Consider the following 144,179-nt stretch of genomic DNA (forward strand, 5'->3'; position numbering starts at 1 on the left):
AGCACGTCAGGAAGCGCCCACGACTTAGAACTTCGGCATATGTTGGGGTATCGGGTGCTCTGCCAGGGTTGCAGACGCGGCTCGGAGATGTGCTGTCTAAAGCATTGCTACTCAGCCCCAGGCATCAGCAACTGGAAAGGCAAACTCGCGGCCCTCACCAACTGAATCAGACTCTCTGACGAAGGGCCCAGGACTTTGCTTTAACAAGCTCTCCAGGTGATTCTCAGTCTCACAGAAGAGCAGTAACAAGAACTTCTGGGCCCCTGCGTGCTGGGTGTAGGACTTGCTAGAGACAATAGGTGAAGGAGATGAAGCTCCTCCACACGAGCAGCAGGGGCCTCACTTAGGAGCTTGCAATGCAGACTCTCCTGCCCACAACTCCAATCAGAGCCTGCATTTTAGTTAATTGATTTCCTCTGTGCGCCCGGAGGGTACTCCCTTGGGCAATCAGCCCCTGCCCCCTTCTGCCTGTCTTCTCAAGTAGTAGCTAGAATGCTCTAGGCTTCTTTTCCCTCTTTCCCTTATCAAAATCCCCATTTACCCAACAATTTGCTTCAGCCACGTGTCAGGGGTGAGAAGTGATTTTTCTGAGCTAATGAGCTTTAGTGTAGAGTTCCTGATAAAACTAATAAAACTCAATGTGTTACTGATTCCTGTAATGTTAGCGTTAAAAAGTTAAGATTTCTGGAGATGCCTATATTTTAAGCCCAAGAATGAATCTAATGGTGGGATTCTAAGCACAGTGAGAAACTGGTAGAGAAAATAAAGGTTCTGTGGGAGCTGGAGTATTTGATATGCTACAAATCAGGCATGAGGGAGGCTGAGCTGGTCCTGGTCTTCCCCCTGGATTCCTTACCTTCCTATTTAACAGGAACTGATTGAACAAAGAATTCACCTCCAAATGGGAGCCTATCAACTCCATTCAGCTATCCCCTAGGTTTGTTACAACTACTGAATCACTCTAGCCAACTGTGAGTCCAGTATTCAAGGCGTTTTAGCGGCTCCAGGAGCCCAGGAATTAACTCAAACTGAGGGCACACCTGGGGTGGGAGTGACTTTGAAGGCCCCATCGGCACCAGTACTTTGCAGCACCTTGTAAAGTCCTGGAACCGCACACTCTTGCGTTCTCCACCCACCCACCCCAGCGCCAAATCTGGACATCTGTGATCACAGGATGGGATGGTGGCAGGGAAACATGGGTTTAAAAAAGTTTTCTAGGCAATTCCGATACACATGCCTGACTTCTCCAACGGATAATCACTGATCAGTTGTATAAGTTTTACTATTGCCCATGAAGCTTTTATACACAATTCAAGGGTGGCTACACTGTTATTACTGAAATGAGACATATCATAAAAGTACAAGTTTTCTTTCACATATGTGAAATGTTATTTTATACCTCAATTTGATCCATGCATGATTTGAGAAATACAAGTTCTCAACCAAAACATAGGTCCAAGCATGCAAAATCAACAGCTATTCTAATTTTTAATTTTGAAAATCTCTTGAACTTTACTGGCGACTCTTTTAACCCTGCACCGTTTCAAAGGAAAACACAAATTGAAGACAGCTACATTTATTAAACATTTCTTCATCAGTATGAACATCGACAATGCACTGAACATTGCCAGCAAACAGCCTGCTGGGATTGGGGCAATCATTTATTTTCGCTCAAAATTCCCAGTAGGGTTTGAAAATATGTACTTCTGCCAGTTTAACCTTGGTTTCTGTGAGTAAACTAGAACAACTGAAGTAAGTAAACCAAACCAAATCTTTTGAATTTCAGTTGTTTACAAGGTACCTCATTGACAGGAAACAAGCCTTTCTGAAGTGGAGATTGTGGCAAATTTTTACAAGACAATAAAAACCATTTTCCCCTTTATATTATAAAAACAATGTTACCACATAGAGAGGGGAAGATTAAATTCACCCATAATCTCATCACCCTAATGTGTCATCTTTTAATCTCTATCCACAAACATGATTTCTACATAGTTGTAACTTGTGTATTTACACAATTTTGATAAAATCACTATTTAAATTCTCATATACAGGACTGTATGTATACTCCTCTTTAAGAAAATTATACAGTGTAAAACCTACAAAATGCAATATGTCCATCAATCCCAAAATACCCAAGAGCTTCAACGTTCCAGACCAAACTACAACTGCATTTCTTTCCTTCTGCACTGGAGCATATGAACTATGACAAGGCTAACATTGGTCTGAGTTCACCATCTGTAAAATAGCATAGGTAAAACACTGCTACAAATTTTTAAAGTTATCTACATCGTTTAGCACATTTTCTTTGTGCAATCTTTATAAAACCTTAAAATTACATCTTAATTATCTCCATACTAATTGAATCAATAATCTTCAATCGTTCTTAATTATCATTCCACTTTTCTTGACCTTGTTTTTTAGGCAAAGTGGTTAATACACATGAGAAATAAAGGGCATCTGCACCCAAGTACACTTTCCATGCCAAAGGAGCAAGCAGCACTATTTAGGTAGAGTAGGTTCTGTGATGGCAGAAATACCAGCCTGGGTTTAGCAGATGTCATCTGTGTGATCTTGAGCCAATCATTTTGTCCCCTTGCACTTCAGGTACTTTACTGTAAAATGTAAAATGAATACTTGCATTCTATCTCTTTGGGGATATCATTGCAAAAACTAGAATATAAGTAAAGCATTTTAAAATCCTCAGATGAAAGGTACAACATGTTTTAAAGATTTCATTTTTATTAGGATTGATTGACAAATATAACTTATTATTAACCTGTATACTAAAAGTTCTCTGTATCATTCTGGTTAAAAAGTAGCAGATGAGTTCCCATTTTCAATGTTTCAAGAACAGGTCTGGAGAGCGCGCTGAACTGGTTTCATTTGGTGACACACTGACATCTAGTGGAGATCTACGGTGTGCTATGGAATACCATACACCCCACAATAACTCCACAGTTCTGGTGGGGGCAAAGAGAAGCAAAAGCACCTTTTGGTCTTTATGCGAAGCATCAAGAAAATATACAAATGAATTAAAAAACAAAGGTACACTTCCTGTATATTTACGTTTTCCTGTGTTCAATTAAAAATACCGGCCAATTCTCAAGACATTTAATCAGAAGTTGTGGGATGATGTGCGGTGGGTAGCAACAAGCTCCTCAGCACTGTAGCTTTGGGAGATGCCAGAAAACCTCCCTCTGATTCAGAGTTTAAAGGAACAACGTAACTATGTGCTCAGCTGCTCTGCTTTTCCTACAACCATGGCGAGCAAAGCTGGAGGGGGGGGGCGATGGGGGAGAAGACAAGGCAGGGGAAGGGAGGGAAGGGAAGGAGAATGTGTGGGAAATAAGTTTTCTAAGTTTTTCATTACATCCCGTGAGTTAAATTTTGTACCTCTTTGTGGCTAGAATTTTATTAAATCCAGAGGGAGAGTTTCTTTAAGCAAATATATGTGTAACCTTTCTGGCATATCACGAAACATTTATCTAAACCTGCTCCCGTAGTACACTGCATTTACTCTGGAATAAAAATATAAAATAAAATGTTTCTACGATTACACTTAGCTTTCACAAACGTCTAGCACCATCGTTAAAGTGTGGCTCTGTGTTTCCTCTTCATCCCTTCCAAAGACTACGAGAAGCATAGCTGAGTGGCCTTGGGAGGAAGTAAATCTGACACTCATATTTTTAACACGTGACTATTTAAATTAAGATAAACAAATATTCACTGGAAGATTGTCACAGTCACATCAGATCTGCTTCAGTACCGATTTAATTTAAATTCTGCCTCCCCACTTCCCCACCCCCTTTAGTGAAAGTGGGCAGGTCTGAGTGCAGCTGGTCTACTGGATCCACACCTGCCTGCTTCCTTGTTTTCTACCGAGCTTCAACCACTGGATGAGGCTTCTTGACACCACTGTTTAATGGCTTCGTTATTCCAGTGAACAGGAAAGTTTGAAGAGGATGAATTCTGGAAGCTGGAATAAAGAATTTGTTTTATACTGCTGTGTGCTTTTAGCCTCTGGTTCTGGCAGACCCTTCCACCACACCTCTTCTGGAGGAAAAAAAAAAAAAGAAAAAGAAAGAAGAAAAAAAAGAAAGTGAAAACATCTTACTGTTGGTCTGGAGGAAACATGGGATTAAAAGAAACCTCAAGGATTAGGAAAGTGTGATTTTTCTCTAGAGAAGAACGTGCATGAGTTTGTTCCCACCACACCCAGAATGAGTCTAAATTCTTTAATTCCTTCAGTCTTTCATTTTTGTCTGGGAATCAGAAGAATCATCTAGAAATGATTAGACCAGACCAGCTCTCAAGTGTAAAATCTAGAAGAATCTTACAGCATCTACATTGCTTAATTATAATCAAACACTCTGAAATAGATATGTATCCATTATTGGTCTGTTAAATTTAAAAAAACGAAATATACTCACTTATGTCCTTCTTGGCAATTAAGAGTAAACTCCAATCTTCAGAGCCCAGAGACAAAAACAAACAAACAAAAAACAACAAAAAAAGATGCGACACAACCTATTAGCACAAGCAAAAACAATGTTCTAACAGTGAAGCTTCATGCTGTACTCAAAAATATAATTATCCATACAATTTGCAATTGTATTGTTTTACTGCTTAAAAAAAGTCTCTCCAGACACTTTACACTGCTCAGTGTTTTACTACTAAACAAAATTCTCCCATCATTTTCCCAACATTTCTGCAGTGTTCGTCATTGTTTTTTGTTCAGTTATATAATTGAGGAAAGTCAGGCCCAAGAGAAGCTAAAAAAAAAAAATCCACTGACAGAATAAGACAGTACATAAGAAATTTGAAAGCTTAGTTACTCTACCACAGGCTGGTGTTTAATTAAACTATTTTGACCCTAGAGTTCAGAATCTGAAGACCCAGGAGTTAGAATTGAAATAACTACTATTGCAGTGTTTTACTCATGAAGTAACTATTGTGGATACATCAATGACCTTTAATTACTCTAAGCGCTAATACAACTAAAATTTAAAACTTGTGATCTCTCTATTCATTTCTTTCAAGACAAAGTGTCAAAATATGTCAGGTGGCAACTCTTGGTAATTAGTTTTCATATATGTGTAATAAATACTTTATTTGAAGGTAACGTTTTATTTTGGAAATGATGATTTTAAAGATTCCTGGGCAGGACCCGGACTTAAGAGCTAAGGTTACTATCCCTACTGTGTTAAATAAGCAGATTGCAGTGATTTTCAGAGAAGCCGTGAGTCCTTTGGGTGTAAATGTGTCCTCCTAAGTCACTCTTCTAGTTCCGTTGTCCCAGGTATGCCACTACACAGTAGACAGGAACTGAGTCTTCCAGACATGTTCCAGATAAGTTGTAGATGCTAAAGAAGCGGTGACTCTGAAGTTCAGTCCTTGGGTGTGTTATATGAAATGAATCTAGAGAAGTGGCCAGAGTACCTGTGCACAATATATCACTGTCAGAAAAAGAATTTACAGTAACATTATAGAATCAATAGTAATACAGAATGCCCCAGTCTTTGTGATCTTGGCTTCTCTGGAAATGTAGAAAAAATAGAAACAGGTCTGACTTACAGAATCCGAGGAAACTTTTTATTGATCTCTTTATCCTTCCAGAATTAGGAGAGCAGGCAATACAGTATCTTTAACCCCAGCTCAAAGGAGTAAACCTTTTCCCAAAGCTTAAATGGGATGGACGTTTTCTCCACATCACAGTGCCCTGTCCTAAATCAACCATCAACATCCTCCGTCAACAAACAGAACCCACAACCAAGTGCAGAAGGACGGCGCTTTTGCTGTTTCTCTTCAGATGTCCCCACTGGAGTGTTCTCATGTTGTGGGCTTTTGGCATCCTAACACCCAGTCTTCCCCTAATGATAACCACAGAATTACATAAATCCTACTTTGAAAATACACGGAGAGAAAATACATTTCCAGCAAATCACTAGGAAAGCTCTAACAAGCTGCAAATAAGGAAGAATACAAAACGATTTCTAATTTAAGTAACAAAATACAGGGCTTTAGAGATGCTATTTATTGCAATCTTCCAGCCAGGCCTTAAATAACGAAATGGCTGTCTTAGCAAGGTGCCTGAGGAGAGGTATTAACCAGGGGAATCAAATGAAATTGAGGAGAGACAATCAACGTGAGACCTAAAAACCTCTGCTCCTTTAGGCTCACTTCAACAACATTTGCAAACCCTCCCCCCCTTTGATGTCAACTCTTGTTAGCCTAACAGTTAACTTTAAACCTGGAAAGTTTTGTGCCCATGTTTAAATGTGGCCGAATACTCGTTAATCTTTCTAGAAACATATCACTATCATGAAAATAAAAACAAGTGGTACCATACGCCAAACTGATACACAGTGCTCACCCACTGATTATGTACTTGCCTACACTTGGAATGTCATTTTATGAAGGCGCTTACGTATAGTTAGTAAGTAAGCTAAAACACTTCCAAATATTCAAATCCAGCAAAAAAAAAAAAAAAAAAAAAAAGCACAAAGTTGCCCACTCATCACTGAATTATTCTGGATTGAACAGAAGGCTAAATTTCAGCACTGCCAAATGCTATTAGGCACAGAAGCAATGCACCATCTGTCTTGAAGTAACAAGTATATCAATTCAGATATAAAATACTGGTGTGCCAAGCAAAGTATCTTAAGCAATCTATTTTCTGATGCTTGAAACTTAACACAGCCAGCAACAAGGTTATATGCATCAATACTTGAACCGCTAGTAGTAAAAGAAATTATAAAAGTGTCAGAACATCAGAGAGTTGTAGTCAGTCCTATGAGCAGGAAGGCCTTGAAGAAGAGTCAGAAGATTAAGGAAGTTTTCTCAATGAGTCACTATTGCTATTTCTCTGAGAAAATATTTTTAAGTGATAGATAGAACGGCTGCCATTGGCCAGAATGACTCTGGTATTTTACTGAAAACCAGTGCATCTGAACCTACTACTGAAATAGATGCTGCTTCATCATATGGGGGCGTACTGATGTCATGACAGAAAGCTGGGCTTCTAAGGAGTTTGGACTGGACTCTGAAAACAGTGGGCAGCCACTGAAGTCTGTGAGCGAGGAGTGTGCTTACTCTGGGAAGATTAATGTGACCTCAGCATGAAGAAAAGATTGGAGTCCTTTGTATAGACAAGAGGGTGACTTAAAAGACTCCTGCAGATAAGGGCCTGAATTAGACCTAGGACTGAAAAATCTGAGAACAGAATCCAAACATGCTATCCTTCAGAAATAAGGTGAAAAGCCAGCAACTATTAGCCTGTATAAGCGTGAGAGACAGTCTAAAGAATATTATGATGATTAATTTAGGTTAAGAAAGAAGAGTCATACCCTATTTAAGTTCAGATAATTAGTTGGGTATAAATGCAATAATCACACAGCAAAAGTACTGTTCAGCAAGACTCAATCAGGAAAAAAGCTGACTAAGTATTTCTTAATTCCTGACTCTCTAGGCAAAATTAAGTGGTTGAGCCAACTGTGATGTTTCGGGTCTGTCACTGACCAGGTTTTCACAGAAAATAAGCTAAGAAGTGCCCCATTTCTTACGTATGAACCTTGGAAGCAGGAAGTCAGGACAGGAGCAGGGAAAGAGAAACACAATAGAAGGTATGAGTCCTGGTCCTTAGCTCACTGCCCCATGGGTTCTCTGGAAATGAAACTTGCCCTTCAAATTCCCTACTTCCTGAGTAAAATAAAGGGACAGAAGGCCTGGAACTGGAAGTGTCTTCCCATGGAACCAGGGGTAGAAGTCAGGGTAATAGGAGTTGGCATCTCTGCATCCTTCTCTCACTACTACGTTACAAAGTAGACCTGGGGTAAACACTGCTCTATTTTCTAGAATCATCTGAATGGGCAAGAAAGGATTTTTGATAAGCCATTTTCCTGAGAGCTCTCTGTGCTTACCTAGGCCATCTCTTTTCCTGACTAGACTTTGATGAGCTCTTTGGGAAATGTAAGTTTCTCCCACTTCCAGCATGTAAAGCAGCATTAGTTATAAATACTTAAATCTGTTGATTTAAAAATTTAAATCTAGTTAAGTTTGGTGTCAAGGTAGATTCCTCAATGACAAGGAAAATCACTTCAAGGAAAGAAAATATTAAGGTACTCAAGATTCAAGTCAGCTAATATTTGCTAACCATACTTGATGAAGAACAGTCATTCCAGACACTAGGGGAATTTTAATTACTTGTTCATGATTAACATGTAACTATAAAATCAAAGGCCCATCTAGCTAAACAATTCACTTAACCATTCATTTATTCTCTCGACAATAAATGACCACTCTCCTGGGCACAGAGGAGTCACACAGACACATGAGGTCTGGTCCCCCCATCCTCCCTTTCGGCCAATAACCACTTCCTACTTCGTGGAGGAGTAGAAGCCACAAGAAAGCTTCCCACTACCACATCTACCCTCCAGCCTGGACCTATCCCCTTGCCCGCTGCTTGTTCTGTTAACTAGGGATGGGATGAGATGTTGCATTCCCAGAAAAGGACAATCACTTCACTTGTGTGCTACATCCCATCTTCTCCTGCCTAACTAGTAGAGCTCAAGTTTCGTGAAGGTCAGTACTGCTTTAAGTGGGGATACTGTGCTTCCCAAGAGCTCCTAGTCTATTCAGGAAGAGAAAGAAATGTCCAAGGGAAGTGCAGGGAGTTTTGGAAACACCCCCAGTAAAGCACAAATGATTTTTTCGAGGACATTGCTTCTCTGCCCTACTCATCCGTTTCTCCCTCTCTGTTTATCTTTCCCATCAACATACGGTATAATTCTCCCCCATCTTAAAAAAAGAAAACTACTCTCTATTGCAAAACTGTCAGAAGTCTACAGTTTCTATTACCTTTGGCACCTACTCCAACAGACCTTTTGATCTCGCCACTCCAACAAAACGATGCTTGCCATCAGTCAGTTGCTAAATAAAATGGCCATTCCGGTCCACATCTGCACCTTACGTGGCTCATCAGTCGCATCTGAAGCTGTAGATCATTCCCACCTCCGTGAAACTTTTCACCTCCTTTTCAGGTCCCCACGCTCTCCAAGGCTTCTCCTTTTTACTTCCTGATTGCTCCTTCCTGGGTTCCTTTGCTGATTCCTCGTGTCTGTCCTCAGCTTCTTAATGTTGGAGTGCCCAGACTTCTTTCTTCTCTAGCAGCACTCATTTCCTTGATGATCTCATCCAGTCCCACAGCTGTAAATATCACCTATCCACTCATGAATCCCAAATGTTGTGCCTGGCCCAGAACTCACTCCTGAATTCCAGGTCCGGATGTCCACTGCTCTGACGCCTCCATCTGGATGCTTAACAGGCACTTCCAACTTAACCTGTCAAAAGCGAGGCTCTTCATCTGTCTCCAGTCCTGCCGAACGCCACCACCCCCCACCCGCCGCCCCCAGGTTCCTCACCTTAATTAACTACAACTCCAGGCTTCTAGTTTGCTCAGGCGCCAAACTTTGACTCCTTTTTACACCACATAGTTAGATCTATGAGCAAATCTTATTGGCTACCTTGAACCAGAATCTGATCGTTTCTTACCATCTACACTAATGCCATCCAGGTTGGAGTCATCAGTATCTCTAGCCTGGCTCCCTCTCCCCTCCCCCCCAGTCTTTTTCCTAATGGTAATCAGAAATTCTCAAACAGGTCATAAACCTATCATTCTTTGGCTAAAAAACCCTCCGGTGGCTTCCATCTTACTTAGAGTACTACCCAAACTCCTCACAAGGCACTCCACACACTACGCGGCCCTACGTGACCTGTTCAGCTGTCATCTTCTTGACTTTGCCTCTTGCTGTTCTAGTTGCTGCTTTCTCTGCCCCACCTTCTCCGGGCCCTTGCTGGTTTCGGCAAACACTGAGCATGCCCCTGCCCCAGGTCTTTTCATTTGCTATTTCCTTTGCCTGCAATTCTCTTATCCCTCACCATCTTCAGCTCTTGACTCATCTTTTTGGTGAGGTCTTCTCTGATTACCCTTTCACAACTGCACTGCAACCTCCCCCTTCTCCCTCTCAGCACACTCCCTATTTCTCTTCCCCGTTTTGTTTCTGACATAGCACTTACCGTCATACATATACACTTTTCCCCCCTTTTTAAACTTTGTCTGTCGCCTTGAACTGGAAAGTAAACGCCCTAAGGATAGGGATTTTTGTGTGGTTTGTTCACTGCTAATCCTAAGTATCTAAACCAATGTTAGTGAAATGAATTGGATCCCTGATTTCTAGGGACTCGTGATCAAGGGAGGTGACAATACAAATAAAATGTGTCATTAAAAAAATTACAAGGGGTAAGACAGGAATAAAGACACAGACCTACTGGAGAACGGACTTGAGGATATGGGGAGGGGGAAGGGTGAGCTGTGACAGGGCGAGAGAGAGTCATGGACATATACACACTACCAAACGTAAGGTAGATAGCTAGTGGGAAGCAGCCGCATGGAACAGGGATATGGGCTGGGTGCTTTGTGACTGCCTGGAGGGGTGGGATAGGGAGGGTGGGAGGGAGGGAGACGCAAGAGGGAAGAGATATGGGAACATATGTATAACTGATTCACTTTGTTATAAAGCAGAAACTAACACACCCTTGTAAAGCAATTATACCCCAATAAAGATGTTAAAAAAAAATTACAGAAGAAAAAACTGTCCCACATGAATACTTAAAATGACCTTTACTATTTGGGAATTGTGTGGCCAGGGAAAGAGTTCAGCAGAGGGCTAATGTGCTCCTAAAAAACGATAAAGGAATCAGGCAAGGGGTGCCAGCAATATCCCTGCAATACAGCTTTACTCCCTCACCTTGTGTTTCTTATAATTACTCTTCTTCATCACTAGGGAGATGAAGGAATGACATGCTCATATAAAGACTTGTCATAAAGCACTCCGGTCTCAGTCCTAGAGAATCTTTAACGTTCCTTACACACTTGCCCCGGAGTATCAGGACCTCTCTTGGTGACCAACAACGCTCAGTAACCTGTTCTCCATGGGTTTATCTCTCTCCCCTCTCAGTGTGAGATGGGCCTGGAGCAGTAAGCAGCCAACATACCTGAATTTGCTTAGCCAACTTACAAAATACTCATGTTACAATGAGAAGGCGGAATTACACTTCTGGAATTAGGGAGCTTCTACCCTGTCACCTTTCAATTACACCTATTGGCTCAGGAATAACGGGGCAATAAAGAAAAAAAGTGACCTGTTTGGTTCTTTGTCCTATTCTATCTCCCTTTCTCACAGAAGATAGAAGTGGGAAAGAAAAACCAAATGAAGAGATTTGGATAATATTTCAATGACTAACTTTCAACACTCCAGGACTGCCCCCCCGCTTTGTACTACAATACAGTACAGTATACTTGTTCCTCTTCCCTAAAATATTTCTCTTAAAAGAAATTTTTTCAAAAGCTACCACTTTTCATTTTTCCTATCAGATACCCCTAAAAGAATACTGTAAGCAGACACATATATTCCATTGTCTTCTTCCTTTTTACCAGTAAAAAGGAATAGGAGAAATATATCAATTAAGACAGTAATGATAATGGGAAATGATGTACATTTTGTAGGACAGAAAGCATTTTGGTATATTTAAGGACTTTTAAAATTACAAGATTCATTCTCCATTTAAAACAAGTAGGCATTAAGTAGGTTATGAAAATAACCCATTGCTACTTCTCACATTTCAAGTTTACAGGAATATCACCTACCAAGTATAAAGCACTGAATCAGTATGATGGGGGATTAAAGAAGACATGACTTATATGCTTTACATGGTCCCTGGATAACCTTATGGAGAAGATTACACCCATGATATAATATTCATTCTTTCAGCAAACGTATATCATGTTATATACTGGGCTAAGATACAGAGACAAGGACTATAGATATTATCCTCCAAAAGCTCACTATCCAGAAGTATGCATAAAGTGTTAAACTGAATATAATAAAGTATCAAAATGCATGCTAGAGATATTGGATATTCAGAGTAGTTTGAAAGACAGTAATTATTTTCAAAGCATCAAATAGTATTAAGAATGTTTAACATCATATAGATTAGATAAAACTTACCTAATTATTATACTAATATTTTCATAGCTAAATCAGCAGGGACATCTGTTTGATTTCTCATTCAGTAGAAAATGGATACACATTAGCAAAGATGTGTTCTCCTCTGCTAACAAGAGGGAAAAATCTATTTGGACAGGAAAAAAACTATTTAAGAATGTATTCATCTCTGCATGCATCACAGTGCCTGAAATGACCTTCAATTAGCAAACTCTTAAAATTTGTAGAATAAACTCACCATGGAGGTCAGTTAAGGTGGTATATAGTATAACCACCCTCCCCCCCCCCACCCCTTCCATCCAAAAGAAAAAAGGAAAGAAAAAAGAATTCTTGCCCAGAAGGGCACCTGGCTTGTTTGATCACACTTGGAAATATGTACATGCTTGAATTGCTTCTATTATTTCCGATGTTTGTACAGATGGTGTCTCAAGAGAAACAGAGAGACTGACAGACTGAAGGTACATGATAGTAAAATGGAAAGGTTTCATTAAAAGAGCTGGACTTGAGATAAACTTTAGGAATTGGAAGATTTTGGGGAAAAACTGCTTTTAATGTTCTATGTTAAAAAGACCTGCATAATTGGCTTTAGCCTCACTGGATTTCAGCAAGGTAACCTACAGATACAAAAGATTTAAAGTCAATTTATAGTTCTCTAAATGCACTCATTGGTAATATCTAGGTTGATTCTGTCTGACAAGGTTTTAACACCACTTATCCACACCAGTCCTAGAAATTCAATTCATAACCACTTTGAAAGGACTATCATTCCACTGTGTAGAAACATCCCATTACGCACTGGAGCGGTTCACTTAAATCACTGAAGAACTTTACCAAAAAAAAGGTTAACAAACTAGTTACAAATAATTGTTATTTCAAATAATGCCTATCTACTAAAATGTAATTATGAATTATTTTTTATTATTTCGGTATTACTCGAAAAAACTTATTAATTGAAACATGAAACAAGGGATTTATTTACATATTCTATTCATCTAATGTAAGAAACACTAACTGAAATATAAGTGGATAATTATTGTAGAATCATTAGCTCAACCCCTTCAAATCATTTGCAATGGTTTTATGAAAATTATTAATGCTTCAAATCATGCCATGATTCTGTCCAAAGACCACAGTATGTCAGCTGAAGACGTGCAAATGTACTGCATTAACATGACTAGGACACAGGTTACTATGTGATGCCACAGGACTGAAACTGACTTGAGTTTTACAATGCAGTCATTCTTGTATTGCTGTAAGAACACACATGGGCAAGTAGAGGACTGACTCCAAGTACACAGCACCTCCACGTCCTTATTAGAAAGACTTAACATACACACGGGCCAAATCAAACCTACGAATTTTATCCCTGTGACACGTTAGGATATCCTAGTTTAGGAAAGAAAAAAAAAAGGCAATGTCTAGATAACTAATGTATCTTATTTTGAAAAAGGTCATCATTAAATGATTGATAAATTTATCAATATATATCTTCTGATGTGGTCATGTGATGCACGGTTAAATAAATTTAAAATAACATCGTTTATCTCATTTTCCAAATTAAAAAAGGGAAGCCAGTGATATTAAAAGTATTATGATCAATGTCTGAGACAGAATATAAATAAACATACCTCGTATTCATTGGAATCAATTAGTAAAGGCTTATTTTGTAAGGTTCCATTTGAGACTAAAATAGAAGATTAAAATAAGGATTGACTAAAATGCAAAATTGTACTTTATCTTATAGATTACCTTTCAGAAGGTTTCTAATTTATGTATACCCGCTTTTACATATAAACATATATATATTAAATACTAACCGTAATGCTATAAACAAAAACTCTTAGCCTAGTGGTAAAGAATGGGGGCTGTACTTGCGCATCATACTGGTTGTGTAATCTGCATCCAGCTCTTTAACCTGTCCGTGAATCAGTTCTATTCTGTCAACTGAGGATCATCAGAGTGTCTCTCTCCTGAAGCTTTCTGAGGGATATTAAACAAGATGAGGCACCTCAGTAACTAAGTGGGGCCTGGCATGCAGTGGTTTGTGCACTGCATGGCCCCTCTGAGGGCACACGATCATAATTAGAACACTCCAGGCTCAACAGGGTACATGGTGCTATGGCCATTCTTGAGTACTTACAACATTACATTTGGACTTGTAAAATTTGCTCTTAATGAATAAGAAAAGGTCTAGGTTTTAAAATATCACAATTTACATCTAGAACAAAGTTCCATGGGGAAAAAAAAACCTATTTGTAGTACACATGGATGGACATCTACGTAACTGGGAAGTGGATCAAAAAGAGAAAAGATTTTTTAAAATTCAGAATTTTAAAAGAACCTAATAGTAGGAACCGAAATGATGACTTATTACTCAGTCCATTTGAAACTGTGGCCTGATCCCGGCAAGAGAAAGTGGAACAAGCATAACAAATTTTGTAAGATTTAGGATGACTGAGTTTGAGGACTAAGGACTAGTAGAGAACAGGGAAATAATGAAATTAACTTCTTTGAGTTTTACATAAGAGATGAAAGTGTCTTATTTAAGGCCACAAAGGTAGTTTGTGGAAGAGCCACAAATATTTTTATGTCACCAGTTCTCTCCACTCTGTCCCAGGTGAGTATGGGACACAGCCTACAAGTAAACAGTTTGGTGGTAGTAATTAGGCTGATAGCAAGTGAAGGAAGTCAAAGGACAGCATCTCCAAATATCCTGATATTCAGTATGATGAATGCTTTTCTAGGACTAAGAGAGAAGTTTATTAACCTAGGATGCAGAATGTACAATATTGGAAGTGGATAAAAACTACTTTCTACAGCTCATCTACATAGAAATCCTTATAGCTTACATAAAAGATGCCCATTCTCATCACATTAACTTGAACTCAAAATAGTAAAGGCTCAGAGGTTTTCATAAGCCTAAGCCTGTTTGGTGTACCTCTGTAACGTGGAGAGATTCTTTTTGGGTTTTTTTTTGGCGGGGGGGCGGAGAGGCGTGTGTGCGTTAAGTGAAAGACAGATATAGAAGTGTTTATTTTTACCCTGATTTAAGACTTCTACTAACAAATACTCAAGTAGGAATCCATTATTCTTTGTGAGGGTATATACAACTAGAAATGTTTTACTTTATTATCCTGGAGCAATGTATTTTTATGCTAATAATTCCAGCCTATAAATTTTAGGGTGGTATTTTATTTCCATATTTAGGACTGGAGAAGACATTTGCCCATATTCCACAACCTTGGTTACATGACCAGAGAATTACCTCAATAACTATCCCAGTCATAAAAAAACCATTTATACTCTGTTGACCAATCTGAATATTGAAAAATAAACTCCTATAAGAAATCTAATATTTAATAATTATAACTAGAAAGAACGAATTCATATATCCTATTAAACCCTTAAAATTCCCTATTCTTTCAACTGAGAAATAATGCCACAACTGCACAGTAATCCAGAGTTCTAGTCTACCTTCAGGGCAGACAAGGGTTTCTATGTTCATCTCTGTCTCTGCCTATATCTGTTGGACAAGTGCATAATAAGAATGGTAATGCACACCAAAAACACCATGAAAATTCAAGAACAGGATTAGAAGTCAAAAATGCATGAAAGACACAGAAGGGCTACCAGATTAAAGTTATTTGACAATGCTGCCCAATGGTGGACAGAAGTCATCATTCTGGAAACAAAATCTTGTAAGCCAGGATTTCATGTTATTTTTGGCTCAAATATCATATTATCAAAGTAGAGCTTTATGTTTTTTTGAGACCAATGGTTAAAAAACGCAGTTTTGTATATTTAAACTCATGTATTCTCTCATTAGGACTTAAAGGAAAAAAACTCTACACATTTATACGATTTCAAATGTTTTCAATTTAATAAATGATTTATTTATACTAGTCCTCTGTAGTTAATCTTCATATTCACATTTTTATCTCATCAACAATCATCTCAGACACACCTTCTAACAAGACTGACTTAAAATATTACGACAGGAAACTATGCCTTCAGGAGCATGTTTATTGTGTTTGAGATGATACATCAGGTGCTCTCTGAGCTACAAAGGGTAAAAGGAAATCCTCTCGATACAAACTGACAAAGGTAAAAGGTAAAACATTTTTCACAACAGCATGAACCACATACTCAGAGATAGATCTGGGTTTAATACAAATGACGTAATTCCTAGTCATCTACGGCTACTATTATAACTTCATACAGATAATGAATTAGGCTAAAATGCACTATAATATTTGGTAGACTTCAGGACCAGTATCCTTAGTACATCACAAAATACACTTTGATATCCCAAAGAAGCAAGACTTGCAAGTAGGCGTTTTAAACGTAACTAATCTACAGCTACAAAGTTCTACTCTTGATAGCATTTACCTTTTTGGGGAGTCTCCCAGTCTCCAAAGGATAAAAGCAGAGAGTAGAATCAGTATAACATATACACAGAAGTCCGTATTGTAAAGGCTATAAAGATTTGCAGCACAGTGAGAAGATGCCTTCTGCTCCTTCACACTGCATACAAATTATGTGAATTATGTTGCATATCGCTTGGTCCACTGTCTGGCTATCCTGTCATGTTCTGCTCTGTTGGTCAAATACTGAGTGGCTATGCTTCCAACCAGAGGATCCGCTGGAAAAGTGGAAAGAACATTAAAAGATATTATATGGTGTCTTAAAGGTTCAGTTCTAATAGTCTACTGAACTGAAATGCTGATATTTCAGCAGCAACTTGATATATAATGGCTAATTTCTCAGAAGAAAAATGTTTAAAGTAACATAATCATCTTTATATTTTAATATTAAATTAGAAAAGCCTCTTTAAAAAATAAATGTTGAGTTAATAAATCTGATTTTTAAAAATGTGTATGCCTTTAATATACAAAAACTATTTTTCACTCAGCATTTTATTGAACAATAAAAGTGTGCTAGATGATTGTATTTGTTTTTCTACGGATATTTAAAAATTAATTTTTCCAAACTCAGATTCAGAATGAAATATTTCCTTCATTCTGTACAATAACACGACTTAAATCATTACCCTTACCTCCATTTGAAAGCTTACTTGCCATTTTGCTTTAAATAGTACTGAGTGAGAAATTGAATCTGAGATGTAAATTTTATTTTGAATTTATTTTTCAAAAAAGGTGTACTATGTACTATGTACAACATTTGAAGTACACCAAACAACAGCCAGTAAAATGTAAAGCTTTCTTCCCTCCTGACTCCAACTACTCAGAAGTTTCTCTTCCTGGCAAATAATTTATACCTGTTCACAGCATTTCTACCCAGAGACATTATACACATTTATAAGCATTTAGAATATTGTTACGCATGTGTGTTTTTTTTCAGTGCCTTGCTTTTTTACTTAATATATCTTAGAGAGTTTTCTCTATCCATTCACATAGAGCTACCTCGTTAAGCTACATCCTCTATTAATGGATATGTAGGTTATTTACAATCTTTTGCTTTAATAAAAGATGCCACAATGAATATCCTTCTATATATCATTCTATCTATCTATCTACCTATCTACCTACCTATCTATCAATCTGTATTTTGGGTATATGTATAACTGCTAGGCCTAATATAACAGTAATAACCTTTGGTGATTGATTAAATATTTAGGAAAAATAAGCCAACTTCTTTAAAAAAATGACCACTTAGTAAGAGAGCATATGTGAAATCCCAGGTCTAAACATTATTTTTTCAAGTCAGCTACCCACATTAAAGATCATGTGTGGCTGTTAGGCATTTCTTACAGATTATGCACTAATGACTTTACCTCTGAGTTCTTATAATCATAATCTAGTCTAACTCTCTCATCGGCTGTCATTTTAATATCGACTATTACCACATTTAATACAACCAACCATAATCCGAAAAGGAAGGGAGAACAAGAAGCCCTTCATTACTGAGAGGCTGCGTTAAAGCACATGGCAGCATGGAGGAGCAAGAGAAGGTGGCAGTGGTGTAAGAAACATTACTTTACTCGCGTCAAAAGTGGTTTGTACAACTCCATTAATTTAGAAAACAGAGAGTCACCAATGACAGGCAGAAAATAATTATAGGGTAGTATGCCATTAACAAATTAAAGGAAGTTATTGTGAAACTTCTGGTCTATTCTAATTGAAATGGCATTGATAATTTCCTCAAAAAGTGTTTTATGCTGATCTTTCTACCAACAGCATTTACTTCTCAAATTCACTTTAAACTGAAAAAAAATGCAGTTTTTGTAGCCTCACTGTATGTGTTAATAAAAATCTGCTTACCAGGGTTGCAGTCTGTCAAAAGAGAACAAATTGACAGCAAAACCTTTGAAATAGTCAAAGCAGGACTCCAGTTGTCTTTAAGGATGTCCAGGCAGATGACTCCCTGACTATTGATGTTGCAGTGATAGATTCTGGTGCGGAAAGTAACCTAAGGGCAGTGACATTAAAGACAGAAAGAAAATAAAAAGCTTTATTACCAACTAAAACTCTCACTAGCAAAAATGAAGTGGAACATATCACAGATCATAGCAAACAGCATATAATTTCATTGAAGAGCTAACAAACACTAGGTTTAAGTAATAGCAAAATTAAATGGTTTTATTTAATTCAGTTCAAAGAAATTGTTTTTACCCAGTATAGCTGGAACTACATTGCTTTTAAACCAAATGAGTCGCTGAATTGTTTAAACAAATGAAACGGTAATTCTATGAATGTATGTGTGGGCATGCACTCATACACCACTATTTAAAGACAGGAAGTGAGGGAGAACAGAAACGTTTTGGTGCCAAAGGTAAGAGAAACTAGTGAAGAATTTTTTTAAACATAAAACTAAAGTTACGTTAGTTTCTTAGTAGAAAAAGGTCACCAACTTAGCTAATCTCTTGCCATGTGTCAGAAAATACTGGAGAAGGTTGGTGAAATCACCAGCCTTTCTATTTCTCAGACTTTCATTTCCACAAATGGCTCACTGTCTTGTTAGACTGAGACAGTAAAATGAAACAAGTAAGGTCTTAAGCTACTGAATAAAGGAAACTATTATATCCTTGAGATATGTGAAAAAAGAGAATAAACCATAGAAACAAACACCAGTTTCAAACAAACACAAACACAAATTGGGTGGTTAATTCTTAATTTGGAGTTGCAAAGAAAAAAGACAGTTCCTGATCCCTTGGAACTAGCAATGTACTGTGACCTCCCAAGTGGAGTCTGGGAAGAAAATGTTTAAAGCACTCAAAAGTGTATTTCTGATAAGGACGCATAATTAAAAACAAGAAAGAAACCACTGGTGTAGTGGGGAAGGAGGAGAAAGAGACCACAGTAGTACTCATTTTATCCACACTTTTGCTTTCCATGGTTTCAGTTTTGGACCCCTGAGGTCAACTGGGGTCCAAAAATATTAAATGGAAAATTCCAGAAATAAACAATTCATAAGTTTAAAATTTTGTGCTATTTTGAGTAGCATGATGAAATCTTGCACTGTCCTGATCTACCCTGCCTGGGTGTCCAGCATAATCCTGCCCAGTCAGTCTACTAAGTAGCATCTTGGCTATCAGTTCAACTGCTGCAGTATCGCAGGGCTTGTGTTCAAGTCACCCTACTTTATTTGATAATGGCCCCAAAGCTCAAGAGTAGTGATGCTGGCAACTGAGATCTGCCAAAGAGAAGCTCTAAAATTCTTGCTTTAAGTGAAAAGGTGAAAGTTTTTGACTTAATAAGGGAAGGAAAAAAAATTCTACACTGAGGTTGCTAAGATCTATGGTAAGAATGAGTCTTCTATCCATGAAATTGTAAAAGGATAAAAACACTTGTGCTAGTTTTGCTGTTGTACCTCAAGCTGAAAACGCTACAGGCATAAGTGCTTAGTTATGATGGAAGAGGCATTAAGTTTGTACAAGATATTTTGAGACAGAGAGAGACCACAATCACATAACTTTTATTACAGTATATTGTTATAACCGCTCTAACTTTATTATTAGTTATTGTTAACTTCTTACTGTGCCTAATTTATAAATTAAACTTTATCATAGGCATTTATGCATCGGAAAAATAGCATCATATAGGGTTCAGTACTATCTGTGGTTTCAAGAATCCACTGAGGGTCCTGGAACATACCTCCTGAGGATAAGGAGGGACTACTGTATATAACTCTAGAACTGTTCTAACACAGTACATACTAGTTACACAGAGCTCTTAAAGTGTGGTTATAAGAATTAAGATGGGCTAAAAGTGTAAAATACATACCAGATTTCAAAGACAATATCAAACAGAATGTAAAATATGGCGTTAATGATGCTTCTATTGATTACATGTTGAAACGACGATATTTTTGGATACACTGGATTAAGTAAAATATTATTAAAATTAATTTCACTGTTTCTATAAAAAATTACACATGTAGCTTGCATTATATTTCTATTAGGCAGCCCTGCTCCAGAATATGGGAATAACGTATGTTCATATCATTGACAGCTGACTACTCAATAGATACGCATGGCTTACAAACACAATTAATACTCTGATTCCTTTCAGCTTCTAACAATCAATGAACAGAAGAGAATTAAATTTCTATTATTCTTCAAGAAGTTCAACACCTTATCTGAACTTCAAAAATAAGCAGAACTGTAGAGAAATAATTATACCTAAACCAAGATAACAGCAGAAGTCTTATTTCTTTTTCACTTGTCCAACTATAGATCTGAAGAATGCTTCATAATACTGCATAAGATATCTTAGGGAAGAGGAAGGAATCAACATTAAAGGGTTAGAAAATAAAAATATTGAGACTTTAGCAAAAAAATTAACATGCTAAATTAATAGCCATATTAACCAAAATAATTATGACAAATCATATACAGAAGTATGCTAGTCAATCTCTATTTTCCATTAAAAGATTCTAAGAAAAATGTCTCTTCCTTTAACAAAGTTTCCCTCATGTATAAAAATTTCATAAAAACTAAAATCTTGCAAACTTTTTTCTAATTTTGCTACCACGTTAAAACCAATTTCCAATATGAAAAATGATGGAAGTAGAAATAAGCCTCACTATAAATACAGTCATGTGCTATTTTGCTAAGGTTTTGTTTGCTGTAATACAGAAAACTTAAGCACTGAAGGCAAACTGAATAGTTAATGATATATTGGCTTTTAACATGTGTCATTTTGAATGTGAATACAATCTGCAGTATTGTTAACATGAGGGTTTTGTCCCTTTCTTTGATTGATCTAGCAAGAGATACTCGACATACCCGAGAACATTAAATAAGACAATCATTTAAAGATCTTAGGTTCTGATGGGACCACAAAGTAAAGCACTCAAAAACTGACAGCTGTAGTTGAGAGCCAATACCTCTAGGTGATAGGGAAACTTGGTATCTGCAATTTGAGGTAAATACCACTAGGTGGAACTGTTGTTACCTCGTTAGATAAGGGAGAACCGATCTGCCTTCTTTAAAAAAAAAATCCTTTATTTTTACACACACACACATAACAACACACGTGCACGTGAGGCAGGCATTAAATCGCTACATATATTTTAAATAGTGAAGGGAACATAAGGAACTAGGTTGACAGTTAAGGGCTTGATAACACTTCTCCCTGACATGTCAGAAGTCTTTCTAACTACAGCATAATTATGCTCAGGCTTAATACTGATGGTAAAAACTGCTGGCTTGACTATTTTATTGGGAGAAGTCAGAGGTGGAAGCTAATCAAATAACTGTTATGTTTAAGACTTGAAAAATAATTGCCAGTGATCACAAGACACAACTCAACCCTTCTCGCTGTTATCCACCTAATTCACAGAGACAACAGGAGGCCTAAGTCACCCAGCCGCCCTCACTCCCATTAATGCATCATACTTACAGAGGGCACAAAATAAGTCTATTAAATAGTACTAGTTCTCTCTTCTTTGCTATAGGTTTCTAGTCTTTGCTCATCTATAAAGATAGGGTATTTAACACAAGATTCAAGTTACTTAACTCTTCTTTCTGGAAGCTGTCAGACAAATTTACTTTTTATCCCAACAGGTTTCTTAAGCAAGGTTCATAAGATACTTTTTCTCATATCATAAATCTAAAATTTATGTGCTTACTGATGGGCAAAGTGGCATACTTTTATTTACAATTAACAAACTCTCTGCTGATTACAAAGTTATTTGTAAAAGACACAATCAATTACTTCTAGTTTTAAAATCCTTGGTTACATGAGAGTTTCTGTATAATCCATGAAAAACAAATAAAAATAACTGCATCCATCCCCTAGAATAAACTGACTGTGGAAAAGGGTAAGTATTAAAGAATGCAATTCTAGGTTCTTACCTTTGGTGGCTTAAATGGATAATCAGATGAAAATGTGATATCCAGAAAAAACACACCACCTTCATATACAGAACCTGGTGGACCAAGTATAGTCGATCTCCATTCATAAATGTTATCTCCTTTAGGCCCAGCACTATTTAAAAGAAATTAAAAATCAATGTGTATATCTGTGATCAATGAACTTAACATCTTAAACCAATTAAGTATCAAAGGTAAATTAGCAACCTAGAACAATAAGAGATAAGTATAAAAGAAATAAGTCTCAACCAACTTGTGCATGCATGTGTGTATAAACATATTTGGAAATATTTCTAACTTACAGAAAAATCACAAAAACAAAGAACACCTGTATAACTTTATCCAGAATCTCATTTTGCTCATTTGCTTTATCAACTCCTTCTCTCTCCCTCTGCATCTCCTCCTCCTAAAAAAAAAAACCACACACACATACACAACACACACACACAAAGTGCTTTTTTTCTGAACCATTTGAGAGTAAGTTGAATGTATCATGGCCCTTTCCCCATAAATATTTCAGTGTGCATTTTCTAATACAACTGCAATATAGCTACAATTTCAGTAAAAGTAAAATCTATACAATACCTACACTCTGCAAAATAATGTTGTCAACTGAACCAATTACGCCTTAGAAAAGAATCTTAATTTTCCTCCAGATGCAAGATCCCAGTCTTGGGATCAACCATCTATATATCCTGTGCCTTTAGTCTCCTTTAATATAGAGCCTTTTAGCCTTCCTTTGCCTTCTATAATATTAATATTTTTGAAGAACACAGTTTTTCTTTTAATAGAATGCTCATCATTTGGAACTCGTCTGATGTTTCCTTGTGATTAGATGCAGGTATTTCAGTCCTGGCTAGAAGAGAATGTAAGTGATGCCGTGTTCTCCTCAGGGTGTCACATCCAGAGGCACACTGGTGATGTTAATTTTCACTATCCAGATCAAGTGCTGTCCAATTTTCCTACTGCAACCAATAAGCAACCTTTGCAAATACCCACACTCTTCATCAGAATTTCTCCCCTAGATTTAACATCGACTTGTGATTCTTGGCTAAACTACACCTTACTATGATAGTGATAAAATCATAATTTTCCAACGTCAGCATTTCCTCCACATTTACCAGCTGGCCCCTGAGCCCTCTCTTCTCCTGATTCTATGAATATGTATGTGTATTATTGGTGAGGTCTCATGGATTCCTATCTTTTTTCCTAATGATTTAGAATTCTTACTGAATTTAATTATTTTGACACTCAAATCACCCCAGATTTGGCCACTGGGAACACCTTCAAAATGACCCTGTATCCTTGTGATAGGCCACCATCATTTTTTTGAACACTTCCTTACTTTCTGGCCTAACGATATGTTCCAGGCTCCCATCCTTGGAATCTGCCATTTCTTCAAGGAGTCCTGGTTCCTTTTAGTGGGAATGTTGTTCAAGGTCTGTCTGAGTGCTTGGTGCTACTAAACCCCAAGTACATTACATTGTGTTCAACACCATCATTTCATTTATAAACTACAATGAGAGATAATTCAAATAAAGTCTAAACTCACAGTTATTTGTTAGGAAGACACATCCAATACCCCTTAAACCCTTTTCAAATTTACCTTACAGACTTCCATTTTTCTCTAACCTTTACACTATAGACTAACTTGACTTTCTGCACTGTTATGTATAAAGCTTTTCTTCTTTTAAAATGACCATCGGTTTATAAATGATCTGCATGTTTGATTTAAAATAAGTGCAAACCAGCACTGATAAAGCAACCACACTAACTACAATAGGACATTCAGGTATACATTAAATGATTTAACTATAGCTTATTAATTCTGTAAAACATACACTGCAGACTGTAAACATCAAGTAGGCGATGCTATCAATAATCACTCTGACAACAGTTCACACAGAAAGGGTGGAGAAAACTTGACGATATAATCAAAATGTTTACAGGATGTTTCAAAAACCTGTTTTTAAGGCAGATATATATGAACTATAAAATCTTACTTTTATGGCCTATTTAGGGAAAATACACTTTTGAAAAATACTATTTTCTAAGTTTTAAGTATACACAGCAACTGGAACTAATTACAGTAATGGCTCATTGTTCTGTCATCATCTGAGAATCAGGTATATTCCTCAAGGGAATTTTCACTGTAACTAAAAGCATACAAAATGAAGTATGAATTTTGTTTAAAAAAAGAAGTTTAAACTGATTCAATGGCATTTCCTTTTCTAAGTTAATTTTTCCCTTGATGACTCAACGTAATCGTTATAAAACTAAATTATAGTATGAGACTTTTATAGTACAGCTGCTATACTAAAATGTTTTAAACTACACATGTCACACACTGATGATAATAAAGATGATGACGATGGTAACAGCAGCAGCTAAGGTTTACTCCATAATAAGCCAAGCATTTGTCAAAGCACCACAGTGTATATCTCATTTAATTCTCCTTACAAATCTATGGAGTAGGTACTATTATTACATTCCTATTTTTAGATGAGGAAACTAAAGTTGAGAGTTAAATAACTTTCTGTATGTCCCACAGCTACAAAATACTCAGAGAATTTGGACAAAGTCTGAATAAATCTCTATTGACTTCAATAATTTTGCTATATTTGTATTTCCTCTTATAATTTCAGTGCTACTATGTGTAATTTAATCTCCAGTCAAGTTTTGCAAACACTTACTTGGGTAGGAACCCAAGGAGAGCAATTCTCCAAAGAAACCAAATTTCCTCGGTGATATTCTTTGGTTCTTGGCAGAAGAACTATGTTACGCTTCAGATGGCTGGGGATTACTATATTTTAATGAATCACGGAATTTCAGCATGAAAAGGATCTGGTTGAAGCCAAACCCCTCCTTTTACACTTGAAGAAACCAATTCACAGAAAGTAAGCGATCCATTTTAACTCTGCTCTGCCAGTTGGTAGAAGAGCTGGAATTCCCACACCAAGTTCTTGGTTCTTAAATTTGCTGTCTTCTCAGTTATGCTATTCTGCTACAAGACACTAAGGATATGGTTATTGCAGCAGGATACGAAATGTGACTTTCCCTACTGTTTTGGAGTAGACCTAGTAGGGTTGCAGCTTATGGCTGTGTTCTGAGGAACGTAGCCTAAGGTGAGTTAGGGCTAAAAATCCAGCTCTTGCTGGCTGCCTTGTCTGGAATAAGAGCCCCCATTTTCCTTCTCACAAATCAAGATGGGGGCTGGGGGCAGTAAGGAGGGGGTGTGTGGGTGTGCTGGAGGCACGACTGACTCCACCCTAATTCAAACGTAACATTTTATAGGCTGGTAATTGACCTGCCACTGAGGCTTCACAGCTGAGTAGAAAATGGGTGCTAAATGCTGACAAGCTCAAGATAGGTGCTAGCCACACCTTTTCACTAGTTCTCAATCTTCTCTCTTTTTCTTTTCCAAAAGGACAACACTCCAGCAATTCTACACTCCATCCTGGATCATCTATTTTTCCCTCTCTGGTGAATCATGCCCACAAGAATGCTACAAGCGCCACTTCCCCAATCTTTATTTAAAAACTAACCACGATTCCTTTACCCCTTCCAGCTCTCATTTCAATTACCTCCAACAGGCTCTTAACTCCCGCCGCCACTCCACTGAAACAGCTCTCATCCAAGGTCACCAGTGACCTCATCACTAGACTCGACGCTCATTTCTCTATCTTCATCTTATCTGACTGGCCCAGCAACGTTTGACACAGTTGGTCACTTCTTCCTCCTTGATACACTTTCTCTGCTTTGTTGCTAGAATAACATACTTACTGGTTTTCCTCCTAACTTTCTTGGCTTCTCCTTCTCAATCACTATTGCCGTTCCTTATCTCCCTAACCTCTAAGTATTGCCAATCCTCCAGAGCTCAGTCCTCAAACCTCTTCTCCTTTCTAACTACATCTACTCTTTCGTTGATCTCCTGCAGTTTTACGGCTTCCAATAGCATCAGTAAGCTCTGAACCTACAAACCTGTATCTCTAGCCTACATTTCTATACTAAATTCCAGAGCTATACATCTAAATGCCTACTAAACACTCTTTATTTTGAAATCTAATATTTTGTATCCAGTAATTTTGAAAAGTTTAACATGCCCCAAACTGAATCCCAGATATTACAATTCCTCTTACAAGCTTCCCTAATTCAGCTAATGGCAACTCTTTATTATTTTAGTTCCTCCGGGCAAACACCTAGACCTCACCCTTGACAACACTCTTTCTATCCCACCTCCTGTAAATTCTACTGGTTTTATCTTCAAAACATACCTCAAATTCTACTACTTCTCCCTACTCCTACCACCTCAACCATAATTGAAAACACCAGCATTCTCTGTCTGGTTAATTACAACAGCCTCCTTGCTTCCACTTGAGACCCTAAGCCCCACCACAGTATTCTATTCTCAATGACAACCAGGCAGAGCGATAAGTAAATCAGATCACGGGACTCTGGTCAAAACCCTCCAACGGCTTACCTCCTTATTCTGTGTTAAAGTCAAAGTCTTCTGACCTATAAGGCCCATCACCACCACCATCCTTCTTAACTGCTCCTCCTTTCCTCGCTCAACTGGCTACAGCAACCTGTTTCTCCAACTAAAATGTACATTTCCACCTCAGGGTCTCCGCACCAGTGTCTCTGCCTGGAATGCTCTTCCTCAAGATACCCACATGGTTTGCGCCACCACCTTCTACAGGTCTTTCTTGGCTCAAAAGCCACCTTCTCAGTGAGGCCTTTCTTGGCCACTCTGTCTAAAATGTCACAGTCTCCACACATTTCACCCGCCTTTCTATTTTTTCTCCATAGCATCTATCACTCTCTAACATATATTTTATCTATTTATCTTGCTTATTACTGTCCGTCTCCCACTAGAAATGGAAGCTCCATGAGGCTGCAAGATGTGGACCAGGCTCTTCAACTTACGGTGAAATGGGCTTTTTATGCCCTGAAAATCAGATGTATTTTAATAAGTCAAAGTGACTAAAGAGTTGTGGGATCTGCCCAAGGGGAGAGGAAAGAGAGATCTCATGGAGCAGTGGGCCCCAACCTTTTTGGCACCAGGGACCGTTTGCGTGGAAGACGATTTTTCCAAGGACCAGGGGTAGGGGGGATGGTTTCAGGATGATTCAAGCACATTACATTTATTGTGCACTTTACGCCTACTATTATTACATTAGTTCCACCTCAGTTCATCAGGCATTAGATCCCGGGGGTTGGGGACCCCTGTCATAGAGCATGTTTAATGGCAGAGGAAAGGGGGAAGCAGAAAGGGAACTTTTCCTTAAATGGGTATCCCCTGCTTTTAAAAAATTCCCTTTATGCTCTTTGCTCTTACGAAAGACTTACATTAGTACCTGTTTTCACCAACCAAAAGAGATCCAAAGAAGATTTTCGCTTTTACAAAAACAGGTGAAAAGCAAAAACAGCGTTCAGTCTGTTCTGCAGTGAACATTTTAGAGACAGGGAGAGCGGCACCACCAAGCTCCTTCCCCTGGAACTACACTCAGCATCTCAGCATCAAGCCTCCATAGCTTTGAACTGTGTCTGTAAGCATCTGTGCTTTATCTCGATTTATTTTGTGCAGCCATTAGCAAGATGTGTCCTAAGGTAACTGCTTCTTCCTTTACATCATTTAGGCTTACAAAAGGTTTTATAGGGACACTCTACTTTCAGATAGTGGGGTAAACATGTACTAATTTCATAAGAAAGGGTTCATTTACTTAGTAATTTACTTCACTGATACAGCAGAAGTAACATTCATTCCAGTTCTGAGTCAAATTAGAAAAAAGCAGAGACAAAGTTAACAGGGACTTTGTTTACTGCAACCTCAATATTTTGCTAATGCCAAATAGAAAGATCAATTGTTAAATTTCAGAATTGAGGACATAAATTTTTGTTTAAATACCACTAAGAAAAAGAGTAGTATTTTATTTTACTGTTTTTCCCCTGCAAACATTACTTTCCTCCCTTTAAATACCATGTTTCCCATAAGCTATTATATCTTCTGCACAAAACAAACAAAAGTAAAAGGCAGGCAGAAAGTTTAGATAGAGTGACAAACTTGCACCTGGGAATTTTCTGTTACTAGCTGCTCTTATTGTTAATGAGTAACAATATTTTAAACATTAGCAGCAAGAGGACTGATCTTAGCAAAATCCATTTTCTCATCACTTGAATATTCGCTCAGCAATTACTGTTACTGCAAGGGTCATAAACACTAGCCTTTTACAGCACTGGAGTGATTCCCCACAAGAACTCTCAAATGCTTATTTAATTTAATAACAGATTCCCTTTTACAAATATCCTTTTCTTAACACAATGCTTTTTTATACAATTTTTAAATCTTATACTAAGCCAAATGCAAAGATTTACACTAAAATCTGTATGGTTTTTATCCCTATGGCGATCTTAAGAAGAGATGAATTAAATTCAAGGAGAAAAGAATATAACAGATGTCTGACTTAAGACGGACATAACTATGAAAAGTGGTGTACTGGTGAGTGTTCCGTCCTAAACCATTAAATTGTTAAAATAAATATACCCGTGTCTGTAGTGTGCATTTAAAAAAAAGTACTAATACAAAGTTCTTATTTAAGCGTGGGTTTAATTTTACAGCTACAGAAATGAAAGAGCTTGAACTAAGATGCCATATTGGTATAACTTCAACAGACCTTATCCACCATGACTAAATTTTAAAATACTATATATTAGTATAGAATCTGTTAAAATACAAATAAAATCAAAGAAGAACTAAATAAATGGAGAATACTGTATGTTCATGGGTAAGAAAACTCAATACTGTCAAGATGTCAGTTCTTCCCATCTACAGATTCAATGCAAACGCATCAAAATCCCAGCCAATTATTTTGTGGATATCAACAAACTGATTAGAAAGTTTATATGGAGAGAAAAAGATCCAGAATAGCCAACTCAATATTGAAGGAGAACAAAGTCAGAGGACTGCCAGTATCCAACTTCAAGACTTACTATACAGCAACAGTAATCAAGACAGTGTGGTACTGGCAAAAGAATAGACGAATAGATCAATGGGACAAAACAGAGAGGCCAGAAATAGACCCACATAAATAAAGTCAAGTGATCTTTGACAAAGGAGCAAAGGCAATACAATGGAGCAAAGACAGTCTTTTCAAAAAATGGTGCTACAACAACTGGACACCCATATGTTAAAAAAATGAAATTTAGACACAGACTTTACACCCTTCACGAACATAAACTGAAGCTGGATCACAGGCCTAATATAAAATGTAAAACTACAAAACTCCTAGAAGATAATATAGGAGAAAACTTAGTTGCCCTTGGGTATGGTGACGCCTTTCAGATACAGTACCAAAGACACAATACAGAAAAGAAATAATCGATAAGCTGGACTTCACTAAAATTAAAATATTCTGCTCTGCAAAAGACAACGTCAACAGAATGAGAAGACAAGTCACAGACTAGGAGAAAATATCTGCAAACAACACATCTGATTAGGACTGTTATCCAAGATACACAAAGAACCCTTAGAACGCAAAGAAAAAATGAATGACCTAATTAAAAAATGGACAAAAGACATGAACAAAGATACTGCACCAAAGAAGATACACAGATGGCAAAAGAACATATTAATAGATGTCCAACATCACATTTTGGTGCGGACTGAGTGTTTGTGAGTTGTCTCCCATCCACCCCTAAAGTTCATGTTGAAATTCCAACGTCCGACGTGGTGGTATGTGTGTGGGGGGGGGGGGCGGTGGCTATGCGAGGGAATTAGGTCCTGAGAATGTAGCCCCCAGGAACGGCGTTAGTGAGTGCCCTTATAAAGGAGACCCCCAGAGTTCCCTTGCTCCTCCTGCTATGGAAGGACACAGTGAGAAGACAGCCATCCACGAGCCATGAAGCAGATCCTCATCAGGCACCAAATCTGGAACTTCCCAGCTTCCAGAACTGTGAGAAATACATTTCTGTTGTTTACCAGTCACTCAGTCCATAGTATTCTTGTGAGAGCAGTCCAAAGGGACTAAAACATCATTAGGGAACTCCAAATTAAAACAGCAAGATGTCACTACACACCTATATGAATGGCCAAAATCCAAAACACTGACAACACCAAATACTGGTGAGAATGTGGAGCAACAAAACTCTCATTCATTGTTGGTGGGAATGCAAAATGGCAGAGCTGCTCTGGAAGATAGTTTGACGGCTTCTTACAAAACTAAACATACTCCTACCATACAATCCAGCAACTGTGCACCTAGGTACTTAATGAATTGAAAACTTATGTCTATACAAAAACCTACTCACAAATGCTTATAGTAGCTTTATACATAATGGTCCAAACTTTGAAGCAAACAAGATCTCCTTCAGTAAGCGAATGGATAAAATGGTACATTCAGATGGTGGAACATTATTCAGCCCTCCAAATAAATAAGCTACCAAGGCATTAAAAGACATGGAGGAAACGTAAATGCATATTACTAGAAGCCAGTCTGAATCATACATACTGTATGATTCCAACTATATGACATTCTTGGAAGTCAAAACTACAGAGATTGTAGAAAGATGAATGGTGGCTAGGGTTTAATGGGGAGGATGGGATGAACAGGCAGAACATACAGGATCTCTAGGACAGTGTAACTATTCTGTATGATACTACCATGGTGGATAAATGTCATTATACATTCATCCAAACCCACAGGACGTAGAATACCAAGAGTGAACCCTAATGTAAACTAAAGACACTGAGTGATAACAGCGTGTCAAATGCAGGTTCATCAATGGTAGCAGATGTACTGGTGTGGTGTGAGATGTTGGTAGAGAGGAGGCTGTGCATGTGGGATAGCAGGTACATGGGTACTCTGTACTTTCTGCTCAATTTTGCTGTGAAGCTAAAACTGCTCTAAAAATAACGTTTATTAATTTAAAAAAATACAAATGAAGTTTAGAACAAGTAAATGTTTCCATATTAAAGCAAAAAGTACTGTTTCTTTAAGTGCTGGTTTATAGAAAGAGTTTGAAACACAATAATGTGTTTTAAAATCAGGTAATTTGGAACTCCGGATCACATTTTAACCACAGTAATATAAATGGTGGTTTCAATGCTGGCTCACAAGTCAATTTAAACCATTTCCCCCATAACTTTAAGTGAGGTACCATGTATGTGAAGATCCAGACTTTTCTTTTACTAATGGAGACATCAGGAGTACCTATCCTCCCCTCCAAATCGCTAATGCAGACACCCACCACCCTTTCTCCTCCTAGTGCCTTCTACTGTCTCTTGGCTGAAGCCTATAGAGTCCTACCTTCCCTGTGACACAGGAAGGTGGAGTGGGGGGAGAAGGTATGTGTGAACTAGACTAAACCACCTTTGTACTGGGAAAATGTGTCCCAACAAGAACAGCAGCTGCAGCAACAGCAGCAACCATGTGCACTGACTGAGCATTTGTATGTTGCCAGGAGTCACTACATTAAATGCTGTATATCTCATTTAATCCTCACAGTAATACTATGAGATAGATACTGTAACTATCCCAGCTTCCCAGATGAGAAAACCAAGGCTCACAGCAGTTAAATAGCTTCCCCTAAATTCTCATGGCTAATAGGTAGGCAGACACAGTCAGCCTATCTAGAGAGAATACAATCTTAACCATATCTTTATTCTTTCTTTCCAAACTTCAATTGTTTTATAAGTGAACAGGTCTATTCCTGACTGCTTTGGGAAAAGTTTTATTTCTCTAGGTTGAAAGTAATTAGGAGATCACCATTTATTAGGGAAATATAAGACAATGGGAGAGGGGAAATGGCTTAGGAAACAATACAGGCAAATAATTCCACTAACTACAAAATAGACCTAGAAATCTGCTAGCAGTTCACAATTATCTTCCCATTCCCCGCCCTCAGAGTGCCCTCTTTCTGGTACACTTAAGGCCTTAGGAAGTCTGTGGTACATGTTGCTTATTAAGCCATACTGTGCCTTGTTGAGCATATGGATTCACTTTGAACCTGAAATATGTATTTGAGCCTTTGCAAAATTTTGCATACTTTCCACAAGACAAGTCAATGGAGAAAACAGAAACAAATTCACTCATTTATTCATTAAAGATATGAGTGTCTACTATTTTGTGCTGAGCACCTGTGCAGGAAACTAAAGATATAAAGGCCACTGCCTTCAGGGAGCTTACTGCCTACCTGGGTAGATAGTGATTAGTCAAATGCTAGCACACACACAAATGCAGCAGAAAATGTGCTACAGAGGAGAGGTATACATACTTTGCTGAGTGACAGGAAGATGTGACCTAGTCAGGAAGTTCAGGGAGGATTCACAGAGTTCACCAATGTTTGAGATGATATTTGAAACTCTAAGTGGGAGTTAACTAGGAGAAGGTAAAAGGGAAGAGCTGGGGAAGACTGAACAGCATATGAAAATGCCCTGAGGCAGTAAGGAGCAAGGTGAATGGCAGCGCCTGGAAGCTAAGTCTAGTGTGGTAGAGACTCAAAGAGAACTGGGGGGTGGGGTGCGGTAAGAGATGAACTGAAGATGGAATTAGTAACAAATATCCGTGCAGGACCCTGTTAGGCTATATTAAATAAACATCTTGTCTTTATCCTAAAAGCAACAGGGAGACATCAAAATATCTTAAGCAGGGAAGGGGGTCACACTAATATTTACATTTTGAAAACATTCCTTATATTGCTGTGTGGAAAATGGTCTGGAAGAGGACCAGAGAGGCTATGTCAGTGGACTACTGTGATAATTCAGGTAAAGATTATGGCAGACTGGACTAAGGTAATATCAGAGATAAAGGGAAGAGGATGGATTTGAGAGGGATTTAGGAAGTAAAAAATCAACGAAACTTACGTTTTTGGAATATGGGAGGTGAGGGAGAAGGAATTATCAAGAATAGTTCATAGTTTTCCAGACTGTACAACTGAGATGGATACAGATACCTTTTACTAAGATACAGACAATGAAAAGGGAGCTGGTTTTGGACACACTAGGATTAAGCTGCCTTTGAGATACACAAGAAATAAATATGTCAATGACGTGTGTGTGTGGTGGGGGAGGTGGGCTGTAAATATAAATTTGGGAGATCTTGGTACACAGGTGGTAACTAAAGTCCTGCAGATGGGATGAGCCAGACTGTGGAAAGAATACAGAGTGAGATGAGGAGATGACACCTGGGATGAGAGAACCACACGTAAGTCATGATAATATATGGCAGACCTGTGACAGGTGTGTAATAGAGGGACAAAAAAAAATAAATGGGAGCAAAGCAGAGGAGAGATTAATTACATGAAGAGATATGGGGGAAAGCTGGGTTTGAAAAGGATGTTATAGACTAAGGAAGACTTCATCTGGTAAGGACATGGGGATCATACCAGTTCACTGTGAGGAAAATAAAAAAGTAATTTGGAAAGATCTCTAAGACATATGTTAAATGGGGTTGGTGGGGGAACAAAAAAGAAGAAACAGAAAGAAAAAGGAAGGTACAGAACAGTGGATATGAAAAGCTATCTGCATGTGTATGCTGGCAATATAAACAGACTCTTTCTGGAAAGATACACAAGAAAATGGTAATAGTGGTTTCCTCTAAGAATAGTTCTCTACAGTAGAAAGAAAACCTACTTTTCACTGTATACTCTCTTCTATTCTATTCTGAATTGTTCACTATGTATAAAAAAAAGTATTTTTTTTACTTGTTTCTTAATTTAAAAAGTAAGGGGGGGGTGGGAAAAAAACAACAGAAAACCCAGTGAGTAAAGCAGTAAGGCCACAGGAGAAAATCTAAACCATAAAGGTTTTTAAATAGGCAGAGTGAATTTGTATGATATGCTATGTTATCCTCAATGCTAGCACTCTGGCACTAGAGATTTCCTAATTCTGGAATAACAAAGATTTAATAACAGCTTTTTGATATCTAAGGTAGCACCCTTTCCCCCATTCTTTGCACATTATAAAGTCTAGAGCTCATCCAAAATTTAAGCCATTTTGCCAATGCATTGTAAATCTGTCTCACAAGTCAACCATATTTGACAGGATCATGTCATTTTAATTTACCATCTTCTACTTTAAGAGAGTATGACTGGGTAAAATACAACTAACAAGCTGATAAATGTACCAAGCTCTAGTCTAGTTTATCATGAAGCTTAAACTAAGCACAAACTCTAGAAGTACCTGTTGTTTTTTTTAGTTTTTCTATATGTTTTGTTTTGAAGTTTGATTTGAGAGCCAAGTATGAATTGTGTTGTGTGCCGCATCTTTGTTCAAAACTTAATAATCCACACTGAATCCCTGACCCGCAAAAACCTTTCAAAATTAAATAAATCTATTTCCTGTTTATGTTCTGTTTTATGGAAGATCTTTTTCCTTAGCAGATAATGTAATTATAAAGCTTTATAATATAGATAGTACATATAGATATAAAACTGTAAGTGACATACTCCCAAAAGTCAGGGCTAATGATTCATTTTTGTAACATTTACTGAGTAACCACTATATGCTGGGCACTGTTAGGTACTGAAAATAGTGATGAACAGAATAGACATGACCTCTGCCCTCACAGAGATTATACAAATACTAAACAAACACCACAAAATTATTAACATGAAATAATACTGGATAAATGAAAAGTTACTTACATAAGCGGAACATCTCCCAAAAAGGGTATAGGAAAAAAAGTACTTAACAAACTGATCCTTTGTTTTTTTTTGTCCTAACACATCTAAGGAGTGGGTTATACTCCTGTCAGTTGACACTGGTTCACTCCAGTAATAGGGGGAGAGGGAGGGAAGGAACAGCGTGGAGAAAAACTCCCAGGTGATTTTAATAAGCAACCCTCTTAAGAACTACTAAGTTGCCGCAACTAAAGATCCCGTATGCCGCAACTAAGACCCGGCACAGTCAAATAAATAAATATTTAAAAAAAAAAGATAACTACTAAGTTCACTGATGGTATTACTACAGCTGAAACCAGGGGTTGCAACTCTGGCTTCCAAGTGGAATCACCCACGGAGCTCTAAAAATTACTGATTCCTAGGCTGTAGCCCTGAGAGATTCTGATTTTATCAGTGTGGGAGTGTGCTGTGTGATCTGAGCTTAGAGAGATTTAAAAACTCATCAGGTGATATAAAGTGCAGCCAAGATTCAAAACAACTTGGGGGAGTAGGAGATCTGACATGCAGAAGAATGGGAAATGACAGAATAGAAACACAAGAAAATATTCTAATTCTCAGATATGACATAATTATCTAGGCTGTGTAACTGTTACTCTTATTGTACAGACAGATGTTAACAGGCTACGATAACTTCTTGCCAAAATTCATTATCATCTTTGGATTATAGTGAATTTATGAAGGTAATGCTACTCTGGTTGGGCTCAGCCAGGGGGATGCCAGCCTCCCTGGACAACTTCCCTATCACCACCTCAAAAAGCTACAATGGTAAGCAGCAGAATACAACAACTTGAAAAAAAAAAAAATTTGTCAAATGAGAAAATGTCTCAAAAATATTCTTACTCATATAAGGCACAAATAATTTTGCCTATACATTTGTCTCTAAAAAGTAAAATGTTTTATGATAGTTTAAGATCCTTGCTCTTGCTGTTCTCTGCTTTCTTGCCTTTTCCCTCCCTCTCTGATTATAAACAGAAGCAGACTTAAAATCATAAATACCGAGTAGAGCAATTAGAGATGGGCAAAATACTATTTAAAATAGTATATTTTGCATTTAACATGTATCATTAAGTCTAGAACATTAATCAGTAACATCACTAGATATTATTATGACCACCGTGCTATAAAATACTTTTAAAACAGACCTGAACAGTTTCAGACCTGCAACTACCATTTGAGGTCTTTAGTAATACCATCTAAAAGAATATAAAACAGCAATAAGGTTCACTAAGAAGATCAAAAATATATTAATCTATGTGACATAAAACAGTTCTATTGGCATAACACTGGAATATTGAAACCAGGTTAGAAATGTGAAATCAGAAAAGCAGTTGCTGCACTGTAAGCTAAAATACTCCTTAGGGTAAGACCTTACAGAAAACACAACCTCCTACTGATGTTAACCCTGCATTCTCTATCACCTTGAAAGATCCTTTTTTTCCCCACTTCCATCTCTTACTATCTGGGTTTGCCCTAAAGTTCATCAGTCCTTAACTACCCTACTTTTTGTTATATATACCACAGATATCATTACACACACTATATATATTTATTGCTTAGAGATAACTTATTTCACATGAACTACATATAGATGGTTTCTAAATCTTTAATTGTAGTATGCATATTTTGCATTTATCACTCTGCTTCTTCAAGCACTACTTACTGAATGTTATACTTATCTGTCCAACTGTCACCTCAAACTCAACAAGGTCAAAATAATCTTCAAAATAAAACCTGGCCCTTCTAAAGACCAAAATTATAGTACTTGATAGCAAAAGTGTGGGAGGAACAGTCATGCTCACACATTACTGATGGGAGGAGAGAGGAGTATAACTTTTTAAAGGTTAGCTACATGTCTCAAGAGCCATTTGATCAAGTAATCCCACTTCCAAGAAGCTGTCCTAAGAGAATAAACAGAGATGTGGATAAAGATTTTTGTACAAGGAGGCTCAAAGTAAATTAACAATGAGACTCAAATGTCCAACAAAATGGTAATAGTTAAATGACGTGGTTTTCAATGAACTAGAATGTAGTCACTAAAAATCAAGATTCTGAAGATTTACTGACACTGGAAAATGCTGATACCAGATTAATGTGCAAAAAGGTCACAACACTGTATTAGTAGTAATCAAAGTGTAAAAAATATGTATATATATCATACTTTAAAGAGGATAGATGGAAACATTAACAGTGGTTATGTCTATACTGAAATCATAGTTGATTTTTATTATGTATATTTTTTGCTTTTGATTCCTATCAAATATTCTATAATAATTATACTTTTATAATCAGAAAATAAATGTTATTAAAAAAATAGCACTTTCACTTATTGTTCAAGTTATACAGACTTGAGTTTTAAGCTTCCTTCTTCTCCCGGCCCCATATCCAATCATTCAACAAGCTCTTTTAAGCAATCGTTCTTATGACACAAGAATGGAAGTAGCAAACTAACTGTATTGGGAAGGCTTAGAAATCCTCTGGAATCCTTGGAAAAATTCCTCATGTTTTTGATCATGCCATTTCTCCCACCTCCATGATCATCCTTGTCTCTTTCAATATACTTTATTGGAATTAATTAATAAATAGAAAGCCCTCCCTAATACTAAAGTGACTTCTCCCTCCTTCTGAACTAATTTAATACACACTGCTGTTTGGTTTTTTAGTTAGGTTACACAGATGGAGGGGCAACCAGAAGAAGAGCACAGCAGCTTGAGGTCAAGGCAGAAAACATGAAACATGTAAACAACCCCTGAAGGCACCGAATAGTAACATGTTACACAATAACAGCCTTGAGTTAACAGGACAAGACTGAGTGATGCTCAGTACATATTCTGTTTCCCAAGACAAGTCAAACATTAATTTTCAAACATCTGGAAAACTTAAAATGTTCTTGAAAACTGATGTGTTAGACCAAAGATACATGACAACTAAATGCAATGTGGTATCCTGGAATGGATCCTGGAACCAAAAAGAGAATATTAGTGAAAAAAACAATAAAATCTGAATAAAGCCTGCAGTTCAGTTAGTAGTAATTTACCAGTATTAATTTCTTAGTTTTGACAGATATTAACAGAAGGTTTCACAAATATTTTCTCATTTCCAATTGCTTTCTATTGCCTAAGGCATAGGCACCATTACAGTACTAAGTCAATAGTGCTAAGGTCTGCCCAGATGAGAGAGGAAGTCTTCTGCTTCACACTCCAATGCTCTTCTAGACTACGTTGCCTCGTGTCCAAGTCTTGGTTGTCATTCAATCCACCGAGTGAAAGCACCAGCCATGGAATGAATATAGTTCTATTTGACAAAACCTTATCACAATTTGCAGTATTAAGAATCCTTTTGTTTCACGGCACTCACAGAAAACCCTGACATCCATTTTAGCCATTAGTACATAAAATATATTTCATACTAAGCTTGCATTACTGTTCAGTGCCCCTGTGAGGAGAGGTAAAGGGCTTTGTCTCAAGTGCTATTAAACACTCTAAAATCTGCTTTAAAAAGGAAAAAAAAAATGTCAGTGAATCTTTGAAGCACTACTCTTCACTGTACTTCTTTAGAGAAAAGGAAATGTGCTGAAGCATCAGAGGAAACACTAAGAGGCTACTCGTGAAAATTCAAGTCTCCCGTTCTTCCAAGGTAAAGACTATTTCATTTACTGCACAGTCCAACTCTTTTGATCAACCTAACAATACGATAGTAAGGAGAATACTTTTATAAAAATCCCAGAAACTGTTTTGTTAAATGACATTTAAACTATGATTACTTTGAATATTATAGTTGCTGAAAAGTGATTTCCTTTGTCATCAGGCTAAACAGTTTTTCCAGTATTTTAACTTATGATACACCTGAAAGCTCTAGTGATTACTCACCCTCATCCTTTATATTATACTTTACACTAAATAGAGATTACAATTTCTTCTAACCTTAGAAGTTTAGATGTTATAGCATTTTTATATGTCCCAAAGCAGCTAGTATAATGCTTTCCACATAACATTTAATAAAATGCTTGTTGAGTAAATGTCAAGCATGATAAAAGGCATCATGGCACAAGATTGATTCTTTATAAAAATATTTTTTGTCCTATCCACCAATTTTTTATTTTATGTACATCAGAAATCAGGCACTGTAGACCGTGGTATGGATAAAAAAGATAAATAAAATGCCACATAACTAAATTTACAGAATGGTTGCAACACAGTGTAGCACGTGCAGAACTATAGACAGTTCAATGTCCCATGGAAGGATGAAGGAGGATGTATGAACCCTGCTTAACTGTGTAGAACAGAAGGCTCTATGCATGCCTGAATATAAGGCAATCCACCATTTTCCCAGTACAAAGAGAAAAAAAAGTTTTTTCCCTCCAATCTAATTACATCAATTTTTAGGAATCTCAAGCAAACAGTCAGCCATTTAAAATATTCACTAGTTTTGAGATATTTAAAATCACCCAATAAAATAAGAAATTAACTTGCAAATAATGCTTTTCTCTACTCATGTTTCATTAAAATTTTATTCAGCTCCTTGACATCAGTGTCCTCACCATCACCAGAATCCTTTTCTAGAGTACACGATTCTTCACTCCTAAGTTATCGAAATACAGCATTTTTTGATTCTACAATTGACACCATTATCACTAATTTTATGGTGGCCAAAAGTACGACTCGTACAATCTTTAAATGTTTTTTCGTTCAACCTAAAAGCATATTCATTATAAACTCAATGGGACCACTTATTATATTCCTTTTTACATGTTTTAATCAGCTTTGTTGAGTTATAATTTATAATAAAATTCACCATTTTGAAGCGGACAACTGGTTAAGTTGCAACAAGTATATATAGTTCTGTAACATCACCACAATCATCATACAGAACATTTCCACTACCCCAAGAGTTTCCTCATGTCCCTTGCAGTTAATCTCCTCTGCCCACCCCTATCCCCTAAGAACTACTGATCTGCTTTCTGCCATCACAGTTTTTCCTCTTCTAGAATGTCATATCAGTAGAGTAAGCAGAGTAAGCATATAGAGTAAGCAGAACTTTGAGACTGGGTTCATTCATTTAGCCTAATCCCTTTAGACTCATTCATGTGATGGCATGTACCAGTAGTTCATTCTACTACACAGATATATCACAATTTTTATTCACTCATCCAGTCTGTAGACACTGGATTATTTTCAGCTTTTGGCTATTAGGACTACAACTGCTGTAAATATTCAAAGTACATCTCTGTAAAAACATGTTTTCATTTCCCTTAAGTAAATGCCTGTAAGTGGTATTGGCGGGTGTATTCGTTTCCTAGAGCTGCCATAACAAAGAATCACAAACTGAGTGGCTTAAACAACAGAAATTTATTCTCTTCCAGTTCTGGAGGCTAGAAGTATGAAATCAAGGTATTGGTAGGGCCATGCTCTCTTGAAGCTTCTAGGAAAGAACCTGCTCCATGTCTTTTTCTTAGTTGATGTTAGTGCCTGTAATCCTCAGCAGTCCATCTCTCCCCTCTGTATCCTCCTTGTCTCTCTCCTCTTCTTGGGAGAACACAGGTCATACTGGATTAAGAAATCCCTACTCAAGTAAGACCTTATATTAAGCTACAATGACTCTATTTCTAAATGAGGTCACATTCTGAGGTACTGAGGGTTAGGACTTAAACATACCTTTGGCGGGGGGTGGGGGGCGCGGGCACAATTGAAACTGAACAATGAGTCATACGGTAAGTGTACGTTTATAACAACAAATTGCCAAACTATTAGTCAAAGTGGATACACCATTTTGCCTTTTCAACCGCAAATGTATGACAGCTCCAACCACTCCACATCCTCCCCAACACTTAGTATGATTTTTTTTTTTAATTTTAACCATTCCAGTCTGTGTGTAGTTGTACCTCACTGTGATTTTAAATACATTTCCTTCATGACTAATAATGTTACGCATCACTGGAATTTATACAGTTTTGTAGGTGGCATGTACATTCAATCTTTTGCCCATTCTGAACTGGTTTGTTTTTCTTATACTTAAGATATAAGAGTTCTTTATAGGTTCTGGATACAAGTCTTTCATCAGACACAGGTTTTGCAAATACTTTCTCCCTGTTTGTGGTTTGACTTTTCATTTTCTCAATAGTTTTCTATTTTGATGAAGTCCAATTTACCCGTTTTTGTTCTTTTATTTCATGCTGTTTGAGGCCTAAGAAATCTTTGCTTAATCCAAGGTCATAAAAACTGTCTCATATGTTATGTTCTTGACGTTTTATTACATTAGCCTCTACATTAAGACATGACCCATTTTGAGTTAATTTTTATACATGACGCAAGGCAAAGGTCAAGGCTCACTGTTTTGCACGTGGATATGCAGTTATTCTAGCACCATCTGTTGAAATCCTTTCCCTAATGAATTGCCTTGGCACATCTGTCAAAAATCAACTGACCATTTTTGTGTTGATCTATTTTGGGGCTCTCAAGTCTGTTCCACTGATCTATATGTCTATCCTTATGCCAATACCACACTATCTTGATTACTATAGCTTTATACAGTATGTCTTGGAATCAAGTAGTCCGAGTCCTCCAACTTTGTTCTTCATTTCCAAAAATTATAATGTCCAAGGTGGTACCAGTTGTATCCAGCCAGTACTTCCATCCTGTTCATTTCAATCAAAAATTTGGTATTTCAATGATACTACTCAAGAAAATGAGGATTATGTCTCTGCTGTTTAAAAGATGTACTGTATTGATATTACCTACCACACTGGAGACTTAAATATATAGATAAGTATAAATACGTACTTCGAGTGTGTGTTATGTGGATATATATACACACTTACTTAAGTATGTGTGTATATACTTACTTTAATATATACCTCGAGTTCAATATCACATAAAATAAATCTTGAATCCAAAGACAGCTGACTACTGAAGGATTAAAAAAATTCGTTATAAGCATATATTGCCCATTATGTGACCCTCCTCTTGTCCCCATACTGCCATTGCCAAGAACCCTGGGAACATATAAAGTAAAACTTGTATTAACAATAATAATTATTTTAAAGTGAACTCATACTCTTTAGGAACATATTTAAAAATCAATAGAATGATGAAAATTCTTGCGCATAAAAAAAAGAAAAATTACTAGTTATAAGGACTAGTTGTTCTTACAACTAGTAATTGTGGCAGCAAAAAGAATACCCCAGGAAAAGGAATATTTTATGAGTGTGTGTATAACAAATACAAATATTCTTATAAGGATATTTTATATATATCATTATATATCCATCCTTATATACCTTATATATCTATGTCCGTCTATCTCCATATATATACTTTCATATATATCTTTGCATCATACAAATCATCAAACAGCAGGTACCTTAGAAATTTTTCACTTGGAGTATTAAATTTTCATTGCTGAAAATGGTTTTGTCCCTTAAAGAGGATGCACACAAATACTGCAACAAAATAGTTCATTTGCTATATATACACAAAAATTAAAGGTTATGAATACTAAGCCAGAATTTTGTCATTTACCTACATAGAATTTATTTACCTGGAATTATATAAAATACTAGTATCTTACCTTACCCCTTTCTCTACCTTTCATAAATTACAAGTCTCAAACCAATTCCTCCCTGAAGATATTATTATATATCCTTTAACTTTAGAAAAATTTCCATGACAATGATAAAGTTGTGTTTTCTATTACTAAAACCATTTCACCTGTCCTTCATATTTTGTCCTCCTCAGTACCTGCTTTGAAACTTCAATATAAATAGAAATGAAATACAATTCAAAACATACTAAAATTTGAGTAGGGCATAAACTAATATTACATCATGCTAGCTCCAAGAAATTTCAGATAGTGTTAGATAATCCTGAAATTACAAGAAACATTTGCCCATAAATTTCAGTGATTCTGAATCATAGTTGGGAATAAGGAAGCACACTTGAAAATTATATTTTTTCAATCTCATTTCCTTTGCATGTCCAAATTATGGTGACACACTTAAAATTTTCTCTTTTACATTCAGAGACTGTCAATTTTTCTTATTCAGAAAAAAAAAGAAATACCTGGTAAAAAGATTGAGAGAGTTAACTATAAAGAAATGCACACAAATGAGAAAGTTCTAAGATGCAAAGAACATATGCAAAAACAGTGAATGAGTCACTGTAATATTTTTTGAAACTTCATTATCCTATCCATACTATCTATGTTACAGAGGTTCCCTTTGATAGGGGTTATTTGAATAAGTTAGTTAAATGATTTTTCTGTAGTCTATATATATGAAAGAATAATATACATTTTTATCAGTAGAAGCTGACTCTACAGAGAAATAAATGTCACCAATTAAAAATTAATGTTGAATATGTTATTTCATACAATTACTACCAGATGAATAAGTAGGGCTGTGTTCTATTTTTCCTTCCCTTTGAAATAATGAGGTTCACTTTAGCTTTCATAAGATATTACTTCAATATGAAAGTTCAGAGATGTCTCCCAAGGAAAACTTAACACAGAATCTGCTTAAAGTAGCACTAGAAGATTCTGCTTCTTCAGAGAAGAAAAACCTCAGAAGAGTGATTATCAGTAGGTTTTGGTTTCCAGGTTTTGCTATTGGAGTCCTTCCCTGATGTAGGTTTCCCATTGCAGAAAATAACTCTTGGATGATAAACACAGGTTACATGGAATTTCCAAAGTGGCATTTGTGAGCCTGGCAAACTCTGAGTTAGACAGAAACAATGGCATTTAAAAAATTGTTAGTCTGGAACCATTTCAAATCAGGAAAGGAGCTAATTGGAGTTAAAATGTTCCAAAGTCTTTGTGTTACTTGAGACGCTGTTAAGATATTAACTTAGAACTTCTTTAAGTACTTAGAACTTCTTTAAGTAGGCATGGTAAAATTTCAAGGGAACCGTAAGAAAACAAAAAGTGTGTATCTTCTAAAAATAAAGAGGAAAAAAAATGAAAAAAATAAAAAGAAACTAATAAACATGTAAAAAACCTACAATAAATTTAAAAAGGGAGAAAGAAGAAGTGCAAGAAGGTAATAGTGAGACAGGGACAGGAAAAGACAGAAAAATAGGAAGTACTAAGTAGATAGTAGAAACAAGCCCCAGTCCAATAAATATAAATGGATCACTTTTCAAAGATTGTCAAAGTGAATTCTCTCTGTCCCACACACACATACACACAAAGAGTAATAAGGTATTTTTAAAAGACAAAACCCAAAAGCTATAAATATAAATGTTTCAGGGAATTCCCTGGCTGTCCAGAGGTTGGTACTCGGTGCTTTCACTGCCATGGCCTGGGTTCAATCCCTGGTTGGGGAACTAAGATCCGCAAGCCAAAAAAAAAAAAAAAAAGATAAACATTTCAATTTACTGAGGCATATGATTTCAAACTTGCTTTAGCTAATAAAACAGCCTCAAGATACACTGCTATGGGAGAGATTAAACAAATGCACACATTTTCATGCTTGTTTTTGATAAGTAGGAAAAAAAAAGAAGATATAAAATATCTGAACACACAATTACTGAGCTTTATATAATGGAGACAAACAGAACCCTAAACCTAACAATCAGAGAAGACACATTTTTTGAAACACACTGAAAATACTTACAAAACCTAACAATGTATTAGGCCCAAAAGGATATCTCAACAAATTTTTAGAAGCACAGTATCAGAGGAACCACAAAAACAGTACTTAGAGGTAAATTTACAGTTCACAGGCTTACATTACAGAAGAAAAGTTGATGATTAGTGAGCTAAATACTCAAACTAAAAAAAACTACAAAGAGAACAACAGAATAAGCTACAATAAATAAAGGATTACAAAGTTAAAAGTATAAATTAGTGAAATAGAATACAAACACAAAATAGAGAATCAACAAAGATTAAAAGTTTTTTATTTATTTTGGCCAAGACTAATGAAATATACAAACCTGTGACAAGACTGACTGAAAAAAGGCACAAACAACAGACGAGAAAAAAATCTTAGACAAATGGTCCTACTCCTAGAAAAATATTAATATAACTTACCAAGAGAAACAGACTATGAGAATACTGCTATGATCAATTAAGAAGTGGACTAGTAGATAATCTCTACCTTTTCTTTATGCCAAGCCACTCCAAATATAAAATTACCAGGTCCAAATATTGTTTTACAGAAGAGTTCTATTAAATTTTAAGTAGATTTTAAGTAGAAGATCATTCCAATCTTAAAACTCTTTGAAGAACCAAAAAATTTCTTCTGAGACCAATATAACCTTGATATTAAAAACAGGCTAATAAAGCAGAATTTTTAAAAAAGAGTTAAACGCTAATCACACTAACGAACATAGACGGAAAACTCTTAATAATAAACCACATCCAAAAGTGTTTATATTAAAAAGGATGATACATCATGACCAAATTGGGAATGCAAAGTTAGTTTGACATTAGAAAAATTATACAAATGCAATTTCTCATATTAATAGACTAGAAAAAAAAACACTATTTCTTTCAATAGCAGATAAGCATTTGATGAAAATTTTAATACCCAATGAAGAGTTTCCATAAGAACAACACAAACAACAAAAATACCGTCTTAGAAAAATAGAAAAAAGGACTTCATTAACTGATAAACAGTAATCTTTCAAACATACACATCAAACATCACTTTTAAAGACAAAAATTTGTACCACTCTGTTTAAAATCTCAAACAAGACAGGAAACCCACTTATGACCTAGTGGATATTATAGTAAGATAAAGAACTAAATGGAAAAGGGATTAAAAAGGAAGAAAGAAAACTGTCATTTGGAGATAATAAAATTGTCTACATAGAAAGCACAAAAAATGTTTAAGTAAATTATTAGATTTGATAAAAGTGTTGAGGCAAGGTTGCTAAATACAAGGACAGAAAAAAAAGTCAACCTAATTTATAAATAGAAGAACAGGAACAAACTGAAATTTTTAGATGATGTAATTTACAATACATATCATCAAAATTCTGAATACTTAGGAAAAAAACTAGTAAAAGATGTACAATACTTACATAGAACAAGTTATAAAACATAACTGTAATCAAAGAAGTCCTAAGTTAATGCGGTAATGTATATATTCATGGACAAAGAGATTCAACATTTTTAAGAATTTCACTTCTCTAATTTGATAAACAAGTTCAATAAAATTCCAATCAAGACCACAAAAAGAATTTTTCAAGAATTTGATAAGCTGATTCTCAAATTATATGGATCAGTCAAGCAGCTCCTGATGAAGGAGGCATGGATTCTTGCCCTAACAGATATCAAGACCCAATAGAATTTTAGTAATTAAAACAGTACCATGTAGTATCTGTGAAGAGATAGAAAATCTGATCAATAAAACAGAAGAGCCCAGCATGGAACCATGCACAGAATCATGAAATGACAGAAATGGTACTTTAGTCAACAGAGAGACTATTTAATAAATCATACTAGAACAGTTATCCATACGGGGAAAAATGCAACTGGACCATGAACTTACACTATCCAAAGAACCAATTCCAAATAGATTTAAAATAAATATGAAGGACAAGACTTTAAAAATAAAATATTGATAGTATCTTCAAGACCTTAGAGCAGGTGAAGAGTTCTTAACCATGACTTAAAAAAGTTCTAACCATGTAAGAGAATGATACACATGGACTAGGGAAAAAAAATCAAGAAGTCTGCAGAGTGTCAGTATTGATAAGCATATATAGCAAAGAGAATTACTGCACTCTGCTGATGAGACTATATAATGGTGCATGACCAATTTAGTGTTATCTTGCACGGATGAACACGCACATACCCTGTGACCCTAATTCCACTCCTAGATATACACGTAAAGAATTTACTCACATATACCAGAACACATGTTAAATAATCATCACATTAAATGTGTTCATGACAAAATAAACATTGAACACTTGATATTCCCTACTATAGAATATATCAAGGTATTTTCACATAATGAAATATTTAGTATGCAACAGTGAAATTTAATGAACTACAGCTACATGCCATGGCTCAAATAAATCTTGAAACACAATTTAAGAGAAAAAGGAGTTTCACTTCCCAAAGATGGCAACACTTAAGACCTGTACCTAAGAGAAAGGCCCCCAAAATATCAGCTCTGAAAGGCAATGGGACATATGTCCTTGAGACCCACAAGGCTATAATGAAATGAAAAACAGGTCTTAAAGGGCACAAAGAGACTCACCAAGGCTATCCCACAGAGCCCAGCATAGAGCAGCTGACTGAAATACCCTATCTTTGCATAAAAGAGGTCATCTGCTTATCTTGAAAGCTTCTACCTGAGGGCAGGCCTCTAATTTAATACACATCTAGGGGCCTACAGAAATTCTCCCCAAAGAACAGGAAGCCAACGGGTATAATCTTCACTCTCTCCTACTTGACTCCAGGTTGTTGGTATCTCCAGTCTCCAAGGAACTTGTGCAGAAGTCTGGCGCCGCCCTCATACCCTGGATCTGATGGCCAGCAGGGCTTGTGATCAACAGATGGTAGCAAACAAACAATTCTTAATTGGCTATCACCCCAGGGCTCAGGGCAGAGAAAGCACACAGAAACACTCATCTCCCAGTCCTCCCCAGAAAGAGGTATATCTGAATACTTTAAAAGATACTACCTGAGAATTTAGCTTCCAGTTTGCCTGAATCTAGGTGCTGATTAAGAGCCTTCCCCTTGGGACACTGACACACCCTGAATTACTGGGAGCAACTAAGAACAAAGTAGGCTGGCTTGTACTATTTCAAGGTTTCAAAGACAACTAAGAGCTAGGGCAAAGTTAAACAATAAAGTTCATCTACTACACTAGGGCACTACTCCTTTAAGAGATGGCTGAATTATCTAATGCAAGAAACCAACACAGAGTCAAGGAAAATGAAGAATCAGAGGAATATATTCCAAACAAAAGAATAAGATAAAATGTCAGAAAAAGACCTTAATGAAACAGAGATAAGTCATTTACCTGATAAAGAGTTCAAAATAGCTGGCATAAAGATTCTCACTAAAAAAAAAAAAAAAAAAAAAAGATTCTCACTGAGGTCAGAACAATGTATAAAGTGAGAATTTCAACACAGATAGAAAATATTAGAAAATACCGTGCAGAAATCACAGAGCTGAAGAATACAACAACTGAACTGAAAAATAGAATAGAGGGGTTTCAACAACAGACTAAATGAGGAAGAAAAAAGGATGAGTAAACTCAAACAGAAGGCAGTGAAACTTGGGACTTCCCTGGCGGTGCCGTGGTTAAGGCTCTGCATTCCCAATGCAGGGGGCGCAGGTTTGATCCCTGGTCACGGAACTAAGATCCCGCATGCTACACAGCATGGCCACAAAAAAAAAAAAAAAAGGGGGGGGGGGGGAAAAAAGGCAGCAAAACTAATCCAATCAGAGCAGCAAAAAGAATGTAAAAGAGTGAGGATAGCATAAGGGACTTATGGAAGATGGTCAAGAGGACCAATATTAGCATCACAAGGCTCCTAGAAGGAGAAGTGAGAATCAACTGGACAAAAATTTAAAAATATACAGAAATCTGTTTCATTTCTATACACTAATAATGAACTATCAGCAGGAGAAAATTTTTAAAAATTCAATTTAAAATTGCATCAAAAAGAATAAAATACCTAGAAACAAGATAGAAAACCCATATATAAAGCCACGCACATATGGTCACCTTATCTTTGATAAAGGAGGCAAGAATATACAATGGAGAAAAGACAGCCTCTTCAATAAGTGGTGCTGGGAAAACTGGACAGCTACATGTAAAAGAATGAAATTAGAACACAAAAATAAACTCAAAATGGACTAAAGACCTAAATGTAAGGCCAGACACTATAAAACTCTTAGAGAAAAACATAGGCAGAACACTCTATGATATAAATCACAGCAAGATCCTTTTTGACCCGCCTCCTAGAGAAATGGAAGTAAAAACAAAAATAAACAAACGGGACCTAATGAAACTTTAAAGCTTTTGCACAGCAAAGAAAACCATAAACAAGACGAAAAGACAACCCTCAGAATGGGAGAAAAGATTTGCAAACGAAGCAACTGACAAAGGATTAATCTCCAAACATACAAGCAACTCATGCAGCTCAACACCAGAAAAACAAACAACCCAATCCAAAAATGGGCAGAAGACCTAAATAGACATTTCTCCAAAGAAGATATACAGATTGTCAACAAACACATGAAAAGATGCTCAACATCACTAATCATTAGAGAAATGCAAATCAAAACCACAATGAGATATCACACCACACAAGTCAGAATGGCCATTATCAAAAAATCTACAAACAATAAATGCTAGAGAGGGTGTGGAGAAAAGAGAACCCTCTTGCACTGTTGGTGAGAGAACAGTATGGAGGTTCCTTAAAAATCTAAAAATAGAACCACTATATGACCCAGCAATACCACTACTGGGCGTGTAACTTGAGAAAACCATAATTCAAAAAGAGTCACGTTACCGCAATGTTTATTGCAGCACTACTTACAACAGCCAGGACATGGAAGCAACCTAAGTGTCCATCGACAGATGAATGGATAAAAAAGATGTGACACAAAAAAAAAAAAAAAAAGATGTGACACATATATACATGGAATATTACTCAGCCATAAAAAGAAACGAAATTGAGTTATTTGTAGTGAGGCGATGGACCTAGAGTCTGTCATACAGAGTGAAGTAAGTCAGAAAGAGAAAAACAAATACCATATGCTAACACATATATATGGAATCTAAAAAAAAAAACAAAGAGGTTCTGAAGAACCTAGGGGGCAGGACAGGAATGAAGACACAGACGTAGAGAATGGACTTGAGGACATGGGAAGGGGGAAGGTTAAGCTGGGACAAAGTGAGAGTGGCATGGACATATATACACTACCAAATGTAAAATAGATAGCTAGTGGGAAGCAGCTGCACAGCACAGGGAGATCAGCTCGGTGCTTTGTGACCACCTAGAGGGGTGGGATAGGGAGGGTGGGAGGGAGACGCAAGAGGAAGGGAATATGGCGATATATGTATACATATAGCTGATTCACTCTGTTATACAGCAGCAACTAACATACCATTGTAAAGCAATTATACTCCAATAAAGGTGTTAAAAAAATAAAAATAATTTATTAAAAAAAAGAATAAAATACCTAGGAATAAATTTAACTAAGGAGGTGAAAGCCCTGTACAATGACACTGATGAAACCAACTGAAGAAACAAATAAATAGAAAGGTATTCTGTGCTCATGGATTGGAAAATTTAATATTATTTAAAAGTCCATACTGTAAAAAAGCAATCTAAAGATTCCACGAAATCCCTTTCAAAATGCCAGTGACATTTTTTCACAGAAATAGAACAATCCTAAAATTTGTATGTAACCAAAAAAGACCCTGAATAGCCAAAACACTCTTGAGAAAGAAGAAGAAAGCTGGAGACATGACACTTCCTGATTTCAAACTTTATTACTAAACTATAGTCATCAAACCAGTACAGTACTGGCATAAAAACAGACATACAAAATAAATGGAACAGAATAGGGAGCTAGAAATAAACCTATACATATACGGTCAATTAATATGCAACACGGGAGCCATGGGGAAAGGACAGTCTCTACAAAATGGTGATGGGAAAACTGGCAGTCACATGCAAAAGAATCAAATTGGACCACTATCTTACACCAAATACAAAACTCAACTCAAAATGGATTAAAGACTTAAACATAAGACCTCAAACCATAAAAAGCCTAGAAGAAAACACAGGCAGTAAGCGGCCTGACATGGATCACCAAAGGCAAAAATAAACATGTGGACCTACATCAAAAGTAAAAGTAAACAAGTGTGACGACATTAAATTGAAAAGCAGTTCTGCACAGCAAAAGAAACCATCAACAAAATGAAAAGGCAGTGACTTCCCTGGTGGCGGCAGTGGTTGGGAGTCCGCCTGCCAATGCAGGGGACACGGTCAAGCCCTGGTCTGGGAAGATCCCACGTGCCACGGAGCAGCTAGGCCCGTGCACCACAACTGCTGGGCCTGCGTTCTGGAGCCTGCGGGCTGTAACTACTGCTGAGACCCACGCGCCTGGAGCCTGTACTCCACAACAAAGACAAGCCAGCACAATGAGCTACAGAAAGCCCGCGGGAGGCAACAAAAAAACCCAACATAGCCAAAAATAAATAAATTATTTTTTTAAAAAAAGGCAACCTACAGAATGGGAGAAAATATTTGCATATCATATATCTGACAAGAGGTTAATATCCAAAATATATTTTAAAACAAATACGACTCAATAGCAACAAAACAAAACAAAAACGAAAGCAAACAAAACAAAACAAAAACATAACAAAACAAAAAAAAATACCAGAATCTGACTAAAATGGGCAGAAGATCTAAATAAACATCTTTCCAGAGAAGACATACATGGCCAACAGGGTACACAAAAAGGTACCCTCCACATCACCAATCATCAGAGAAATGCAATTCAAAACCACAATGAGCTATCACCTCTTACCTGTTAGAATGGCTACTGTCAAAAAGACAAGAGATAACAATTGTTGGCACGGATGTGAAGAAAAGGGAAGACTTGACACCACTGATGGCAAAGTAAATTGGTGCAGCCACTATGGAAAACAGTATGGAAGTTCCTCAAAAATTTAAAAATAGAACTACCATATGATCCAGCATTTCTACTTTTGGGTACATATCTGAAGGAAGTGAAAACACCAACTCAAAAAGATATATGCACCCACACGTTCACTGCAGCATTGTTTACAAGAGCCAAGATATGGAAGCAGCCTAAATGTCCACTGATGGATAAATGCATTAAAAAAACATGGCGTATATATAATGGAATATTACTCAGCCATAAAAAAGAATGAAATCTTGTCATCTGTGACTACATGGAGGGAACTTGAAAGTATTAAGCTAAGTGAAATCAGTGAGACAGAAAGACACATACCATATGATCTCACCTACAGGTGGAATTTTTAAAAAAATGATACGGAGACCAGATGGCTGTTGCTGGAGGCAGAGGGATGGAGAGCAGGCTAAATGGGTGAAGGTGGTTAACAGGCTCAAACGTTCAGTTATAAAATAAGCAAGTCCTGGGGATGTAATGTACAGCCTGTTGACTATAGAGAATAATACTGTGTTTTCTATTTCAAAGTTGCTGAGACAGTAAATCTTAAAAGTTCTCATCAGAAGAAAAAAATTTTAAGTATGTGTGGTTACAGATGTTAACTAGACTTATTGTAGTGATCATTTCCCAATAAATACATAAATCGAATCACTGTTATACACCTAAAACTAATATAATGTTAAACCTCAATTATACTTCATTAAAATTTTTTTTCAGTTTTAACAAAAGAGAAAAAGAAGATTGTAGGAGTCTAATTACATTATGATACCAAGTATATAGTGCTCAAAAATAAGCAAAAGATACACTGTTTAGGAATATACAGAGAACCTATATTTTTAAAGTAGCAAGGGAATAATTTTTAAAATCTCATCTGGGTGAGGGGAAACAGAGGAGTGGATATGGATGGACAATATAGGTTCAATGATGTATTCTAGTCCCTTAGGTAGGTGAGAGGTCATCAGTGTTTATTTTATTACTATGCTTTATAGCATGTTACATCTATTTTTTTCTATGCATTATGTAGTGCACAGATAATAATAGTATAGTTACAAACAAAATAATAGAGTATAACTTTTCTGCAGAATCAAATGACTAGGAAAGTAGTTACAGCAATGTTAAGAGTGCGAGATAGCAAACAAAACCTAGCTGAACTACATTCAGCTTCAATACTTTATTTAAAAAGTGATACTAGGAGAGAATTTGGGCTTTTCTATCACTCTAAAAGCCTTTAAAAGACACAATATGCTACAATTCTCTTGCATCTCATAATTATATAACACTTTCCCCCCAGACCTTCAAATAATTTTTAAAAAACCCAAAATGTCTAGCCTCCATAATGCTCCAATGACAAAACTTTTAAGAAGTCTACCCATAAATGAATTGTTTAAGTTAAATCTCAGAATTAAATGGCTTTACACCTAGGAATTCCTGCTACGATTTTTTAATTTAATGGGTCAAATAGTTCTACTTTCAAATTTATTGGGTATTTTAAATCATGGTTAACCATGCCTATCATTTCAAACAAGAGGTTTGGCTGGCCATGATGCAGTTACTAACTTCTTAGCCAGAAAAGCAAAAAGCAGGATACTGTTACTATAAAACTTGCCTACACTTTTTGTTACAGTCCATCTTATATTCTAAGATTTAATTTGTACACGCATGCACATACATATACATACACGTGTATTTGTTATAAATTTGAAATTAACATGAGTTATAAAATATATGACCTTTAATTTTAAAAGTTGCAGGTAACATTTTAAAGGAGTACAGATTACCTAATAAATTTTGAATAAAGTTTCACTAAACATGCTGATAACATTCATAAATGTAGTTTAAATTAGGAAAGAATAGATAAAATTAAGTTTGGATATGCTGCACAATGCTGGTTCACAAATCTTTTTACTAACAAATAATTAGCTTCATAGAGAGATATTTCTGACTGATTAGATAAATCCAAATCAAAACATCTAAAATACAATTCCCTAGGTAACTGGTTATCAGTTTTATGTTTCCAATAACCACAGAAATTATACAAAATGTCACATGGTCAACAGACTCAAACTGGACATGAATTTCAATCAATATCAAATAAATACAAGATTACTGACAATTTATGTATAACGGATCCAATACTGGCACTGCCACAGATTTAATTAAACATAACCATGTTGACTGACACAACAGAAGTATAGGCAGCCCAGTCAAGGAAATGTAATCTACTTGAAGTGATGGTCGAACAAATCTCATACCCCAAATTAAAATTAATGGCATTGCTGCAACTTGAAGAACACTAATTTATCCTGCTTAATTCCTTTGAAACGCAGCTTTCCCCCCATCTCTTTCTCTTTTTCTCAGCCTCTGGAGGGCATTTTTCCAGGATTATCAAAAAATGGTTTAAAGATCTAATAACTCCCTGACAGAAAATATACCCACAAAGAGAGGCCTCTTTCTTACCTGCAGACAAACAAGACATAGAAGGCACGAGAAATAAAAATTCTCTATGAGCCCACAGGTGTCTTTTCAGGGAATTTACCTGAGGGAGTTACCTAGGTTTATTCAATGTCTTCTTAAATTAAAAAAATCAGATTACAAGAAAATGCCAAAACAATCTATAGAATATGTAAGCTATTGATACATTTACCTGTTTTTCTGTTTCTATGAAAACGTCTAAAGTATTAGGCTCAAATCATTACTTTCAAAATTTATGACTAAATCTCCCAAAGGATTTGAGTTTGCTGTTTCAATTTTTTCTGCTGTTTTAATTCAAACTATTTATTCATTATCCCAACACACTTGATCCTAGAGCAAAAGTCTCTTCAGTTCTATCATCACTTTATTAACTACTCTGTTGACCCTCTAAATGAAGTAAAATTGCTTCCTGGCATTATTCAAATGTTAACATTATTGAACATTAAAAATAATTTTTATACATTTTAGATAAAATGTGAGTACAAGTTTACTGCACAACTTTCCTTAAGTCCATTTCCTGCTCTCTTGAAAACTGTTTTCATATAAAGTTTAATTATCTTAGAGAGTTTTAAAAATAAAAAAGGACTGTACACTTACGTTAGAATTATTCTTATAGAAGACAAAATGTGAACTTAACACTTTTTCTTTTTTTTTCTCTTTTATTAAGTCTACACATATGTAGATGTAGATGTGACTCTGGAAGATCATTAATAGCCGATAATATGATCCAAATCCAGAATTAATTTAATGACCCAGTATTTCTATCATTTCTGAGACAAGTTCAATAACACAGCCACTTAAAACCAAAAAAAAAGTGACAAGTGGTATTTAACAACTATGATTAAAGGTACCTCTTAGATAACTGTTCTAAAAGAATATCTTTAAATGCATATATTATAGCAATTATACCTGTTTTCACAATAAATACTGAAGGAAACTACTGAAGTTATCTTGGCCAACAATGCTATTCACATTTTAACATTAACTACCAGGAAAAAATAGGTAACATCCTCAGTGACAAAAATCAACACAATGACCCTGTGCAAATTATATTTACTTGTAAATAAAATACTAATAAAAATGAAAACATTTTCAAAAAGTAAACTTACTGCACTATCTTATATGCTATTAAGAGCAGGGTTTCTGATTTATGTAGGAGAGTGTTTAGGCTAGTGAATACATTTAGTAATTCAAGCATATTGAGCAAAGTGGTCTGATCTCTGGACAAATGCGTAGACCCACGCTAAATCCGAAACTGTACCTCAAATCACTGCTGACCCTAAAAATTACTTGATATTATGAACAATGTTTTACAATTGGCTGTACTGTCAATGGAATCATGAGAATTATTTTGCTATTTTTCTACTTTTATTAGTGGAGCTGATATGAAACAGTATGATAACACACATCAGAAAGACCTACTTTAGAAGCTACTCCATCTGAATTACTACAATTTAAGCAAATTACTCCAAGTAAAAAACAAAAGACACCTTTATTTAATTTCTATTAAAGACTTCGGGGGAAAGACATATTTGTTTCTTAAAGTGTACAGCTTTGTTTATGAAACTGTGACATAAAATTACCTTTATAGAAATAAATTTCTCAGTGACAGATGCCAGGTGGTGGGCACACAAGTAGTCACTAAAATTTTTAGCTTTGAGTAATAGGGGAGACCCTTCCTCCCCCAAAATACATCAGAAATATATCTACATGTAGAACAGCTCCTACAGAACACCTACTGAAGGCTGGCAGAAGACCTCCAACCTCCCAAAAGGCAAGAAACTCTCCATGTACCTGGGTAGGCCAAAAGAAGAAAAGAAAAAACAGAGACAAAAGAATAGGGACGGGACCTGCACCAGTGGGAGGGAGCTGTGCAGGAGGAAAGGTTTCCACACACTAGAAGCCCCTTTGTGGGGCGGAGACTGTGGGTGGCGGAGGGGGGAAGCTTCAGAGCCACCGAGGAGAGCGCAGCAACAGTTGTGCGGAGGGCAAAGCAGAGAGATTCCCGCACAGAGGATCGGTGCTGACCAGCACTCAGCAGCCTGAGAGGCTTGTCTGCTCACCCGCCAGGGCAGGCGGGGGCTGAGAGCTGAGGCTCGGGCTTCAGAGGTCAGATCCCAGGGAGAGGACCAGGGTTGGCTGCAGGAACACAGCCTGAAGGGGGCTAGTGTGCCACAGCTAGTCGGGAAGGAGTCTGGGAAAAACTCTAGAACTGCCTAAGAGGCAAGAGACCATCGTTTGGGGTGCGCAAGGAGAGGGGATTCAGAGCACCGCCTAAATGAGCTCCAGACAAGGGTGTGAGCCGCGGCTATAAGCTAGGACACCAGAGATGGGCATGAAATGCTAAGGCTGCTGCTGCAGCCACCAAAAAGCCTGTGTACAAGCACAGGTCACTATCCACACCTCCCCTCCCGGAAGCCTGTGCAGCCCGCCACTGCCAGCATCCCGTGACCCAGGGACAACTTCCCTGGGAGAATACACAGTGCGCCTCAGGCTGTTGCAACTTCACTCTGGCCTCTGCCTCTGCAGGCTCACCCCACATTCCATACCCTGCCCAAGTGAGCCAGAGCCCCCTAATGAGCTGCTGCTTTAACCCTGTCCTGTCTGGGCAAAGAACAGAAGCCCTCAGGCAACCTACATGCAGACGTGGGGCCAAATCCAAAGCTGAATCCCAGGAGCTGTGCAAACAAAGAGAAAGGGAAATTTCTCCCAGCAGTTTCAGGAGCAGCAGATTAAATCTCCACAATCAACTTCATGTATCCCGCATCTGTGGAATACCTGAATAGACAAAGAATCATCCCAAAATTGAGGCGGTGGACTTTGGGAGCAACTGTAGACTTGGGGTTTGCTTTCTACATCTAATTTGTTTCTGGTTTTATGTTTATCTTAGTTTAGTATTTAGAGTTTATTATCAATGGTAGATGTGTTTACTGATTTGATTGCTCTCTTCCTTTTTTTTAATATATAGATACATATTTTTTCCTTTTTCTCTTTCTGTGAGTGTGTATGTGTATGCTTCTTTGTGTGATATTGTCTGTATAGCTTTACTTTTACTATTTATCTTAGGGTTCTGTCTGTCTGTTTTATTGTTTTTTCTTTTTTTTTTAGTATAGTCTTTAGCCCTTGTTATCATTGGTGGATTTGTTTTTTGGTTTGGTTGCTCTGTTCTTTCTCCTTTCTAATTTTTTACCTCTTAATAATTATTTTTTATTTTAATAACTTTATTTTATTTTATTTTACCCCTCCCTCCCTCCCTTCCTTTTTTCTACCTTTTCCCCTGAGCTGTGTGGCTGAAAGGCTCTTGGTGCTCCGGCTGGGTGTCAAGCCTGTGCCTCTGAGGTGGGAGACCCGAGTTTAGGACACTGGTCCACCAGAGACCTCCCGGCTCCATGAAATATCAAACAGCAAAAGCTCTCCCAAAGATCTCCATCTCAACACTAAGACCCAGCTCCACTCAACGACCAGCAAGCCACAGTGCTGTACACTCTATGCCAAACAACTAGCAAGACAGGAACATAACCCAACCCATTAGCAGACAGGCTGCCTAAAATCATAATAAGGTCACAGACACCCCAAAAAGACCCCACCAGACAGACAAGATCCAGCCTCATCCACCAGAAAACAGGCACTAGACTCCTCCACCAGGAAGTCTACACAATCCACTGAACCAACTTTACTCACTGGGGGCAGACACCAAATACAACAGGAACTACGAACCTGCAGCCTGCAAAAAGGAGACCCCAAACACAGTAAGTTAAGAAAAATGAGAAGGCAGACAAACACACAGCACATGAAGGAGCAAGGTAAAAACCCACCAGACCAAACAAATGAGGAAACAGGCAGTCTACCTGAAAAAGAATTCAGAGTAATGACAGTAAAGATGATCCAAACTCTTGGAAACAGAATGGAGAAAATATAAGAATTGTTTCACAAGGACCTAGAAGAACTAAAGAGCAAACAAACAATGATGAACAACACAATAAATGAAATTAAAAATTCTCTAGAAGGAATCAATAGCAGATTAACTGAGGCAAAAGAAAGGGTAAGTGACCTGGAAGATAAAATAGTGGAAATAACTACCACAGAGCAGAATAAAGAAAAAAGAATGAAAAGAATTGAGGAGAGTCTTAGAGACCTCTGGGACAACAGTAAATGCACCAACATTCGAAATAAAGGGGTCGCAGAACAAGAAGAGAAAAAGAAAGGGACTGAGAAAATTATAGTTGAAAACATCCCTAATATGGAAAAGGAAATAGTTAATCAAGTCCAGGAAGTACAGAGAGTCCCATACAGGATAAATCCAAGGAGAAACACACCAAGACACATATTAATCAAACTATCAAAAATTAAATACAAAGAAAAAATATTAAAAGCAGCAAGGGAAGAGCAATAAATAACATACAAGGAAATCCCCATAAGGTTAAAAGCTGATCTTTCAGCAGAAACTCTGCAAGCCAGAAAGGAGTGGCAGGACATATTTAAAGTGATGAAAGGGAAAAACCTGCAACCAAGATTACTCCACCCAGCAAGGATCTCATTCAGATTTGATGGAGAAATCAAAAGCTTTACAGACAAGCAAAAGCTAAGAGAATTCAGCACCACCAAACCAGCTTTACAACAAATGCTAAAGGAACTTCTCTAGGCAGGAAACACAACAGAAGGAAAAGACCTACAATATGAAACCCAAAACAATTAAGAAAATGGTAATAGGAACATACATATCGATAATTACCTTAATAGTAAGTGGATAAATGCTGCCACCAAAAGACAGAGACTGGCTAATAGATATTAAAAACAAAACCCATATATATGCTGTCTACAAGAGACCCACTTCAGATCTAGGGACACATACAGACTGAAAGTGAGGGGATGGAAAAAGATATTCCATGTAAATGGAAATCAAAAGAAAGCTGGAGTAGCAATTCTCATATCAGAACAAACAGACTTTAAAATAAAGACTATTACAAGAGACAAAGAAGGACACTACATAATGATCAAGGGATCAATCCAAGAAGAAGATATAACAATTGTAAATATTTATGCTCCCAACATAGGAGCATCTCAATACATGAGGCAAATGCTAACAGCCATAAAAGGGGAAATCAACAGTAACACATTCATAGTAGGGGACTTTAACACCCCACTTTCACCAATGGACAGATCATCCAAAAGGAAATACATAAGGAAACACAAGCTTTAAATGATACATTAAACAAGATGGATTTAACGGATATTTATAGGACATTCCATCCACAAACAACAGAATACACTTTCTTCTCAAGTGCTCATGGAACATTCTCCAGGATAGATCATATCTCGGGTCACAAACCAAGCCTTGGTAAATTTAAGAAAATTGAAATCGTTATCAAGTATCTTTTCCGACCACAACGCTATGAGACTAGATACAAATGACAGGAAAGGATGTGTAAATAATACAAACACATAGAGGCTAAACAATACACTACTTAATAACCAAGAGATCACTAAAGAAATCAAACAGGAAATCAGAAAATACCTAGAAACAAATGACAATGAAAAGACGATGACCCAAAACCTATGGGATGCAGCAAAAGCAGCAGTTCTAAGAGGGAACTTTATAGCCATACAATCCTACCTCAAGAAACAAGAAACATCTCAAACAAACAACCTAACCTTATACTTAAAGCAATTAGAGAAAGTAGAACAAAAAACCCCCTAAGTTAGCAGAAGGCAAGAAATCATAAAGATCAGAGCAGAAATAAATGAAATAGAAACAAAGAAAACAATAGCAAACATCAATAAAACTAAAAGCTGGTTCTTTGAGAAAATAAACAAAATTGATAAACCATTAGCCAGACTCATCAAGAAAAAAGGGGAGAAGACTCAAATCAATAGAATTAGAAATAAAAAAGAAGTAACAACTGACACTGCAAACATACAAAGCATCTTAAGAGACTACTACAAGCAACTATATGCCTTAAAATGGACAACCTGGAAGACATGGACAAATTCTTAGAAAAGCACAACCTTCTGAGACTGAACCAGGAAGAAATAGAAAATATAAACAGCCAATCACAAGCACTGAAATTGAGACTGTGATTAAAAATCTCCCAACAAACAAAAGCCCAGGACCAGATGGCTTCACAGGTGAATTCTATCAAACATTTAGAGAAGGGGTAACACCTATCCTTCTCAAACTCTTCCAAATTAAAGCAGAGGGAGGAACACTCCCAAACTCATGCTGGAGGCCACCATCACCCTGATACCAAAACCAGACAACAATGTCACAAAGAAAGAAAACTACAGGCCAATATCGCTGATGAACATAGATGTAAACATCCTCAACAAAGTACTAGCAAACAGAATCTAACAGCACATTAAAAGGATCATACACCATGATCAAGTGGGGTTTATCCAAGGAATGCAAGGATTCTTCAATATACGCAAATCAATCAATGTGATACACCATATTAGCAAATTGAAGGAGAAAAACCATATGATTCCAATAGATGCAGAAAAAGCTTTTGACAAAATTCAGCACCCATTTATGATAAAAACCCTCCAGAAAGTAGGCATAGAAGGAACTTACCTGAACATAATAAAGGCCGTATATGACAAACCCACAGCCAACATCATTCTCAATGGTGAAAAACTGAAACCATTTATTTCCACTAAGATCAGGAACAAGACAAGGTTGCCCACTGTCACCACTATTATTCAACATAGTTTTGGAAGTTTTAGCCACAGCAATCAGAGAATAAAAAGAAATAAAAGGAATCCAAACTCGAAAAGAAGTAAAGCTGTCACTGTTTGCAGATGACATGATACTATACATAGAGAATCCTAAAGACGCTACCAGAAAACTACTTGAGCTAATCAATGAATTTGGTAAAGTAGCAGCATACAAAATTAATGCACAGAAATCTCTTGCATTCCTATACATTAATAATGAAAAATCTGAAAGTGAAATTAAGAAAACACTCCCATTTACCACTGCAACAAAAAGAATAAAATACCTAGGAATAAACCTAACTAAGGAGACAAAAGATCTGTATGCAGAAAACTATAAGACGCTGATGAAAGAAATTAAAGATGACACAAACAGATGGAGAGATATACCATGTTCTTGGATAGGACAAATCAACATTGTGAAAATGACTCTACTACCCAAAGCAATCTACAGATTCAATGCAATCCCTATCAAACTATCAATGGCATTTTTCACAGAACTAGAACAAAAAATTTCACGATTAGTATAGAGACACAACAGACCCTGAATAGCCAAAGCAGTCTTGAGGGAAAAAAATGGGGCTGGAGGAATCAGACTCCCTGACTTCAGACTATACTACAGAGCTACAGTAATCAATACAGTATGGTACTGGCACAAAAACAGAAATATAGATCAATGGAACACGGTAGAAAGCCCAGAGAAAACCCACTCACATATGGTCACCTTATTTTTGATAAAGGAGGCAAGAATATACAATGGAGAAAAGACAGCCTCTTCAATAAGTGGTGCTGGGAAAACTGGACAGCTACATGTAAAAGAATGAAATTAGAACACTTCCTAACACCACACACAAAAACTAACTCAAAATGGACTAAAGATCTAAATGTAAGGCCAGACACTATAAAACTCTTAGAGAAAAACACAGGCAGAACACTCCATGACATAAATCACAGCAAGATCCTTTCTGACACACCTCCTAGAGAAATGGAAATAAAAACAAAAATAAACAAATGGGACCTAATGAAACTTAAAAGCTTTTGCACAGCAAAGGAAACCATAAACAAGATGAAAAGACAACCCTCAGAATGGAAGAAAATATTTGCAAACGAAGCAATGGACAAGGGATTAATCTCCAAAATATACAAGCAGCTCATGCAGCTCAGTATCAAAAAAACAAACAACCCAATCCAAAAATGGGCAGAAGACCTAAACAGACATTTCTCCAAAGAAGATATACAGATGGCCAACAAACACATGAAAGGATGCTCAACATCACTAATCATTAGAGAAATGCAAATCAAAACTACAATGAGGTATCACCTCACACCTGTCAGAATGGCCATCATCAAAAAATCTACAAACAATAAATGCTGGAGAAGCTGTGGTGAAAAAGGAACCCTGTTGCACTGTTGGTGGGAATGTCAATTGATACAGCCACTATGGAGAACAGTATGGAGGTTCCTTAAAAAACTAAAAATAGAACTACCATATGACCCAGCAATCCCACCACTGGGTATATACCCTGAGAAAACCATAATTCAGAAAGAGTCATCTACCACAATGTTCACTGCAGCTCTATTTAAAACAGCTAGAACGTGGAAGCAACCTAAGTGTCCATCGACAGGTGAATGGATAAAGATGTGGTACATATATACAATGGAATATTAGCCATAAGAAGAAACGAAATTGAATTATTTGTAGTGAGGTGGATGGACCTAGAGTCTGTCATAGAGAGTGAAGTTAGTCAGAAAGAGAAAAACAAATACTGTATGCTAACACATATATATGGAATCTAAAAACACACACAAAAAGGTTCTGAAAAACCTAGGGGCAGGACAGGAATAAAGATGCAGATGTAGAGAATGGACTTGAGGACACGGGGCAGGGGAAGGGTAAACTGGAAGGAAGTGAGAGAGTGGCATGGACATATATATACTACCAAATGTAAAATGGATAGCCAGTAGGAAGCAGCCACATATTCAGGGAGATCAGCTCGATGCTTTGTGACCACCTAGAGGGGTGGGATAGGACGGGTGGGAGGGAGACCCAAGAAGAAGGGGATATGGGGATATATGTATACATATAGCTGATTCACTTTGTTTTAAAGCAGAAACTAACACAGCATTGTAAAGCAATTATACTCCAATAAAGATGTTTAAAAAAATTTTTTTTAGCTTTGCTGCATGTTTAAACATTTTCATTAACAAAATGTTGAGAAAAAAATTGGAAAAAACACTGACTCATATCTACACAGCAGCACATCACAATTACATCTTTACTATATTTTATATACAAGGATATTGTGTGCATAAATGTGTGTGCATATATATAGGTATAATGTGAAGTTTGAAAATAAATTGAGGAAAAGTATTAAAGTATAATTTATAGTTCCACAATTCTATTTTATTGGAGCTTTACCTAATCTTGTTATTGCTTGTTCATTTCATGATGACTGAAACTCAGTTCTCCAAATACTTCATTAAATGTTCCCTCCTTTTTGAAAACTTTTCTGGATTATTTTTCATGCAGTCATTCATGCTCAATGACTGCAAAATGGTAGGATAGTAGGATGGAGTCTCACTTTTCCCTGATCAAGTCTTAACATAATCCATAATGCACTTTTAAGAGTCAATCTTATATACACTGTCAACCATTTTCTAAGAAAAAGTCAGTCAAAAGACTATTCTTGGGGGAAGAAAGATGAAGATATTAATAAATATTAAAAAAAATAATCCTTTGGTGACTCACTGCTCAAGTCCCCATATCAACTTTTGGCTCATAATGGAGGACTGAACGTACATGCTTCTCTCTTCCCCTTCCTGACTTCTTACAACGATAGTAAAAGGGTGGGGAGTGACTAATTACATCGATGATAAACAGGAATGTTGGGAGACGTTACAAACATGAAAACTATAAAGCACGGGGTTTTCAATTGCTCTATCACTCATGACAGTAAGGGGCAGGGAAGAATAAAATGGGTCTGCTTAAACAAAGGATGGTAACAATAGTAATAATGATGACAGCTAACATTTTCTGAGCAGTAAGTTAAGTGGTGGGCACTATTTTATGTATGTTATATGTATTAGTTAATTTAATTCTCTCACCAAAATCATGATTGTATTATTATTTTCCTCATTGTAAAAAAGAAACTGAGGCACAAAAAACTTAACAGAACTAAAGTCACACATCTAGTAATTGATCTTACCAAGATAGACAAGAGTCCATACTCAACCCCTTTGCTATACTGGATGCCCCTGATTTACACCCAGAATTACCCAGAGGTTGTCAGAGTGCAGTTGCTTAGCTACTGCTGAGTCAGGTAGTATAAGGGATGCCGCACATTGGCCACACTGGCCAAAGTCCTCTGTCATCTTTCTGACGCCACACAGCATTTCGTGATTCCTTGAATAGCAGATTTCTTATCATCAAATGAAAGGGCAAGGTATTACATTATATTTACTTATTTGTTACAAATATCATGGATAATGGAGATTTTTGTGGTTATATTGTTTGATAAATCTAAAGATAGAGTTTATTTACTGTAAACATAAATTTAAGAAATTAAGATGAAAAGTCTCTGAATCCAACTTTAGCAATTTAATAACAACCCAACTCATTCTTTCACTGTTCAGTAGGCAGTTGATCCTCATTTATTCATGGATTTTATATTTGAATTCACCTACTCCTCAAAATACATTTATAAACCCCAAATCAATACTAGCAGTGCTTCTGCAGTCATACGAGGCATGTGTACAGTGGCAAAAATTTTTAGTTTCAGCTAAGGTAGAACAAGACAAAACTTGCTTCAGGACTTCCCTGGTGGCACAGTGGTTAAGAATCCGCCATGCCCATGCAAACCCTAGTCCAGGAAGATCCGACGCGCTGCGGAGCAACTAAGCTTGTGCGCCACAACTACTGAAGCCCGCAGGCCTAGAGCCCGCGCTCTGCAACAAGAGAAGCCACCACAAAGAGAAACATGTGCACCGTGACAAACAGTAGCCCCCGCTCGCCTCAACTAGAGAAAGTCCGTGCGCAGCAACGAAGACCCAACACAGCCGTAAATAAATAAATAAATAAAAACTCTGCCTTCTTGTTTCAGCTCTCATACTGTAAACAAGTCCTCTTTTCGTGGTCTATTTAGTACCACGTTTTTCCCATTTTTTGTGCTTTTTGTGGGTGACTTGCTGTTTGGAATGGCCCCTGAAGCATAGTGCTGAAGTGCTGTCTAGTGTCTGTCCCAAAATGCAAGAAGGCTCTGATGTGCCCTAAGAAAACATATGTGTTACATAAGCTCTCTCCAGTCCTGAGTTATAGTGCTGTTGGCCACCGGTTCAATGTTAATAAATTAACAGTATATATTAGATAAGGTATCTTTAAACAAAAACATAAAGTTATGCCTTCATCTGTTGACGAAAAGGTAACCAGAGGCTCGCAGGCAACTAATCCTGTATTTCCTTTAGACACAATGGTCCAATATTCACTAATTCAGTCTTTGTGGCAACACTAAAGAACATAACCACTGCAAATAGTGAGAACTGACTGAATTTTTTTCCTACCACCTGATAAGTCTTCTTGAAATGGATCGAGCTAGCAAAATTAATCTTATTTTCAAGACAATCTTAATGAAAAGGTTAAATTTCATAACCATCAGATAACTATTAAATATTCATTTAAAAAGTACTCCATAATTCCTAGATTTATAGTATATTTACCATAACAAACATTAATCAGAGGATATCACACATTCCCACTTAAGTTCTAATATTATTAAGACATCTTACTGTGTTTTACAACTGTACATGTTTTACAATTTCCAAAATGATACACACATTATTTTATTTTTACAGAAGTTGTGAGTGAGACAGGGCAGCTTTTTCCCTTAACAAAACAACTGATCAAAAGAGAAAAACTAGTGGTTTCATTTATAAGGAAGACCTAGGTCATGGATTCTCAGGACCGTTACTCTGAACCTGCAGGTATACTTAGAAATCATTTAAGTTAAAAAAACAAAATCCAAAAACATTTTCCAACCTACATATGATCCTTGAAAAAGATGAAGTACAAACTAACAGAAACAGAGAGTCTACAAGAATATTAAGAAATCCATCACTTCAAAACACTCCTAAATTTAAAACAAAACAAACAAAAAACCACTAATAAATTACTTTACTTGGTTCCATGACCACAGCTGTTAATGGATATAGCACATCTAAAAAGAAAAACTGTTAACTAGGGGGTGGTAGGGGTTTGCAATTATGTGAATAATTAATTTTTAAAACCTGAATAAGGACAGAAAAATGTAATTTAAATGAATACATAATTTCAAGAGGGAGAACAATACTCCACTGGGATTAATATTTTGTTTGCCAGTAAATACCACAATCTCAACTAATCTCATGTTTTTTAATTCCAACTATATTATTATACATGCAAGTCCACAGAGTGGTATATTGCTGTAGCAATGATCTACTCCATTATTTTTGTACCTGTTAAACCATCTTTCCTGAAATTACTGCTTTTTATGCACAGTAGCCTATAAAATTATTGACAAAGTATACAATAACCCTTTTATTAGTTTCAAATGCTTATACATTAAAATACTGAGACATTTCCAAATAAAACATTATGAAACAGGAAGGATAAAATTCCCCCTTTCTTTTCCATCTTTTATCAATCTCTGAATCTAAAAATTTAATTAGAATTGTAATCTACCCAGTCAGCTACAACCACATCATTGGATTTTATACTCACATCAAGGAGTTCCTGGATATGTTAAGGTGAATTTAAAGTTTTCTACTTCCTATGACTACCTAATATTTTTTTCTTGTGCATTACATATGTAACCTACTTCTAACTGTTCACCTTCTTTCTCTTAGCGTTATATGAAAACTGGTTTCAACATTTCTCTGAATCTACTGTAAGGCTTTTATTTGATCTTAGATAACAGAAACAAACAGAATTCAGTAACGTTTGCTTAGCAGATGGAAAGGTGGTAGTGGCAGTGTTGAAAGATTTATGAAATAAGGAGTAAGAGGACAATAATCTGGTTTTAGTACATGAGGACTTACGATCATAATCTTATCAACAATTAAGGGTTGAACTGTGTTTCCCCCCAACCCCTGGCAAAAGACATGTTGAAGTCCTAACCTACAGTACTTCAAAATGTGACCATATTTAGAAACAGAGTCATTGCAGAAGTAATTAGTTAAGGTGAAGTCATATTGGAGAAAGGTGGACCCTTAATCCAAATGGCTTCTATCATTTTAAGAAAAGAGATACAGAAACACTCAAGGAGAAGCTGGCCATGTGATAGTGGAAGCAGAAACTGGAATGATGCATCTACAAAGCCAAGGAATGCCAAGGACTGCCTGAAAACACTAGAGACTAGATGAAACAAGGAAAGAGTCTCTCCTACAGGTTTCAGAGGGGACCATGGTCCTGCCTACATCTTGTTTTCAAGAATTTCTAGTCTCTACAACTGTTAGATAATAAATTTGTGTTTAAAGCCACCACAGTTTGTGGTACTTTGTTACAGCAGCCCAAAGAAACTAATATATCAACCTTTTGAAAAAAACTACCAGTAAATAGACTTAAAAAAAAAAGTCACTGTACATTGTGCCCTCCAATGAAAATAAATGTTGATATAATTACAAATGAAGCCCCCCACTCCTGAAAGTTCTGTAGTTACTATTATTCCTTCAAAATGTGAAATGAAAATAAAATCCATGTTGTGCTTTCCAAAGTAACAAACTGAAACAAGAAGCTAAAAAGGCCACTGTGGGACTTCCCTCGTGGTACAGTAGATAAGAATCTGCCTGCCAATGCAGGAGACATGGGTTCAATCCCTGGTCTGGAAAGATCCCACATGCTGCGGAGCAACTAAGCCCATGTGCCACAACTACTGAAGCCCGAGTGCCTAGAGCTCGTGCTCTGCAACAAGAGAGGCCACCAAAATGAGAAGCCCACACACCTCAACGAAAAGCAGCCCCCGCTCGCCACAACTAGAGAAAGCCTGCATGCAGCAATGAAGACCCAACACAGCCAAAATTAAATAAAATTAAACCTTTAAAAAAATAAAAAACAAAATAAAAAAAACAAAAAAATAAAAAACAAAATAAAATGCACAGTGCATTTTGAAAGTTTGAAAGTATATATATAATGTAGGGAGGAAAAAGAGATTAATGAAAAGTTAATATGTTTCTGAGTGACATTTATGGGCAGCAAATTTTGAGCACTATCTGAACATGCTCCAATGATTTAATGTCTGTCAACTAAGAATTTCACGAACCCACATTCTCATAAATTTTAGAGCTGGAAAGAAACTTCAGAGTTTTAGTATTTTCAACTTCCTCATTTTACAATGAAAAATCTGAGTCCTGAGAACGTAGATCTCTCCTGCTCTTAGCCCAGATAATCAATTATCAGGAAAATGATTCTCCCCTACACAAAAAGCATGAGCTTTTCTAGATCCTCCAGATACTGGGGGAAAAAAAATTATATATGTCATACTACTACCCTACGTCCATTTATTGATATTACTATTGTATCAAATCAAAGATGAAGAATCCTAGCAGAAGGGAAAACCAGAATGAAAAAGCCCTAACTCCTGCAATTAAAATCATTTCCTTCTTCAAGCTCTTCAGAACCTGCTTATTAAAAGGTCTAATAAAAGAACAAACATAAGAAATTGAAACAAAATACAGAGCTGTCAGCAAGTAAGAAGGACACACAGTTTTTAACTGCCTACACTCCCCTGGGTCCTCCGGCACAAAAGCTAATAATGAATAGATCATCTACACTGAAATATGTATATGTGTATATAGGTATACACACATGCACACACACACACACACCACCCCAATAGATATATAGTACAAAAACTGTGTCTTCCTATAGGTCAAACATATATATGTATACGTAAAAATATTAACCACATGTGTAAACATGGGTGCTTGTGTGTTTATGTATGCATGTACATTACCAGTATATAGTCCTCCAAGAGGGACAGAATCTTTAAATATAAACACTGTTCTTTAGGTTTTACTGGCATAAAGTACTACTGTAATATAACCTTTTTTATTAGTTATTTAAGAATATTCATTTTAGAAGAGATAGCCAACCAAGTACCAAAAGCAAAGCAAATGAAAGTCCAACAGGCATGAATGAAACCAAAGCAAAGCCACTTTGGCAGTCTCATTATAAACAAAATTAACTAGGGTGATCTTTGAGGTAGAAAGAGAAAACAGAAAGTAAAGATACTGTTGAAAGGAAATGGAGAAAAAAAGTAAACCAAGCTCGCAAGCTGGAAGATGATGACTGACAACACGAGGGATGGGATTTCTGTAACCAAGAAAATCTGCCGTCAGTAGGACTCAGTCCCTCAGGTCAATAGCTCTCTTTAGAAAGGCAGCCTAAATCCCCTATTCTCTGGCTATCAAAGCCCTCTTTTTAGTTGGGAGTTGAAAGATAAGGCAGGCTGAAGGAGCATTCTGGATCTAAGTATTATTTAAACAAGAGATTTTTTTAAAACCTTTTATTTACCACTTTTCAAATAAGCAACATATGAAAGGAATACTTCTACACAAATTAGATCAGGGAAGAACCCAGAACTATGACAGATTAATCAAATTTAGAATCAGTCACATTTATCAAAATGGTAGTATACATACAAACTATCTCCCCTTGGAGAAAACTGCCCAAGCTGCAGAATTTATGGTCTTGTCTTAGAAGAAAAACTGTTGTCTTAGTACAAGAGAGACTCATACTTGGTCCCCAACCCTATGCCCCCAACTCATCCTCCAGGGTCCCAACCTCAGATGTACCCAACTCTAAACTTTCATTTCTGAGCTCGCCTCACTGGCCCTGCCCTTGTCCTAGTGGCCCCTCTTAGGCCTCAGACTTTACCTGCACACTTTTGTAATCTCTGGAGAGTCCTGGCCACTGTCCTGCTTTAATCTGGGCTCCCAGTCCTATGCTTCGTCCAGATTTCCCAAACCCTTTGGCCCTCCTTCAGGCTTTACACTCTTTTTCCCTGTCCCATCCTCAGCTCCAGGCTTTCCTATAATCCAGGTTCCATCTCTGGTCCAATTCTGTCCTCTACCCTTGAGCTCTCTTTTAAATCAGACCCAGGTGCTGCTTACCCTCTCCCCTCATCTTCTTGTTAACTAGGGTGATACAGTCCTCAGATGGGATCCAAACTGCTAGTCCCAAACACACCTATTCTCTGAACTGTTCTGGCATTTCCAGGCCTCTAACACAAAGAAATTTCTTTCTCTCTGGGTCCCTGATTCTTCCAACCTTTTATAAATCTCTCTAAATTATTAAATAAACATTTCAAGTGTCAAGCCCTTTCCATTTAAAAAAGAAAACAATTTTTAAAAAATCTCTTTACTTCATTTTCCTCTGCAGCTACTGGCCTCAGTCCCCCTCCTCTCCTCCTTAACCACACTTCTTAAAAGAGTTGACTCATCAGGCATCTCCATTCCTCCCTTCCCAGTCACTTTTCACACCACTCCAATTTGTCTTCACTTCCACTCGTCTACAAAAACAATTTTGTTAACGTCACCTCCAAGAGGCCAAATCCACAAAATATTATTAAACCTTCAACTTACTTGACTTTTATGCACTCTTGAAATACTATCTTCCTTAGGTTCCCTTGACATACTTATATTCTTCTTGTTTTCTTCCTACCTCTCAGGCCAGTCCTTTTCAGTCCTATGTGCTAATGTAGTCTCCTCTAATCAATCATTTAAAGATGACATTCCTCAGAACCTTCCCCCCCTTTTAATCTTCTCAGTTTACATTCACCTAAGTGAACCTACCCATACCAATTGCAATCTATATACCTAAAATTCTCAAATAATTATTTCCAGCCCAGACTGCTTCTCTGAACTAGACTAGCAGCATTCCATTCCCATTGAATGTCCCTCATATAACTCAAACTCAGTATGTTCAGAAATAAACTTAGAATATTCCCAACTCAGCCCACCATAGCCACTGAAAACAAAAACCATTGAAAACAAAAACAAAATCTTCCCCACTTTGGTCTTTATACAAAATTTCCCATCCCAGGATATGACACCACATCCACTTGACTGCTTACGTCTGGAAGATGGGAGTCTTCTCTAACATCCCATCTTCTTTACCATCCACATCTTTTCAATCACTAGATTCTGTCCATCCTTCTGGCCTATCTCTTACATGTATCCTCTTCTTTCCACTCCCACCACCACCACCACCATCATCTCCCTCCTGGACTACGGGAAGTTCACTGATCTCTCAGCATCCTCTCTTCCTCTCCCTTCTGCAACAGACTGTATTTTCCAAAAATGACCACATCAATTCTGTGGTCCAAATGCTTTTTCCAGAACCTTGCCATTCCCCATTAAGAGGTATGGTTTCTTCCTCTTTTCTTGAATTTGGGTGGGATTTTGAGACCACCTTGATGAGCAGAATGCAGAAGTAATGCTGTATGACTTCCAAGACTAGGTCAGAAAAGGCAATGTAGCTTCTATCTAGTTCTCTCTCTCTCCCTGTCTTTCTCTCTCTGAGAATGCTTGCCCTTGAAACTCAGCCATTATGTTTTAAGGAAACCCAGGCCACATGGAGAAGCCACACTCCAACACCCTCCGCCCATCGCTTACTCTGCAGGCAGTTAGCTGCTACGTTATACGGAAATTTAAGCAGCCTATGGAGAGGCCTATGTGGTGAAGAACTAAGGCCTCCTGCCAACAGCTATATGAGTGAGCCATCTTGAAAATGGATCCTCCAATCTAATCAAGCCTGCAGATAACTTCAGCCTGCTGATACCCTGACTGCAACTTCATGGAAGATCTTTAACCAGAATCACTCAGCTAATCCTCTCCAAATTCCTGACTCACAGAAAGTATAATAATGTTTGCTATTTTAACCACTGAGTTGTGGGGTAATTTATTAAGCAGCAATAGATAGCTAACAAAACCCCTATGGCATCTATCATAACAGTTAGTATTTTTCCTTTGTTGCACTTAATATATTTGCAATTAAAAAAATTAATATATATGTCTTCCTGACTAAAAAAGGAAGAAGCATATGGACAAAGGCTGACTTGTTCACTATTATATTCTCAACACCAAGTAATGTCTGATACATAGTAGGGACGCCAGAAACATTCAATGTGAGAAATGTCAATGTTTACCAATATCTCTAAATTCATGACTACAAATGTGTTATTAGATAATAATAAAACTTTAAAGTATGACATCATCAAATGGCTTAACACCTTAATTCAAAACATAGATGTTCATTACATATATATGTATATAAAATGACAGATATAGGGGTATGTATGTGTGTTCAACAAATTGTTAGCGTTCATGGAATATACTGCATTTTTTTACTAATCAGATCTTCCAAACTGGCTTCAGGCATAACAAAGAGAGTACTTCGTTGTTAAATGTTAAACCTCTGTACGCTTACCTGACGATGTGCAGTTGTGTAGATAAACGACTTAAAATCAGTTACACACACATAAACATGAATCCATGAGAGTGCACGCACTTGTGCGTGTGTATGTATACAGACACACACACCTCCCCCCACCCCAACCATGTTTGTTTGTTTTTAAAAAGCTAGTAAAGTACCTAATTATACAGCAAACTACCTAGGAAATAATGTTAATCATCAGAGAACACTGATTCAAATGATAACTATAACTGACAAACATCTTGGCTCTCTATCAACTCAATAAGACAAAATAAAATATTTGCCTGGCATGTTTGAAAATTCCTAGCATACCCTATATATGTAATAGATTTGTTAAAAACCAATCTAACTGGTGTTGTTAATCTAATAAGGATTGCCACACAACAAAGGAATACACATACTATTAAAAATTATCATTCTTGGCAAGGGACAAAACAAATCTGTAGCTAGTGACCAATCACACTGCTTTCTCTCAAAAGAAGACAATAATTAATTTTCCCCCTCCCACCTAATAACTGAGTCCGCTACCTCACAGTGGAACAAAACAGATCTGCCCTTACACATAAAATGAAAGTCTAATTCTGAAAACACTAAAGTGACAGGAAAACATGATGTATTCTATGGAGTCCACTTTGCCTAATAAGCCTCACTCAGGGAATTTAAGAACAAATAAATACAAACCATTGTTCATAATGTGCAATTAAATAATTGGAAAAAATGTTACAGTCAATCTTTACCATTTGTTCTTCCTAAAAGCAGCTAAAAGGAAGATACACGGCTCATTCGCTTCAAAAGCTAAAATAAAACAATAAATAATGTTATGATCCAATTTTTATAACACTACTTGCCAAAGGATCTCAGTGATTAAACTGTTACAGATCACACAAAGCTGGCATTAAGATGAAAGCTGAAGAATGGAAGAACATTACCTGGCAACTAATATAATTAGAAATGATGATTCTATATCATGGTTCCTTTGCAGCTACTGGGTTATCTTTCTAAAAGAAAATTTTGCTTGAGGAGCACTAGAAAGAACAATGGACTGGAGCCTGGCGATCTGGACTTCTGTTCTGGCTCTGATCAAAAATGAGTCAATACCTCATGGCCAAGTCACCAAATCACTCTTTGATTTTACTAACAACATTAGGGGCTAACAGTAAATAAGTCCACAAAGGCCCTGTGTTTTATGATGTGCAGTTGAAGTAATAAGTCTTCAGTAGTAAGTTTTAACACAGGGCACTCACTAATAAAGAAATCAGTAGGTTCATTTTTGCAGAGGCACCCAAGGCACACATAAAAGTCTGAGACAGATTTGAATACTGCCAATAAGCACATCCATGTAAGAGTAAAATGCAAAAATAAGAGAATATAACAAAAACTACAAGCAGGAGGTACATGTTCTTCTATAACATCGTACTTCTTTTTATCAGAAAGAGTTTCTTTTCCCCTAAACAGGTTTTAAGAGTCACAGGCTGTTTCAGCTGTTCTTAACTCCCACTAGAAAACACTATTTATCCAAACGGAGAAAAAGGAAAAGTATAACATGATATTGAGAAAAATTCTACTAGCTACTGTTTTCCTTTTATATCTAACTGTGAAAATCAAGTTCACATGTAACTTCTGAATCCATTCTTGGGAACCACGAAACAATTATCAAAATCTAACTAAACACCAATCCTAACAGAATTTTTACACCATAGTGAGGAAAATTTTCAATCTGACAGGAATAGTAAAAACCTGCATAGTTCCTGCACATGATCTCCCTTTTAGTAGTAATAGCAGGAACCTACTATAACTGAGGAGCACACAAAAAGATTTAGGGCAGGCAGGCACACCTGGAAATACATGAACATTCCTTTGAATTCTTCTACAACCAATAATATCAACCACTACTCTTATTTTAAAAAGAAATCAGCTAAAAGCAACCACCTCAAAAACTAACCCTTCAATGTTATAAAGGATAGGACAAACAAGAAACAGTACAATAACATGTTAGTAACCAGCTCTAAGACACCGGAAATTGACCCTACTACTGATTTCTTTGAAAATAAGAACTACAAAGGACTTCCCTGGTGGCGTAGTGGTTAAGAATCTGCCTGCCAATGCAGGGGACACGGGTTCGATCCCTGGTCCGGGAAGATCCCACATGCCGTGGAGCAACTAAGCCCGTGCACCACAACTACTGAGCCTGTGCTCTAGAGCCCGCAAGCCACAACTACTGAGCCCACATGCCACAACTACTGAAGCCCGCGCACCTAGAGCCTGAGCTCTGCAACAAGAGAAGCCACCGCAATGAGAAGCCTGCACACCACAATGAAGAGTAGCCCCCTGCTCACCACAACTAGAGAAAGCCCACACGCAGCAACGAAGACCCAATGCAGCCAAAACTAAATAAACATTTATTTAAAAAAAGGAAAGAAGAACTACATAGAGAAACACAATAATACAAAAGAATACAGTCTACCACAAATATATATCCTCTAATTGTTGTACCAGTACCATACCAGAAGTAATACTTCGGTAGACTTTCATCTTACTCTGTTTCTGGTAAAACATTACCATGATCCAGAAAGGGTAAAAAAATGGATGTAACTAGAATCCCATTACAACCACATATCTGGCTAGATTAGGACAGAACAGAAATAGTATTTACGATATCAAAATACAAATACATTAAGAGGACAATTGATGAAGAATAAAAAATGTATTAAAGAAACTGGAAAAGTTAGTTTATTAAAAAATCATAAATTGTAATTTTATGATAAAAAAAGCATTTATAAAGTAGCTAAGTGCCAATGTCCTTATTAATACCACCCTGCAAATCTAGATATCAACATATCCTTAAAACAGTGTTTCTTACATTTCCTAAATAAATGAGGGCTAGCACATACTTTAGAGTACAAGAATCCAAAGACATGTTCACAATCAACACTTCAGTAGAACAGAAATACTGAAAGGAAGAAATTTATATTTGTTCATGACTTCAGGCAGGTGTATATACTACAACAGACTAAAGCCATATGATAACTTAATAACTCATAGTATCTCTGAAGATAAATGGTAGAAAAGATAATTTATTTTTTAGTCACTTATTTTGTAATGTGCCCAATCTGTCAACATTAAAAATAGTACATGCCTAGGAAAAATAACACATTAGCATTAATTACTGAGGAAAATCAGGATTAGATAGGACATTCTTTCAAAAGGAGCAGGCAGGTGACAAAATGTCAAGAGTTGGCTAAAAGGGAATTCCCTGGTGGTCCAGTGCTTAGGACTCTGTGCTTTCATTGTTGATGGTGCGGGTTCAATCCCTGGTCGGGAAACTAAGATCCCACAAGGCACTTGGAAGCCGCGTGGTGCGGCAAAAAAAAAAAAAAAAAAGAGTTGGCTAAAAGAAGTAACTACTTCCTTCACCTTATACAAACAGTATAAAATACGCTGTTTTAGAACAACTGTCTTTAGCACTGCCATAGTATTTTTAGCATTGCCATAGTATTTAATGCATCAAGACCCGGTGTTATTCTATTCAACTAATTTTATATTTCCATTGGAAAATGAAACAAATTATAGCCTGGTCTGATGAGGAACAAGTATTGTTAGACTGAATGACTCTGTCAAACTATATGGTCATAATGTATCAAATTATTATTTCGAATTTAGCTTTCAAGAGATTAATCTATCACCTCTCAGTAACTGTTTAATGTTTGCTTGTAAGAAGCTGACCTGCCTTAGCCATGCCCAGTGCTCTTGATCTGTTTTAAGTATGCCCTTTTTCCAACCCAAAGCCACTGAGGATTTCCCTTCCCACTCCACTATCCTCAGCACATGAGCCAGGCCCAAGCTATCGCTCAGCTAGAACCCAGAGCTGACCCCAGCACTCCCCTTAATGGCTTAGAACCGGGATACTTTTCCTTATACAATCAGGGCTGCAGTATACATCCCTGGACCTCAACTGGAACTAAGAACACATTTTCCACCAGTACTCAGCTTGTAGGCATACAAACAAAATGTCTATGGCCACTTTAACAACAACTTAACAAGATCAGTGCAGTACAGAAGTTAAGAGCATGAACTCTGGAGCCAGTATGCCTGAGTTCAAATCTTGGTTCCACCTTTTACGAACTGTGTGATCCTAGGCAATTATTTTCTGTCTCTGTGCCTCAGTTTTCTCTTCTTAAGTGAGAATAACATCCATAAAGCTGCTGTGAGACTTGGAATAATGCCCGGCAATAGTGATTGTTTAAGAAATATCAGAATTATTTACTTGCAAAGCATTCAGCCAAGTCTCATGTAGAAAAACAAAACCCTCATACAAAATAACTGCCTGACTGGTACAGCAATCATATTTGTCTATACTGTAGAGACTCATGGTGTCACAACTGGTGATTTTATCATTAAGGCCAAAGCTTAAATGATTAGATCTTGACACCTGTCAAGCCCTACTTTAAAAAGCCAGGCTATAGACTATTCAAAATACTATATTTGTTTGGTTTTATTTTCAGTGTATGCTTGGGGAACAAACGCAAATTGACCTGTCTATTCCTGAAGAAGCTTGGATAAAGATTTAAGACTCCATTCACTATGGCAGCCACTAGCCACATATGGTTATTAAAATTTAAAATAAGTAAAATTAGGGAGGGACAAATTGGGAATCTGGATTTAACAGATACACACTACCTTATATAAAAAAAGATAAACAAGGCCCTACTGTATAGCACAGGGAACTATATTCAATATCTTGTAATAACCTATAATGGAAAAGAATCTGAAAAAAATGGGTATAATAACTGAATCACTTTGCTGTACACCTGAAACATTGTAAATCAACTATACTTCAATAAAAAATAAAATAAGATTAAATTACAAATTCAGTTCCTCATTTGCACCTTTTAAGTGCTCAGTTCCCACATGTGGCAGATCAAACATTATAACCACTGCAGAAAGTTCTTTGGACAAGGCTGTTATAATCGGAGCCCTGCAGCAGCACCACTGCCGAAAAGGCCTCCACGCACTGTCTTGCCTCCCAGGGAGTGGTGACACGAAGAGCATATCGAGGCACTGCCCCTCCAGAGTAGGTAAAGCTGGAGACCAGAGCTGACCCAAGGGAAGGTCCAGTGGACTAATTAATTCCAGCTCCAATTTTCATCTCCTCATTAGAGAACAATGTTCTAGAGCTATTTACCCAACTATTTCCAAGCATAAAGGAAAAAGAGAGATGATCAATTTTTACTGTTTTACTTAGTACACAGTTTTACTTCACAGTTCTACTTCCTCTCCTCTCCCCCAGTTCAGTCTATTCTAAAATAAAAGTACTAATGAGGTTTGTTTACCAATGAAGAGTAACAGCTGGGATTGACTAAGTAGCTGTGTGGGAAACAAGCTGGTCATGTTTCTCCCCATGCTATCCTGTCAAGATGAGGAAAAAAGACAAATTGAAACAAGCTAGCTGATTCAATTTGACGCAAGAACTCTGAAAACTGGAAGCATCCGGTCTTTTCTGTTTCCCATCTTATTCAAAGGTGTGGTAGGCAAATTATAATTCCACAGTTCTGAAATCACCACAAACTGCTAGAAAAGACAGAACTATAAACCCTCTGGCCAAATCTGGGTCAAAGGAGTTGTAACAACTTTAAAGGACTGGGCGATGAAAGAGATCTGAGACTACCTGCCTCAAAATATTACCTGTTCAGAGATGTCTCAAGCTAAATTAGTTCATTGTTTCCTAACATTTCCAATGCAGTATCCTGCACAGCTTTTCAAGTAATTTTATTCTGCAATTTTGAAAATGTTGAAGTACTTTTAGTAGTATCTTACCTCAAACATTACTCTTTCAAAAATCAGTCTTCTCTGAAGTATTAGAGGGTCTCCAAAAGGTTTCCAACTAATATTTATTATTGGCAAAACACAACTGCTTTGAGGTTGGGGTGCCTTATGATGAAAAGACCCAGAGAGCATTGCCAAATATAGCAAATAAAAATATAGGGTGGTCTCTCAGAATTATTTTTCACAACTGCGTATGAATCTACAATTATCTCAAAATAAGAAGTTTATTTGAAGAAAACCCAGGACACCCAGTTAAAACTGAATTTCATATGAACAAGAAATATTGTATAAGCATATCCCATGTGTATTTGGGACATACTTATACTAACAAGTTATTTGCTGTGTAACTGAAATTCAGATTTAATTAGGTGTTCTGTATTTTATCCCGCCACCCTAGACTCAAAAGGATTAAAGGCAAAGAGTGGAAGTCGACAAAATCGGAAATCACCATCAATATAGAGAGTAAATATAGACAATGGGTGGAGAGGTGTGTCTTTAAAACATGCAAAGACATGCCTGAGAGCAAACCCTAAGGCTCTGAATCTAATGCCAGTGCAAGAGAATCCTGTCGGAAGAGGTTTTTTCCTACATTAGTTGTTCTCAATTCTAGATCCCACTCAATTTTAACCTGTTGACACAAATCCCAAATAGTGCCACAGACTTGTGCCTCTCTACCCCATCCAGTTCTGGCTTGCTCTGAGTCAGGGACTCTAGAAATGCCTCTGATTCTGTTCCTACAGAAGGGCTAGGCTTGGAACCTCTTCCTTCCAACTACAGCAGCCCATCCACTGGTGTTTAGATGAGTAGCTCCTGGTCTAGTTGTAACTATACATACATGCCAAAACCTTGGCTACAGGGTCTTCTAAAAAACTGCCAGATGCAGTTCAAGACATCTGGCTGAGGTTTAACCAAGAAATAAACTTGTTTTGGTAAAGTCATTTAAAAAATAACCCAACCCGGGCTTCCCTGGTGGCGCAGTGGTTGAGAGTCCGCCTCCCGATGCAGGGAACACGGGTTCGTGCCTCGGTCCGGGAAGATCCCACATGCTGCGGAGCGGCTGGGCCCGTGAGCCATGGCCGCTGAGCCTGCGCGTCCGGAGCCTGTGCTCCGCAACCGGAGAGGCCACAACAGTGAGAGGCCCGCATACCGCAAAAAAACAAGTACTCTAAAGTACCAAGCAGGTAATGTAAATTACTTAAATAAGCCAGCACGCTTGAAAGAGTGAGGACTATGGTGAAATAAAGAATACCTGCCACCCCAAAAGAAATGCACATTGGATTTGCTACTCTGCCCCACTCACCTGACTTGCCACTTCACAGTTGCAGCCCTTCTCATAACCTATACGCCTACCCCAATATCAGGGATAGGCATGAACCATAAGTGCCTAACATTTCACCCTTACTCCACTCATCCCATTGTGATTGATTCAATGATGAACCCAATTAGAGTTATGGAGATGCAACTGGACTTCTGACAGAAATACTGGGGCCAGTAATCTCACACTATTTCATACTGCATGTGAACCTAAAGGATGTAACTGGGAGGTACTAGCAGTTATTCCATAACCACAATGACAAAGCCTGTACAATATTGGAGTCAACTAAAAGGAAACAGACCTGGCAGATGGAGAGGTAAGTCAAGACATTGAGGACATGCCTAAGGCCAACTCTACCCTGAATTTTCCAGTTACGTGAGACAACTTATTCAGTTGTGCCATTATTCAGTTAATGCCAACAAATTAATGCTTTTCTCAAACCAGTTTGGTTTGAATTTTCTACTACTGCAACCAAGTGACTCTCGATACAAGCATTCAAAATCAGTTTTTTAAAACACTTCACACAAACGCACAATGCTACGTTTCGCTCACAGGCTGCCGGTACACAAGTATATGCAAATATAAACTCTTGGGTTTTATTTAAATTTTTTTCAAAATATTTTCTTTGTAAGATATAGTATACCTTAAGATTTAATATACCAGTACTAGCCTTCAAAACTACATCTGGCAAAAGGCCAAGAAGCAACAGCAGCCTTGATCATCACTACATAATATATATTACTTTCTTACAAGTATAGTAGACTATAATGCCTAGGTCTCTTTAAAAAGAAACAAGCCCTAAGCATGTGCACACAACACAAGCATAAACTGACAAGTATTCACGGAGTACTGTGCTAAAATGATTATGATCATCTCTTCACGGCCACCCCACATACACATTCTCACACACACAAATACACACAGCCGTGCACTAAGGCACGTGCCCCCCCCCACACACACACACACACACTCACACCTGATGCCGTCAGAATATCTAAGGCATTGTGATGAACAGCATGGCTTTTGGGATCACACTTGAGCTTGAAGCTTGCTTCCACAATTAATTAGCATGTTTCTAGACTAGTTACATAATCTCTCAAAGATTTATTTACTCTTCTCACTTTTAAAAAGATGATTATAATATCTCCCTGAGAGAACTGAGAAAAAAGATAAATACATGTACATTACCTAGCAAAGTACCTAACACAGTCAATAAGTAATAGCTATTGCATCAAATGGGCATGCATACCTGCAATTAAGTGACACCTGTCATAATTCAACACATAAGAAAAAATGGTATAAAAATATAAAAGATTAGAAGCCTTGGAAAACATAGTCTGGTTCTACCGTGTACTATAAGCAAATTTTGTTTCATGAAGTTTTTAATATTCAAATTAAGTGTTCAAAAACAGCAAAATGACTATGGCATTAGGGTAGTAAATAAAAATCACAATCCAGAAAAACAGAGAACTATCTATCTTATTTAAAGTTTACATCAAATAAGGTCCAACTGTAATTAGATTAAGTCAACTTTACATCTTGAGATAATATTATCCCTCCAGGAATTAAGTTCTTAGAAAATAAGACACAAATAATTTGAATTAAGGTAGTACTTCTAAAAATTCCCAGAGTGAGAACACCATATTTGCTCATTAGAGACTGTCTAAAACATGAGTGCTAATGGCAAGATTATCCGTAACAAGGTAAAAGAGTTACAAATACATAAGCTTACATTTGCTTAAAGGTGTTAATATAAAAAATTAAACTCACAACAAATGACATTTCAGCTTAGAAAACCAATAATAGTACATTTAAGTCCAATGTAACCTCCTTACTAAATAAACTCCTCCATCTAGGAATCCTAATTAAGCCAAATATACTTCCTGTCACAAAAGTGATGTTCAAGACATACTCTCCATTCACAAAAAGGAAAGATTCTTTCTCAAGTAAAAAGGATGCACATACTACCCTAAGGCAGCAATAATGAAGAATCATGGGCAGAGAAATATATTTCAAAACGGAATCCCTTGGAAAACAGCTTGCATTTCTACACTGGGTGCTGAGCTTTCTTTCAGACCTTTCACATCTAATTACCTCCAGCCATGAAGGGTTATTAATCTTACTTTTACAAACTGGGGTGTGCCCCAGTTCTTAAAATCTATGCACAATAAAAAGTGGTAAGAGGGAGTAAAAGACAAGTTAACCCATGACAGACAGAAAGACACGGCAAACATTCCAAATCCATGTTGTCCAATACAGTAGCCACTAGCTACCTATGGCTATTAAGCACTTACAAAGTGGCTAGTCTGAAATGAAACACGTTGTAAGCGTAAAATACAGACCAAATTTCAAAGATTCTGTATATATTGTTTACATGTCGAAATAATAATTTTGGATATCTGCATTAATAAAAACTTTAAAATTAATTTCACTTTTTTTATATTTTTAATGTTACTAGAAAACTGAAAATTACGTATGTGACTTGCATTATATTTTTATTGGACAGCACTGTTCTAAGTCATAGCGTCTAAATCTATTAGTTTAGAGGACTTTCTTCATTTGTAATCATTCCTAAGTTTGTCTTTAACAACAAAAAAGAGATAAGCATCTGTCAATTTACACAATCTACATTTCCTGTCCCACCTCCGCACTTTTCATACAACCTCTTAGGACATGTTAACACCAGTGAACACTACAAATACAGAATAAATGTAATATATAATATAGATTATATACTTGAATATTATGCTGTTACTAATGTACTAGTGCTTTTGTCATGCAGCCAACAACTGATACACATTTTCATCAAAACAGAAATCCATTAAAACAAATCCATTTCAAGAGGTGATTAGTAGGCCAATCATAAAGTCAACCTAATTCCCAGAATTTTATTTGCCAGCTAGGCGTGGAAGGCCACATGTAGTTCCTACTAATGACAACTGGGCTTCTGTGATAATGTAATTAATGCCTGTTGCTTGTGATACTCAAGTCCTTGAATCCCCAATGTGCAACAGCTAGAAAAGTACAACTTCCTTGTAAACTTCCATTATTAAAACACAAAGACATATATAAACGTCACCTTTTTTAGTCACCAAGTATTTAAAAGTGAGAATAGCACTGTCTTATAAGAGGTTTAAAAAGGTAAAATTATAACATTTCCTCATTCTTATTTGAAAATAATATATTAATTGATTTGAACAATGAACTGCATCCAGATCCATTTCCCCCTAGGAGCATCCAGTGTCAATTAGTTACCTAAGTCTCTAACCACTACAACTCACTTTACAGGCTCATCTGTTACACCTCTAAATCCCAACTCCTCTTTTCAATCCTCTGCAGAGATTTCCTACTGCCCTTCCATGTCAGGATCCTTATCTTCAATTTTGAGTTTCACTAGGCTAATCTCTATTTTTTCTCTACTTTTCCGCCTATTCCTTCCATTGTGCTTGAACAAACCTACTGGTCTGGTGCTCCATTAACCCACCCCTTCTCCAAATCTTCTCTTTTGTTATATTTCCACTTCTTGTTCCCCCACACATTCTTAAGGGGGAAAGTTAAGGCAAAACATAATTTTATTTTTCTTTTCACCAGATATTTAAGAAGCTCTTTTAATTCTACTTTCAACATGCAAGCTCTCAACTTTCTAAAGGGTATAAAGTTATTTCTCTCCCAAGTATCTTTCCTGAATAAGTGACAAATTTTAATTTGTTTCTTCATACTAATTTACAGTAAATGTAATAATCCATTTATAAAACTAGAGCTTGGAAGAAAATTTGTGGTCCCCAAGCCTCCTGAAATGTTACACGTAAGTATCTGACATTTTACAGTATATTTAAGATTTTCATCCATATGGAGATTATATTGTAAAAGTTGTGATTAACAATTTTTATTTATTTATTTTTAATTAATTAATTAATTTATTTTTGGCTGTATTGGGTCTTTGTTGCTACGCACGGGCTTTCTCTAGTTGCGGTGAGCGGGAGCTACTCTTCCTTGTGGTGCACGGGCTTCTCATTGTGATGGCTTCTCTTGTTGCGGAGCAGGGGCTCTAGGCGCGCAGGCTTCAGCAGTTGCAGCATGCAGGCTCAGCAGTTGTAGCACGTGGGCTCTAGAGCACAGGCTCAGTAGTTGTGGTGCACGGGCTTAGTTGCTCTGCGGCATGTGGGATCTTCCCGGACCAGGGCTCGAACCCATGTCCCCTGCACTGGCAGGTGGATTCTTAACCTCTGCGCCACCAGGGAAGGCCGATTAACAATTTTTAAAATCACTATTCATTTACCTCAACTTGATTTAATAAGTACTCTTAATTCCATGTTTTGGAAAGTTACTTTAACAGATTTTTTTAAGGTGTTTGTTTAATATACTCTCTGTCAATCTGATCCTGTATTCAACAAAACTTAAAAAAATACATATGTATCTTCCACGTGCTAGAAACTGGGCTAAATGCTGATAATGAAAAATGCAAAAGATGGCTGCTGAACACAAAAATTTAACTCTTACCAGAGAAATAAATCAATTACCATGCTGTATAATATTTTCTTATTCTGTCCCACTCATCACTGCTATTTGTGGATTAGAATTATTTTCTTGTACAATTATCGGTTCTAACACATTTTTTCAAAATGTTCTTCCATAAACATGCCTGTTTATTTTTCCATATAACTGCTATTTACCATTACATGTAACATATACAAGGTATGTAATATCTAACTCACTAAAAAAAACAGATGAAATAGGATTATTATCCGCATTTCTGAGAGAAGAGTTAAATAACTTGCTCAAAAGCTCACAGTTAATTTGTTGGAGCTGGGACTTGAACCTGTATTTGTCTAACTCCAGAGCCCTTTATCTGGGTCAGCTGGACTTCCTGGATGTACAAAAGGACAGTTTTTGCTCGTCTGTTTGTTTTGCAGGTGGGGCGGGGCGGTGGGGGGTGGGGGAATCTTGTCTCTGCTTTCCCTAGTTGGGAATTTTATAGTCACAGTTATTACCTAACTATAATGGTGGCACCTTTGGTTTCCCCCCACCCCTAAATTTAAAAGAACTGTTCGCAAGTATTTTCAACAAATAGAATATTGGCTTTTTGTTAAAGAGAAGCATATTTTATTATTTTAAGGAAAAATTCTCTTCTACTTCACTGTTTAAGATTTGAGAGTCAGTTAAAATACACCAAATGGTGCTCAACATCAGGAGCGTTTAGGAAAATGCAAATCCAAACCACAATGAGATGCCACTTCACACCCACCAGAATGGCTATAATGAACAAACAAACAAATAAACAACAGAAAATAAGTATGGCAAGCACGTGGAGAAATTCAAACCCTCATACATTATTGGTGAGACAGTAAAGTAGCACAGACTTTGTGAAAAACAGTTTGGCAAGTATATGACCACGATTCCACTCCTAGGAATGTACCCCAAAGAACTCAAAACAGGTATTCAAACAAATGCCTGTACACACAAGTTCACAGCAGCACTATTCACAACAGCCCAAAGGTGGAAACAATCAAAATGTCCATAACTTATGAGTGGATAAAATGTACCAAATGCTTTTATTTCATATTGTGTTTCTTTTTTTAAAAAAAAATTGAAGTACAGTTGATATACAATATTATATAAATTACAGGTGTACAATATAGTGACTGGCAATTTTTAAAGGTTATATTCCATGTATAGTTATTATAAAATATTGGCTATATTCCCTGTGTTGCACAATATATCCTTGTAGCTTATTTTATACATAATAGTTTGTACCTCTTAATCCCTCACCCCTATGCTGCCCCTCCCCCCAATAACCACTAATTTGTTCTCTGTATCTGTAAGTCTGTTTCTTTTCTTTTTTTTAGTTATATCATATTATGTATTTCTTGAAACGCTCAATAACTTTTCTTCTTTAGCCTACTGTTGTGATATATCAGAGGACTGGGAACTGCCATTCTTCAGTCTTGCAACAAACTCCCTTTGTTTGAAGAGTATTCTATTTTTACAATTTTTTTTTTTAAAGAAGATGTTGGGGGTAGGAGTTTATTAATTAATTTATTTTTGCTGTGTTGGGTCTTCGTTTCTGTGCGAGGGCTATCTCTAGTTTTGGCAAGCGGGGGCCACTCTTCATCGCAGTGCATGGGCCTCTCACTGTCGCGGCCTCTCTTGTTGCGGAGCACAGGCTCCAGACGTGCAGGCTCAGTAGTTGTGGCTCACGGGCCCAGTTGCTCCGCAGCATGTGGGATCCTCCCAGGCCAGGGCTCGAACCCGTGTCCCCTGCATTGGCAGGCAGATTCTCAACCACTGCGCCACCAGGGAAGCCCCTGTTTTTACAATTTTAATGCTCTTTGTTCATCAATGAAATTAGACCATTGTCATTTTGGCAGTACTAGTATCATGCTTGGGGACTTAGGTCATATTTGCCTCAAAACATGTTTAAGGTAGTTTGTCATCTTTTCCTATGGTCTAGAATAAAAGATAACATGGGAAAGAGCTACCACTTGGAAGTTTAAAACATCTTAATTGTAAATCTATAGAGAAAAGTATTTAATAAAAGTATTAAGCATAAATTTTTAAAAGTTATTTTACAAATGATCTAATCCACGTTTTCAAATGAATCATCCTGTCGATTATCGTTAAGAGACTGCTGCTGAAGTTTGTTTGTTTTAAATTTTCTTTTTTTTTAAAATAAAAACATCTAGTAAGATTTAGGGATGTCTCTGGTGCTTTTAGCTAATGCCATCTTCCTCCAAAGTTGCACCTTATTAAGTTCTGATTTACTTTTATTTTCAGCTGTTCACACTAAAATTTCATGCCCTCATTAAGTCATTAGCTACACACACATACATATACATATACACATGGCGCTAATGTTTCTCACACTCCTCCCACTTTTACCAATCTTTTGCATTATGACACAGGCAATCAAAGTATAGAGAGTGCTTACGTTAAGAAACAGCTAGCCATTAAAAACCAAGTAAGAAACACAACCTTAACTGTTCTCTAGCTTCACAGAGAATAAATGGTATTTCATTATCTCCCCTGTCCCTTCCCAACTCTCCTCATCCCAACAATGACCCTAAACCTCAGAGCACTATTTCTCAAAAAACTGATTACAGTGTAGCTAGTACGTGAATCCTAAGACATGCTTCTGAAAATGCACATTCTCAGGCCACCCTTGGACTATGAAATTAGAATCTCTGCTTTGGACAATGCTTGATTACAAGAATGTTTTGCTTCACCAAGCCTAACCAGAACACTGCCCACATATAGCATTAGGGTAAGGTAACCCTACAACTTATCATACTAACTGGGATATTTCTGAAAGTGAAAGGAAATGCTATTAACAATTACACCAAGACAAAAGATATAAACCAGGATGTATGGTCAAAGTAGGGTTCCTGTGGTATGCCGCACCTTTGAGAATTTGGCTAGTTTCAGAACTACTTTCAACTTAGGAGTTCATTAACATTATCCTAAAATGTAGTGCAAGAGTATTATACTAAGAGGTGAAAATATAAAGAAACATAATATCCACACCCAGTTCTGGTGCCCAGTTCAGTTAGAAAGAAAGGGCATGTGACAAGAGGCGATAAGTAGCAGAGAATAAATATGTAAGTCTCTCAAAAGAGAGATATGCAGGAAAGGCTTCACAAGATGTAGGATTTGAAATGGGCCTTAAAGGAGCACTACTGTTTGGTGGATGAAAGCCATTCTATGCAGTGAGAGAAGGTAAACAGAGATGCAGAACCTAGAAACCCATGTTATGCCCAGGGGGTGGGAAACAGACCACTTTTGCCACAGCATAGCTTTTATACATAACAGAAATTAAAAATAAAGATAAGTTAAGAACCGAATGCAGAACATTTTGACGGACACCCACTAAAATTCCTGAGGGAATTCCATAATCAAAAAGCAGCTGTGACACAATGTGGCATGAGTGCCCAGGGGAAATGAGAAGGGATAAAAGATACAAGAGTGAAAAAAAAGAAAAATACCCCACATAAGAGGAAGTACTAAATACTTAAAGAAGAGTAATTAGCAGAAAGAAGAGACATTTCAGGCTCATCAAAAAGAAGTTGAAAGTAAAAACATGTAAGAAGGCAGGCAGTTAAAACAAAAAAGAAATTAAAAATAAGTCATATGAAGAAAACACTGACAGCTAGATTACCAAATAGCTTTTTCAAATAAAACAGAAGAGGAAAAGCCAGATTACAAAAAGATGAAAGAAATACAAGACAGAAAAGTGGAGATGTGGCTACATATATGGCTCAGTAAACTAAAAGATAAATGGGCAGCCAGATAGTGGATAAGAAGAGAAAAGATAACAATTAAATGGGCTTAAAAAAAAACCAAAACTCTCAGAAACAGGATAAGGTTAATAATTGGAAAGAGACTGGAGATAAATGAAAAGGAAAGGTTCAGTTTCAGGCAATGGGCTAGCAGAAAAATCCTGTTAAGAGCAAAGATTTTCCTGTAAATAAAATCAAATTCACTCACAATAAAAAGATCAAAGGAATATACAAAGATACATATTTGCCAGAGAGTGTGTATATGTACACGTTAAGGTCATACAAAAAGCTTAAATTTAATGAAAGATTTCAGAGTTTGGGGGAGGTGTAAAGAAAGTAAAATGCTAGAGGAAGAAAATATCTATTTTTTGCCTAGAAGACAATTTCATATGCAGTAAAATCATACACACTTGGTCATGATAGATTTTACATAAGAAGTCTATTACAAATTATACATTACTTAAAGCAATGCTATACAAAAATATTTTTATTACAGCATTATGATTTGCTATCATTATAATGTGGAATCTAGACCAGTAATTTGCAACTGGAAATGATAACCCTTCTTCCCCCCTAGACATTTGGAAATGGGAGGAGGAGTTGGTTTCTGGTGGCCACAATACTGGGAGAGGCCCTTCTAGCACTATGTCAGCGAAGTCCAAGGATGCTCAGTGTCTTCTAAGGCAAAGCACAACCCAGTCCAAAATGCCAAAGTGGACACCAATAAGAAACACTGTAAACAGACAAAGAAGGTCGCTTTTCTTGTGCATTCTTCTTGTATATTTAGATAAAAATGAACAAAGTTCATTTTTAAATTTAATTCTTGTGATAATTTGATTCTGATAAAGGTCTTTGCATTCCACCTTAATCAATTTTAATTCAGAACTTAAGAACAGACATAGAGTTCTAATAAAGGAATTTTGGTTATTCTAATGCTAAGACATTGATTATCCCTTGACAAATGAAGACGTGGCCAGGAAAATATGTTTAAAGCAATAGTTTCAGTTAAGTATTCAGTTTTAAAAATAACACCCAGGGCATTGGTTAAGTTGAATAACATGCATTTGCATTTTTTTTTACCACCAAATATGTCCATGCAACTTTTACACATCCAGAGTTTCCTAAGGCAAAGCAATTTAAGTTGAAGTTTATTTAAAATTAAGAAGGTCTGTAAGGACTACAGCAGCAATATACTGAAGTACTGCAATGGAATGAAACACAACAAATACAAGTTTACAATAAGTCTGAAAAGGATAATAGGAAACCAACTCATTATTCTGAAAAGGAAGAAAAAAATAAATCTGATAAACAAGGGGAAGAATTAACCACTTATTCTGCCTTCACTACGTAACTCACCGGATTGGTAACCAAATGGAAGATGTGGGTAAATTTCTCTTAAGAGATGTATTCCAATGGCTACCAGCATCACAAAAAGACAATCAGATCTTAAGTGTTTCCTGATAGAAAAGCTCACTACAACCTATAAAGCAGTTTTGTCAAAAGAAAAAAAGGAGGGGGGCTATCAATCCTGAATATGAACAAGCCTCTTGACCTAACTCCCAAATTTACAGGAAACACTGAACACAAAGAAAGATATTATACTATGACTAAGAATGCAATAAGCAAATACAGACTTAGAAACTCAGCCCTATTTCATTAAATAAATTGCAAAAATGAAGAAGAGAAAGACAAAAACAAAAAAAGAGAGAACTTATAGACTGGAAGATACATAAAAAACATCGACCAATCACAGTGTCTCTACTTTATTTGGATACTGATTCAAATTAGTTGCGAAGAAGGAAGGCAGACATCCCTGAGACATGTGTAAATTTGAACAATGACTGATTCAAGAATTTTGATATTTTTAGATGTGTTAATGACATTGTGGTTAAATTAAAAGAAATCCTTACCTTTTGAAAATGCACACTGAAATAGCTGTTTTTTAAAAATGCAGATGAAATGATGTCTGAGATTTGCTTCAATGTAATATGGGAGGGTGAAACGGTTTGGTGTTATAAATGAAACAAAATTGGTCAAATGTTGGTAACTATTGAAACTGGGTGAAGGCTACAAGGGTATTTATCACACTAGTCTGTTTACTTCTGTGTATGTTTCAAGTTCTCCATAATAAGTTAATTTTAAAAAATTAAGAAACCTCAGCAGGAGGGAAAAGCAATCATTTGCAACATGTTTATTTTCGGGCTTATAAAAGAACAAAATGAATCCTTGGCATAGTCCTCTAATGGATATGGGGATATTAAGCATCTGGGAGGATATAACAGAAATGTCTTTAAAAATTTTAAACAGACACTGATGTAAATAAAATAAAGAAAATCTAAAGGTGCACTAGTTAAAACCATCACTGAATTCCACACGGGTCACAAGCATTTAAGTTTGTGTTTAAACCCTTCAAATGCCAGATTTCCCCTCTTTGTGATAGCAGGTAAATTTACTACAAGTATTTACAAATCCAACAAATATTACCAATACCCTTAGAAACAAGTGTGAAACAAAACTAAAACCAAAAGCCAAGGCTTTATGATGCCCTCTACATTTTGTTGTTGCTACTGTTTAAATTGAGAAGACTACAGAAAGCAGTAGGAAGCCATAAAAAATGTGCAGCCACAATCTTCTGAGATTGATTCTCTTGGGGACCCTAAATAAATGGATTCTTGACTTACTAAAATTTAATGTAAAAAAATGATCCATTTGTAAAGGACCTATAAGATGGTAAATGGCAAAACAAACTACAAATAACCACCCTCAGAAAGGGAACGAATGGTGTTTATAAAAAGCGAGTCCCATGGATATAAAGGGAGAATCATCATGATGATTTATAAGTAAAGGAAAATAAAATAAAAAGGTAACAAAATTCATGTTTCCCTAGGCCTTTCACTCAGACCAAAACATGTGGAGCTATACTCCCAAAAGCAATTTCAGACTAGAGATGTCTTTATTTTTCCCCAGACAAGCTAGAAGTTAAACAGAATGACAAAGTATATTTACTCTGGGACAGTGAAGCGGCAAAGAAACTTCAGAATGGCAAAACTGGTCCAAATCCCTCCAAAACAGACAGACTAAACCTTGGACAATGAATGAACAAGGCAATATTGCAACTCCTTTCAAAGTTTTATCTGTTGCAAATAACCATAAAATTAAAACAATTATTATTTACAACAAGGACCAAACAGGAGGCTGGGATTTTAAAAATTTAATAACTCTAGAAATTTGACCCTCCTGCTATTACTTAAGGTTAATCACATCTTACTGACCATCACATCAAAAACAGGTGCTAAAAGGAGCTTACACTATTTCCTTTTATACCCTTATAAAACTGATGAAATGTCAACAGAAAGAAAAACCTGAAAGCTTTAAATTTTAATTTTAATACAGCATTTAGACAAGATGCAAGATACAGATTTGATTCATAAAATTCATTTAGTTTTATCAATCTAAAATGAACTATATCAACCTAGAAGGTCACACTGAAAACATTAGGTTTGTTTTGCTAAATGGAACAGTTCCTCTTCCAGAGAGACTCCTAGGAAAAAAGCTAATCTCCATACTATTATCTGGAAATATTTTTGTATAAATTCACAAGTTTAGGAAAAATAGTGTTTAAATAAACAATGAAACGATATAAAACAAGATAAAATTAAGAGGGATCTAATATAAAGCCAAATTTCTATAAAAAGTCAGATCTAGTACCAGTATTAAAAAATAACAAGTGCACATGTTGCTGAGAAATCAGCATTAAAATACTCCTAAAATCCTATGTGATTAGGACTTTTCTCCATAAAGCTAGAAATTCTTATCCATAGATTTTTTTTCCAACTTCAAAGCAATTCATAAACATAGACCGCTTCACAATACCCCAGACAAAAAAGTAGAGGCAGATTTAAAGTCTCATTGCTTTGCCCAAAGAAAACCCTTACACAAGGAACTACAAGCCAGAGAACAAAGATTTGCCTTTTCCATTACGATCGTATTCAATCCCTGACCTTCTTCCTTACAAGGCAAGAGAATAACCAAGAAAGCTGGCAACTTGGGGAATGCTCCTTGAAAAGAAAATGCTTCTGAATGATTTAAAAAAAGAAGAAAAAAAAAAACTCAAGGTGAGCCTAGCACCCTCAAGCCAAAGAAGGCAACTCTTCTTTCTCCAACTCACCATCTGGACCTCACTTGCCAGGTTCTAAAACCATACAGTATTTTGGATCCTTCAAGAGACTATAAGCAAACAAATGGGATGTACTTGTACTAAACATGCACCTACAAACCCTTAAACAACTCTGAATGCTTTTACCCAATTTCTCAAGCAGCAGTATACAAAAGCAAAAGTGCTTACCTTCACGTAAAAAGTAAGCCTAAAGGGCTTCCCTGGTGGCGCAGTGGTTAAGAATCTGCCTGCCAATGCAGGGGACACGGGTTCAAGCCCTGGTCCGGGAAGATCCCACATGCTGCGGATCCCACATCCCACTTGTTGCGGAGCAACTAAACCCATGCGCCAGAACTATAGAGCCCCGCGCTCTAGAGCCCATGAGCCACAACTACTGAGCCCATGTGCTGCATCTACTGAAGCCTGCACACCCGTGTTCTGCAACAAGAGAAGCCGCCGCAATGAGAAGCCCGTGCACCGCAACGAAGAGCAGCCCCTGCTCCCCTCAACTGCGAGTAGCAATGAAGACCCAACACAGCCAAAAATAATAAATAAATAAATGTATTTAAAAAAAAAAAAGTAAGCCTAAATTTTTGCCCTGGAGCTGTTATGTATATGCACTACATGTGTGACAGCTCTCAGATTAGCTTTTGAAATCTTAACAAGAATGATACTTCAAAGGATTGTTTTGGGAATTAAATAAAATAGCATATTAATAGGCACTATACTATGGAATCCAGTAGTGTCAGGCTGGGTGCTCACTTATTCATGAAGTATATATCCTTTGTATATAAGGAGAGAAATCGATTTCTCACTGAATATCCATATGCTCCCTGACATTTTCCAGCCACCTTGCAGTTGGTCGAGGCCATGTGATTAATTCATGCCTTACTTCCAGACCAAAGCACTTAACAGTTAGCCAGCACATGACCCTCTAGCTATCTTGCCTGGACACATGTTCCAAATGGCAGGGCTACAAGATGTAAGCTGCACAGATCTGAGCCAACACGTGGAAGAGCTAACCAGGAGAGTCCCTGGACCCGAAGAGGACTTCATATAAGTGAGACAAACGTTTATATGTTCATGTTATAATCTTTCTAGGTTTGTTTGTTAACGCAACACAGCTTAGCAAAATTCAGCGTCTCCTTTTACAGCCTAACTGCACTCAAATGCTAGACAAAATGCATACATAAAAATGGCAAGTCCTGAGCTTAGGTATTAAAGGATATCTTCCTTTCTGTGTAATTTTGTATATCCAGAATGAACAGAATGGTTAAAAGAGAATTCTGATAGCAAAGTAGAAAAGTAATCCAATGTACACAGAATAACTTAAAAAGAAACTGATACTTATAGTTTCACCTTAAGGAGAAAAAATTCTAAAATCAAGAGTCTAAACTTTTTTCTAGTTAAGCACACAAGTTATACAAAAAAAACAAAAAGCAACAGTACAAAAATAACAACTGAGAAACTAAAAACAGCTATCAGGAAACAGGTAAAAGAAAGAAAAGCTGAACAAGACTTTAAACGCCCTTTCACCATGAGTAAAATAGCTGAAGTCACTTGTGATTGTAACAGAAGTATTATAGAGCCACAATTGCTTACCCGCAATTCTGGAATATCCCCAAAGCTCTAAAAATCAAAGATTAAAAAAAAGTAAGTTTGGAGAAAAATAATTTGGCAGCAACACCAAACATGAACTAACCAAAAACTATCTGTAGTGTCTATTTATCCCCTTAATATGAACATTCATACAATCTGACTGTAGAAATATGAATGTTTAATTATGGAGTGCTTCTCCAGATCCCACTGGCGGTGTTACATAAAACACAACAAATGTATCACATTCCCTTTCTACAATCTTAAAATTTCCAAATTCTCAAACATTACTGGCCTCAAGAGTTTGAAATAAAGGACTGTGGACTTGTAACAATAATAGAAGTAAATAATCTCTGTATTGTCTTAATGATCAAAATCAAAATCAAATGAAGAGCATAGCTTTCTAACCTGTTTGTAGTTTAATCAACGTACTGAATCCAATTGAATTTTGATGACTTTCCAATGGTATTTCTACTTGACGATACTTCAATATTCCCAGTAGCACACAGATACAACCAGCCTAAAGCTAAATCATGAGAGGGTATAATTAACTAGAAGGAGACTAGTTAATTAAAAATACTGCTGTAAGCATTTCTGGCCTCAATAGACCATAATTTAGCAGGTACTCAAGGTAGCCATTCCTGTAGGTTCACATAAAAAAAACAGACATGTATCAGATAACATAAGATAAACTACAGCACAAGAGTAGTGGGAGATGGGGACACCAACTCTGAGGAAGGTACAGGAGAATGTATTCAGTAGGCATCACTAGTAAGATAGGAAAACAGTAAAAAAAAAAAAAAAAAAAAAACTATGTAAAAATTAAAGAGGCAAGGCACTGGAATAAACATCTACAGCAGGATTTCTCAACCTCAGCACTACTGACATTTTATAGCCCAGATAAATCTTTGTTGGAGGGAGCTGACCTAGGCATTACAAGGTATTTAGCAGCATCCCTAACCTCTACTCGCTAAATTATCAGTAGCAGCCCCTCTTCCCCCAGTTGTGAAAAGTCTCTAGGCATTGCCAATTGCCCCCTAGGCCAGGGTGGGGTGAGGGAATAAGAAGGCAAAAACTGCCCCCAGTTGAGAACTGAGGCAAGAGAAATATTAAAAGTTTAAAGATGTTTATTCTTCTAGATTCTAAAATGCCAAATATACTTCCTGTTAAAAGCAGTATGGGAAGGGAAAAAAACCATTTTCTATTTCTCTAGATCTACAGTGGTTTTATTCTGTTTTTAATCTTAATTTTGTAGGAAAGACCAGAATGGCAGATCAAGTTCTCTGTTATCAATCGGAGCGCCCGGCACTCTAAGGAACAATGACTTGTTGACTTTCTTATAACTAAACATATCCATCTGCTGTTACAGCAACTTATTCAAGGAGAGAAGAATAAGGTACCAGTTGGTTATGTATAGAAAGGAACAAAACAATTTGAGTCTTGCATGCAGCAGCAAAGTAACCATGCAACTTTTTAAATGCACAGTTTTCACACACTTTCTAATTACATTATCTGCACTGAAATTAACAGATCCCTAATAAAAATGTGACCTTTAGATGGGGAAGAATATTATTTTCAATCACATCATTCTTTTGGAAAAAATTTTTAGTCACAACAGATCTGAGTCCTTCTGCTACACTGGCATATATGAGGGAAATAATTAGCTTTACTGTGAATCAATTTCCTTTTACAATAAAAATGGTAACAAAATACCTCTGAATAATCATATTAAAAATTACAATTATGAAAAAGTAAAGAATATATGGGATATATAATAGATTTTCTCCAATCCAAACTCATTGTTTTGCCTGGAATTTCTATTCCTGTCCATCTGACAGACTTCAACTTATTTATTAACTTAATAAATCTTCACATGAAAAGCACTGTGTGAAGACAGAAAAATGTTCAAGACAATCCTTTCAAAGGACTACTAACTCTTGCAGAAGGTAGACAAACAAGTAAATAATTATAGTATATAGTATTAACATACCGGATTCATGTATTGATATTACAGCTGTGCTGAACCAACTATTAGTTTATTGAAAAATAAAACATTTAAAATTATCAGGAATGTCCAAGTACCAAGAAAAATCCTCATGATTTTTGAGGTCTATGCTGATGTCAAAATGTAATTAATTAATAATAAAATAAGAACTACCCTTGGTAGATGACCACAGTAGAGTGAGATGGAAAACACCTTCAGTCAGAGTAGTTCTATACTTATCTGTTTCACAAATTGAGCGTCCAACTGAGATTTAATTTTTATAAAAAGGCAATTGCAGGATTTTTTTTCAACAGTTGAAAACAAAAGGACTAGATGATTAATGGCACAATTTTGTTTTATAAAATAGGGTACCTTCACATAGCACACACTGGCTAATATAAACTGGCTAATATTGTTGGCTAATAACAATCAAATGTATAAGTAAAAAAAAAAAAAAAGCAATCTATCCATATGTGTGGGAGGGTTTAAAACCAAGTATTGTATAAGCAACCAACAAAGCTATGTAGATATCACATTATTTTGATCATGACCTGCCTTCATACACCAATTAGAGAAAGCTTCCAAAATCTCTCCCTAGATCAGAGAGAAGGAAAGAATGCTATGTTTAGGTAACGAGTAAACTGTATCAATTCAGAATCTAACTTTTACAAAAACATTGATATAATCTCATTCTCAATACAGTAAAACTACAAATTCCTACAATGGAACATTTAAAAGGGAAAACATACCTATCACCATTATTTTAAAATTTTTTATTATAATTTATTGGACAGTCAGAGCATTCTCTACTGAATTAAGTATCATCAACCTTATGCATATTCCTTTAAAGAGGATATACTATTTGTTCAGCTTTACCCAATATTCTTAGGTTTATTTTCTTTTTTACTCAAGTTCCAAGGAACTGCTTTTACTAACATCAAAAAAAACAGCTGCCTGACATAGTCTCAATAAATAGGTGCGGAGCTGATTAAGATGAAATTATTCCTACAGTCGGATGCTGATGCACTGGAGAAAACGCCAGCAAGAGTGAAGGCATACTGCTATAAACTAGCTCTTTAACCATGCTACGGCCGTTTTATTGACCAAGTTTACATTGTTAAAAAAATTTTAAACATATTAATTCATCTAATCCTCACAACAAACTTACAAAGAAGGATATCATTTTAATCTTCATTATACAGATAAGAGACTGAAAGACAGAAATATTCCATACCTTATCTAAGTTAACATAGCTATTAAGTGCCAGAGCAGGGATCTGAACCCAGACAGTCCAGTCCAGTGAAGTTCTATCTTCCCTAGAAATGGTGCAAAGTGGTGGTAATCCTCAAAGGGAGATGGAGCTCATCCAGTTAGACAATTAGGCTTACAAATAAATCAGGGCTTGCCAACTTCTGGTTTAGAACTTAACTGCTTCTCTTAATTTTTTTTTTTAGAAAGAAGGAAATGAGCAAAACTTGCAAGCATTAGTACCTACTTTCAGGTTTCGCATATTAATACTATAACTTGATACCGTCACACCTCCCTCCCAATAAGGTCTTTCCCACACTCAAAAACTATTTACAAATGTCCCTGAATACCTACTTTAACACAGATTCAATCTGAACATATTAAAGAATATTTTTGGAGAGTATTTTTCTACTTTCTCAGATACAGAAAGAATTAGAGGCTAAGTTCAAAATCCAGCACCTTTCTAAACTTCCGCCACCTGTCAAGTCCTGAGAGGACAAGGACACTCTTTGGATGGAACATAAATGTCTTAATAGCACATACAATTTCCCTTCATTCTCACTGGTGTATCAGCTGTTTATACTCTAATCTGGAATACAGTAAAGAATATGAATTGAAGGCACTAAATGTCATATCCCTATGTTTAGAATGCTTTGGCCTAAAGCACTCCAATACCTAAAAATTGAAATGCCATCAAATCATTGGAAATAACATTTTATCAAACTTTTACACTATTGGGAGAAGAAATATCAATACTATCAAAATGTATTCAAACATGCTTAAAGCCACACACTTAATTCAGTAATTAAGTCTATCCTATGATCACCCTGGGTGTATACATATTTGACACAGCTATATAATAACTAAAGAATATTTTATTAATTAAACATAGGAAGGAATTTAAGAAAAATCTTAATCAAGTCTGAGTAAGTTTGCTTTTGTTGAGTTTTCTTGTATTCCATTCTACTTTTTCCTGAATGTACACAGACATACTTTACATTTCTTCCCTGAGGAAGAATTAAATGTGTCACGTACTTTGATAAGCTTATAAAAATCATATTCAAAACCATAATGGAATTCTGATTAACTACACATTAAAGTCAAAAGAATTAGGTTTCATAGATTTCAGGCAATATTAATTCACATACTCTACAATTTATTAATATAGAGTCCCATTTTTAATTAAGACAAAAATTAACAAATTTAAACTGTACGATCATCATAAAGCTAAAATTCTCACCAATGCACCTGTGAATTACAAGAACACGACAAGTATGACACAAGGTAAAAATACAATACAAATTTTAAATTAGCTGTCAAATTCCTAAAATGCCTCTACTAAACACTCACTATTCCAAATTCCTGCTCAAGAACAAGGACTAGATGTTCTTCCACCCAAAAGAATCTGAAGACTTATAGAAAAACACACGAAACTATGTGGGTATTTTACTTGTCCAGCATATGAAGGAAGGCTGTCCCCAAACTAATAAAAAAAACTTCTCCAGTCTCCTACTAAGACTCATATTTTCTGTTTTTTTTCTTTAATCACTCACACAGTCTCAAAGAAACTCATACATAACAAGAAGCAGAGAACTGAAAGATGTCATTTGCAATAGTTGACAGTGATCACAAGTTGTGACAAGGGAAAGCACAGATGCTGTTTCCAAGTTACTGCACATGGGCAAGCCCAAAGGTTCACTATTTCACTAGCCTAATCACTAAATGTAAAGCATTATTTCATGGACTGAAAGGAAATCTGGTAGATAAAGAGAAAAATAATAACAAGTTAAACTTTCTATCTCCAAGAAAGACTCTACTTCCTCTAAAATAATCGTCAGTGACCTTGTGGAAACATTCCTGGGCTAAACATGTAGAGCACATTTCTTCAGCAACCGCAACACTAAGCTACTCCTCTGAGGGCATCTCACACATCTCTACTGGGTTCGCTAGATTTACACAAGAACACTAGTTTGTGCCATTTGCAGAAAATCAGCAAAAACCTTTAAAGAATGTTTGACCTTACATGCAATTTTAAAACATTTAAGACCTTTGAACTGATAGATCTTTACGTCTTTTACAATGAGAAATACCAGAATACACTCTGCCAAGTTAAGTGATTCTTCCAGAGAGCAAATTTAACTTGACCTCCCTAAATGGCTACAGATTTGACACACCATTTAGAAGCCTGAAAGGAAATACTTTGATTTATTTATTCTCTAAAGCAGTGCTGTTCAACAGAAATATAATGCGAGCCACAAATGTAATTTTAAATTGTCTAACTGTATTAAAATGGCAAATAAATTAATTTTAAAACATTTTATGTAACCCAACATATCAAAAATATTAATATTTCAACATGCAATAAATATTTTTCAGAAAATCAGTAAGATATTTTACAAAAGTTCTTTTCTTCATACTAAGTTTTCAAAATCTGATGTGTATTCTACACTTACAGAACATCTCATTTTTGGACTACAACTGAAATGGTCAATAACCACAAGTGGTTAGTGGCTACATTACTGGACAGTGCAGCTCGTAAGCGCTACTTTGAGATCTGACATACCACTATGTTTAAAATTAGTCTACATTCATGTTTCCTTTTTGAACTGAAATGTCTGATTACAAGTATGAGCAAATAAGGATCAGATCACCTTATTGGAGGACCCACTTAACACACATGATAAGAAGCAGTTGGATTATATCCTATTATATCTCAAGTAGACTTCAGAAATAGGTCTGATCATCACAAGTGAACACAACTTGTAGCAAAAATATAGGTAAAACAAGAAAACATTTTCATATCAAACCACAACACTTCCTTATTTCTAGCAGCCACTCTTGTTCTTGAGTAGGTATCTCCATGCACATCATCTAAAGACTGGTTTTCTAAGTTTGATGAATTTTGGAAGCCATAAAGTCACTGTTGAAAAACTGAGCACTAAGTAAGAGGAATTTTTAAAAAATTTTCAGGAAAAAAATTACCAACCAGTTACTATTAATACACCTATACCAACCAACAATCTTAAATTATTCTACATGAGTTTCACTGAAATGACTTCTTCCCACAAATTCCAACTCATTCACTGCTTTTTATACACGAATTTCAAGTACTAAAATTACTAAGAATTTTCCCAAGTAATTAGGCCATTTAATTAAAATGTAAATAATTCCAGCAATGCATTCTCTAGAAAACAGCAACTAAAACCATTAGCTTAGCACGTAAAAAATTTGTCCTTAAGGCAAATTACTGAATAAATCAAACAGAAACAACTATACTCTTGTTTACTGCATTTACATTTTGTAACACCACATTCAGCAATTTCTAAATTTGGAAGGTCAGTTCAGATTGCACACAAGCAGTAACTTTAAAGCTTAGCAAAATTTTAGAAGTTTCTGCAATATACTTCTGAATAAACACAGTATAGAACTATTACAGCAGAACAAAAATCAGCACTATTCATACTAATCCCAGCAAGAAGCACAAAATCATATTCTTAAGTCCAAATTGTATGATACACGCTAAAAAGGTTTTTTTCCACCTAAATTTAATTCACCCAAGACAATTTTTGTTTAATCCACTTGCAAAGCTGAAAAGAAACAAATGTAGCCTCTTCTGCAGGACACATATTCAAGGACAATACATGAATCTCTTGATATTTTTCCACAATTTGAAATTAAAACAAAATTTGTTTCTTACCTGCAGTTAGGAGGAGGATCAAGGGTTATTTCAGCTAGCTCCTTCTGAATTCTGTTAGTGAAATGAGAACAGACAAAAAGGATTTGAGAGAGTCTACAGAATAACCGGGGAATTACACTGCCCTCTACCACCATGCAGTTAAATGCAAGGCTGGCTTCGCCTTCAGTAATGCTAACATGGCTGCTTCCTCTTTGTTCTCAGAGGCATAACCCAAATCCCTTAACAGAAACTTTGCAGCTTTTTTTCTCACTTGCTACTATAAATAAGTAAGACATTTACACCTGATTTGAGAACTAGCCCTCCACTAGTACTCAGTAAAGGATATAAAATGTATTTTAAAACACTTTTTACCAAAGAAATTCTCTTTTCAAGCTTATATGCAAATGAGACAAGAAGGGAGGAGGGAAAGCACTAGAATATTTGACAATGGCTTCAAGTCACTTTTACCAAGGTAAGAGTTAACAAGCTACTGCAAGTGCACATTAATAATTCTGACAATATTTTATCTGTAAAAAAAAAAAAAAAACTTTGAAATTTACAAATATTTTTACCAGTGAAAAACTTCCAAAGGATTCTGGCCATCTTATTTAACTGAATCTGTTTTCCCTGACCTTAAGTACAGCACTTAAATTAAATAAATTTGGGAGAAGAGATAATGACATCCCTGAGGTAAGAGGAAAAAACGCAGTCCTTATTTTATTCAAATTTAAAATGCTTTCAAAACTTAAGATGTGTCTAATATGTTCATCAACAAGATTACAACAAATTGAGAATTTTAAATTATCTCAAAGACTGCTGTTATTTCATAAATATTCTCGCTATTAATACTTTGATGTAATAGAGGCGAAAATCCACAGAATATCACTACAGAATGCCAACATTTTATCAGCTTTTATATTATTTTTCTTTTGGCTGTGATCAACAAAAATCAATAAAATGTCGATATTGGTTAATGCTATAGAAGCATTTGATGTATAATTACTAGAAATCATGGGTATTCCACTACTACTACCACTGATGGAGTCCCATTGACAGTCTTTTTTTCACCATTACAGATAACATAAATCAACAAGAAACAAATGATCTTTCACTTATATCCAACAAAATATGTTTCTCCTGCTGTTGAGTATTAACGTGACAAGCATATCCACAAGTTTTAGAGTGAAGAGGAAAAATGACAAAGTTGTCACTCACCAAGTGCCACCTAAAACGTAAATGGCTACTTTTCAGTTTTATTTGCCCTCACAAGGACACAGAGCTATATAACCACAGCTTAATTATAAAAAGTAATACCTGGGATGCATGACTTAAAGTAATGTTTGTAAAACTGAAAGGAGATTTGGAGCACAATTTTAAAATCTGCTTTCAAATATAGCCAAGGCCTTGAATTTACAAATTTTCTAGCAAACATGACCATTTCTGATCATTAAGTTTCATGAAGAGACACTGCTGATCTAAGTGTCAATTTCAAGGAAGCCGAATATGACTCATAAAAAGGAAACATCCTCAATGTACCAGCTAATTTGGGTTCACCAAATTTTCCTTGCCAACTCCTTAAACAATCTGTCAGATGTTAGTCCAATCTCTGCTCAAGGACACTCTCACTGAAGTCACCAAAGTACAGAACGAGTTTGCTTAAAAGTCTAATTCTAGGGAGGTGGATTATATGCCACCTAAAGAATGACAACTCATTCAAGTCCAAATAAAACTGAGCGCAAAGGAAATGTTTTCGAACTATTGCTGATATAAAACCAACAAAAGCGTCCGGCCATTTGGAAGACAACCTGACAACGTGCTTAATCCTTTTTTTACACATTACCTTTTAGCACTAGTGGATAACTTAGCAGTGGTTTTGCTAGAGAGTTTGGTGTTTTTCTTCTGCTGGGTGGCAGAAGGTTTTCTTTCTTCTTGTTCTTCAGGCTCTGGAGCGGCTGGGTCTCGCTGGTCCGCATCTGAACTACCACTGCTGGTGCTGGGGCTCTCATCATCGGACCTTTGCCGATCACTGGACATCTTGGTGAAGTTATTTCTTGGAAAACTTTTAAAGAGAAAAGGGGGAAAGAAAGGAAATGTAAGTCTAAGAAATAAGCCAACAGCATTTTCTTCTCTTAATCTTCACCTAAAATCATATTTTAATGAAAACGCTTCAAAAGTGTTCACACATCTCATCGTACAGGAAGGTTACAGGGGAGGTGATGTGTCTCACAACGGCAGCGTTCAGGGCTTTACCGATCTCAAGTTAGAAAACCCACTCACATTTTTTTCCATCCCTTGGACAATCTATCAATTGTCTACTTTCTCAGAAGGCAAGAAACAGATTTGCCAGGGAACTTAGGCAACGAGCATTAATAACATATGACACACTGTAAATAACAGATCTCGCTGAAAAATGTTAAAAAGTCACTAATAACGTCTAAATATTTACACACTGACATTGGTCAAAGCTACCAAATTCCCTTTCCGAGAGGAAAACATACCCTATTAATAGCCCATATGCTTATTTAAGGTGGCGATTCCTCCTCTGAGCCCGTAAGCCTTTAAATACAACACTTAACGAATTTTAAAAAATCAACTAACAAGCTGCTCTGGCCGTTTTCACGGCCAGCAGAGAAGATTCATCCGGCCAAGACCGAGCTGCCACCCTGGGAAAAGCAGAATTCAAACTGCACCTTCTGCAAAGCTCCCCGTGCCATCAAGGTTCCTCGCTCAATTTTTACATCACGGACCGACATTTTGTCCAAAATAACGAAAAAAAAAATTTCAGAAGGAAAACAAACAAACAAACAAAGCCCCAAGAAGTGCAACAAATTTCCGCGCCCGCCGAGGCGAGCCGCGGCCGGCGACGGCGGCCACGCAGCTCCGCGGCCCTTTGTGGGGAGGGCCGCGCGGGGGCCGCGGGCAGCGCTCACCGCGCCGGGCGCCAAGTGATGCGAGCAGCCCGGCCGGCCCCGCCGCGGCTCGCGGACACCGGCGGCGCGGGCTCCCGGCGCGAACAAAGCTGCCCGCCCCCGCCCCCTCCCCCACCGCCGCCGCCGCCCCGGCCGCCCCCCACGCGGCCCCCCGGCCCCGCCGCCTTACCTCGGCCGCCCGCCCGGCCCGCTCGCGCGCCGCTACGATGTGGGGGAGGGAGAGAGAAAAAAACCCTTCCTTAAGGAAATGGAGGCAGCTGGGGGGGGGAAAGGGGGGGGAGGGAAAAAAAGAAGCCGAGGAGGCTCTGGCCGGGGAGTGTGGAACATTGAAAGTCGGAGGGGGTTGTGCAGTGCCGGGCTCCGGCCGGAGGGTGGCGCCGCCCAGCGCCTTCGGAAAAAAGGGGGGGGGTGGGAGCTCGGCTGGGCGAGGGCGCGAGCTCCCGGCGAGGCGTAGGGGACGCGGGAGACCCCCGCGCACTGTGGCCTCCCGCTGCCGCCGCCCGGCTCGGCTCCTCCCGGCCGCGCAGTCAGCAAGTTCCGAGGCGAGCGCGGGGGGAGGGGAGGGCGCGGCGGCGGCGCGCGTGCTCGCTCGCTGCTTGCCTGGCGGAGGGGCGCGCGCCGCCGGCGCCCGGCGGGCGCGAGCTGTTCCCGCGCGCTCCCGCGCGCTCTCTCCGCGCCTCCCTTCACCCGGGGGGCGCACGCGTCCGCCCGCGCGCGGCCAGGACAAAGAGCGCGGCGGGGACCCGGCGGGCTGGCCCCTGACGCCCTTGGCCGCGGAGCCGCTACCGGAGAAGGCAGGGGCACGGGCGCCGTCTCGCGGGGCCGCTGTGCCGCGGGGTGGCTTCCGGCCTGAGCCCGCCTCCGGAGCGAGGCTGCCCATTGGACTACCCGCCCCCGCAGGCTGGGGCCAGGGTCATCCCCGGGGCTGGCCGCATCTCCTCTCCCTACACACGGGCCAGCGTGGTCCACGGGGCCCCCACGCCTGGGCAAGGGCCCGGGTCGCGTGGACGGGAGTCCCCCGCTGCCCTGGAAGACTGGAGACTAATGGGTGTCGTTGACGAAGCCAGGCACGCAGGCGGAGGAAAGCTGCTTCTTGCCCCCCGTGTGAGCTAAAGGGGCAAGATGGGGTCTTGGGCATTGAAGGAGGAAAAAAGGATTTCGAGACTAGGTGACTAGCCTCTGCTTCTCCTTGGCCCTCAGCCTTCCAAAGAGGAAGGTCCTTTGGATGCTTTGAAAACTTAAAAATTCAGAACAATTATTGAGATGTCCCACTCAAGATTTTTTTAAGTGAAGAGGGACCTTGTAAGGAGGGTTCATACCTGATGCTTTGCTGGATGCCCTTCTGATGTGCCTGCTAGACGCCAGTTCTGGAAGGAGAAGCCTTAAGTGATACTGGGTCAGAATGTCTACACAGAAAAGCTTCAGATGGGGTTAAGGGAAGGTTAGTTTTGTTCTGTCATTCTCTCTTGCAATCTCCAGGTGGACTCTGCAGTTTTTGCCCCAGGCACAAAGTGGCCAGAAGTACAAAAACTTCCTGTTTGCAGCCCAGACCTTCTTCTGCTACTGAGAACTTGCTCCAGTGATGGAGCCCCTAAGGAATTTGGGGATTCCTCTCCCACAAGTGTCAGGGGCAGGGGTGCTGGGAGAATGTGGAGTTCACAGAGGGAGTGACAATAGCAGAGTCATAACATCTGAACTAGAATGAAAGAAAAAAGGAGAAAAAAAGGCTGAGTGAGCCAATATATTTACTTATTTTTCCTCCAAATAGAAAAGTTTTGGTAAATTGTTGCTTACAGTTCTGACGAGTAAGTTACATTTCTGTGATTTTCCAAAGACAACAGTCATTCAGCGAACCTTTCAGAGGGCTATGCCCTAGGTGCTGGACACACAAAATTCACTCATTCAATTACTGTGTGACTCAAGCCAGGTCTCTACTCTGTGCTAGAAGCAACCAGTCCAGAAGGGGAACAGGTCATTAAAGTGTACCAGGTCGATTAGGAGGAAGGACACTCTAGTCAGAAGGAATAGGAAGTCTCAGACAGAGCATGGTGTGTGTGTTGACAAGAAGTTTCACTGGGCTGGATCAAAGTGTACCTGTGGAAAGAGCTTGTTAGTGAAAATACAGGCAGAAGTTTCCCCCAACTTTTACACTGTGCTGCTACAGCAAAAGCCAACCAATTTGGAGTTTGGATTTTGCTCTATTTGGAATGGGAAGTTGTGAAAGGAAAGCTATGTATAAAAAAGTGGGATATTTTAGGAAATTTAATATTACATAAGTAGACTGAAGGCCCAATGGCAATTTGCTGATAGGATTAGGGTGGGGCTAGGAGATTGGTAGATAAAGATAATTCAGTTGTGTTTGGTAGCATTTTCCATGAAAAAAGAAACAACAGTGGACTGAAAAGCAAGGGAACTGGATTCTAATCTTATTCTATCAAATTCATGGGACCTCAGGCAAGTTACTTTTTTTAAAAAAAATAAATTGTATTAAAAAAATAAAAATAAATTGTATTTATTTGTGTACATATGTATGTATTGGCTGCTTCGGGTCTTCCTTGCTGCGCGCTGGCTTTCTCTAGTTGCAGCGAGCAGGGGCTACTGGGGCTACTCTTCGTTATGGTGCGCAGGCTTCTCATTGCAGTGGCTTCTTTTGTTGTGGAGCACGCGCTCTAGGCGCGCAGGCTTCAGTAGTTGTGGCGTGTGGGCTCAGTAGTTGTGGCTCATGGGCTCTAAAGCACAGGCTCAGTAGTTGTGGCACACGGGCTTCGTTGCTCCGCGGCATGTGGGATCTTCCCAGACCAGGGCTCGAACCCGTGTCTCCCGCATTGGCAGGCGGATTCTTAACCACTGCGCCATCAGGGAAGCCCAGGCAGGTTACTCTTTCCAGTTAAATCTTTCTCGTATGTAGCAGAAGTGTAAATCCTTGCTCAAAAATTTCATGATTCTTCAATGAGTTTGAAGTCATGGAGTTGCACTCAATATTCACGCAACAGATTACTTAGGAACTACCAAATGCTAAGAAATTGGAGTGAAATATGGGTGCTGCTCTTATTGAGCTCAGTGGGTAGTGGAACAACCAGAAATGTAGACTACACGATGAGAAGTGCTGCATTCAAGGAGTGGACAGAATGAGTGGAGTGTTATTAATTATGAATTAAAAATTAGCAGTGGAATTATTAATTCAGCTTGGGGTTATGCACCATGGGGTGTGGGTCAAAAGAAGTTGCAATGAACTGGGCCTGGAGGGATCAATAAGTGATAATATAGATAATGCTCTGGGCAAAGTACCTGGGACATAATAGGTGTTCAATAAATAGTACTTACCAAATTGTTAAAGTCACCATAAAAAAATGAATGGCTCCATAAGGTGAGGGACATTAGTGGCCTGCCCTCACAGTATTAGGTACTCAGCTACCATTATTCACTTGACTAAAGGGGTTTGTTCAAGAAATTCTTTCCAGCTCACAGCTCTCCTCCAAGGTCATCTGACATCACTATCCTGACCAGAAGCAACTTGTAAGTTATGAATTGTTATCTAACTTGAAGTTCTTCTTCACAGGACACCTGTTTTGTAATTGTTTTATCTTTCTCTTTTTTTTTTTTTTGCCGTGTCTACCCTTGGAAACAGGGATCATGTCTTATAGGCATTCCTGAGCACATACATATTTCATCTAGTGCAAATTATTCTATAAAGTATGTAATAAAAATTTTTTTCCCGTATGACCCCTCAAAATAGTACCACAAAGTAGACATCAGCTATCACAAGAAGATTGTTCCCTCTCGGTTTCCTCTTTTTCTCTTCTTGGTATGGGATCCTTCCAGCTTCTCACTCACAACTCTGAAAAAGGCAGAAGTAAGAGGAAAGATAAAAAATTCAATTGCAGCAGATATTGCCACAAAGACCTCTTCTCTCTTTCCCCCCCCACCAAATGCTGTGACCAAAAGGAACTGGTCATTACAAGGGCAGACAAGGCAGGACCCAGAATCCTTTAGACTTACCTGGTTTGGGAGTTGCTTTCTCCCATGCCTTTCAATGGGTCTCAATGTTATATAGGTACATGAGTTTGTGTGTGTGTAACCAAGAATTCTACAGGAATATACGTCTGATTTGCTTAATAAGTTTCTGAATTGAGTGATTATATAAGCTACAGTAGGGCCACAAATCTTTTAAAATCACCCACCATGGCCAACAACATACCTTACACATAATGGATATAGAATACTTATTAATTTGTTTTGTTGATTTCAGAGTGCTTTTGTTTGTTTCCTTCCACACAATAACCTTTCTCAACATCCCTTCCTTTTACCCTTCTTTTTTTCAGGCTGTTTCAGATGCTATCCAGTTACTTGTATCCTTTTGTCATCTGGCTATAAAACTCTCTTTCTATCCATTCAAAAAAAAAAAGAGTTTGGTTTATTAGGAAGTCATTTCCTGGCCCAGGCTTAGTTTAAGAAGTCATGATTGCCATTGTTAGTCTCAGTGTCTCTGGACCTCCAGAGTCCAATGTACTGATTGACATCTAGTGTTCCTCCATTGTGTCATGTGTACAAAACCTTCTGTGTGCCAGACCCTGGGCTGGGGCATGGAAATGGAAAGGTGCATTAAGCCTCTGTTTGACTTCAGGGACTTCAAGGCACAAAACTCAGTGATCATTTCCCGCTTTTCTCCTTTGAGATAACTCTGAGGGAGAGTATATACCAAAAAGGGCTTATGTCTTTATTCCATAAAGAGCTTGTACACATGAAATGAAAACATAAGCACCTTAATAAGACGAAAGTCATGAACAGATACATTTTTTTTTGGCCACACCGTGCAGCTTTCAGAATCCTAGTTCCCTGACCAGGGATGGAACCTGGGCCCCCTGCAGTGTAAGTGAAGAGTCCTAACCACTGGACTGCCAAGGAATTCCCTGAATAGATACATTTTAAAAGAAATACATTTATTTAAACTTATTTTAACAAAACAAAACAAAACCCTCAACCTTGCTAGGTATCAAAAAAAGGAAAATTAAAATGAGATACATATCAAAATAACAAAAACAATTTTTAGTGATTATAATCATTGCTGGCAAATTAGTAAAAAAATTTCCCTTTGTCCATTTCCAGTGGCAATGAAAGCTGGTACTAGCTGTTTGAAAAGCAGTTTGTAAGTCTGTGTCAGGAATCTTAAATGTGTTCATAGCCTTTAACCAAATTTCTCCATTTCAAGAAATGTATCTTAAGAAAGTATTCTAAATGTGGAAAAAATAGCATTGAAAAATTGGAAGTGTCCAACTATAGGAAAATGATTACACAAACTGATTCACCCACACAATAAAATTTGCAGTTATTAAAGTAATACATATGAGGAATATGCAAAAATACAAAATTGGATTATGATAAAATGTTAATGAGGGCAGGATTTGTCCATTTTGTGAAACCAGAGCTTGACTCAATGCCTAGGAAGGTATCTGGCACAAAGTAAGTGCTCAATAAATATCTGTCAAATGAATATGCACTATATCTGTACAGCTAGCAAGACAAAAATATCTGAAAGGAATATACTCTAAAAGGTTAACTAGGGACTTCCCTGGCGGTCCAGTGGTTGGGACTTCACCTTCCAATGCAGGGGCTGCAGGTTAGATCCCTGGTCAGGGAGCTAGGATCCCACATGCCTCAAGGCTAAGAAACCAAAAACGTAAAACAGAAGCAATTATGTAACAAATTCAATAAAGACTGTAAAAATGGTCCACATCAAAAAAAACTTTAAAGAAAAATAATAAAATAAAATAAAAGGTTAACTATGCTTATACTTTAGAGCAACTATGAATAACCTTTTTAATTCTTTCTATATTCAGCATTTTTTTTTAATGAGCTGGCTACTACTATTATAATGAGGAAAAAATGGTGTGAATTAATACAGAGGTGTACATTTGGTGAAAATAAATACTGTTTTAACTTTTTTAAATTATTATTTTTATAAATTAAAAGAAATGTAAATACAAGTAGACTTTCAGAATTTGTCAAAGTTTTAAGGTTGATATAAGAAAAAATAAAGACCATTTTTAAAATCCATAAAAAGCTGTGTGAAGGGGCTCTTCATTAAATAAAACAGTAAGCTCTGGCTCAAGGACAGATAGATCACTGAAACAGAAGAAGTAAATAAGAATTAGGTGATTTAATATATAACAAATGAGACTTCATCTAAAACATAGAAAAATGAAGGCTTATTCAATTAATGATATTGAGGTAACTAGTTCCCAATATGGAAAACATAACTTAGAACCATACCTTATACATCAACATAAATTACAGATGAATTCAAGAGTTAAGTTTTTTAAAAATCGCTCCTTGGGAAAGTTAGAATAATTTGATTACTTATTATAGATAGAGATGAGTTATGATAAGCTATGCTAAAAACCAACAGAAAAAGAAAAATCACAGAAGAAAATATGTATTTGACCAGGTACAAAAATTGAATCCTCAGTATGCTTCCTGACGCACATACACGTGCAGTCACCAAGCTGAAACATCAAAATAGAGCAGTTTGTACTACGAAAAAAGATTAATATACATCACATATAATTCTAAATAGACTTATAAAAATATCAAATCATCATAGACAGTTAAAGGACAGATTAGAAATTGGAGGTTATTGAACTACATGTTGTCTTAAAAATCTAAGATAGATATATATATATATATTCCACAAAATTTACAAATCTAAAAGCTGTATGATGCCAAATACTTGTGAGAATATTATGAGAAGGGCACTTTCCTGTATTGCTGGTGGCATTGTAAATTGATATAACCTTTTTTTGGAAAGCAATTTGGCAATGTGTTTCGGGAGTCATAAAAATGTTCATACCCTTTAACCTAGTAATTCTACTTCTGGGAATCTATCCTAAGGAAATAATCCAAAATATTAAAAAATGCCATATGCTTGACAATGTTTACCCCAGTGTAATTTATACTATATAAAAATGGAAACCACTCAAACTGTCCCACATAAAGGCTATGCTTTAGTAAATCATGGTCCACTCACTCAATGGACTGTACGTGAATATAAAATAGTGAGTATTATAACTATCATTTGTACTTCTCATGGTAAATCCTTTTCTGTGAGATCAGCTCATGTCCTACTTACTTAATAAAACTAACAAAGATGTCATGCATCATCTTTTTAACTGTTGTTTTTACTTAACGTTATGTCACTTAAATTTTTCCAAGATGCTTTACAGTATGTCATGTGTAAAATCAGGTTAAGTGTATACTTTCTGCTTCAGAAAACAAACTTGTATGCACAATATGATTGCCTGGAAAATGTATACAAGAGATTTTGAAGAAATATGCAAACAATCATTTTGGGTTAAGGGCCAGTTTATTTGTGATTCTGGCCATCTTTTCCATATTGCACAAGTGGTTATCTAATTGGAAGAGATTCAATAAGAAACAATATGTTTTAATTTGGGGCTGCAAAGAAAGTAGTTTAATTTGCAATGATAAACAAGTTTCCATTTTACTTGAATGTCTTTATATCAAAGAAGTAAAACAATATATTTTTAAATGGGGATATTAATTAAATATGTTGAGTTATATTTTAGTTTTATTCAGGTCTAGATTCTACAGGCTTGTCATTTATAAAAGATCTCAAAGATGTGCCTAGTAAAATGTCAGAATGCATATGATTTTAACTTCTCTGAATTATAACATCCCAAAATAGCTCAGATAAAGTAAATATCACAGAGTGATGTGAGTGGGTTAAAAAAAAGTGATAGTTTTCAGTAAGACTATATACTCAGTGTGTGGTAAGGGTAAGGAGAAACTTGGACTCATATTAAGGAATGACTGCTTAGTAGCAGTACTTATAATCCAAGAAGAGGATATTGAAGTGCTAGACTTTTAACCAAGGAAACAGTCTCAGAGATACCAAATCACTTTCCTCAAGTCTGCATTCGGCCCCCATTTCACTATGCTGTCATATCCACCAGGGCATATAGACCACTTTTCCAAGTCACTAGCTCCTGTAGAAATGTCAAAAGGATATCATCAGAAAGTTCTTAAAAGTGTAACAGTCTTTTCTCACCCATGTTCATAAGCATGAGAAAGAGCTCCGATACGCTGTTATAAATTTGGTAATCTGGTAATAATCACTCATAATATCCTATATATATTGTATAATACTTATCATGGTTTGTAAACAAATATTTTGTGTTTATTTCTTTGATATTTTTATCCCCCTCCTAGAATGAGGGCAGGGACCATATCAGTGTTTTGTGCCTAATACAGTGCCTGGCATATAATATTTAGTAAATAATACCTGAATGAATGAGTGGATGGCCAAATTACCTTCACACTCAAAGTCAGTTGAAGGGACTGTTATAGAATAACAGCAACAACAAGAAGAAAGATCTTTTCCCACTGTCTGACATATTTATGGACATGAAAAGTAGCACAGGCTAAGCACATGGGAGTCCAAAATTATTTAGAGAAATTAAAGGCCAATAGGTTCATACATTCAAATAAATTAAGGGTGTTTGGTATGTGACCCTAAGCTCTGAAATACGTGTCAGGAGAACAATGACCAAACTTCTTATAGAACCATAGTCAGAAAATGAATATTGGCTTATGTTCTTTTCTAAAAATACAGTAGGGCAGCAAAACCTTTTCTAATCTGCTTTATACAGTGTCTATATAGAAGAGGTGGAGTTACATGTTCTATAAAGCTAAATGCTGGCGACTAAGATTAAAATTAATCAACCTCAATCAATCTCAGACTCATTGGCAGAGGCATTTAAAAGGACCAATGGAAAAATAAAACTGTTATATATTTGGTCCAACTTTCTCTAGCTCTTAATCAGAACATCATGGTCACTGACCCAGAAACCTGGCATCTTGGGTTCTAGTTCCCATTACATTGTTCATCCTTCTAGATGCCAGGTTCCTCATCAGCAAAATAAGTCTGGAGGTTGTTTCTGATTCTGGAATCTATGATTTATGCTATTGTATAAGTAAGTGCTGTTGAGCAAACTGAATTAACTAGTATGGCTGGTAATGCTTTTTTAAATTCTAGCATTGCTTAATGGCAAGATAATGCCAGCAATGATTTTTTTTAACATCTTTATTGGAGTATAATTGCTTTACAATGGTGTGTTAGTTTCTGCTTTATAACAAAGTGAATCAGTTATACATATACATATATCCCCATATCCACTCCTTCTTGCATCTCCCTCCCTCCCACCCTCCCTATCCCACTCCTCTAGGTGGTCACAGAGCACCGAGCTGATCTCCCTGTGCTATGAGGCTGCTTCCCACTAGCAATCGGGTTTACATTTGGTAGTGTACATATGTCCATGCCACTCTCTCACTTTGTCCCAGCTTACCCTTCCTCCTCCCCGTGTCCTCAAGTCCATTCTCTAGTAGGTCTGCGTCTTTATTCCTGTCCTGCCCCTAGGTTCTTCAAGACCATTTTTTTTTTTGGATTCCATATATATATGTTAGCATACGGTATTTGTTTTTCTCTTTCTGACTTACTTCACTCTGTATGGCAGACTCTAGGTCCATCCACCTCACTACAAATAAGTCAGTTTCGTTTCTTTTTTATGGCTGAGTAATATTCCATTGCATATATGTGCCACATCTTCTTTATCCATTCATCTGTCGATGGACACTTAGGTTGCTTCCACGTCCTGGCTATTGTAAATAGAGCTGCAATGAACACTGTGGTACATGACTCTTTGAATTATGGTTTTCTCAGGGTATATGCCCAGTAGTTGGATTGCTGGGTTGTACTGGGCAACAATGATTTAAGGCCATATGTAACCACACAAGTTGATTATCCATTAAAATTCAGTTTGGCTTGAAAAAATTTGAATGTGCTTCTTACATAAAGGCTACCATAACCAGCTATCCTTCCCCACCCCACCCTCAGTTATTTTGGCTATATGAATATACCAAACCAGTTGTCAATTTAAGTGGAAAATATATATACCAGTAATTCTAGTTGTTTGAAATTTTCCAAAGAAAATAATGTCATTTCTAATAAGGTTGTTTACATCAGGTGAAATTTCCACTTCTTGGTTAGATTAATTCTAAATTTAAGTTTTTTCCTTGTCCCTGGAGAAATTTCTTAGGAAAAAAAAAGTCCATAACTTACCTATGGCCATTTTTGCCACCCACACAAAAACCCCCACTTGAACTTAGGAAATATAATTATTTGCATATCTGAGCCTTTATTTACTCGTTTAACAAACATAACAAATGCCTTTTCAAGGACAAAGCACAGCGCTAGAAGATGTGTGTCAAACAAGACGTGATACTGTCTCTTCTCTAAAGGGTTTATAATCTAGCAGGATGGTTTAAGAGGGAGGACTTCAAAATCCAAGAACAGGAGTTTCCTGCCTAAAAAACAATAGCAGAATTTCACTCACCTCCTCTTCTTATAATAAGCAGCCCCTTAGAATTGTGCTTTTACTACCTTCAAATACATTAGAGGAGAAGCCAGAGGATGTAAAAGAGGGATTTTATATGCTTATTCAACAAACAAACATGGAGTACCTACTGAACAACTGGGAAAACTATAGTTTTGAATGTAGATGACGTCTTTCAAAACACACACATACACACACACACACACACACACACACACACACACAGCAGGCTCTGAAGAAGTAAGCACTGGTTGAGTAGATGGAAAACAAGTTCTATCTTAGGATAATTATATGGTTAAAAAAGCAGCAGTTGAATTATTTTTGCATCGTAGCAAGTTATCCAGTTTTTTCTTTTCTTTTCTTTTCTTTTTAAGGAGAACAGAGTTCAGAGTTCAACCTTCCAGCTAGGATACTTCAGATACTGGTCTCTTTCACTCACTCCCTGCCATCACAACTGTATCCCCTGTGCCTAGCATGTTGTTGGAGCTCAAGAAATATTTGTTGGATAATAGCAAACACTTCTGTAACACTTAATTGTCTTTTATGCTGTATTTTATATGCACTGGCTCATTTAATTCTCTCAATAGCCCCCATAAGGCAGGTACTGTTATATATTAATGTTACAGATGAGAAAACCAAGGCACAGAGAGATAAAGCAACTTGCCCAAGGTCACGTGACAAGTGAATGGTGGACTCTGGCTGGGAAGCCTACGCTCTTGACTGCTATGCTATGCCACTTCTAGAAAGTAAGTGGCATTCCGAGTGAGGGGATGGGAGGGAAGAGAAGGAACTAGCATCACTGGCCCCATAGCCAGAAGGGAAATAATTGGGACCCTTGGGACAGGCTGGAGATGTTGACAGCCAGCGAAGAATGAGGAAGTTTTAGGCATCCCATCAGGGTTACTTTTGGACTGTCTTTGGTTGCTGGGGTTGACAGAGAGACTGTTCAATGAGAAAGAGACATGTAAGGAAGCTCTTATAAAAATCGGAAATGATCTGTGGTCCGTTTGGGCAATTTTTCTTCTGCTAATCTCTCTCTAGTTCATTCTTTTTTTAATGCCATTCTCTTCCTTTGTCCCTTTCCTTTACTATCCCTTTTATCCTGTTATAATCTTGACCTAAATTTTAAATTATTGTATTTATTAAATCAAATGTATATATCATCCCACTTTTCTCTGCACTTCCATTAAAAAAAACAACAAAAGTTATTTCGAAATTGTTCCTTATTAATGCTGTACATGCAGGTCAGTGATTCTTAATAGAAAAAAAAGTCTCCCAAAGTGGACTAACCCTTAAAAAGTGAGAGATTATGAAACTAAATCTTGGTACTCTATCACTTCAATATTAGTAGAAGAGATGGCCAATCTTAAATACAAAGCAGTTCATGCTGAAATTTAACATTTTCTTTCAAATTTTAAAAATATCTCCAAGTTTAGACTAAAGAACATTTTAACATTGATTAGCCTCTTCACTTTATGATAGGATCAAGAGTTCATTTGTGCCTAATGTCAGCTAAGGGATAGTTTATAGAATGCTGAAATTTCTGGGTTTCTGAAAAGAACACTAAAAGATTAAGAAATTATATTTGTTCATTTAACTATGTGAGAATATAAAAATAATAGTCATTTACAGGAGTTGTCTAGAGAAAATCCTCAGGATAACTAGGCAATTTGTGCCTAGCCTGGTACAGTATACAGATTAATGACTTAATCTGAGTAAATTTAGTCTAATTAGTAAAAAAGTGCAAATGTTTATACATATATGAACGTATGTGTGTGTGTGCACAGGTAGTCAATTTGCTACAAGAACAAGCACTTGTTTGTTAAAGACTGAAAATAAGGATCAACATTGCAGCATTCACAACCACATAACTGGATAAACCACATGACGTAGGTGCTGCAAATAAGGAATAAGTAAAAACTAGTATCGGGCTGACATCAGGAGCATAGGCATAGGCTCTAAATTGCAGAAGCTAAGTAGCTACAACGTGGCTTAGTGTGGGATGTGGAATGTAAAATCCTAACAAAAGGGATCCCATTTTAAAGAAACTGATTTGGGACGAGTGAAGGTGATATGATATTTATCTCTGTATAGCTTTTTAAAACTGATTTAGTACGGTGGCTTATGGAAGTTAACAGATGTTAATTTGAATGAATATTCATTCGCTGATATCAAGTCCCAGTAGATGACACTTTCCTCTTAAGAGGTCATATTTTCCTCTTACGGAGTGTTTGCTGTTGCGGTTGCCAGTTTTCTATTTAGAAGACATAACACTAAGGAGCTATGTAAAGTGCAGTATTCATGTATAATGATGTAGAGTCTGAACCAGAGGTAAATATGCTAATTAGAAACAGCAATAATGCCAGATATAAACATCATAGTGACTTACCTTATCTTTGTTGACAGCATCATGATAGCTTCTCATCAACCAGTCACGAATTTTCTTTTAAATTACCTTATTAGTATACCACTTGAGCTGAAAAAAAAAACATTTATTTAAGAAAGAACATTACCGAGAAGTGAGGTGACTTTAAATCACCATAGGAACCAAATAAAGAACTTTATTGTGAAAAAGCTAAAAAAATTATAAAATTCTATATGAATAGAAATTATTATTATTGGGGGCCTAGCTGTATCTCTACCATTTGCTATACAAAATCTTGCTTTCTTCTACGTGTATTTTTAGAGAAAACAGCAACATCAAAAGTACGGATAGACTTACAATTGTTTTGTTTCATAGATTCATGCATTGGGCCCAGTTTATCGTACCTAAAGTTACTTCGGCTCTGCAAATGATTATTTTTGGCAGAAGTTGTATTAATGTGTCAAATTGTCTTTTAAGAAACTTGGCCAGGATTACTGCTCAAGATGGTAAGTTATAAATTTTAAACCTTATTACTACACACTCCCACTCCCTTCCCCCAAGACAGTAGTACTATCGGATTTTCTGGTGCTATGGTCCAAACACAAATTTGTTACAGAATTCCAGAAACAAATAAGATAATCTTAGGAGCAGAGTTAACAAATGAGATAATGATCTGGTTATATTTCTTGATCCATGAAATACCTAGAGTATTTAGCAACACAACTACGTCTTCATTTGCTGTGGTGTTAGGAACAGATATGACATATACATGGAAATCTGTAGCTAATTCAAAAGTATCACTGTTAAGCCATTAGAATCAGCGTTCTTTCTCAAACTCACAGATGTGTTTTCTATTATCTAACCCTTTGTATTCATGGTTCGCAACTTGGGCTCCATATTAGAATCACCTGGTGACGACTGGGGAGTGGTTAAAACTCCTGGTGCATGGGCTACACTGCCAAGTAATTAAATAATAAACTCTGGGGGTGAGACCCAGACATTAGTACTTTTCTAACCCCACCCCCACCCCGGCCCGAGTGATTCCAATGTATGGTCAAGGTGGAGAACTACTTAGTAGTAGAGATGCTGAGAATCAGCGAGGTGGAGAAATAATAAGAAAAGAACGTCTATTTGCTAAGTTAAAAAGTAAACGTCAATGATTGTTCAAACTGTAGACCAATGATAATGTAGAAAGAGATTATTAGGCTATCTTTTTTTCTGATTTCTTTGAAAATCATAACTTCAGTTCCACCTATTATATGAGAGGGTAAATTTCCAGATTATACAAGTGTTTATACCTATTTTATTTTTTTATTTTTAAAATTTATTTATTTGATTTATTTTTATTTTTGGCTGCGTTGGGTCTTCGTTGCTGTGCGTGGGCTTTCTCTAGTTGCGGCGAGCAGGGGCTGCTCTTTGTTGCGGTGCGCTGGCTCCTCATTGCGGTGGCTTCTCTTGTTGTGGAGCATGGACTCTAGGCACGCGGGGTTCAATAGATGTGGCACGCAGGCTCAGTATTTGTGGCACACAAGCTTAGTTGCTCCGTGGCATGTGAGATCTTCCTGGACCAGGGCTCGAACCCGTGTCCCTTGCATTGGCAGACAGATTCTTAACCACTGCACCACCAGGGAAGCTCTATACCTATTTATTAAGATTGAAATACACCAGTGATATAAGTTGCCCCTCATTTCAATATATAATAATTTTTAATTTGTGGAGTTCTTTTTCAGAGAAGTAAACTTGAATACTTAGCAAAAATATATTATTAATTAAAAAACTATGCAGAATAAATAATTTTCAAATGGTAGTTGGAGGTAGCAGAGATGTCCTTGGGAGGGAAGTAGATTTTAGCCAGTCTCAATTTAGGGAAAAAATGCTAAATCTATATTTTGTGCTGTTACTCCTTGAAATTTATTCATTTTCATAAAGTATGCTTTCCTGAGGTATCTTATTAGCATCATCCAGTAAGAAAGATGAATTACAGTAGAGGCAGAAAAATTCCCCCTAACTTTAATGTAAGTTGAAAGCAGTGATTTATTTGCTTAGATATAATTAATATAGAAGGTAGTATGTACTGTGATTAGACTCAAAAAAACCATGGTTCAAAACCTAGCTCTGCCCCTCCTAGCCAGGTTTCCTGGAACATATTATTTACCTAGTCCAGGACGCGCTTTTTTCATCTACAAAAGGGGCATATTTATGTCTTCTGTGCAAGGTTGTTAGTTATGGGAGATTAAGTGAGGAAATGTTGACACAGCCCTTAGTATAATGGCTGACACACAGTAAGCTCTAAATAAATGACAGTTATTTTTTAATTATTCAAGCACATTGTTTGAAACTCTTCTTCCCCCAGGGTAATATGTGCTGTTTTTTATAACTGTCCACCATAGACTCGGCATTCATGAGAGTTACAGGAAATTTTTGCATATTCTTAAATTTAGGCATGGAGTGGCAAGCCGTGTGTGAGTTGCTGCACAGGTGTATTCAAGGCCATGTGAGGCAAGTGCATAACCCACCACGTTCATTCACCAAGTGAGGTACCCTGTTCTGTGACCAGACGGGAAACAAGCAATATGTGTCACAGCGAAGTTGAAATCACCCCCCGTCACGGACCGTCTCAGGTACTAGTGAAGAGTGGGAATCAAGAACGTTAAATCATCATATTCTAAGGGTCTCTATATATCACATTTCATTGATTCTAATGTGCACATTTTAACATCTCCAAAATCAAAATGTACCATCTAATCGATGAGGTCTTAAATCACTCTCCGCCAGGCAGCACTTCTGATGTAGCTGGCACTGCCTGTGAATGCACGAACATGGCCATAGTTCTTCATATTGTTGTGATGCAAGATAAAAACCTAAGGCCAAGTAAGTTTAAGAAAATTCTTTAAATAACTATAAAATAAAAAGTCTAAGTGATAAAAAAGTGTCCTAGTTTAATTGGAAGTCATTTTTCTTCCTTAATGGCACATGAAATGACAATGCATCTTAGAATCTAATCTTTAATTTGATGTAATAGTTTGCAATGGTTTTTGCAAAGCAATTTGACAATGATTGAAAAACCTTTAAAATACATATATCCACCAATTTCAATGCTCATAACTCATCCTGAGGAAATAACCAAAATTAAACCACGTTAATGCTTCTGTCTCAGTTGCTGTTTAGGCTAAATTTGTTAATGTGGTAGACAGAATAATTTGCCCTCCCCCCCAAAAAAGAGATGTCCATATCTTTATCCCTGGAACCTGTGCATATGTAAGGTTACGGGGCTGGGGGGTGGGGGGCAAAGGGAAATTAAGGCTGCAGATGAAGTAAAGCAGCTAATCAGCTGATCTTAAAAGAGGGACATTAGCCTGGATTATCCAGGTGGGGCCAATGTAATCACAAGGATGATTAAAAGTGATAGAGGGAGGCAGAAGGAAGAGGAGATGTAATGAGGCAAGAGGTTGGAGTAATATGATGCAGTGTGAGATGGAGTCATTCTCCTGTTGGTGACTTTGAAGATGGAGGGAAGAGCTACAAACCAAGGTGTGCTGGAGGCTTCTAGGAGCAAAGCCAAGAAAAAGGCAAGGAGATGCTTTCTCCCCTAGAGCCTCCAGAGGAAAATGTGGCCCTCCCACCACCTTGATGATAGCCCAGTGAGGCCGGGGTCAGATTTCTAACCTACACAACAGGAGCAGTATAATAAATTCTTGTTGTTGAAGACACTGTTTGTAGTAATTTGTTACATCAGCAATAAGTAACTAGTCCAGTTTTCAGACAAAAGAATTTTTATGATTGATTGCTTGCATTAGGTAAATAGTTACTAGACTGGTGACTTTAATAGACCAGTAGAAGTTCCAAAACATGTTAGGGCCAACTGACAGCTTTTAATTTTGCTGCCTTATTCTAAACTTCTTAAAATTATAACATAACACCAGCATATTATAACATGGTCTTACAAAGGAATAATAATGTAAATATAACATATAAGAGCAAATATTTAAATAAATTTAATTGGGAAAAAAACTCATTACATTGTCATTATTTTCCTCACTTCATCCAAAAACCAGTAAAAATATCCCATACCAGTACTATTCTATGATCAAGCATTTGGGTATTACTGTGTGAGATGCATTTTGTTTTTTATTGTTGTTGTTGTTGTTTTAAATTTTTTTAATTTAATTTTTTTAACATCTTCATTGGAGTATAATTGCTTTACAATGGTGTGTTAGTTTCTGCTGTGTAACAAAGTGAATCAGTTATACATATACATATATCCCCATATTTCCTCCCTCTTGTTTCTCCATCCCACCCCTCTAGGTGGTCACAAAGCACCGAGCTGATCTCCCTGTACTATGTGGCTGCTTCCCACTAGCTATCTATTTTGGTAGTATATATAAGTCCAGGCCACTCTCTAAGTTTGTCCCAGCTTAACCTTCCCCCTCCCCAAGTCCTCAAGCCCATTCTCTACATCTGTGTCTTTATTCCTCTCATGCCCCTGGGTTCTTCAAGACCATTTTTTTTTTTTTGGATTCCATATATATATGTTAGCATACGGTATTTGTTTTTCTCTTTCTGACTTGCTTCACTCTGTATGACAGACTCTAGGCCCATCCACCTCACTAGAAATAACTCAACTTCATTTCTTTTTATGGCTGAGTAATATTCCATTGTATATATGTACCACATCTCCTTTATCCATTTATCTGTCGATGGACACTTAGGTTGCTTCCATGTCCTGGCTATTGTAAACAGAGCTGCAACGAACATTGTGGTACATTGACTCTTTTTGAATTATGGTTTTCTCAGGGTATATGCCCAGTAGTGGGATTGCTGGGTCGTATGGTAGTTCTACTTTTAGTTTTTTAAGGAACCTCCATACTGTTCTCCATAGTGGCTGTATCAATTGACATTCCCACCAACAGTGCAACAGGGTTCCCTTTTCTCCACACTTTCTCCAGCATTTATTGCTTGTAGATTTTTTGATGATGGCCATTCTGACGGGTGTGGTGATAACCTCGTTGTATTTTGATTTGCATTTCTCTAATGATTAGTGATGTTGAGCATCCTTTCATGAGTTTGTTGGCAATCTGTATATCTTTTTTGAAGATATGTCTATTTAGGTCTTCTGCCCATTTTTGGATTGGGTTGTTTGTTTTTTTGATACTGAGCTGCATGAGCTGCTTGTAAATTTTGGAGATTAGTCCTTTGTCAGTTGCTTCATTTGCAAATATTTTCTCCCATTCTGAGGGCTGTCTTTTCATCTTGTTCATGGATTCCTTTGCTGTGCAAAAGCTTTTAAGTTTCATTAGGTCCCACTTGTTTATTTTTGTTTTTATTTCCATTTCTCTAGGAGGTGGGTCAAAAAGGATCTTGCAGTGATTTATGTCATGGAGTGTTCCGACTATGTTTTCCTCTAAGAGTTTTATACTGTCTGGCCTTACATTTAGGTCTTTAATCCACTTTGAGTTTATTTTTGTGTGGTGTTAAGGAGTGTTCTAATTTCATTCTTTTACATGTAGCTGTCCAGTTTTCCCAGCACCACATATTGAAGAGGCTGTCTTTTCTCCATTGTATATTCTTGCCTCCTTTATCAAAAATAAGGTGACCATATGTGAGTGGGTTTATCAATGAGCTTTCTATCCTGTTCCATTGATCTATATTTCTGTTTTTGCACCAGTACCACTGTCTTGATTACTGTAGCTTTGTAGTATAGTCTGAAGTCTGGGAGCCTGATTCCTCCAGCTCCATTTTTCTTTCTCAAGATTGTTTTGGCTATTCGGGGTCTTCTGTGTTTCCATACAAATCGTGACATTTTTGCTCTAGTTCTGTGAAAAATGCCAGTGGTAGTTTAATAGCGATTGCATTGAACCTGTAGATTGCTTTGGGTAGTATAATCATTTTCACAGTGTATATTCTTCTAATCCAAGAACATGGTATATCTCTCCATCTGTTTGTATCATCTTTAATTTCTTTCATCAATGTCTTATAGTTTTCTGCATACAGGTCTTTTGTCTCCTTAGGTAGGTTTACTCCTAGGTATTTTATTCTTTTTGTTGCAATGGTAAATGGGAGTGTTTCCTTAATTTCTCTTTCACATTTTTCATCATCAGTATATAAGATTGCAAGAGATTTCTGTGCATTAATATTGTATGCTCCTACTTTACCAAATTCATTGATTAAGTCTAGTAGTTTTCTGGTAGACTCTTTAGGATTCTCTATGTATAGTGTCATAGAGTGCAAACAATGACTGTTTTATTACTTCTCTTTTCTGATTTGGATTCCTTTTATTTATTTTTCTTCTCTGATTGCTGTGGCTAAAACTTCCAAAACTATGTTGAATAATAGTGGTGAGAGTGGGCAACCTTGTCTTGTTCCTGATCTTAGAGAAAATGGTTTCAGTTGTTCACTATTGAGAACGATGTTGGCTGTGGGTTTGTTATATATGGCCTTTATTATGTTGAAGTAAGTTCCCTCTGTGCCTACTTTCTGGAGGGTTTTTATCATAAATGGATGTTGAATTTTGTCAAAAGCTTTTTCTGCATCTATTGAGATGATCATATGGTTGTTTTCCTTCAATTTGTTAATATGTTGTATCACATTGATTGATTTGCATATACTGAAGAATGCTTGCATTCCTGGGATAAACCCACTTGATCACAGTGTATGATCCTTTTAATGTGCTGTTGGATTCTGTCTGCCTGTAGTTTGTTGAGGATTTTTTCATATATGTTCATCAGTGATACTGGCTGGTAGTTTTCTTTCTTTGTGGCGTCTTTGTCTGGTTTTGGTATCAGGGTGATGGTGGCCTCGTAGAATGAGTTTGGGGGTGTTCCTCCTTCTGCTATATTTTGGAAGAGTTTGAGAAGGATAGGTGTTAGCTCTTCTCTAAATGTTTGCTAGAATTCGCCTGTGAAGCCATCTGGTCCTGGGCTTTTGTTTGTTGGAAGATTTTTAATGACAGTTTCAATTTCAGTGCTTGTGATTGGTCTGTTCATATTTTCTACTTCTTCCTGGTTCAGTCTCAGAACGTTGTGCATTTCTAAGAATTTGTCCATTTCTTCCAGGTTGTCCATTTTATTGGCATATAGTTGCTTGTAATAATCTCTCATGATCCTTTGTATTTCTGCAGTGTCTGTTGTTACTTCTCCTTTTTCATTTCTATTTCTATTGATTTGAGTCTTCTCCCCTTTTCTCTTGATTAGTCTGGCTAATGGTTTATCAATTTTGTTTATCTTTTCAAAGAACCAGCTTTTAGTTTTATTGAACTTTGCTATTGTTTCCTTCATTTCTTTTTGATTTATTTCTGATCTGATCTTTATGATTTCTTTCCTTCTGCTAACTTTGGAGTTTTTTGTTCTTCTTTCTCTAACTGCTTTAGGTGTAAGGTTAGGTTGTTTATTTGAGATGTTTCTTGTTTCTTGAGGTAGGCTAGTATTGCTATAAACTTCCCTCTTAGAACTGCTTTTGCTGTATCCCATAGGTTTTGCGTCATCGTGTTTTCATTGTCATTTGTTTCTACGTATTTGTTGATTTTCTCTTTGATTTCTTCAGTGATCTCTTGGTTGTTAAGTAGTGTATTGTTTAGCCTCCATATATTTTATTTTTTACATATTTTTCCTGTAATTGACATCTAGTCTCATAGCATTGTGGTTGGAAAAGATACTTGATACGATTTCAATTTTCTTAAATTTACCAAGGCTTGATTTGTGACCCAAGATATGATCTATCCTGGAGAATGTTCCATGAGCATTTGAGAAGAAAGTGTATTCTGTTGTTTTTGGATGGAATGTCCTATAAATATCAATTAAATTCATCTTCTTTAATGTATCATTTAAAGCTTGTGTTTCCTTATTTATTTTCATTTTGGATGATCTGTGCATTGGTGAAAGTGGGCTGTTAAAGTCCCCTGCTATGATTGTGTTACCGTCAATTTCCCCTCTTATGGCTGTTAGCATTTGCCTCATGTATTGAGGTGCTCCTATGTTGGTTGCATAAATATTTACAATTGTTATACCTTCTTCTTGGATTGATTCCCTTGATCATTATGTAGTGTCCTTCTTTGTCTTTTATAATAGACTTTATTTTAAACTCTATTTTGTCTGATATGAGAACTGCTACTCCAGCTTTCTTTTGATTTCCATTTGCATGGAATATCTTTTTCCATCCCCTCACTTTCAGTCTGTATGTGTCCCTAGGTCTGAAGTGGGTCTCTTGTAGACAGCATATATATGGGTCTTGTTTTTGTATCCATTCAGCCAGTCTATGTCTCTTGTTGGGAGCATTTAATCTATTTACATTTAAGGTAATTATCGATATGTATGTTCCTATTACCATTTTCTTAATTGTTTTGGGTTTCATATTGTAGGTCTTTTCCTTCTGTTGTGTTTCCTGCCTAGAGAAGTTCCTTTAGCATTTGTTGTAAAGCTGGTTTGGTGGTGCTGAATTCTCTTAGCTTTTGCTTGTCTGTAAAGGTTTTAATTTCTCCATCGAATCTGAATGAGATCCTTGCTGGGTAGAGTAATCTTGGTTGTAGGTTTTTCCCTTTCATCACTTTAAATATGTCCTTCCACTTCCTTCTGGCTTGCAGAGTTTCTACTGAAAGAACAGCTGTTAACCTTATGGGGACTCCCTTGTATGTTATTTCTTGTTTTTCCCTTGCTGCTTTTAATATTTTTTCTTTGTATTTAATTTTTGATAGTTTGATTAATATGTGTCTTGGTGTGTTTCTCCTTGGATTTATCCTGTGTGGACTCTCTCTGCTTTCTGGACTTGATTAACTATTTCCTTTCCCATATTAGGGAAGTTTTCAACTATAATCTCTTCACTATTTTCTCGTCCCTTTCTTTTTCTCTTCTTCTTCTGGGACCCCTATAATTCGAATGTTGGTGCATTTAATGTTGTCCCAGAAGTCTCTGAGACTGTCCTCAATTCTTTTCATTCTTTTTTCTTTATTCTGCTTTGCAGTAGTTATTTCCACCATTTGTTTCTTCCAGGTCACTTATCCGTTCTTCTGCCTCAGTTATTCTGCTATTGATTCCTTCTAGAGAATTTTTAATTTCATTTATTGTGTTGTTTATCATTGTTTATTTTCTCTTTAGTTCTTCTAGGTCCTTGTTAAATGTTTCTTGTATTTTCTCCATTCTGTTTCCAAGATTTTGGATAATCTTTACTACCATTACTCTGAGTTCTTTTTCAAGTAGACTGAGTATTTCCTCCTCATTTGTTTGGTCTGGTAGGTGTTTACCTTGCTCCTTCATGTGCTGTGTGTTTGTCTGCCTTCTCATTTTGCTTAACCCAGCTGTGTTTGGGGTCTCCTTTTTTCAGGCTGCAGGTTCGTAGTTCCCGTTGTTTTTGCTGTCTGCCCCCAGTGGCTGAGGTTGGTTCAGTGGGTTGTGTAGGCTTCCTGGTGGAGGGGACTGGGGACTGTGTTCTGGTGGATGAGGCTGGATCTTGTCTTTCTGCTGGGCAGGACCGCATCCAGTGGTGTGTTTTGGGTTGTCTGTGACCTTATTATGATTTTAGGCAGCCTCTCTGCTAATGGGTGGCGATGTGCTCCTGTCTTGCTAGTTGTTTGGCATAGGGTGTCCAGCACTGTAGCTTGCTGGTCATTGAGTGGAGCTGGGTCTTGGCATTGAGATGGAGATCTGTGGGAGAGCTTTCGCCATTTGATATTACATGGAGCTGGGAGGTCTCTGGTGGCCCAAGGTCCTGAACTCGGCTCTCCCACCTCAGAGGCACAGGCCTGACACCCGGCCAGAGTACCAAGACACTGCCAGCCACACGGCTCTCTCTGGGCTTCTATTTTGACAGCAACAATGTACTCTGGACAGTGTGGGCCACTTTTTTGGCCAATTGGCCGAGGAGAAGTGTGAGGGCACCCAGTGTCTCTTGAAAATGCAAAACCAGTCGAGCTGCATTTTGTTGATTTTAGTTTGTGGATTTTAGAGTCCGTTAAAAAGAAAGATTGGCATAACAACAACAAAAATCCTTAGATTATAAATTCTTAGTTCAGATTCTCAGAGTTTGGAGTTAGGACATCTTGATTACTTTTACTGTGATTTTTCTTTTTTTTTTTTTTCCAATTCCCTTCCCATATATCCAGAACATGTTATGTTAGTTTCCTATGGCTGCTATAATTACCACAAACTTGGTTCTTACAACAATAAACATTTATTCTCTTACAGTTTTGGAGGTCAGAAGTCTGAAGTCAGTTTCACTGAGCTGAATTCAAGGTGTTGGCTGGGCTATGCTCCCTCCTGAGGCTCCAGGGCAGGGGAAAACCTGTTTTTTTGCCTTCTCCAGCTTCTAGAGCTGCACTCCTCATCTCATAGCCCCTTCTTGCTTCATCAGAGCCAGCAGCAGTGCATCTCCAAATCTCTCTGCGGAGGTCACATGGCTTTCTCTCTTCTATGTCAAGTCTCCCCGTGCCTCCCCCTTCTAAGGATATTTGTGATGACATTTAGACCCACCCAGATACCCAGAATAATCCTCCATTCTCAAGATCCTTAATCACATCTTCAAAGTCTCTTTTGACATATAGTAACATTCACAGGTTCTAGGGATTAAAATTTGGATATATTTGGGGCCATTATTCAGCCTGCCACATATGCTTAGTTTATACACGTACCGCATAGCTGTTATATTTTTTAAATTTAAATAGGAAAATTTTTTTTGTAAGAATCTATTAAATTATCTGTTAAAGTTGTGACATATTCTAAGATGTCTAGGTCTTAGAAAGCCATGTATATGACTACCAAAGAAAAGGGTCATAACACAATTAAGCAGTTTTGATTAATATTATAACTTATTTCTTATTACAATGTCTTCTACAGAAAGTCCTCTCCGTGGTAGAAAAGTATAAACTGAATATTCCACATTAATTTTGGAACATCCTCTGAAACTCCTGGTGCACAAACAACACTCAGACTGCTGGTGCAGACAGCCCACTGAGCACCTCTCAACAGACGCTCAGGCACCCGCCTTTTTAGCAGCACATTCCTGAGATCAGCTGGTGCTAAGGCATATAAAAATGTAATTTAAGAGAGCTCTGACCACCTCTTCTCTCCTTCTATTGAATGCTATCAGACAACTGGAGGATCAGTTGTACTGTCAGAAAAAATAACAGGACAAGCTGGCAAACCCAATCCTGGACTTGACAACAGCTGTCCTGTTCTGGCTGTTGCTGCTGAGGTTCAGTAAACAGTATCTGAGTAACTCCCACCCACGCAATGGCCAGCTAACCACCAAGGTACTTGAGTACAGGGAGGATTTGTCTCTGTGTCACTTCATAATAAATAAAACAAATATCTTCTTGTATGCCTGGAAAAGGAGAGACACTCTATATCAGTGGTCAGATTCAGTTCCAGGTATTATAGGATTTCACAGGTATCTTGAATAGGACTGTGAGGGTAGATGGAGCAGACGGAACAGATTCAGCTCTGGGTTATCTACCCTAGGTTTATCACTTTTATCTGTTTTACTTATTGGGATTCTATGTAGGTTTTTCTGTTGAAAAATAATTCAGCTACTTTTTAAAAAGTAAAAAGCAATTCTAAAGAAACACTGTCTTAGTCTGTTCTGGCTGCTATAATAAAAATAACAAAAATCTATTGCTTACTGTTCTGCGGGTTGGGAAATCCAAGGTCAAGGAGCCAGCAGATTTAGTGTCTGGTGAGAGCCAGCCTTCTGGTTCTTAGATGGCTGTCTTCTTGCTGTGTCCTCACATGGGGAAGAACAAGGGAGCTCTCTTGGAGTCTCTTTTGTAAAAGCACTAATCCCATTCACGAGGGCTCTACCCTCATGACCTAATTACCTCCCAAAGGCCCTGCCTCCTAATACCATTACATTAGGAGGCAGGATGTCAACATATGAATTGTAAAATATATATGAAAATAATGGGCAAGGATCTGAATAGACATGTCTTAAAAGAAGACATTCAAATGGCCAACAGGTACATGAAAAGGTGCTCAAAATCATTAATCATCAGGGAAATGCAAATCAAAACCACAATGAGATATCACCTCATACCTGTTAGGATGGCTATTATCGAAAAGACAAAAGCGTTGGTGAGACTGTAGACAAAAGAAAACTCTTGTACGCTGTTGGTAGGAATATAAATTGGTAGAGCCATTATGGAAAACAGTATGGAGATTCCTAAAAAAATTAAAAATAGAACCACCATATGATCCAGCAATCCCACTTCTGGGTATATAGCCAAAGAAAATGAAGTCTGGATCTTGAAGAGATGTGCACTCCCATGTTCATTGCAGGATTATTCACAATAGCCAAGATATGGAAACAAGCTAAATGTCCATTGATGGATGAATGAATAAAGAGAATGTGAAAAAAAATCACTCACCCACATGCACAAATACACTGGAATATTATCCAACCTTAAAAAGAAGGAAATCCTGCCATTTGTGACAACATGGATGAATTTGGGGGACATCACACTAAGTGAAATAAGCCAGACACAGAAAGACAAATACTGAATTATATCAGCTACATGTGAAGTCTAAAATAGTCAGACTCATAGAAGGAAAGAGTAGAATGGTGGTTACCAGGGCCTGGAAGTAGGGTGATATGAGGAGATGTTGCTTAAAGGATACAAAGTATCAGTTATGCAAGACAAATAAGTTCTGAAGATCTAATGTACAGCATGGTGACTATGTTAACAATACTGTATTGTATACTTGATATTTGCTAAAAGGGTAGATCTTAAAGCATCCTCACCACAAGAGAAAGAAAAAGAAAGAAAGAAGTAACTATATGAGGTTATGGATATGTTAGTTAGCTTGATCATGGTGATTATTGAATAATGTATGAATATATCAAAATATCAAGTTGTACACTTTAAATATACACAATTTCTACCTGTCAATTATACCTTAATAAAGCTGAAAAAATATGTATGAAAAAGCAAAGGCCTGGAAATAGCCAAGACAATTTTGAAGATGAACCTATTGAAAAGATGTGCTCTACCAAATATAGAGACAAAGTTACATTAGGACAATGTGCTGTCAGCATTGGGATAGTCAAATAGGCCATAGAGGACATAAATAGAGGAAAGTGTGAAAAAGCCAACAGTTCACATCAGTGGGAAGAAGACAAACTTCAATAAATAGATCCAAATCCCATTCAGTACATAGGCCTAGGCCTTAAGGACAACAGCCAAACAGACTCCTGTATTGCATAGTTGCAGTTCCCAACTTTGGTATTTCATATGGGAAAAACTGGATTCCCCCTCATCTTATGCACAAAATCAAGCTGGTAGAGGGATGGAAATTAAAGACCTGAGTACGAAAAGCAAAACTTTAAAACTATTTGAAGAAACTCAGAGTTAAAATGAAAAAAATTTTAAATCAAAAGACAGCATAAAAATTGAACAGGTAACCCACCATCATTTAGAAGATACTTGTAACACCTCTAATTAAAAAATGATTAATATCTATACTATCTAGAACTCTCTACAATCGACAAGAAAATGACTCAATAGAAAAAAATGGACAAAAGTGATGAGCAGGCAATTCACAAAGGATGAAACACAACTAAATAATAATTGAAACATCTGCCATCTCTCTAATAATTATGCCCAATGTTACGCAGCTGGAAAATGGAACTATGAACTCTGAAGCTTATGCTTGTTTACATGACAAAATATCTTGTATAAGAAGACATTTAACACACCATTAGAAAGTGGTCTGATAGATACAGTCTTCCTATTTTGCCTGTTTCACAGGGTGATTCAGAAGAGAGAATGAGATAACAGATGTGAAAACATTGAAAAGACTTGAAAGTGCTATACAAATCACTTATTACAACCTACATCACAGCAGAACTGAAATTCCTGCTTGGCTCCAGTCTTAAAGGAGCATATCTAGCAGTAAATTCAGAACTTCCTGGACTCATGGCTGGAAGTTCCAAAGAAAGACACTCTTTTTTTTTTTTTTTTTTTTTTTTTTTTGCGGTACGCGGGCCTCCCACTGCTGTGGCCTCTCCCGCTGTGGAGCACAGGCTCCGGACGCACAGGCTCAGCGGCCATGGCCCATGGGCCCAGCCGCTCCGCGGCATGTGGGATCCTCCAGGACCGGAGCACGAACCCGTGTCCCCTGCATCGGCAGGCAGACTCTCAACCACTGCGCCACCAGGTAAGCCCAAGAAAGACACTCTTAAAGGAAGACTACTGAAACTCTGTTCTGGTCAGGCTTCTTGCCTTGACTGCTGTTCCTGGGAATAACCTATTTCAAAGTGAAATAGTTTACAAAGAGCTAGGTAAGTCTAACACCTAGAAATAATATTAGCATTAGACTAGACTTTAAAACACTTTACTCCAATAAAAAAAAGTATGGGGAGGGGAGGATACTACCTATATTTCTAATCAGATAATATTTCTAGAATTTTACAAGAGTCATGTGTTGTCATAGTATAATCTAAATTATTTTGTTTGTTTCATAGCTTTATTGTGTAGCTTAAATTTTTCAAAATAACTATTTTATTATTTTTTAAATTTTATTTTATTTATTTTTTTATATAGCAGGTTCTTATTAGTTATCTATTTTATACATATTAGTGTACATATGTCAATCCCAATCTCCCAATTCATCCCACTACCACCAACCCCCCTGCCACTTTCCACCCTTGGTGTCCATACATTTGTTCTCTACATCTGTGTGTCTATTTCTGCCCAGCAAACCAGTTCATCTGTAACATTCTTCTAGGTTCCACACATATGCGTTAATATACGATATTTGTTTCTCTCTTTCTGACTTACTTCACTCTGTATGACAGTCTCTAGATCCATCCACGTCCCTACAAATGACCCAATTTCATTCCTTTTTATGACTGAGTAATATTTCATTGTATATATGTACCACATCTTCTTTACCCATTCGTCTGTCAATGGGCATTTAGGTTGCTTCCATGACCTGGCTATTGTAAATAGTGCTGCAATGAACATTGGGGTGCATGTGTCTTTTTGAATTATGGTTTTCTCTGGGTATATGCCCAGTAGTGGGATTCCTGGGTTGTATGGTAATTCTATTTTCAGTTTTTTAAGGAACCTCCATACTGTTCTCCACAGTGGCTGTATCAATTTCCATTGCCACCAACAGTGCAAGAAGGTTCCCTTTTCGGCACACCCTCTCCAGCATTTGTTGTTTATAGATTTTCTGATGATGCCCATTCTAACTGGTGTGAAATGACACCTCATTGTAGTTTTGATTTGCATCTCTCTAATAATTAGTGATGTTGAGCGGCTTTGCATGTGCTTCTTGGACATCTGTATGTCTTTTTTTTTTTTTTTTTGCAGTACGCAGGCCTCTCACTGCTGTGGCCTTTCCCATTGTGGAGCACAGGCTCCAGACGCGCAGGCTCAGCGACCATGGCTCACGGGCCCAGCCGCTCCCCGGCATGTGGGATCCTCCCGGACTGGGGCACGAACCTGCGTCTCCTGCATCGGCAGGCAGACTCCCAACCACTGCACCACCAGGGAAGCCCATCTGTATGTCTTCTTTGCAGAAATGTCTATTTAGGTCTTCTGCCCATTTTTGGATTGGGTTGTTTGTTTCTTTGATATTGAGCTGCATGAGCTGCTTGTAAATTTTGGAGATTAATCCTTTGTCAGTTGCTTCATTTGCAAATATTTTCTCCATTCTGAGGGTTGGCTTTTGGTCTTGTTTATGGTTTCCTTTGCTGTGCAAAAGCTTTCAAGTTTCATTAGGTCCCATTTGTTTTTGTTTTTATTTCCATTTCTCTAGGAGGTGGGTCAAAAAGGATCTTGCTGTGATTTATGTCATAGAGTGTTCTGCCTATGTTTTCCTCTAAGAGCTTTATACTCTCTGGCCTTACATTTAGGTCTTTAATCCATTTTGAGTTTATTTTTGTGTATGGTGTCAGGGAGTGTTCTAATGTCATACTTTTACATGTAGCTGTATTGTTTTCCCAGCACCATTTATTGAAGAGACTGTCTTTTCTCCACTGTATATTCTTGACTCCTTTATCAAAGATTAGGTGACCATATGTGTGTGGGATTATCTCTGGGCTTTCTATCCTGTTCCATTGATCTATCTTCCTGTTTTTGTGCCAGTACCGTACTGTTTTGATTACTGTAGCTTTGTAGTATAGTCTGAAGTCAGGGAGCCCGATTCCTGCAGCTCCGTTTTTCTTTCTCAAGATTGCTTTGGCTATTTGAGGTCTTCTGCATTTCCATACAAATTGTGAAATTTTTTGTTCTAGTTCTGTGAAATATGCCAGAGGTAGTGTGATAGGGATTGCATTGAATCTGTAGATTGTTTTGGGTAGTACAGTCATTTTCACAATGTAGATTCTTCCAATCCAAGAACATGGTATATCTCTCCATCTATTTGTATCATCTTTAATTTCTTTCATCAGTATCTTATAATTTTCTGCATACAGGTCGTTTGTCTCCCTAGGTAGGTTTATTCCTAGGTATTTTATTCTTTTTGTTGCAATGGTAAGTGGGAGTGTTTTCTTAATTTCACTTTCAGATTATACGTCATTAGTGTATAGGAATACTAGAGATTTCTGTGCATTAATTTTGTATCCTGCTATTTTACCTAATTCATTGATTACCTCTAGTAGTTTTCTGGTAGCATCTTTAGGATTTTCTATGTATAGTATCATGTCATCTGCAAACAGTGACAGCTTTACTTCTTCTTTTCTGATTTGGATTCCTTTCATTTCTTTTTCTTCTCTGACTGCTGTGGCTAAAACTTCCAAAACTATGCTGAATAATAGTGGTGAGAGTGGGCAACCTTGTCTTGTTCCTGATCTTAGAGAAAATGGTTTCAGTTGTTCACTATTGAGAACGATGTTGGCTGTGGGTTTGTTATATATGGCCTTTATTATGTTGAAGTAAGTTCCCTCTGTGCCTACTTTCTGGAGGGTTTTTATCATAAATGGATGTTGAATTTTGTCAAAAGCTTTTTCTGCATCTATTGAGATGATCATATGGTTGTTTTCCTTCAATTTGTTAATATGTTGTATCACATTGATTGATTTGCATATACTGAAGAATGCTTGCATTCCTGGGATAAACCCACTTGATCACAGTGTATGATCCTTTTAATGTGCTGTTGGATTCTGTCTGCCTGTAGTTTGTTGAGGATTTTTTCATATATGTTCATCAGTGATACTGGCTGGTAGTTTTCTTTCTTTGTGGCGTCTTTGTCTGGTTTTGGTATCAGGGTGATGGTGGCCTCGTAGAATGAGTTTGGGGGTGTTCCTCCTTCTGCTATATTTTGGAAGAGTTTGAGAAGGATAGGTGTTAGCTCTTCTCTAAATGTTTGCTAGAATTCGCCTGTGAAGCCATCTGGTCCTGGGCTTTTGTTTGTTGGAAGATTTTTAATGACAGTTTCAATTTCAGTGCTTGTGATTGGTCTGTTCATATTTTCTACTTCTTCCTGGTTCAGTCTCAGAACGTTGTGCATTTCTAAGAATTTGTCCATTTCTTCCAGGTTGTCCATTTTATTGGCATATAGTTGCTTGTAATAATCTGTCATGTTCCTTTGTATTTCTGCAGTGTCAGTTGTTACTTCTCCTTTTTCATTTCTAATTCTATTGATTTGAATCTTCTCCCTTCTTTTCTTGATGAGTCTGGCTAATGGTTTATGAGTTTTGTTTATCTTCTCAAAGAATCAGCTTTTAGTTTTATTGATCTTTGCTATCATTTCCTTCATTTCTTTTTGATTTATTTCTGATCTGATCTTTATGATTTCTTTCCTTCTACTAACTTTGGGCTTATTTTGTTCTTCTTTCTCTAATTGCTTTAGGTGTAAGTATAGATTGTTTATTTGAGATGTTTCTTGTTTCTTGAGGTAGGCTAGTATTGCTATAAACTTCCCTCTTAGAACTGTTTTTGCTGCATCCCATATATTTTGGATCGCTGTGTTTTCATTGTCATTTGTCTCTAGGTATTATTTGATTTCCTCTTTGATTTCTTCAGTGATTTCTTAGTTATTTAGTAACATATTGTTTAGCCTCAATATGTTTGTGTTTTTTACTTTTTTTCCCTTGTAATTGATTTCTAATCTCATAGTGTTGTGGTCAGAAAAGATGCTTGATATGCTTTCAATTTTCTTAAATTTACCAAGGCTTAATTTGTGACCCAAGATGTGATCTATCCTGGAGAATGTTCTGTGTGCACTTGAGAATAAAGTATAATCTGCTCTTTTTGGATGGAATGTCCTATAAATATCTATTAAATCTATCTGGTCTATTGTCATTTAAAGCTGTGTTTCCTTATTAATTTTCTGTCTGCTTGATCGGTCCATTGGTGTAAGTGAGGTGTTAAAGTCCCCCACTATTATTGAGTTATTGTCAATTTCCTCTTTTATAGTTGTTAGCAGTTGCCTTATGTATTGAGGTGCTCCTATGGTGGGTGCATATATATGTATAACTGTAATATCTTCTTCTTGGATTGATCCTTTGATCATTATGTAGTGTCCTTCCTTGTCTCTTGTAACATTCTTTATTTTAAAGTGCACTTTATCTGATATGAGGATTGCTACTCCAGCTTTTTTTTGATTTCCATTTGCATGGAATATCCTTTTCCATTCCCTCCCTTTCAGTCTGTATGTGTCCCGAGGTTTGAAGTGGGTCTCTTGTAGACAGCATACATATGGGTCTTGTTTCTGTATATATTCAGCGAGCCTGTGTCTTTTGGTTGGAGCATTTAATCCATTCACGTTCAAGGTAATTATCAATATGTATGTTCCTATTACCATTTTCTTAATTGTTATGGGGTTTTTTTTGTAGTTCCTTTACTTCTCTTGTGCTTCTCACTTAGAGAAGTTCCTTTAGTATTTGTTGTAGAGCTGGTTTGGTGGTGCTGAATTCTCTTAGCTTTTGCTTGTCTGTAAAGGTTTTAATTTCTCCATCGAATCTGAATGAGATCCTTGCTGGGTAGAATTATCTTGGTTGTAGGTTCTTCCCTTTCATTAATTTAAATATATCATGCCACTCCTTTCTGGCTTGTAGAGTTTCTGCTGAGAAATCAGCTGTTAACTTTTTGGGAGTTCCCTTGTGTGTTATTTGTTGTTTTTTCCCTTGCGGCTTTGAATATTTTTTCTTTGTCTTTAAATTTTGCCAATTTGGTTACTATGTGTCTCGGCATGTTTCTCCTTGCATTTATCCTGCCTGGGACTCTCTGCACTTCCTGGACTTGGGTGGCTATTTCCTTTCCCATGTTAGGGAAGTTTTCTACTATAATCTCTTCAAATATTTTCTCGGGTCCTTTCTCTCTCTCTTCTCCTTCTGGGGCCCCTATAAATGCGAATGTTGTTGCTTTTAATGTTGTCCCAGAGGTCTCTTAGGCTGTCTTCATTCCCTCTCATTCTTTTTTCTTTATTCTGTTCAATGGCAGTGAATTCCACCATTCTGTATTCCACGTGACTTATCCGTTCTTCTGCCTCAGTTATTCTGCTGTTGATTCCTTCTAGTGTATTTTTCATTTCAGTTATTGTATTGTTCATCTCTCTTTTTTTGTTCTTTAATTCTTCTACGTGTTTGTTCTTTAATTCTTCTAGGTCTTCGTTAATCATTTCTTGCATCTTCTCAATCTTTGCCTCCATTCTTTTTCCAAGGTCCTGGATCATCTTCACTATCATTATTCTGAAATGTTTTTCTGGAAGTTTTCCTATCTCCACTTCGTTTAGTTGTTTTTCTGGGGTTTTATTTTGTCCCTTCATCTGGTACAAAGTCCTCTGCCTTTTCATTTTGTCTATCTTTCTGTGAATGTGGTTTTCCTTCCACAGGCTGCAGGATTGTAGTTCTTCTTACTTCTGCTGTCTGCCCTCTGGTGGATAAGGCTATCTAAGAGGCTTGTGCAAGCTTCCGGATGGGAAGGACTGGTGGTGGGTAGAGCTGGGTGTTGCTCTGGTGGGCAAAGCTCAGTAAAACTTTAATCCACTTGTCTGCTGATGGGTGGGGCTGGGTTCCCTCCCTGTTGGTTGTTCGGCTTGAGGCAACCCAACATTGGAGCCTACCTGGCTCTTTGGTGGGGCTAATGGTGGACTCTGGGAGAACTCACACCAAGGAATACTTCCCAGAACTTCTGCTGCCAGTGTCCTTGACCCCATGGTGAGCCACAGCCACCCCCCCCCCCACCTCTGCAGGAGAACCTCCAACACTAGCAGGTAGGTCTGGTTCAGTATCCTATGGGGTCCCTGCTCCTACTCCCGCGCTCTGATGCGCACACTACTTTGTGTGTGCCCTCCAAGAGTTCAGTCTCTGTTTTCCCCAGTCTTGTTGAAGTCCTGCAATGAAATCCTGTTAGCCTTCAAAGTCTGATTCTCTAGCAATTCCTCTTCCTGTTGCCGGACCCCCGGTTGGGAAACCTGACATTAGGCTCAGAACCTTCACTCTAGTGGGTGGACTTCTGTGGTGTAAGTGTTCTCCAGTTTGTGAGTCACCCACCCAGCCATTATGGGATTTGATTTTACTGTGATTGCGCCCCTCCTACTGTCTCATTGCGGCTTCTCTTTTGTCTTTGGATGTGGGATATCTTTTTTGTGAGTTCCAGTGTCTTCCTGTCAATGATTGTTCAGCAGTTAGTTGTGATTCCAGTGCTCTTGCAAGACGGAATGAGCACACGTCCTTCTACTCCGCCATCTTGAACCAATGTCAACTATATTTTAAATTATAAAACTGCTACATGTTCAGGGCAGAAAATGTCTAAATAGAATAAAGGGCTAAAGGTAAATAGAAAATTGTCTGCCACATCTTCAGCTCCCTCACAATCAGTCCCAATAATCAAGAAAATTTAATAACATTTTCATATTTAAAATAATGTAATAGTACAGTAAAGAAATAATCTCTACATTTATTTGAAATCATCATATTTCTTAGCAATACTAAGTATCTGAGGTCCCAGGAGCAAATGGGGATCTTGAAAAACCTTAGATTTTGATTTCCTGTGGCAGAAGGCATGTCTTTGGTTGCCTGACCTTATTTTGTAGTGTTTCCATAATTCTCTTCCTTTTCCCCACATTCTTTCTTCAAACACGGAAAAGAAGCACATCTCTCTTTTATGGTCATATGAGAAAAGGCAATGTTAACCAGAAAATATCAAAATATTGACAATTCTATAGCCCAAGATATCCCATAGATTTTCAGAAAGTTCTCACAGAACAAGTACTTACTAGTACTGTTACTACTACTACTGATGCTATGAGTATTAAGAATAATACTTGGAGTTGCTACCATATTTTAGTTGAGCACAGTGTGCCATAGACTGCTGGCATTTTTCTCATTTTTTTTTTCACACTCTACATGTATAAGGCTTATTACCATTCCAAGAGAAGCAAACTGAGATGAAAGATTTTAAGTAACTAACCTCTGGTCATACAGTAAGGGTCAAAGCCTACATTTGAAACCAGAAGCTCTCAGAACATTCTGTGCTTTTTAAGCATTAAGCTTAACGGCCTCTCAATCTTACAAACTTACCAAATGGAAATTCTGAAAGCACATTGCACCCTATTAGTAACAATTTTTATGGTTGTCAACATTATAATTTAATGAAAATTATTAGAAATTATTTTTATACCCTATACTGATATAGAAAAGTAATATTCTCAGAATACAATCAATCAGTGCAGATGCTTTAAAAAAATCTACCTCTTCTTTCAATAATTGATGATTTTAAGACCCTGCACATTTTCTCTTGGGGTCATAATTGAGATCCATGGTTTTAACTAATGCCAATACACTGATGAACCCCAAATCTTTAATCCTAAGTCCAGCTTTTCCTCCCAGTTCCACTGTGTATTCAGTGCATTGGGACTTTTCCAAGAGGATACCCCACAATCATCTAAAAAATAAATATCTAAAGTAAAAAGCATTTCCCCCAACAACACTATTATATATAAATCCCCTCACTGTCTCTTAGCACTCTGGTTTCCCCTTTATTCTTTTTACCACGATTGTAATTCGGTATTTATTTGCTCATGCATTTTTCTCCATCACTAAAGTGGTAGCTCCATGAGGGCAGGGAGAAAGTTTATTTTGTTCACACAATATTCTCAGTGGGTAGAACAGTATGTGATTTATAGCTGAAACCTAAAAAAAAAAAAAAAAAGCGTTTGGTAAATGAATGAGTGAAAGAGTAAATGACACCTGTATCTCCTCCCGGATTTACTGACTTGATAAATAGCAAGACCATCCACATTCACATGGTCCAAGCCAGAAAATGTCAAGTCAGCACAGACTTGCTCTTCTTCATTTCCACTCCAGTGACAGCCCAGGTCCTTTATTTTCTCTTTGTATCAATATAACTGCAATAGCCTCTTTACTGGGCTCCTTACTGCTGGTTTCATCTTCAAATGATTTTTTACACTCCTGCCAGCGTGGTCTTTCTAAAGCAGTATTTGTCACACTTTGTAACTTTCAAAAATGTTTTTTTCTTTACCTTCTATATAGTTCCATGAAGATCTTATCAAACTTTACTTTCTGCTGTGTATATCACAAAAACAAGAGGTATCGTGATATGCTTTGAAAAAGCGAATCCCCCAAGATCTGGGCATGGCTCTCCATAGGCCCTCCCGCTTCAAGAACTAATACTGTTGCTAGCATAAGTTTGCTTAAAATTCCTCAATGGTTCTACATTACCTATCATTGATGTTCAAATCTGTGATTTTCATAACGGTGGTGGTTTTGCTCAAGCTGGGGTCCCATTCTCTCACAGATCCCATGACTAAATAAAAATATATTTTACATTTGTATTTTCACTTTCATGATGGTCTAAGATGATCTAAACAAGTGTATTCTGGAAGATCTCAATGACTACCTTATTTAGTGTCCTTGTCTACTTTTATGTTTATGAGAGCATGCCCAAAAAATAGTATAACTTTTTGTGTTGTGGGTGAATTATAAAAGAAAATAATGAAATGTGGCAGAGATTACAAGTTGTCTACCAATAATCTGTCACAGTCTGTTGTTCCCTTTTCCTCAGTAATAGAAACACTGCCTTTAATTAAGGCTCTTAGTTCCCAGCATCCCTTGCAGCTAGGTGTGGCCATGGGATATAATTAAACTTGGAACATGCAACCTGTGGGGAGTGCCCTTAAACAAAGAAATCATGACCTTTTCCTTCCCTTTTCTCTGTTCTATTGTGTGGAATGTAGTCCCATGACTGGAGTTGGAGTACCCCTCTTAGATGATGAGATACTTAGTGTTCATTTAGGGCCATTTAGGGCAGAGCAACAGGATAGTGTAAAAGAAGCCTGAGTTTCTGACACTGTGGAGACTATACCAAGGCTGTATCACCTTCCCAGACTTATATAAGAGAGTAATAAATATCTATGCAGTTTAATTATTTGGGTTACTGCCACTTGTAAACGAACTTAATCCTAATAAGTACATGGAATCAATATCCAAAAAATTTTTAAGTGGAGGTCAGACAACATCCAAGTGGGCTGTATAAATTAGCATTCACAGTAGTTCAAATAGGAAAAAATGCTGGATGAACTGAGTCATCACATGATATACAATCTTATCCATATACTAAACCCTGAAGATCTAGCACTACAGCAGCAGGAAGAATCATAGTCACTAAGAAAGCAACAATTTATCTCAACAAACAACATCATCGCACAATTGAAATTGATGTTACTAGATTTAAATTTCATTGTTTTCACAATTTTTTGTTTGTATTTTATTTAGAAATAATTGTGGTCAATTAAAATTTATTTTTCCAACAAAAATGGTCCATATGTTCATTAATTTTAGAAACACTGACTAGGAGAGCTTACTATGATGTCTAATTCTCAGTCCACAGAATCTGATTAAATGGGTCTCTGGTGGGACATAAGAATCTATAATTTTACTAAGTGTTCTAGGTGATTCTAATGTAGCTAGTGTCTGGAAACAAATTGGTATATCTGAATTCTTAAATTGGTTCACAAATTCTTTTAAGATCTGACCCTGCCAATCCCTCTAGCTTCTTTTTGGTCTCACTGTCACCACACACCCTTTTCCTTACAACCATAATAAACAACTTGATGCCTCTGAAGTTGTAAACTCTGTTTCTGCCTTGTGCTTTGACATACATCTATCTAAGATTTCCTCAAGCTTCCCTTTAGTTGACAAAATCCTATTTATCCTTCAAAATCAGTCATGACTTCCTAAAAGAAGCTTCCTCTCATCCTCCTACTACCCCTCCTCTGTGCTAACAGCACCCAGAACCAACTGTTATTTCTGTTCATTTATCACCCTCTATTATCATGATTGGTTTGGCTATCCTATTAGACCTTACATTTCTGGAGCACAGAATTAGCAATATTACTCTTGCTATCCCCATTGCCTAGTGTAATGCTTGATCATAATAGGGGCTCAATAGTTGCTTTCTAACTGAATTAATGGGAAAGTGAATGAATGAAGTAGTGAACAAAACATATAATACATTCCAAACATATAGAAGTTCTTAACATTTTAAGATAGATGCATCTAAGCATAGTGGTAAGGGTACTATAAATACTAAAGTACTGGAGTTTTGTTTGTTTATTTATTTTTTTGCATTATCAGGAGTTTCATCAAGAGCTTTGAAATAAATTTACCCACATCACACAGAACACAACAGGGCATTGTAATCTACTAAGATTGATTATAAAAATTTCCACCGAAAATCAGACTATAATGATGTGTTTCTCCACAGAAGACTGAATTTTATATAGTGAGCAGCCCCATTCCAAATACCCAAAATATGACTGGACAAATTTCAGGACAGAATGAAAACAGATGTACTATATAGCACACAATGTTATGTTGTATTAGTTATTTATTGCCATGTAACAAAAACCCCCAAAACTCAGTGTGTGGAAACAACAAATATTTATTACCTCACACAGATTCTGTGGCTTAGGAATCTGGGAGTGGCTTATCTGGATGGTTTTGGCTCAAGGTTACTCCTGAGATTACAGTCCAGCTGTGAGCCAGAGCAGTAGTCTCAGCTATAGGAGTATCCACTTCAGAGCTTACTCATGTGGCTCTTGGCCGGCCTCAGAAGATTCACTTCCAAGATTACACATATGCATCCTTTCACAGGACTGCCTCACTTATGGCAGTTGGCTTCCCCAAGGTGAGTCAAGAGAGAGCAAGATTCAAAATAGAACAAGAGAGTGAGCAAGAGTACCCAAGACAGAAGCCACAGTCTTTTTATAACCTCATATCAAAAGGGGTAAAACATTACTTCTGCCACATTGTATTTTTTAGAAATGAGTCACTAAGTCCAGCCCACACTCAAGGGGAGATAATACACAGTATGAATACTAGGAGGTGGGGAGCATTGGGGGCCATCTCACAGGCTGCCAACCAAAAACATACTCTCTGTATTTCAGATATATTTTAAACAGAACAAAATAGCAGCATGTTACAGGTTAATTACATAGGAATTTAGTTGATGGAAACAAATAATAAAGAAGAAAGGCCTAGGGAGTTCCCTGGTGGTCCAGTTGGTAAGACTCCGCTTTCCCAATGCAGTGGGACCCAGTTCGATCCCTGGTCGGGGAACTAGATCCTTCATGCATGCCACAACTAAGAGTCTGCATGCCGCAACTAAAGATCCTGCATGCCGCAACAAAGATCCCATATGCTGCAACTAAGACCCGGTGCATCCAAAATAAATATATAAATAAATATTTTTTTAAAAAAGAAGAAAGCCCTTAAAATAATGTTTAAACTCAATTTTCCCAGTTTTATTGAGATATAATTGACTTAGAATATTAAATTAGTTTCAGGTGTACGACATAATTATTTGATATATGTCTACACTGCAAAATGATTACCACAATAAGGTTAGTTAACAACCGTCACCTCACATAGTTACATCTTTCCCCCTTATGATGAGAACTTCTAAGATCTACTCTCTTAGCAACTTTCAAATATACAATATCTATTAACTACAGTCATCATATTGTGCATTACATCCCCAAAACTTATTTGTCTTATAACTGGAAGTTTATATTTTTTGATTATCTTCACCTAATTCCCCCACCCCCACCTCTGGCAACCACCAGTCTCATCTCTGTTTCTCTGAGTTTGTTTTTTTTTAGATTCCATATAGGATCTTGTCTTTCTAAACTCAGGGTTTAAAATGAATTCATGTTATGTAGAGGTGGCTTCTGTGATAATATATTGTGGGCACAATCCATCTAACAGTCATTAAAGCAGTTATGGTTTATGCCTATTTTGGAATTAGAGTCAGGTTAAGGCATTAGTTCTAAATACAAGTCAGGTTCCTTACCATCAAAATATAGCAACTGAAAACAATCATTTGCTATAGATATTGTATACTCTATTTAACTATTACCATTAGCATCATTTGACTTTTCCTCTTAACTGAAGGGGAAATAATATTCTTTTAATTACTAGGTTAACCATATTCTACCTACACCCTAACATATGTCTCCAGGTGGTTCAGTATGATTCCTTAAAATAAACTAGCAGTAAAGTAACCATGAAGTATTAACTGTCTTCTGTTTCTGATGTGCTCAAAGAAATAAATATTAGTTTAGTTAGGAACAGAAGATTTTGAATTTCATATTGTTAAAAAACAGCAAAAAACAAACAAACAACAAAAAACCCCTTAATATCCATGTCTGAATCATAGCAGAAATTTCCAATCCTGTTTAAAAGCAATTTTATGTTATTAGCTTCATTTTCTTCATTCATATTTAATAGTAGAACTAGACCTACAATAGGAAAAACACATATCCATTATTTGTTGTATCCTTTCTTAAATGAGTTTCTAAATTGAACACACTTTAATATATGTGAGTCTCAGTCCTAAATTTTCTAATCCTTTTTGATGGAGGTCTATTTTGGGTTCTCCAAAGCCCTGAGACCCTTGGGAAAGGGAGGCTGTGATGGTCAGAGAGGAGAGGAATGCTGAAGGTGGATACTGAGAGTGAGAATTTGAGCACCTAACCCAGAAGCAAGTTAGCATCATGGCAGCTACTAGAAATCAACGAGATCAGGTTTTATAGGGGGTCAATCAGGGACTCCTATTTCAGGCAATCAAATAGGATTTGGTGAACTCCTTTGGGGGGATTCAAATAAGTAGAGAAAGTACACAGTCTAGTTGGAGAGAGATGACAAATCCATAACAAGATGGCAATACAAGGTAACATATAATAGACAATGAATAGTATTGCAATTGGGCAACCCGCTATCTTTTTATCCATTTATTTTACTCCACCATGTTCCCCAAATTATTTAAGGTAGCTTACAAAAATTTCATGAATATGACATTAAAAAATACTCATATAAGGCTTCAAAAGAGAAGGGGCTTCCCATGGGTGGGTTTTAAAAGGAAGAACTGATGTAGATAAGCAGAGAGCAGTGGAAAGCACTGTAGTCAGGAAACAGGAAAACAAGAAAGGTGATAGTCCTCTTGTGTGTCTGGGGACAACAGTTTATCTCAAATGAGAAAATTAAAGTTAATAGCTTCTATGAGTTTGCTAGGACTGCCATAACAGAGTATCACAAGCTGAGTGCCTTAAACAACAGAAATGCCTCACATGGAGTCCAGAAGTCTGAGACCAAGTTGTTGGCATAGTCATGCTCCCTCTGAAGGTACAAGCAAAGCATCTGTTCTAGGGTTGTCTTCTAGCTTCTGGTATTTCCTTGGCTTGTGGCAGCATTAACTCCAATCTATACATGGCGCTCTCCCTCTGTGCATATGTCTGTGTCCAAATTTCCCCTTTTGATAAGGATACTAGTTATATGGATTAGCAATCCACCATACCCCAGAATGACCTTTTGTTCACTATTACATCTATTTCCAAATAAGGTCACTATTTTCCCTGTTTCCAAATAAGGTCATATTTTGAGATCCTAGGGGTAGAGACTTCAACATACAAATTTGGGGGGGACACAATTCAACCCAAATCAAAGTCCAAGGAGTCTACTGAGTCTGTAGGCAGTGGTGAGCTTCTAAGTGATAATTTTTTTTCTGTTCTTTTTGTATCAGGAAACTGATGTGTTCCGACAGATCTTTTAGAAAGATGTATCTGGTTGTAGTGGGCAATAGTAGTTCTATAACCTGGAGG

At 37.1% G+C, this 144,179-nt stretch overlaps 1 protein-coding gene and 1 long non-coding RNA gene across 9 annotated transcripts; both read right to left on the reverse strand.

Annotated features, from left to right (window-relative positions):
• Positions 1-1,560: 1,560 nt before the first annotated feature.
• Positions 1,561-105,703, reverse strand: UBE2E3 (ubiquitin conjugating enzyme E2 E3). 8 transcript variants are annotated; one of them, XM_019931586.3, is made up of 7 exons: positions 104,676-105,703; positions 102,267-102,485; positions 100,448-100,498; positions 22,384-22,516; positions 18,347-18,494; positions 4,434-4,469; positions 1,561-4,056 (listed from the first exon to the last, which is right to left on the reverse strand). In XM_019931586.3, exons 2-7 carry the CDS (start codon positions 102,458-102,460, stop codon positions 3,935-3,937), a joined length of 684 nt encoding a protein of 227 aa, XP_019787145.1. In that variant the 5' UTR covers positions 102,461-102,485; positions 104,676-105,703; the 3' UTR covers positions 1,561-3,934. The 8 variants fall into 8 exon arrangements, with proteins under 8 accessions (XP_019787145.1, XP_073663624.1, XP_019787140.1 ...); XM_073807523.1 differs by lacking the exon at positions 104,676-105,703 and adding an exon at positions 103,957-104,095; XM_019931581.3 differs by lacking the exon at positions 104,676-105,703 and adding an exon at positions 103,526-103,821 and having other exon boundaries at positions 1,561-4,053.
• LOC109549364 (uncharacterized) lies at positions 5,570-12,322 on the reverse strand. The gene is made up of 2 exons (XR_012333049.1): positions 12,069-12,322; positions 5,570-5,873 (listed from the first exon to the last, which is right to left on the reverse strand). It is a non-coding gene; the product is annotated as an uncharacterized lncRNA (long non-coding RNA).
• Positions 105,704-144,179: the final 38,476 nt, after the last annotated feature.

Source organism: Tursiops truncatus, chromosome 7 (assembly GCF_011762595.2).
Source record: "Tursiops truncatus isolate mTurTru1 chromosome 7, mTurTru1.mat.Y, whole genome shotgun sequence".
Taxonomy (NCBI): domain Eukaryota; kingdom Metazoa; phylum Chordata; class Mammalia; order Artiodactyla; family Delphinidae; genus Tursiops; species Tursiops truncatus.

Bases quoted from the DNA above. Each gene is read 5' to 3' on its own strand.
- UBE2E3 (XM_019931586.3), bottom strand. From the start codon at position 102,460: ATGTCCAGTGATCGGCAAAGGTCCGATGATGAGAGCCCCAGCACCAGC. The intron at 100,499-102,266 runs GTAATGTGTAAA...TTTCACTAACAG, and splicing joins TTATCCACTAGTGCTAAAAG to AATTCAGAAGGAGCTAGCTG. The intron at 22,517-100,447 runs GTAAGAAACAAA...TCTTTTAAATAG, and splicing joins GATCCTCCTCCTAACTGCAG to TGCTGGGCCTAAAGGAGATA.